This window comes from Capra hircus, chromosome 13 (assembly GCF_001704415.2).
Source record: "Capra hircus breed San Clemente chromosome 13, ASM170441v1, whole genome shotgun sequence".
In the NCBI taxonomy this organism is placed as follows: Eukaryota; Metazoa; Chordata; class Mammalia; order Artiodactyla; family Bovidae; genus Capra; species Capra hircus.
The window spans coordinates 51,726,847-51,848,562 of NC_030820.1; the positions used below are offsets into that span (position 1 = coordinate 51,726,847).

Consider the following 121,716-nt stretch of genomic DNA (forward strand, 5'->3'; position numbering starts at 1 on the left):
TTGGTCCAGATGCCATTTTTCAGTCAGGAGATACTTTCACCAGAGTATTGTCACCTAGGAACAGTAGATGCAACACCTCTATCAAATTTGTAGGGTACAGAGCCAGAAAATAAACGGGTCACGGAAGCAAAGGGATTTTGATAACCTTTCCCCACACAGGTGCGCATGGGCATTGCTGGAGTTGTGAGGGACAAAGACACAGAGCTTGGGATTGCTGATGCTGTCATTTCTGTAGATGGGATTAACCATGACGTAACAACAGGTGGGTGTGTGGGGGAGGGGATTGGGGCAGTGCGGGAGGCCTTAACCAGGTCAGAAGCTTCAGGCCACTGGACGCTGATCTTGCCCTTCACTTCTCTCAGCATGGGGCGGGGATTATTGGCGCCTGCTGACCCCAGGGGACTACATGGTGACTGCCAGCGCAGAGGGCTACCACACAGTGACACGGAGCTGCCGGGTCACCTTTGAAGAGGGCCCTGTGCCCTGCAATTTCCGCCTCACCAAGACTCCCAAACAGAGACTTCGAGAGCTGCTGGCAGCTGGGGCCAAGGTGCCCCCGGACCTTCGGAGGCGGCTGGAACGGCTGAGGGGACAGAAGAATTAACACCTTCAGCTGAAGAGCCCCAGAGGCTTGGGCAGGCTGGACCTGTCCAGAACTGGAGGAGGGGTCACTGGGTGGGGAGGGCAGGACAGGGAGTAGGGGAAAGGTCCTTGGGCTCATTAAAGCTATTTGGCGCCTCAGCCAGTCTTCCTGTGGTCTCTATGTCCCAGATCCTCTTCCCTGATCTCATTCTGCAAACACTTGGCTACTCTCAGTTAACTTCTGGAAAAATAGTACGGAAAGAGGATCCCACCTGGGTTCTTCCCGAACCAGGGCTTGGCAGAGCAACTCATTTCATCAACCCATCAGCTTCTGCGGCAGGTGACACTTGGTGCTATGGAACACTCTGTAAGCACCTCCTCAGTGCCAACCATGCAAGGAGTCAAGGGTAAACACTGCCTCTCAACCTCCCTGGGCTCCCAGTCGAGAGAGGGGACAGGGGTGCCAGGTGGAGGCTGGCTGCTGTGGGAGCGGAGACAGGGGAGTTGCGCACATGGGAGTGGATACAGCACTGAGGGTCAGTCAAGATGCAGTAGAGGTGCCAGTTCTCAAAGTGTAGATGGAGGTGGTGTGCGGGCCGGACAGGGAGAGCTCCAGGGAGAAAAGCAAAGAGGGAGGTGGTGTGCAGACCGGACAGGGAGAGCTCCAGGCAAAAAAGCAAAGAGGGAGGTGGTGTGTGGCCCGCACAGGGAGAGCTCCAGGGAGAAAAGCAAAGAGCATAGCCGAGAGCATTCGGGTTTGCTTCACCAGCCCTCCTGGAGAATGCTGGTAAATGATGGGATACGATTTGTTTCTTTCAGACAAGGAGAAGTTGTACATCAGTCAGTATCTTGCCAGAAAAACAACCAACTGCAGGTAGTTCAGTTCAGTCGCTCAGTCGTGTCCAACTCTGTGACCTCATGGACTGTAGCACGTCAGACTTAACCTGCCCATCACCAACTCCCGGATCTTGTTCCAAGTCATGTCCCTTCAAGGTTTTTCAAGAAGGGAATTTAATGCTGGACCTTGGATATAAAGATGTTGAAAGAGCTGGGTGACAGAAAGGAAAAAGGGAGTTTTACTTAGAAATCAGGAAGCTGATAACATCCTTGGTCTGGTTTTATAAGCCTGTGTTTGGTGCTGGACCCACCACCACCTGTGGCCGCCAATAGCCAGCTGTGATCACCTGTGGTTGCCTGTTGTGGCTGGAGACAGAAAGATTTCCTCCTTCATTCTGCTTTCTATCTCCAACATATGAAGTCCACTGTGCAGTCCAATCTAGCCGTAACCTAGTTTGCAAAGGAGCCCACAAAATGTAGTTTCCAGGCTTCTAAGCCCCCTGCAATTCAAAGGAGAGCTTGCAAGGGCAGGAATGGGGGGAAATACTACCAAGCAAAATATGGCACAAAGACATCCATTTACCCGGTTATGTAGGCTTTCCCTAGTGCTAGGCTGTTGTATTGTCCTTGTCTCTGTCCCTCTCTCATTTTCAATCTCAGATCACCATGAGGGATTTACTGCCACACCTCCCATCTCCCTGCTCCTTTTCTCCCCACCTCTAATGCTTCTTGTGCAGCAAAATGTTTTTAAAAAATTAGTTTTATAAGTTTAATATATATAATGAAATGTACACATAAGTGGACAGCTTACTGGCACAGTGAATGACTCAACCATATATTACAACAGACACTTCAGGTGTAAAGATAGATGCACTTTGAAAGTAAAAGGATAAAAAAAGATCAATCATGCAAATATTAATCAAAGGAAAGCAGGAGTGGCTATCTTAATAGCAGACAAAGTTAGAGACAAAGCAGACAAAGGAACTTTGCCCTGCAAGTTTCTTTCAGAGCAAAGAAAGTTAACAGAAACAGAAAGGGATATTATATAATCATATAACTGAACACACCCAGGCTGAACGTTTCCAGTGAATCTTTTCCCTTCTCTCCTGGGTACCCTAGAAACAGCTAGTTCAGCATAACTGAAATGGCATGTGAACTCAATCTCTGGATTTCCCCCACTTCTAGCAAGATATTTCCCTGACCAGAAAACTCCTTCTGTTACGTAGTGATCAAGGGATTCTAAGGTACCGTGTACTTTCTTCATATATATGCCAAGTGGCAGGAGAACAGGGCCCTTCTCCTGCTCTTTTAACAGCAAGATCAGCCCTTCCTGGCCTAGCAAGCCACCTTTTGTATAATGGAACTTTGAGGCACTGTATGCATGATCTTAGCTCTTTTCTGAGAAGTTCCCTCCAGTCCTAACCCTAAACCTTGTTTGTGTCTGTACCATTTGTCTTTGCATTACACTTGACGTACATGACAATATGGAGATGCATTATCTAGTAAGACTGAAGGCATTCCTGGGTATACATTATATACTATAGGGAAATCCTTGCACATGTACAAAAAGATACATATATGCTTATAGCAGCTTTATTTGTAACAGACTCAAATTGGAATCAACCCCAAAATCCATCAAGAGTAGATGGAGGAATAAAATATGATACGTTTATGCAATGGAAATGTATACAGGAAGGAAAACAAACAACCACTATATGTATCATGAATGACTCTCATGAAAATAATTTTGAGTGTAACACACTCAAACAAGCAACACACAAAAGGAAAATAAAACTATATTGTTTATGGTGGCATGTAATAATAAAAGCAGAGATACAATTATGATAAAAGTTAGGATAGTGATTGATTCTGGAAGGATCAGTGAAGCAACAATCAAAGAGGAGAATATGGAGGGAGGGGGATTCTGAAGTGCTAGTAACACTCTTTTTCATTATCTGGTGAGAATATTTTGGTGTTCAGTTAAAAATATATGCTAAACTTTGTGTGAACATTTTATGTACTTAAAAAGTATCCATTTTCATTTATTAAAATTTTGCATATAATAAAATCCACTTTTTGGAGGTATACTTTAATGAGTCAAGTATGAAGAGTCTTGTAACCACCAGCATGTGAAATAAAGTGAAAGTTGCTTAGTCATGTCTGACTTTTTGCGACCCCATAGACTGTTACCTGCGAGGCTCCTTCCGCGGATTTCTTTAGGCAAGAATACCACAGTGGGTAGCCATTTCCTTCTCCAGGGGATCTTCCCAAACCAGGGAATGAACCCGGATCTTCAGCACTGCAGGCAGATTCTTTACCATTTGAGCCACCAGAGAGGCCCCAACCACCAATGTTCAGTTCAGTTCAGTCGCTCAGTCCGACTCTTTGCGACCCCATGAATTGCAGTACGCCAGGCCTCCCTGTCCATCACCATCTCCCGGAGTTCACTCAGACTCATGTCCATCGAGTCCGTGATGCCATCCAGCCATCTCATCCTCTGTTATCCCCTTCTCCTTCTGCCCCCAATCCTTCCCAGTATCAGAGTTTTTTCCAATGAGTCAACTCTTCACATGAAGTGGCCAAAGTACTGGAGTTTCAGCTTTAGCATCATTCCCTCCAAAGAAATCCCAGGGCTCATCTCCTTCAGAATGGACTGGTTGGATCTCCTTGCAGTCCAAGGGACTCTCAAGAGTCTTCTCCAATACCACAGTTCAAAAGCATCAATTCTTTGGTGCTCAGCCTTCTTCACAGTCCAACTCTCACATCCATACATGACCACTGGAAAAACCATAGCCTTGACTAGACGGACCTCAGTTGGCAAAGTAATGTCTCTGCTTTTCAATATGCTATCTAGGTTGGTCATAAATTTTCTTCCAAGGAGTAAGCGTCTTTTAATTTCATGGCTGCAGTCACCATCTGCAGTGATTTTGGAGCCCCCCAAAATAAAGTCTGACACTGTTTCCACTGTTTCCCCATCTATTTCCCATGAAGTGATGGGACCAGATGCCATGATCTTCGTTTTCTGAATGTTGAGCTTTAAGCCAACTTTTTCACTCTCCTCTTTCACTTTCATCAAGACACAGACAAAAAGAACTCCTGGGAATTCCCTGCCAGTTCCCTGGTTAAGACACTGTGCTTCCACTTCAGAGGGTGCAGGCTTGCTCCCTAGTCCAAAAACTAATGGAGAAGGAAATGGTAACCCACTCTAGTATTCTTGACTGGAAAACTCCACAAACAGAGGAGCCTGGCAGGCTATACAGTCCATGGGGTTGCAAAGAGTTGGACACGACTTAGCGACTGAGCACGCACCGGAAATAAGATGCTGCGAGGCGCCATCAAAAAATAAAAGAAAAAAAATTAAATTAAGCCTGTACTTCATACAAAAACAAATACAAAAAGTAAAGCTGTAAAAATTACCAGAGGAAAATTCAGAATATTAAAAAAAAAAGAATTTCCTCATGCTGCCCCTTGTATTCAGACTCTTGTCTCATCCCAACTCTAGGCAACCACTAGATCATATTTCTGTTCTTACATTTTTGTTTTAGCTCAGTGAACTCTCAGGATAAACCATCCAGATTTATGGATGTACATCTACATCCAGATCTACATCTGGACACATCAAACCATCAAAAACCAAGGACAAAGAGAATTTTTTCATTTGCTTAGTTTCTTTTTTGCGTATAATTTTATTTACTTTATTTTTGGCTATCATGGGTCTTCACTGGTGCATGTTCTTTTTCTAGTTTCAGGGAGTGAGAGGTACTCTCTAGTTGTGGTGGGCAGCCTCCTAATTGCGGTGGCTTTGGCAGGGGGGCGGGGAGGGGGCTCCAATAGTTTCCATGCTCGGGCTCTAGAGCTTAGGCTCAATGTAACCATTACGGTGCATGGGCTTAGTTACTCAGCTGTATGTGGAATCTTTCTGGGATCAAACCCGTGTCTCCTGCATTTGCAGGTGGATTCTTTACCACTGAGCCACCAGGGAAGCCTAAAGAGAGAATCTTGAAAGCAGCAGGAGAAAAGCGGCTCATCATGTATCAGTTCAGTTCAGTTCAGTCGCTCAGTCGCGTCCGACTCTTTGCGACCCCATGAATTGCAGTACGCCAGGCCTCCCCGTCCATCACCATCTCCCGGAGTTCACTCAGACTCACGTCCATCGAGTCCGTGATGCCATCCAGCCATCTCATCCTCTGTCATTCCCTTCTCCTCCTGCCCCCAATCCCTTCCAGCATCAGAGTTTTTTCCAATGAGTCAACTCTTCATATGACGTGGCCAAAGTACTGGAGTTTCAGCTTTAGCATCATTCCTTCCAAAGAAATCCCAGGGCTGATCTCCTTCAGAATGGACTGGTTGGATCTCCTTGCAGTCCAAGGGACTCTCAAGAGTCTTCTCCAACGCCACAGTTCCAAAGCATCAATTCTTTGGTGCTCAGCCTTCTTCACAGTCCAACTCTCACATCCATACATGACCACTGGAAAAACCATAGCCTTGATTAGACGGACCTTAGTCAGCAAAGTGATGTCTCTGCTTTTGAATATACTATCTAGGTTGGTCATAACTTTTCTTCCAAGGAGTAAGCGTGTTTTAATTTCATGACTGCATCACCATCTGCAGTGATTTTGGAGCCCCAAAAAAGTCTGACACTGTTTCCACTGTTTCCCCATCTATTTCCCATGAAGTGATGGGACCGGATGCCATGATCTTCGTTTTCTGAATGTTGAACTTTAAGCCAACTTTTTCACTCTCCTCTTTCACTTTCATCAAGAGGCTTTTTAGCTCCTCTTCACTTTCTGCCATAAGGGTGGTGTCATCTGCATATCTGAGGTTATTGATATTTCTCCCGGCAATCTCGATTCCAGCTTGTGTTTCTTCCAGTCCAGCGTTTCTCATGATGTACTCTGCATATAAGTTAAATAAGCAGGGTGACAATATACAGCCTCGACGTACTCCTTTTCCTATTTGGAACCAGTCTATAAGAGACCAAAAAAAAAAGTTCTTTTGTCCATTTAAAAATCTAGGTGATTTATTTTCTTATTTTTGAGTTTTGAGAGTTGGATATAAACCCTTTATCTGATAAATGACTTGCAAATTTTATCTTCAGTCTCTTGCTTTATCTTTTAATTCTCTTGCTAGTATTCTTGGCAGAGAAGTTTTACATTTTGATAAAATTTAGTTTATCAGTTTTTTCTTTTGTAGATGATTCATTTTGTGTCCTATATGAGAATTCTTTGACCAATCAAAAATCATGAAGATTTTCCCCTATATTTTCTTCTAAGAGTTGTACAGTTTTGTATATTACATTTAGGTTTATGATCCTTTTGAGTTAATTTATATATATATGAGATATAAATCAAGGGTTTTTTACTTTTTTGTGTATGGAAGTCCAGTTTTTTTACAGCACCTTTTGGTGAAAAGACTGTTCTTTCTCCCTTGAAATGCCTTTATACCTTTATTAAAAATCTGTTGATCATATTTGTGGGGGTCTATTTCTAGAATTTTTAGTCTTTTGCAATGGTATGTATCCTTTCACCAATATCACACTGTCTTGACTATTGTAGCTTTATGATACATTTTATAATTGGGTAGTTTGCACATGCAAAAAATGAAGTTGGATCCTTATCTTATACTATATACACAAATTACCTAAAAATTAATTTAAAAAAAATCTCAGACTTCCCTGGCGATCCACTGGTTAGGAATCCACCTGCCAATGCAGTGGACATGGGTTTGGTCCCTGGTCTGGGAGGATCCGACACGCCTTGGGACAACTAGGCCTGTGCTCCACAACTGCTGACTAGCCTGTGCTCTGCAAGAAAAGAAGCCTCCACAGTGAGAAGCTTGTGCACCTCAACAAAGAGTAGCCCCTGCTCACTGAAACTAGAGAAAGCCTGTACTCAGCAACAAAGACCCAATGCAGCCAATAAAGAAATAATAAATATTATTTTAAAAAGGATAAAAAACCTAAACTTAACAGCTAAAAGTATAAAACCAGAAGAAAACAGGGAAATCTTCATGACATTGGGTTTGTCAGTGATTTATCGGATATGATAAGGAGAGCACAGACAACAAGATAAAAATAGATAAATTAGATTTTGTCTTTTAAAACTTGTTTTAAGAACACTGTGTAAAGAACACTGCAAAAGACTGAAAAGATAACACAAAGAATGGGAGAAAATACTTACAGAAACTTAAATATACAGAATGCATAAAGAACCCCTACAACTCAACAACAAAACTAATTCAAAAATGGGCAAAGGACTTGAACGGTGGTGGTGATGGTTTAGTCACTAAGTCATGTCCGACTCTTGTGATCCCATGGACTGTAGCCTGCCAGGCTCCTCTATTCATGGGATTCTCCAGGCAAGAATACTGTAGTGGGCTGCCATTTCCTTCTCCAAGGACTTGAATACATATCTTCAAAGAAGATACACAAATGGCCAACAAGTACATGAAAAGATGCTCAACATCATTAGTCATCAGGGAAATGCAAATCAAAACCACAATAAGATAGCCCTTCACACCCATTAGGACGGCTATTATCATCAGTAAAGTAGAAAATAAGTTTTGGCAATGATGTGGAGAAACTGGAACCCTTGTATATTGTTAGTGGGAATGTAAAATGTTACAGCTGTTGTGGAAATGAGTTTAGTGGTTCTTCTAAAAGTTAAACATAGAACTGCCAAATGACTTAGTAATTCCAGTTTTAGGTATATATCCAAAAAAATTTTAAAGCAGGAACTCAAACAAATATGTGTACACGAATGTTCATAGCAGCGTTATTCACAATAGCCAAAAAGGCAAACACAATCTGTGTTCATCAAAAAATGAATGAATAAGCAAAATATAGTATATATACACAATAGATATTACTCAGCTATAATTACTCAGGTTGAAATTCTGATATGTGTCAATAAAGACAAAACTCGTTAACAAAAAGCATGTTAAGTGAAACATGCCAGGCACAAAAGGACAAATATTATATGTTTCTATACAATTCTTATAGAAGTTACCAGAACAGGTAAATTTATAGAGACAGAAAGTAGAATAGAGGTTACCTCATTAACAACCTGATAAGAAAAAAAGGAAGACAAAACTTTCCTGCTGTTTCAGTTGCTAAGACTCCAAGGTCCCAATGCAGGGGCTCTGGGTTCCATCCCTGGTCAGGGAACTAGATCCCACATGCTGCAGCTGAGAGTTCAAATGCTGCAGCTAAATCGATCCTGAGTGCTGCTACTAAGACCGGGCACCGCGATTAAGTAAAAATAAATATTGAAAAAATGAAAAGTAAAACAATTACCCTTAATTAAAAATAAATAATTTTTAGAAATGGGCAGAAGAACTGAATAAACATTTTTCCAAAGAAGAAATGAAGATGGCCAACTCACATATGAAAAAATGCTCACCCTTGCTAAGCATCAGAGAAATACAAATCAAAACCACAATGAGATATCACCTCACATTTGCCAGAATGGCTGTCATCAAGAAGAACACACGCACACACACACACAAAACACAAATAACAAATGTTGGTGAGGAATGGAGCAAAGTGAAGCATCCCACTGTTGGTGGGAATGTAAACTGGTGCAGCCACTGTGGGAAATGTTATGGAGGTTTCTCAAAAAACTGAAACTAGAACTACTATATGACCCAGCATTTCCACTCCTGGGTATATATCCAAAAAAACCAAAAATTATCTTCTCTTTTTTATTTTTTTATTGAAAGATAATTGCTTTACAGAATTTTGTTGTTTTCTGTCAAACCTCAACATGAACCAGCCATAGGTAAAGATACTTGCACCAAAGCATTCATAGCAGCATTATTTACGACTGGCAAAACATGAAACCAAATTGTGTCTGTCAACAGATGAATGGATAAAGAAGATGTGATATGTATACATATAATAGAATACTACTCAGCCATAAAAAAGAACAAAATTTTGCCATTTGCAGAAACACAGTTGGTCTTGGAGGGCTTTATGCGAAATGAAACAGGTCAGAGAAAAATAAATACTATGTGGTATCACTTACATGTAGAATCTAAAAAAAATATAATGAACTAGTGAATATGACATAAAAAAGCAGGCTCAGAGATACAGAGAGCAAACTGGCTACCATTGGGAGGGGGAGGGGCATTATAGGTGTGAGGAAGTGAAAGGTACAAACTGTTGGGTGTGAAATATTCTCAAGGATGTATTGTACAATGTGTGGGAATTGGTCAATATTTTGTATATCTGTAAATGGAATACCTTTAAAAAGTGTATAAAAATTAGTAAAAATTTTAAAGAAAAAAAGAATAGAGATTACCAAGGATTGGGGGTAAGGGGAATGGGGACCTATAACTTAATGCATACATGTTTCTGTTTGGGATGATGAAAAAGTTCTGGAAATATTGAGTTGGTCAAAAATTTCCTTCAGTTTTAAAGTAAAAATGAAAGGCACATTTTTCCTTTTCACCAAGAACTTTATTGAACAACATATTACTGTGTTGTTCCACTACCTTCTGCCATTTTCCAAGCAACTTCATAATTTCATCTTCCCCAAAATTTTATCTTTTTGAGCAAAGAACTATCCCAGGTGCCTTTTACAGTCTTTCAGGGAATCGAAATTTTTTTCCACTAAGAGAATTTTATAAAGACTGAAATAAATGGAAATCCAAAGGTGCAATGTCTGGTGAATACAGGGGATGAATCAGACCTTCCTAGGCAAGCTGTAACAGTTTTTCCCCGGTAATCAAAGAAACATTCGGTCTTGCATTACTTGGATGGAAGATTATGCATTTTTTGTTGACTAATTCCAGAGGCTTTTCATCAAGTGCTGCTTTCAGTTGGTCTGATTGGGAGCAGTTGGAATTTATTGTTTGGTTTTCTGGAAGGGGCTCATAATAGAGGATGACTTTCCAATCCCACCATAAACACAACATCACCTTCTTTGGATGAAGACCAGTCTTAGGTCTTCTGTTGGTGGTGGTTCATTTCATTTGCTTCACAATCTCTTCCATTCCACATTATTGCACAATATCCGCTTTTCATCACCTGTCACTATTTGTTTGAAAAATGGAACATTTTCATTACATTTAAGTAGTGAATCAGAGATGGAAATAAGGTCAAGAAGGTTTTTTTCACTTAACTTATGTGGAACCCAAACATCAAAGTGATTAACATAACAAAGCTGGTGCAAATGATTTTCAGTGCTTGATTTGCATATTTTGAGTGTGCCAGCTATCTCCCATGTGGTATAACATTGATTGTTCTCAGTTACTGCTTCAATTTGATCCTTATCAACTTCAACAGGTCTACCCTATCATCGAGCAACGTCCAGCGACAAATCTCCAGCATGAAACTTTGCAACAACTTAAAAAATAATTTTACCTGCTTCTCTATTTATTTTTGGCTGTGCTGGGTCTTCCTTGTTGTGCGAGCTTTTGTCTAGTTGCGGCTACTGGGGGCTACTCTCTAGTTGTGGTGTGGTAGTGTCTCTTATTGTGAAGCATGAGCTCTAGGGTATGTGGGCTTCAGTAGTTACAACTCCTAGAGCACAGGTTCAATAGTTGTAGGGCACGGGCTGAGCTGCTCGGCGGCATATGGGATCCTCCTGGATCAGGGATCAAACCTGCATCTCCTATATTATTAGGCAGATTCTTTACTACTGAGCCACCAGGGAAGCCCTGCAAACCACTTTCAAACACTTTTGATCTATCATAGCACCTTCTCCATACACGGCACAATTTTTGTTTTGCATTTCAGATGCCTTTTTAGATGGCATCTGAGCACTACTAGAGTCATCTTACAGGGAAAAAGAAAAGAATGAATCTTTTGGATAACCCAATAGGTAAATATTTCTAGCATTACACCACTGTGAATGTACCTGATGCCACCAACTGTGCATTTAAAAATGATTACAGTGATATTCAGTTCAGTCACTCAGTCATGTCCGACTCTTTGTGACCCCATGGATGGCAGCACGCCAGCCTTCCCTGTCCATTACCAACTCCTGGAGCTTACTCAAACTTATGTCCGTCAAGTCAGTGATGCCATCCAACCATCTTATCCTCGGTTGTCCCCTTCTCCCGCCTTTAATGTTTCCCAGCATCAAGGACTTTTCCAATGAGTCAGTTCTTTGCATCAGGTGGCCAAAGTATTGGAGTTTCAGCTTCAGCATCAGTTCCTCCAATCAATATTCACGACTGATTTCCTTTAGGATGGACTGGTTGGATCTCCTTGCAGTCCAAGGGACTCTCAGGAGTCTTCTCTAACACCACAGTTCAAAAGCATCAATTCTTCGGCGGTCAACTTTATAGTCCAAATCTCACATCCGTACATGACTACTGGAAAAACATAGCCTTGACTAGACAGACCTTTGTTGGCAAAGTAATGCCTCTGCTTTTTAATATGCTGTCTAGGCTGGTCATAGCTTTTCTTCCAAGGAGTAAGCATCTTTTAATTACATGGCTGCAGTCACCATCTGCAGTGATTTTGGAGCCCCCAAACATAAAGTCTGACACTGATTCCACTGTTTCCCCATTTATTTGCCATGAAGTGATGGGAGTGGATGCCATGATCTTAGTTTTTTAAATGTTGAGTTTTAAGCCAGCTTTTTAACTCTCCTCTTTCGCTTTCATTAAGAGGTTCTTAAATTCTTTGCTTTCTGCCATAACAGTGGTGTCATCTGCATATCTGAGGTTATTGTTATTTCTCCTGGCAATCTTGATTTCAGTTTGTGCTTCATCCATCCCAGCATTTCTCATGATGTAGTCTGCATATAAGTTAAATAAGCAGGATGACAATATACAGCCTTGACGTACTCCTTTTGCTATTTGGAACCAGTCTATTGTTCCATGTCCAGTTCTAACTGTTGCTTCCTGACCTGCATATAGGTTTCTCAAGAGGCAGGTCAGGTGGTCTGGGATTCCCGTCTCTTTCGGAATTTTCCACAGTTTATTGTGATCCACACAGTCAAAGGCTTTGGCATAGTCAATAAAGCAGAAATAGATGTTTTTCTGGAACTCTGTTGCTTTTTCCATGATCCAGCGGATGTTGGCAATTTGATCTCTGGTTCTTCTGCCTTTTCTAAATCCAGTTTGAACACCTGAAAGTTCACGGTTCACGAGAACTTGCTGAAGCCTGGCTTGGAGAATTTTGAGCATTGCTTTACTAGCGTGTGAGATGAGTGCAATTGTGTGGTAGTCTGAGCATTCTTTGGCATTGCCTTTCTTTGAGATTGGAATGAAAACTGACCTTTTCCAGTCCTGTGGCCACTGCTGAGTTTTCCAAATTTGCCAGCATATTGAGTGCAGCACTTTAACAGCATCTGTAACAGTACATTTAAAAATGGTTACAGTGCTAAATATTACCACAAATAAAAAACTAAATTTAAAAAACTCTACAGAAATTGGTTAATGTGAATCCTATATCTTTGTTTTTCTTTTTCAAAGTTGTTTTGGCTATTCTAGTTTCATTACCTTTCAGTGTACTGTCAGCTCCATATTGGCACTTGCGGAGGGCATTTGCTGTCTCCCTCTGTGGGGACTGAATCCTGTGCTGCTGCAGCTGTTGATCTTCAGCACACCCTGAAGGGAGTTCAGGGTGGAGGACACTTTGTGCCCCAGGAGAACTGGTGGGACAGGTCTTTAGATAGGTATTTTCAGGAACTGGTTCATGATCCCAAGCCTTACATCTCCTCATATCTCATAAAGCACCAAATCCCTTCATCCCTTTATGATGACATCAGTCCCTTCATCCCTTCATGATGACATCAGTCCCTCCATCCCTTCATGATGACATCAGTCCCTTGTGACTAGCAGAAAACCTTTGGTAAAATAAGTGCTTGATTATATTGAACTCCCTCTTCCATTGACTTTTCCCCATGACCTCTTTGGAATTTCTCAGAGCTATCAGAGGTGCTATCTCCCAGGCTGCAGTCCTCATTTTGATACAAATAAAACTTAACTTGAAGCTCTCACATTGTGCATCTTCTTTTAGTCGACAGTTATGGTGACTAATGAAGTGACTCAGAGTAGACTTTTCTCATTTGCTTGGGCTCGATGAGGAACCAGAACTTTGATATCAGCAGTGTCCCTTTGCACTTATCCACCTCCTCAGGAAGTCCAGGTGAATTTAGTTATGTCTCTCCTGGTTCTCAGATCTCCCATATTGGTTGATGATTCTGAATTTTATTTGATGGTGGAGCAGGTTATTTGCCCCCTTCCAGGTGGAAGACACCAGGGGGCAGGCTCAGGTGAAATATACCAGGGCATAGCTGTTAGGCAGGGTGGTCGGCTCAATGAGGTGCATAACAGTGCCGGGGACCTGAGTCATGTTTCCTGTTTTCTTGAAGAACATTCCTTAACCAAATAAGGAAAAATTTCTATATGCCATAGCATAAGGAAGGCGTTGCATGAGCTCATTCTGCCTGTCCAATCAGGTATCGCCAAGTACCCTGTAACTAAGACAAAGAGCTGACTGTATATAAACCGCCATACTGCTTTGTTCGGGGCTCTCGTCTGATTCCGCTGCGTCGGATGAGGCTTGAGCCCTAGCGTGCTAGAAATAAAAAAATTCCCTTCTTGCCTTTGCATTACCACGGTGGACTTGTTCGCTCTCTCGGTCGGTTTGGAGATATGGGCTCGGTGCATAACAATACCCACTCATGGTATAGACACTGAGTGGGGCTTAATTGAAAGATATTGAGGAATACCTTCCTAGTTGAAAGATACTGTTGGGGGGCTGGTTGGAAAGATACCAGGGAATACTCACCCAGTGGAAAGGTAGTGGGGAGGGGAATCAGTTGAAAAAGACCAAGGTTGCTCATTTGTAGGAGTTCGAGTAGTCTTTGCTGAGTAGTTAGGTAAGAGGCTGATCTGATGCTTTTCCTCAGTTCAGGTGCCTTAATAAAATTTGTCAGGATAAAAGTTAAGAGTGAATTTCATCCATGACTAATTCAGCTTGAAATGGGAAATAGAGCTTCTCAAACACAGAAACAGGGGGTATCAGAAAGCAGCCCTAACACTCCAGTCAGGGTTATGCACGTACAAAACTTATACTTGCAGGTACCTTCTTAATTGGGGAAATTACTCTAAAGGAGATCTCAACCTAAAATGTCCAAATTGAGGTTCTTTTGATATTCCAAAATTGATGTTTTTGCACATATACTTAGAAAAAGCTGGCTGTAAAAGCAGACAGACTGAATGGAATGCTTAGTTTGGTATCTAAAAAGTTCTAAAAGAGGAAACGATAGAGTAACTTCTTTCCAAGAAACCAGTAAGAAATTGCCTGAAGCTATATCAGACCTAAAAAAGGCCACTAGCATTGACTCTGCCAGGTCCAGTGGGACTGGGAAGTCACCTTTGGGGTATTTATGCCATTTGACTTTTGACTTCTGGGCATCTCTTTGCTACCCTCTTCGGGAATTTTTTTGCCATTTGGCTTTTGCCATTTGTTTTACTTGGAGTGTGATTTCTGGCTGGTTAGGTTCTGGTTTGGTTTGGTTACTTTTGGTTTGAGCATGCAGATTGATCTGAGTGTGCAGATATCTGGTACAAACTGCTCAAGCTAAAATGTGAAGTGCTTCCTCTAAGGTTCCACACCCAATCTGGGAACATTTTGGGAAAAACTTTATATGACTGGTCAACCTATAGTTGTGATCCACTGACAAAGAAAAGTGGCTTCAAAATATCATATCTTTGTTGCCACAAGATGGGAAAATGGACCCACCTCTCAGGAGGAACAGTCCATGCTGGGGACCAGTCTGCCCTTGTTATCAGGGACAATTTGAGCAAATATTGTTTAAATTTTGGCTATGATACCATGACCACAGGGGAAAAAACACAGTATGGCCATGATATTAAGACTCTGGAGAAAATTAGCTAAAATGAAATATTTTTGAAATTACAAAACTGATTCTTCTTGCATGTATAATTAGAGAAAACTAGTTTGTTAAACAAAAATATGCCTAGGAGAAAGTTTGAAGTTAACTGTTATCATATCCTTGGAAAACACAGTCCTTTTTTGCCTGAGACTTCAGCCTTGGGCAAATTAGTAGAACTTCAAGTCGAGTTTTAAAAAAGGTAAAGAAACATTTTAAATCTCAAGAGGTAAACTATGAGATCTCTGTCTGGTTTATGTATGTCTTAGTGCGTCTTTGTCTTTGGATGATATTGCTGAGGTTAATTTGTAAATGAGCTGTAATTTAATTGGCCTAAAGAAAAGTAAGCACTTACAAAGCAAACAGTTCTAAATACAGGAGAAACTAAGCTAAATGAATTTCAGGTTCACGTGAATTGGGAAATATTCAGTATCAAATTAATACTTGGTTTTAATGTTTGTTTGTTGATTTATGTGTCGGTATGGTCAAATAAGACTATTCTATCTGTTACAAACATGTCAACAAGAAAAGTAACTCAATGTGGAAAACTTTAAGAAAACTAAAATACATGTTTTCAGTAAAAGAAAGTGTGAGGAATAAACAAATAGTGAAAAGAGTTATGCATGATCAGGATTTCCTGAGACTGGACTGAGTTTAGTTGGGTAAACAAATCTTGTTGGGAATAAGCTAAGACTTGGATTTGCCTTTTTCTTTCTGCTCAGAGAAGAGTTTTCTGAATGCCATTTTTGATAATAGATTATATGAATCTCTTTGCTTTTAAGTGATTTGAGATCTCTGATTAATTTGATTAAGAAATTAGTATTGTCTCATAATGACTGATCTTATTTAACCAAGTGTTTTAAAACTTTTTGACAAGCTTCCCAAATATCAAATTTTAATTAAAGTTCTTCTGATTTCTAGCTAATTTTGGGATGCTTCAGAGGGCCCCTGAAACATCCCAAAGAGAGATTAATTAAGTTCATTTGGTATGTTAAATTGCGTGGGAAGTATTGTCAAATGAGTAATAAATCTCCTCAGGCTATATAGTATGTGTATGTGCGCTAAGATGTTTCAATCGTGTCCAACTCTTTGCAACCTTATGGACTGTAGCCCACCAGGCTCTTCTGCCCATGGGATTCTCCAGGCAAGAATACTAGAGTGAGTTGCCATTTCCTTCTCCAGGGGATCTTTCTGACACAGGGATCGAACCTGCGTCTCTTACATCTCCTGCATTGAAAGGCAGGTTCTTTACCACTAGTGCCACTGGGAAGACCTAGATAGTATGGTAAATGTTACTAATATAGATATCTTAGAAATTATATGGAGTGCCTAAAATTCTGATATGTCCTGGTAAAATACTATCAGTCATAATTCTAGTTACTATCTTCAAATGTTGTCACAGTAGTACCTAAGTTTCAGATTTTCAGCATGCCTTAAGTCTTTTGTCATTATAGACAGTTATGGTTTTATTATGATGCTTTTGTAAACATGCTTCCTCTTTAGATTTATAGAAAGGGCTTTTGGATAAATATAAGTTTCTGATTTTTAAACCATAATGCTGAGCTGGGTAAAAAATTAAAGAATTCTAATGGGAAATCTGATGGTTTCAAAAGATGAACAAAAGGGCTGAATGAACTGGTGAATATGCTTATAAATTTTATGGTTTCTATCTGAAAAACTACTGGTTTGAATCTGTGTTTTCCAGGTATAAGGAAAACCTTTCCCTCAAACTAATTATGACTTCCAGTAATTTGGTAAAATTATATACTTTTGTCAGCAAAATCGAAACATTTACCTTTTCTATCTGATACCTCCAGATATTGGAAACTATTAGGTTCCAGTAGCTTTATCAGATAAGTTAGGAAGGCTATCTCACTAACAGGTACAGAAATTTCAAGGAATTTTGGAGACCTTGAGAAGGGAGGAATTTACCTCCATCTCTTTTTTCCAAGAGAACGCACTGGTCATAGCAAATACCCTCCTCCAACAACACAAGAGAAGACTCTACACATGGACATCATCAGATGGTCAACACTGAAATCAGATTGATTATATTCTTTGCTGCCAAAGATGGAGAAGTTCTATACAGTCAGCAAAAACAAGACCAGGAGCTGACTGTGGCTCAGATCATGAACTCCTTATTGCCAAATTCAGACTGAAATTGAAGAAAGTGGGGAAAACCACTAGACCATTCAGGTATGACCTAAATCAAATCCCTTATGATTATACAGTGGAAGTGAGAAATAGATTTAAGGGACTAGATCTGATTGATAGAGTGCCTGATGAACTATGGATGGAGGTTTGTGACGTTATACAGGAGACAGGGATCAAGACCATCCCCATGGAAAAGAAATGCAAAAAAGCAAAATGGCTGTCTGGGGAGGCCTTACAAATAGCTGTGAAAAGAAGAGAAGTGAAAAGCAAAGGAGGAAAGGAAAGATATAAGCATCTGAATGCAGAGTTCCAAAGAATATCAAGAAGAGATAAGAAAGCCTTCCTCAGCGATCAATGCAAAGAAATAGAGGAAAACAACAGAATGGGAAAGACTAGAGATCTCTTCAAAAAAATTAGAGTTATCAAGGGAACATTTCATGCAAAGATGGGCTTGATAAAGGACAGAAATGGTATGGACCTAACAGAAGCAGAAGATATTAAGAAGAGGTGGCAAGAATACACAGAAGAACTCTACAAAAAAGATCTTCACGACCAAGATAATCATGATGGTGTGATCACTCATCTAGAGCCAGACATCCTGGAATGTGAAGTCAAGTGGGCCTTAGAAAGCATCACTATGAGCCAAGCTAGTGGAGGTGATGGAATTCCAGTTGAGCTATTTCAAATCCTGAAAGATGATGCAGTGAAAGTGCTGCACTCAATATGCTGGCAAATTTGGAAAATTCAGCAGTGGCCACAGGACTAGAAAAAGTCAGTTTTCATTCCAGTCTCAAAGAATGCTCAAACTACTGCACAATTGCACTCATCTCACATGCTAGTAAAGTAATGCTCAAAATTCTCCAAGCCAGGCTTCAGCAAGTTCTCGTGAACCGTGAACTTCCAGATGTTCAAGCTGGTTTTAGAAAAGGCAGAGGAACTAGAGATCAAATTGCCAACATCCTCTGGATCATTGAAAAATCAAGAGAGTTCCAGAAAAACATCTATTTCTGCTTTATTGACTGTGCCAAAGCCTTTGACTGTGTGGATCACAATAAACTGTGGAAAATTCTGAAAGAGATGGGAATACCAGACCACCTGACCTGCCTCTTGAGAAACCTATATGCAGGTCAGGAAGCAACAGTTAGAACTGGACATGGAACAACAGACTGTTTCCAAATAGCAAAAGGAGTACGTCAAGGCTGTATATTGTCATCCTGCTTATTTAACTTGTATGCAGAATACATTATGAGAAACGCTGGGCTGGAAGAAGCACAAGCTGAAATCAAGATTGCCAGGAGAAACATCAATAACCTCAGATATGCAGATGACACCACCCTTATGGCAGAAAGTGAAGAGGAACTAAAAAGCCTCTTGATGAAAGTGAAAGAGGAGAGTGAAAAAGTTGGCTTAAAGCTCAACATTCAGAAAACGAAGATCATGGCATCTGGTCCCATCACTTCATGGGAAATAGATGGGGAAACAGTGGAATCAGTGTCAGACTTTATTTTTGGGGGCTCAAAAATCACTGAAGATGGTGATGCAGCCATGAAATTAAAAGACACTTACTCCTTGGAAGAAAAGTTATGACCAACCTAGATAGCATATTCAAAAGCAGAGACATTACTTTGCCGACTAAGGTCCATCTAGTCAAGGCTATGGTTTTCCCTGTGGTCATGTATGGATGTAAGAGTTGGACTGTGAAGAAAGCTGAGCGCTGAATTTCAGTTCAGTTCAGTCGCTCAGTCATGTCCGACTCTTTGCGACCCCAAGAATCGCAGCACGCCAGGCCTCCCTGTTCATCACCAACTTCCGGAGTTCACTCAGACTCACGTCCATGGAGTCAGTGATGCCATCCAGCCATCTCATCCTCTGTCATCCCCTTCTCCTCCTGCCCCCAATCCCTCCCAGCATCAGAGTTTTTTCCAATGAGTCAACTCTTCACATGACGTGGCCAAAGTACTGGAGTTTCAGCTTTAGCATCATTCTTTCCAAAGAAATCCCATGGCTGATCTCCTTCAGAATGGACTGGTTGGATCTCCTTGCAGTCCAAGGGACTCTCAAGAGTCTTCTCCAGCACCACAGTTCCAAAGCATCAATTCTTTGGTGCTCAGCCTTCTTCACAGTCCAACTCTCACATCCATACATGACCACAGGAAAAACCGTAGCCTTGACTAGACGGACCTTAGGCGGCAAAGTAACGTCCTTGCTTTTGAATATGCTATCTAGGTTGGTCATAACTTTTCTTCCAAAGAGTAAGCGTCTTTTAATTTCATGGCTGCAGTCACCATCTGCAGTGATTTTGGAGCCCAAAAAAATAACGTCTGACACTGTTTCCCCATCTATTTCCCATGAAGTGATGGGACTGGATGCCATGATCTTCGTTTTCTGAATGTTGAGCTTTAAGCCAACTTTTTCACTCTCCTCTTTCACTTTCATCAAGAGGCTTTTTAGCTCCTCCTCACTTTCTGCCATAAGGGTGGTGTCATCTGCATATCTGAGGTTATTGATATTTCTCCCGGCAATCTCGATTCCAGCTTGTGTTTCTTCCAGTCCAGCATTTCTCATGATGTACTCTGATTATATAACAATAATGTATGAGGACATGTTTCTCCTTCTTAAGAACCTTCTGACTAATCATGTTATCTTAAAATGTATGTTTTGGGGTGGGTCTGGTAAGACCTTTTTATTGTTAGTAACCAATTGAAAAAGTATATAAGGCCTTGATAAGACTAGCAGGTGGAGCACTCTCTGTCCCCATCTGATGTCTATGTCAGAAGATTTCCCAATCCCTTTTTTACTGTAATAAAATTTTTGCCACAAGAAGCTCTGAGAGCCTGAAGCCTCATCTCTGGTCCCAAAGCTAAATTCTCTTCTTCGGCGATCACAAATCCAACATCATTCGCCATAAACTATCACTTTGAGATGACTTTCCTAGCCCCTCGAGGTTTTTTTTATTTTAAGTTCAGTCTGAGACTCTTCATAAAAGCTTTAGCAAAGCAAAAAGAAAAGTCTATGACCAATTATGGTTACATAAATCATCAAGTTTATTGAAATCAGACTTATTTTGCAAATAAAGTAGTCTTAATTTGGCTATGTTTGGTAAAAATGAGGGTAATTTTAGGGAGAAAAAAAGTTTCAATTAATGTTAAATCTCAGTTTGTTAATGGAGGTCTGTATCTACTGAGAATCATTTCCTGGGTAGTTCTTTGCTGTTATGGTATATTAATGTAAAATTTAATGAATTATTAAGGACATTCTAAGTTTGTTACTGAAGCTTATCTCAGGAAGCTATCTTTGGATGAAGATCAGATGCCTCACGACCTGCAACCAAGACTGGAAAAAGATAATTTAAGGGATTTTCTCCAACCTGGAATGGAAGGACTTTTTATCAGGTACTCTTAAATAGCTCATGCACAGTGAAACTGAAGGGAAATTGACTCTTGGATTCATATTTCCCACTTAAAAAGGGCCCCTGCACCAGACTGAACTGTAGAGAGGACTGCTGATCTCAAACTCACTTTGAAATGGTGATTGAATAGAGGAGGAACTACATGCACACCAGGATGAGAAGAGGAAGTAGCCAACTTGCCCAAGATGCTGGACCTGATTTGTATGATCATTTATAATGTTTTCTTGACTTCTTAGACCTTTGCATATAAATCAAATGCTTTCTAACACGGATTCAGTTCTATGCTAGTTTAAAAACTCAACCCAGTTGTTGGGTTTGTGGCCAATTACCGATATCTAATATTTCTAAATTACCTTGGTGGATTTCTCTACTCTAAAGCTCTGATTGGAGAGTCCCTAGGAAATTTATTTTAGAAGAGAGTTCAGTCCTTTTCTGTTTACTCATGATATTACTAGATGGGATTCTCTTACCCGGCCAGTTAATAATACCTGCTCTGACTTTGGCCATAAATTCAAATTTTCTTTTAGGGTCATTTAAATCAGTCAATCTTACAGGAAATCAGTCCTGAAAAGTAAATCAGTCCTGAATATTCACTGGAAGGACTGATGCTGAAGCTGAAGCTCCAATATTTTGGCCATCTGATGTGAAGAACTGACTCATTGGAAAAGACGCTGATGCTGGGAAAGACTGAAGGCAGGAGGAAAAGGGGATGAGAGGGATGAGATGGATGGATGGCATCACTGACTCAATGGACATGAATCTGAGCAAGCTCTGGGAGTTGGTTATGGACAGGGAAGACTAATGTGCTGCAGTCCATGGGATTGCAAAGAGTCAGACATGATTAACTAAACTGAACCAAAACTCAATCAGAATGATGAGTTAGGTCTCAATCAAAAACTGTAACCTCTCATCTACTTAAAAAAAAAAAGCCTCCCAAAATTATGGGATAGACCTATATGGTTAACACCAGGCTGGGGTCATTTAAGTTTTAAGCACCTCCCCCCTTTATTTTGGGAACAATGAAATTATACTAAGGATAACCAGCCTAGTAACATGAGGGAACTAAGCTAGGTACCTTATGGACAGTGTCAATATATAATTTTCCTAAAAATAATACATAATACAGATTGATACAGAATAGACTAAGATGACCTAAGAACATACTGGGCTACACCTAATGGAAGTTCTTGGCTTAATTCTCACTTACGACTTTAATAATACTGCTAGCTATGTTATTCATACTTTGCCTGTTTTATAAGATTATTGTTTTCTGCATTAACAGGTATGTAACTGAGGCTTCAAGGAAAATAATAATGACTAAGCAACTTGCAGCAGTTGATGAAATACATAGTTCTCCATATGACCAATGACTATAATAGTGTAACTCTAGATATGAGAAGATGCAACAAGGGGCAACATTTTCCTGGACCATAACTAGAAAACAGGTGTCCAGAGATTTTTGACTAGTAAGATCTAGACCAGTAATAGCACATTGAATGGCCTATGAGCAAAATCTTTTCCAGAACTACACATGAGCCTTCCTAGCAACATGGGACAAAATGGTCATGAAATGTCTCCCAAAGTGTGGTCAAATTTATTACCAGGAGGAGACCCTGCCAACTACAAATTGGTGCTTGCTGAGGGCATTTGGTGGAGAAGGCAATGGCAACCCACTCCAGTACTCTCACCATGGATGGAGGAGCCTGGTATCTGCTGCAGTCCATGCGGTCCCGAAGAGTCAGACAGGACTGAACAACTTCACTTTCACTTTCATGCACTGGAGAAGGAAATGGCAACTCACTCCAGTGTTCTCACCTGGAGAATCCCAGGGATAGGGGAGCCCGGTGGGCTGCCGTCTATGGGGTTGCACAGAGACGGACATGACTGAAGTGACTTTGCAGCAGCCACAGCAGAGGGCATTTGCTGTCTGCCTCTGCGGGGACTGTGTAAGAAACGCTGCGGGAAGAAGGAACCACCCCTATGGACGGTTGTTCAGGGCCTTTTATTGGGCGGTCGCTCTCAGGCAGAACTCCCGGGGGTAGGTAAGCAAGGGAGCGAGGGGGGGTCTTCGAAGCAAAGGGAGTCAGCGGGGTAAACGGAGTCCGCGGGGGTTGGGGGGGGGAAAAGGAGTCTGCGGACTCTGCCAGGGTGGGGAAGGGTTTTATAGTCCGGGCCCGGGCTCCCATATAAGGAAGAAAACGCGGGCTCAGCAGTGATTGGTGGCCAAGGGCTCCGTGTCAACTCCTGATTGGACGGCGAGGGCTTCGTGTTGGCTCCTGATTGGTCGGCTTGGTTGCCGGGCCGTCTCCAGGGCTTGTCTGCAGCGCCCTCTGCTGGGACATGTCCCGACATACCTGACCTTGCCCTGACCTTACATCCTGACCTCGCCCTGACCTTACAGACTGAATCCTGTGCTGCTGGAGCTATTGATCTTCAACACACCCTGAAGGGAGTTCAGGGTGGAGGACACTTTGTGCTCCAGGAAAACTTGTGGAACAGGTCTTTAGATAGATATTTTCAGGAACTGATTTCATGATCCCAATCCTTGCATTTCCTCATATCTCGAAAAGCACTAAATCCCTTCATGATGACATCAGCTCCTTGTGACTAGCAGAAAATCTTTTGTAAAATAAACAGTTGATAGCACTGAAATCCTTCTTCACCAAAATCATGTATGTTGACTGTCCCCTCAATCTCCTCAGAGCAGTCTCTCAGAGCTATCTGAGGTACTGTCTCCCTAGCAGTACATCGTGCATCTTTTTTAGTTGACAATACACTTTTCAAATAATTTAGTCAATTAATTTATTTTTGGCTCTGCTGTGTCTTCATTGCTGCGTGGGCTTTCCTCTAGTTGCAGTGTGTGGGTTTCTCACAGCAATGGTTTCTCTTGCTGCAGAGCATGGGCTTCAGTAGTTGCTTCGTATGGGCTCAGTAGCTGTGGTTCCCAGGTTCTGGAGCACAGGCTCAATAGTAGTGGCGCGTGGGCTCTGTTGCTCCATGGCAAGTGGGATCTTCCTGTCTCCTGCATTGGCAGGTGGATTCTTTACTGTTGAGCCACCAGAGAATTCCTTCTATATACGTTTTAGATTTAGCTTGTCCATACATACAAAGAGTTCTGCTGGAAATTTGGTTTGCGCTGTGCTGTGCTTAGGTGCTGTGCTTAGGTTCAACTCTTTGTGACTCCGTGGACTGTAGCCTGCCAGGCTCCTCTGTCCATGGGGATTCTCCAGGCAAGAATACTGGAGTGGGTTACCATGCCCTCTTCCAGGGGATTTTCCCGACCCAGGGATAGAACCCAGGTCTCCTTATTGCAGGCAGATTCTTTACCGTCTGAGCAAGGGAAGCTTTACTGTTTCAGGCAGGGAAGCCTAGAAATTTGGTGCGAATTACATTAAATTTATTGGCCAATCTGGGGGAGACTATATATCTTAAATATATTATGTCTCCCAATCTATAAACATGGTATGCTCTTCCTTTTATTAATTCTTCTTTGATTCCTCTCATTAGCATTTTGTAGTTTCTAGCATTTAGATTCTGTATGTTTTGTTAGATTAATATCAAATCATTTCATTCTTTGGAGCTATTGTAAATGGTACTGTATGAACTCAAATCTGTTTCCCTCAAATTCATATGTTGAAGTCCTCTCCCACACACGTCTCAGATTGTTACTGTATTTGAAGATAAAGACTTTCAAAAGGTACTTAAGGTTAAATGAGGTCAGATGGGTGGGCCCTAATTCAATATGACTCACGTCCTTATAAAAAGAGGGAGCCATACTCGGGATGTGTATGCCCAGAGAAAAGGCCATGTGAGGATACAGTGAAAAGACGTCCACCAATAAAACAGGGAGAGATGGGACAGGAGAAAGCAAACTTCAGACACCTTGATCCTGAACTTCACATCCAGAACTGTGAGAAAATAAGTTTTTGTTCTTTTACTTACCCATCTGTGGCAGCTCTAGCAAACTAATACAGTTACTATTCTCAAAAATGTCACGTTCCAGTTCTTCATTGCTAGTATACTGAAGTATGATTGAATACTGTATATTAATCTCAAATCTGTGACCTTGCTAAACTTGTTTATTAGATCTAGGAGTTAAAAAAGAGAGAGATTGCGTCGAATTTTCTGCATAGATGGTTATATCATCTGTTAATAGGGATAATTTTATTTATTCCTTTACAATATTAAGCATTTTCTTTCTTTTTAAGTTTCTTTTTCTTGCTTTACTGTACTTGTTAGAACTTCCAGTACTAAGTAAAAGGGGTTGAAAATGCCTCAAGTTTGGTGAAAAACAAAAGCCTGTGGATCAAAGAAGCACAAGACTGGTAAGAGTGTATTTCTTTGCCCTGTTCCTGATTTTAGGAGAGAAACACTCTGTTTGATATTAGCTGTTAGGTTTTTATAGATGCCCTTTATCACATTGAGACGGTTCCATTCTAATCCTAGTTTGCTGAGAATTTTCATCAAGAATAAATGCTGCATGCATGTGTTAGCTGCTCCGTTGTGTCTGACTCTGCAACCCCATGGGCTGTAGCCCATGGGGCTCCTCTGCCTGTGGGATTCTCCAGTGAAGAATACTGGTGTGGGTTGCTATTCCCTTCTCCAGGGGATCTTCCTAACCCAGGGATTAAACCTGGGTCTCCTGCATTGCAAGCAGATTCTTTACTGTCTGAGCCACCAGGGAATGAATGTTAGATTTTGTCAAATGTTTATTTATTTTTTTTCTGCATCTACTGAGATGATCATTTCTTTTTTAAATTTGTTAATACAGCAAATTCAATATTAGAATTCCATTTCAGTTTGAAAAGAGGATCAGAAACAGTTCTAGTTCACACAGAATGGTCAAAAATACTTAAAGTTTTGCACTTGGGGTTATGTTAACTTTCCTGGTCTTTATCATAACGTAGTCTGAAGACAATTGGACCATCTGCACATCATGCAGTATGCTACCATGGTCCTTTACATTGCTGACATCATACTGGTTGGGCAAGATGGACATGATATGGTTAGCACACTAGAGGCCTTGGTAAGACACATGCATTCCAGACGGTGGGAAATAAACCCTATGAAGATTCAGGAAACTGCCGCTTCAGTAAGGCTCTATGGGATCCATTACGCAGGGGCATGCCATGGTCTCTCTTCCAAGGTAAAAGACTGATTACTGCATCTTGCATCCTCCACCACAAAGAAGGAAGCACAGTGACTGGTGACCTTTTTGAGTTCTGGAGACAAGACATTCATTTAGGAATACTGCTCCAGCCCAGGTATCAGGTAACACAAAAGGCTCCCAGCTACGGGAGGCATCAGGTGCTTCTGTATGTTTGTCTTAATTATCATTGTTAAGAAATATATAATATAGTACATTCTTTTACTTGACAAAGGGACGTCTTTTTCTAATTTGAATAAAGACATGATATGTACTAGAATGTGGTTGAGATGAAACCTGTTCGATATACATGGAGAGAAAGACAAAAGTGGTTCCAGCCTGTGAGAGAAAAGATACAGGCCAGGGACTTCCCTGATGGTTCAGTGGTTAAGAATCCACCTTTCAGTGCAGGGAACTCAGGTTTGACCCCTGGTTGGGGAACTAAGGTCCCGTATGCCGTAGTAAAGTAGTAGTAAAGTCGCTCAGTCGTGTCCGACTCTTTGCGACTCCATGGACTGTAGCCTACCAGGCTCCTCTGTCCATGTGATTTTCCAGGCAAGAGCACTGGAGTGGGTGGCCATTTCCTTCTCTAGGGAATCTTCCCGACCCAGGGATCGAACCCAGGTCTCCAGCATTGCAGACAGACACTTTACCGTCTGAACCACCAAGGAAGCCCCCATATGCCGTGGGGCAACAAATAAGCCTGAGGGCCGCAACGGAGACCCAGTGCAGCCAAAAAAGAAAAGACCCAAGCTAAATGTCCCCAAGTCGGGTAAACCTTGGAAAGTGCAGAAGAAGTGAAAGTCAAAGGCTTGAAATTTAATGTCAAGGTATCACTTACCAAACTGCGTGTTGGAGGAATTGCAGGAACAATGCAGTAATCCAACTCCTCAAGCTTCTTGGCACTCTGAAGTTACAGATGGTCTTTTAATTACAGCTTTATAAGAAACACAGATATATGGAATTCGCTTAGTAATTCAACCAAGACATGTCTTTTCCAACAGTGTCTTCCTCGGAGGTTGGGAAGACCTGAGTGAGAAGTGAACATTTTTCAATTACTTCTTCAAGTACTCTTTCAGTTTTACCCTTTTTCTCCTTTCCTTCTAGGGCTCTGATGACACTAATGTTAGCTCTTTTGTTACAGCCCCACAGGTTTTTATTTATTTTTTCAGTCTGTTTCCATTTTGTTCAAATTTGGTCATTTCTATTATTTTGTATTCTATCTATTGATTATTTCCTTCATATCCTCAATTCTGTTGTTGAGCCCATCCACTGAGGTTTTTATGTCATTTATTGTATTTTTTGGTTAGAATATTCCCACTTGGTTCTTTTCTTTACAGGTTTAATTCTTCATTGATATTTTCTATTTGTTTGCTGAGGCTATCTTTTATTTGTTTTAAACATATTTGTAATCTTTTGTTGAAGCCTTCTTATCACGACTTCTTCATCTTTGTCAGATAGTTCTAACATCTCTGTCATTTTGATATTGCATCTAGGGATAGTTGTTTTCTTCCTGCATTTTACAAACTGCCTGGTTCTTGGGATGAGGAGTGTTTTTCAACTGAAATGTGGACAGGTTTACACTAGATTGTGAGACTCTAGAACTTATTTAAATTTTATATTTTAACTGGCTTTTTCTGACACCAGTTTGCCAGGTGGAGGTAGAAAGTCTAAGTTTCTCACTGACCTCTGCTAACACCCAGGGGTGGTGCTCCTTTTCACTGATGGGCAGAGGTGGGGAGCCTCCCTCCAACTGGGATCTCCACTGATACCACAGGTTGGGGGTAGCCTTGCTGCCTCTGGTCCATGGTCGAAGTCCTGACTCCTATTAGGTTTCCTGCAGCATCATCCCAGCAGGGAGAATGAGAAGCCCCATTTGTACTGCTGAGTGGGATAGAAAGGCAGGCTTTCCACATGGTTTCAGCTGATGTGGTGAAATACATGAGTAGGGGCCCAGGGGAGGCCTCATCGCTAGCAGGTCAAGAAGAAAGTCTTGGCTCTCTACTTGGTTTTCTCCTGCATCACAACGGCGGGGTACTGGGGCACCTCCTTGCAGCCCGGGCACAGGTGGAAGTTTAGGCTCCTCACTGGGCCTTTGCTGCTGGGAGTGCAAGTGGGGCCACAGATTCTTCTGGGGAATTTGGCTAGGATATAAACTTCTTTTGTCTGACAGTTTCTATCTTACCAGCTTGCTCCTGTCTTGGTCTGTTGACTAGAGAGGAAGCAGGTTTTTGTTGGGCCCTTTTGCTGTTCTTCACACCCATTGGCATTTTCTGAGTCGTCAGCTTCTTCACTTCTAAATCTGGGTATATAGGGCAAAAAGAAAAGCCACAGAACTCACTGATGTGTCTTTCTGCAGATATTGAGGTCCTCAGATAATCTGCCTCCCTTTTTCTACCTTTCGCAGTCCTGCATTTGTTTAAATTATACTCAGCAGAAGGAACAGGGAAAATGCTTCTACTCCATCTTCTCACAAGTGGTAGACTCTGTGGCTCTTTCTGTTTATTTCACTTGTTTATCTGGTTTTGTGTGTGTGCATAAAGGGCTTTCCACACATCTCTCATTTCCCCTGACGCTTGCTCCTGTCAACTTTGCTGGTGAGTGTCCCCTTCTCGGGTTTGCGCTGTGGGAGCCCACTGCTGTGTTTCCTCTGGACACCGCACTGCCTCCTTGGACTTGCCTCCTTCTCCCTTTTCTCATTTCCGTGATCTTCCCCCTAGTCAGTCAGTAATGTCCACATGGCCGAGAGCAGTGTGAAACAGAGCAGGCTCAGTAGTCTTTGTTTTGTTTTAGGAATTGGCTCTCGAGTGTGAAATGGAAAGGCTTCAGGGAAACAGGAGTTGATGCCAAGTTGACACCTTGGAAAGAGACTCAGGACAGCAAGACTGCCACGCCCCTTCCCAGGGAACCAGCTGAGGGTCCCCTAACTTAGGAGGTAGAAGAGAAGGGAATGAGGCCTGACTTGGGAGAGGGAGAGGGACAAGCATAGGAGGGTGGGTCAGCTTATGGAGACATCTGTGGCAAAGAATGGTGAGCCCGGGTCAGCAGAGCCAGTGTAGACCCCACCCATCACCATTGGAGTGAGTGACCACAACTGAGTCAGCTTCTGCTAGCTACGTGCCCCTGTGGTACAGAGCTGTGCAGAGCCTCATCTGATCTTCCTGGGTGGATCCCTGCCCTTTGTTGATGGGTCAAGACACTTCTTAGAAGCCCTGCCTTAAACAGAAGGGGAGTCCTTGCCACCCAAGTAGCTGTGGTGCCATAAAGAGGACTAAAGGCCTTGTTCTTGGAGGCTCTAGGTAAATGGGTAGAGGGGAGGCCCTCAGTGTCCCACTGGATCCTCCTTACCTGCCAGTGTACCCATCCCCCACCTGTGGGAGTGTTGGCCACTACCCTTCCCTCAGGTATGGCTTCTGGCCCAGTGGGAGCTTCTGGACCCAGAGGTTCCAGGCTCTACCCCTCCTGGCAACCTGGGCCAATGACCAGCCGGCCCAGGGATACTACAGCCATCTCCTTGCCGACTGTCATGCGGCATCGTGTTAGGTCCCGCTGACCCCACATTCTCACTGAGCTCTTTCCCTCACCCTGCTCTGCCTCCCTCAGCCCCTTTCTTCCAGAGAGCACATCCATATGCATTCCAACCCCCATTTCAGGTTCTGCTTCCAGGGAATCCACCTAAGGGGATGGGCTTATGGCAATGTCGCCTTTCCTCCTGGGTTGGGTTAAGGGAAGAGGAGGCCTTGCTGCTGCTCTTTCTCCTGCTCTGGCAGCCCCACTGCACAGGTCTACACACAGGCACATGTGCCTCCTTGCAGCCCTCCTCCTCCACCTTCTGCAACTAAGCTGCTCCCTTGCAGAAATGGGCTTGGAGGAGTTCTGTCAACCTAGAGGCTTGATTATGAGTTTTTGGTTTTCAGGTGAGACTGAGAGTTTTTGGTTTTCAGGGATGGCCCCACGTCACTCAAAAAGGGGCACAGTGCGACCTGGTCGCCTCTCGTTACCTGCTCCCGGCCCGGCCTGCCCCGCCCCTGGGGATCCGCTAGGGCCCCATGCTGCAGAACCACGCGAGCATCACTGCCAGGCGTGCCAGGCTGGGGCCTGCGAGCAGCCACTCAGCCACATTCCACGCGGCAGGCAGTTTGTCTTGGCGAGGTGGCCCTCCGGGCCTGGCTCCAAGAAGGGCTTGGGGAGCAGCCCAGACAAACTCGCTTTCACCGCAGAAGCCAAAGCTGGCTGGGCTTGAGTCAGTGCCAGTCCCAGTGGCCAGACCCTCCTCCACCTACCTGAAGGTGGACTCAGGCCCTGGGTGAGGGGGGATACGTGGAGGGGGGCCAGGCTCCCAGCTGGGTGGAACCCCAAAAGAGGCTGCAGGGGCAGGGAGCCAGGCCAGAGGGCTTTCCTGCCCAGCCCTCCACCCCAAGGCAGGCCTCCCGGAACTGGACTCATCGGACAGCTGCGCATTATAGTATGGCCTTTGGCCATGGTGCCAGGTGGACAGACTCTTACACCCTGGCCACGGGGAGGCACCCACACCTCCTCTGGGAGCCCTGGCAGCTCACCCCAAGGGGCCCGTGGCACAGCCAAGGGTCCTCAGGGCAGCGTTCATTCCCAGGCTGGCAGGGAATGAGGAAGGGAAGGCTTTGGAGAACCAAGATGCCAGGATGCTGGGCTCCAAGGAACAACAGATCTCTGCTTGACAGTGTTTTCCTTCCCCTTTTTTAAACACTTGGCTCTTTCTCTCTCAAGGAATAATATTGCCACAAGGAATGTGCATAAATATCTTGTTTGTCTTGAAAGTCCTGTTTCTGTTACTGCCCTGCTGGGAAGTCTATTCCATATCTCTAAAGTCACCCTGTCTCTTCTGCTCCGTCTCCAGTGGGGGCTGTGTATGTACTCAGAACACCCCCTTTCCCTTGCCAGTCCCTTCAGCTCTAATCCCAGCAGCTGCCCCTCCTCACTCCTCATCTCCTCAGGACTGAGGCAAGGTGGGGGCAGGGGTGGGCTTGGACACCTTCTCCTTTGAGAAGTGACTAGAAGCAGGGGCACCTGGACAGAGGGTCCATGAGTGTCTTTCTGAAACTCCAAAAGAAGGGACCCAGAGCTAAGGGTTCAGCTGAGGGGAGACAGGTTTGCATCGAGGTAGAATGACTTAGTGAGCATTTGATTTGTAATGGTTCGACATTAGACATTTAATGAATGTAATTCAGCACAACAAAATAATGGAGAAATTTATATGATTCTCTTTATATGCACGTAAGCATTCCATAAAATTAGGCATCCATTCATAATTAAACTTTTTTTTTTTAGAAAATTAGGAATAGAAGGATGCCTATAAAACCAAACATGACATTTAATGTTAAAAGTTTGCCATTCATGACGAGGAATGAAATGAAACTGCCCACTAACACTACTTCTATTTAACTTTGTATTGAAGGCACCAATGGTGTATTTAAGAAAGAAAAGGAAAGAAAAGGAAAGAAAAGAAATAAGGATTGGAAATGAAGAAAACACTGATGATAACACAGATGACAATATCAACTTAAGAAAATCCAAGATAATCTGTGGAAGTATTACGAAATGTGAGTTAAACTTGACCCCTTGCTCACACCATATATAAAAATTAAAGTATCTTCTTGATTTGGGGATAGGTGAAGGTTTCTTAAAAAGGATACAAGAAACACTAACCATAAAGAAAAGATTGATAATTTAGACTACATTCAACTAAGAAATTCCAGTTATCAAAAAATCCCTTAGTGACAGTGAGCCGGAAAGTGTGGAAGAAGTGACAGGAGGACCTGAGTCCATCAGAGAGGTCAGTGCTCACATCAATCAGGACTCTCACTTTGGGGGTCTTCTTATGAACACCAGACTTCAAAGTAGCTGGCTTCAAGCTGGCTCATTCCCTTCTGTCACCCAAAGTGTGTTGTTACTGCTTGCTGGAATGGCAGCAGAGGAAGGAAGCTCGTGGGTGTATGTGCAAAGCTGTGGACAAGGAGGGGAAGTTGGTCAGACCAGGAGTAGGAGCAAGGAGCCTCTGAGAATCACTGAAGAGCCTGGCTCTTCTAGAACCAGGGGACAAAGACACTGTGTGATCTGTGAACTTCTTTCTATCTGGAGAAGTAATCTTAGGGAAGAGACAAGAGATTTGGGGGTCCATTTGAAACACCTCAACCATGTATAATGCTTGTCTCATTCTAAGTCGACCATATGGTGGGGGAAATAGACCTTAGAGGTTACTCTGGCAAACAACTAACAACTTATATTCAAGGGCATGAGGTTTTACTGTTTTAGCTTTCACATTTATGTCCACAGTTCATCTTAATTGATTTTTGTGAATGCTGTGTAATAGAGGTCAGGTTCCATCTTTTCATATCAATATTTGATTGACGCAAAGTCATTTATTGAAAAGACCAGCCTTTCTGCATTGCACGTCAGTTTCCATTTTTCTGGGAGATTTTTCTCTTTTTGGTTGGACCATGTCGCTTGTGAGATGTTAGATCCCCGACCAGGAATTGAACTCAGACCACAGCAGTGAAAGCTCTGAGTTCTAACCACTTGACTGCCAAAGAGTTCCCTGGGACATTTTTCTTTTTGGAAGAAACTAAGGGTGCCTCCAATATGGGCAGGGATGGGAAGAGGAGGATGTTTAGCAAAACAGTCAGCATCAGGGCTGATCAAAGGTGCGGTCAGACTTCCTTGGAGTTAGTGAGGCCTGTTCACAGCGGGTCCTGTCTGAGCCGAGTACAGCCCCAGAGGCTGCTGGAGGATGCAGAACACAGCAGCATGGTTCTGCTGGGAAACAAATGGGAAGGACACAGAGGATTTCCTGGGAGATGCTCTTTCTCTAAAGGTCAAGTGACCAACAATGTGACCCCCATCTTATTCCCACCCCATTAGCCCTGTGGGAAAAAAAAGCCTGGTGGTGGGCTGATGCTGTGAAGGATCCCTTTGTCATCTGTCATCTTGGTACCTCCACCGGAAACAGTCTGAGCAGAGTTTGTGTCATCTGGTCTCAGGACAGGGATGACCTGCAGATGATGAAAAATTCATAAACTGACTTCAACCAGGAAAAACCAGCTTCCTCTTCCACTGCTGGACTGCCTGGGGCCACCTCCGGTACGCACAGTCATTCCCTATCCAGAGCCCCTCATCTTTGCCTCTTCAGTGTGCACCTGTCTGACTTCGTCTGCCAGCACTGCATCCCTTTGCCTGAGATATTTCTCTAGTTTCTGGGGCCTGTTGTCACCCTAGAAGTTCCAGGAAGGTGGTGCTCTCCTCTCACCGCCCCTAGAAGCTTCTGACAACTGACTGATGCTTGCTCCTTGACCTTCAGGTGGGAAATCTGAGGCATGTGTTTTACATGGTTTCCCAGAGTTTTCTGGTGGGACTAAGCCTCAGATAACTCACAAAAGTGACTTGCTTACACACATACAGTATTGGGCTTCCTTACCTCCCCTGCCTCCCTTCCTCTGTCTCTCACTACTGCTCCCTGAGATTATGCCCCAAATAAACCCTCCAAGACCAAATCTTTGTCTCACACTCTGCTCCTGGGGGAATCCAGGTGAAGACAACCCCCATTCCAGGTGCATGATGCCACCCTAACCAATATGAATATAGGCACAGGGTTAGAACTTTCACCATTGGCCTGTTGTGTCCAGCACTTCCAGGGGTCAATCCCCATGACCCAGTCTTATCTTGTCTACAAAGCCTCAGGACTGTTGCTAGAATTAGGACCTTGTTATATGCTAGCATTTGTTGGGCAGTGGGGTCTCCATAGAGATTTATGGAAGATCAAGACCAGGCCTCTGTCACTAGTTTAACATCACCCTGATTCAGGATGGCTGGACAAACTTTATTTTCTTGGGCTCCAAAATCATGGTGTGTGGTGGCTGCATCCATGAATTTAAAAGACACCTGCTCCTTGGAAGAAAAGCTATGACAAATCTAGACAGCTTTTTAAAAAGCAGAGACATCACTTTGTCAACAATGGTCCTTATAGTCAAAGCTATAGTTTTCCCAGGAGCCATGTACAGATGTGTGAGTTCGACTATCAAGAAGGCTGAGCACTGAAAAATTGATGCTTTTGAACTGTGGTGTTGGAGAAGACTCTTGAGAGTCCCTTGGACTGCAAGGAGATCAAACCAGTCCATCCTCAAGGAAATCAGTCCTGAATATTCATTGGAAGGACTGGTGCTGACGCTGAAACTCCAATACTTTGGCCACCTGATTCGAAGAACTGACTCATTGGAAAAGACCCTGATGCTGGGAAAGATCGAAGGCAGGAGGAGAAGGGGAAGACAGAGGATGAGATCATCACTGTCTTGATGAACTTCAGTTTGAGCAAACTCTGGGAGATAGTAAAGGACAGGGAAGCCTCGCATGCTGCAGTCCAAGAGATTATAGAGTTGGACACATCTGAGCAACTGAACAACAGGATGGCTGGAGTGATGGAAAATAGAGTACCTTTCAACTAGAGAACGCTGGAAGTCCACAGACATGTTCTGACTGTGAGAACCAGAAAAAAAAAAAGCCTTTGTTGCTTTGCTGGAAGTGCTGCAGACCCAGATGCAGGCCCAGACTTGCTTGCAGGCTTGTCTCGTTCTGATCCACGACTCCTGGTCCAGATTCACTCACTCACTAATTATCAGTTACAAAAAGGCTTGGTGTGAATATTTGCCAGATATGGTTAACAGTTGTCATCTCAAGTGACATCCCTGACTAGAGACTGTGTTAAAAAGGATTTTGTGACCCTGGTGGTTCTGTGGAATAGTAGAATTGTTGGTTATACATGTCCATGTCCCCTCACTGTTTCAGAATTTGTTTACAACATCCTACAACAAAGCCTGCTGGTGGCTTTTTCCCTGCAGGAAGGACAGGCAGGCCAGAAGTGTCAGAGAGTTAATCTCCTGGGAACAGCCTCTAGGTAGTGACAGATGAGGGCTGGAGGATCAATATCCCAGATCCTCTTGCCCTTTGGGTGAGAAAACTCAGATGTGCTCTACACTGTCTTCCAGAGTTCTGCAGCAGGGAACCTGTCCCAGGTTCTGCATCTAGGGGTACCAAAACCAAGATATATGAGAAAGAAAATTGTGTCAGTCAGCTAGGCTGCCTGGATAAAATACCATAGACTAGGTAGCTTAGACAAAGAAATTTATTTTCTCATGGATCTGGAAGTTAGAAGTCCCAGACCAAGGTGCAGGCTGATTCGATTCCTGGGGAGGACTCCCCCTGACTTGTGGGTGGCTGCCTCCTCGCTGTGTCGTCACGCAATGCAGAGAGCTCTGGGCTCTCTTCCTCTTCACACACGGTCACCAGTTTCATCAGATTGGGATCCCACTCTTATGACCTCATGTAACCTTCATCACCTGCTTAAAGGTCCTATCTCCAAATACAGCCACAAAGGCGGAGGGGTTTGGGCTCCATGTATGAATTTTGAGAGGACATAATTCAGTCTAGAGAAAGCATCGTAAGTGATTGGCTCTGCCTGCTATAATGAGGGAGTGGGAAGTGTCTTTACCGATTGACTGGCTGCACTGAGCAGTTTGTGGGATCTCAGTTTCCTGAAACTGGACCCCCAGCAGTGAAGTGCAGGGTCCTAACCACTTGACCCCCAAGGAATTCCCAGGTGTGAGCAGCACAGACTCAAACTGTGGCTTGGGTATAGTTGTGCGATCCATGAGGACAAATACCACATCTTATTTACACCAGCCACAGCACCTGACCCATTCCAGGAACCAGAGCTACCACTACTCAGTAATAACCTGTATCTCGTAAGATCAGCAGGTAGCAGGTAGTCAGCTTGGGAAGGCCCTGGACTGTAGAAACTGCTCAAAGCCTGCATGGAACAGGGTGTGGCTGCCAGGCTTTGGGGCTCTGCAACACAGGCTGAAGGTAGGAACTGAGGGGAGGCGAGGCAAGCACTAAGAAGGAAGGATGACCCAAGGCTACCCCGTCATGGGCCCAGGGGAGATGAATCCCAGGGATTGCAGGAACACAAGAGGAGAAAGTGGAGGCCTCTGAAGGACAGGGCCAGCCCATCTGCCTTGGCAAGTGTATTAGTCCAGAGGCCTGCAGGGTGCAGCCTTAGGGGAAAGATAGGGTTTCCACAGGCCAGAGTCAAGGAGTGCCGGCAGGAGAGAGAAGGAAGCCTGAAGCCTGGAGCTGGACCCTGGGCTCTCTGGACATTGCCTCAAAAAAGTGGCTCCCATTGTCACAGAGGCAGACCTTTGGGGTCCAGGGGACACTGGTAGGGGAGCGACTCATCCTGAGTTGGGTGAATGAGCCTGGGAATCCTGCCTTTCTAACCACCTCTCTTCCCAAACTCTAGGACAGGAGAGCTGGCAAATGCCTAGAGCTGGGGAGAAGCAAAGAGGTTAGGGGTGTTAGGCAGCCTTAGAAGCAAAGTTTCCCCACCCAGAGGCCTCCAATCAGGAAGAATTTCACTTCTGAGCCTCTGTACATTGGGGTAGTATTTAGTTGGCTCTGTTCTGGTTCCCAGCAATGTCCTTCTGACAAGACCCTCTCCAACCCGCTTTGGTCCCGGTCAGACAGCTGGGGGACTGATTCCTCAGTGCTCAGAATGTGTTCCCAGTCAGTGCTGTCAGGGCTGAGCCCATGTACTGGGTCTTCAGGCCTGCTGGCTTCCCACCCCTCCAGGGCCCCCCTACACAGTACCCGAGAACATATCTTGGGCAGGGAATACTTGTCAGTTGAACTCCAATGCTATCGAAAAAGCCCAAGGTGTAAGAAGGCTGCTCAGGGGCATTTTAGAGCTGTAGAGAGAAGCAGACCCATGCCAAGGAAGCAGACAGAGAGGCCAGGTGGCTAGCTGCATTTGTGTTTATTGTTTTTTTCCAACCTCAGCAGAACATGAGGCCAGGGGCAGCTGGACCCATGATTCTATGGGGCCAGGTAGAGTCATCTGTGTGGAGGGCCAGAGTCCATGAGACATTCACTGAGGGCAAGATCAACCAATCCAAGGGTCCTGGCGCCTCCTCTTCTGTGTCCTTCATGCCCAAAGCCCCCTCTGAGATTCATGATGTGGCAAGAATGAGTGAGCAGGACCCAAGGAGTGGGGCAGCCATGGGATCAAGTAGCTGTCAGAAGCTCCATGGGAGCCTAGGCAGGCTGCTGGGCACCACCCCTTGCCCCAGAGAGAACTGGGATGCTGGGATGGTTGAGATGGTCAGACACAAACAGGACCTTCCCAGGCCACCTCTCCCTGAGCTCTTTCCCACAGTCCCCATCCCTGCTCGTATCACCAGATGTCCTTGGTCTGTACAAGGTCCATCTCTTTCAGAGGAACTGACCCAGCAAGTAAGGTCAGGCATCCCAGCACCTCCCTAGGATGCTCTCCGAACAAGAGCATCAGCACAGTGCTGGGGCTTCCAACAAGCCCCAAGAAAAGGGAGGTGAGAGAAGCCTGTAGGACTGAAGTGCTCTTGAGCACAGGGAGGAAGGGCTCTCCCCATTCAGGGTTGTGGGTTGAGGTCTGCCTGCAGCCCTGGCCCTGCATCTGTCTGTGCTATCATCCACAGCATGGGTGTGAATCCTGGAGGGACCACTAGTCCAAGCTTAGTGGGGGCAACACCTGTAGACCTGGTGGGGAAGGAAAAGATGAAGATCCTGGAGGAAGGCTGGCCACAGGCAACGGAAGCCACTTCTCTCTTCTTGTTTAGCCTGGGCCACTGGGTTTTGTGGTCCTGACAACTGTCTAGATGGGCCCTGGAGAGGGAGACCTGGACCTCAACTCCCCATCCCTGCTAAAGGCTTTTGGAGAGAGCCCATCCAAGGGTGGGGGTGGGGGTGGGGAAGGCAAGACCCAGCCAAAGACCTACCGTAATTAGGAGTACGCCAGGCCTTGAAGTCCCCGAGCTGGAGAGTGAAACTTGTCAGAATCTTCAAAAGGCTGGTCTACAGTAACCAAGGAGGGGAACCATAAGCCATGTGTAGCCTGCACCCTTCTCAATTGGAAGCAGCAGGCACTTTTTCAGGGCAGAGCTATCAAGAGCCTTGAAGGTAGTCAGCCGCCCCCACTCTTAGCCTGGGCCCAGCACTGCAGATAGTTAGGTGAGGTGTGTCCCTCAGACCTCTTAGGAGGTGCAGCCTCAAGCTCTTGCTCCCCTAGTTTCGTCAGTCAAGAGAGATGACTCTAGGGGTCGTCTTCCCTCTTCTTCGCAGCATTTCTCCTTCTGAGGGCCTCTCTCAAGGTGAGGAAGTGGACAGCCATGTATCAGGATGGGAAAGGACAGAGGGCAGCCTCCAGAAGTACTGATACTTAATGCAGTGATGGCAGCAAGTCTTCCTCCCACATCCCATGAAATTCACCCCTTCCATCACTCTTGCCTCTGCCTAAACCCCTCACTATGGTCTGCTGCAAAAGAAACGGGTGGTCCTCTGTCCTTCCTATTCCCTGCATTTTAAGCTTCAAACACACTTAAGAAAAATTATCCAAAAATTGGAAACAAGGACAAATATGACCGTGTTCTACCTCAAATCATCCTAGAGCGTCATCTAACAAGCCCACCCCACGAGTCCTCTTATTCAAGGGGATGCAACTCTTTTTGACTTGCTATATACATTACTGGTTAGAGCCCAGGCTTTGTTAAGTTGGATGTTGACTTGGAAGAGATTGATAAATGGTACATAAATTATTTCACTAATGGACTGTGGGAGGGTGACCTGGTCTCAATTCCCTATCTGTAAAATGGGGAAGGCAAAGCTGGGCTAAAGGTTACCTAAGGTCAGCCTCCCTCCATTCACTGAGTGACCGGGTCTCTCATGATGGTGCATGCTACCCTCCGGTGGACGCAGGGAGGTGCAGGTCAAAGGCATGCAGCCCACGCTGCGGTTCCTCCAGCTGTGTGTTGGGTCTTTACTCTGGGCTCAACTGGATGGGGGTGAGGCCCTGGAGTGGTTTCCAAACCTTTTCCGACTAGTATCTGAGTCTTTTTGATGGTCCAGAGTGAGACCATCCCAAGCTATGAGGCCCAGGGAAGAGGGTCCAGATAGGCCTCCTTGGACCCCTGCAGAGCTTCCTTCTCTGCACCCCTCAGGGAGAACTGGGCAACTGGCTTCAAGCTCTTGTGAGATACGGATGGAGTGGGCCCCGCAAGCCCAGCTGCTCCACCAGGTAGGTCCCAGCAAGGCAGCTCAGAGCACTCACCTGGAAGCCCCTCTCCGTGGGTTCTGGGGCAGGCCTGGGGTGGGGAGCTGGGCGGGCGCAGCACGGGGGCAAAAGCGCTCCTCTGTTTGACAGCGGAGATCATGTGGACAGGCGAGAAGGAGAAGACGCTGGTGGTAGGGGCAGCCGCCGGGAGGGACATGGAGGAGGCAGAGGCCAGCGGGGGGCTAGAGGGCATGACTCCGGGGCGGGGCGGGGAGGGGCAGGCGCAGCAGGGAAGGCAGTGGGAGACACAACAGGGAGACAGCACCAGAGTGAGCAGCCTGGTTGCTGTCCTGGCACGAGCAGTATGCCCTGTGCGGGCTGCTGAACTGGGTGCCAGGCTCAGCCCTCAGTGGGAGGCTGTGAAGGTTTTGGGGGGACCAGTACAGTGTAGAGTCTGGAGGCAGCCTGAGAGCCTCTAGGATTATGGGCTAGCACTTGCTGTTTGGGGCAGCGGGAATCTAGAGACCCTTTCTCTTAGGGTTGGAGATGATAAGACCAGAAGAGGTTAAAAAAGAAAGAAAGAGAGCAAGCAAAACCAGAACATCCAATGAAACCAAATACAGAGAGGTGTCCATAAAGATAGGAATGAAGATGAGATGGAACAAGTTAGGATTCCTGCTGAAAATCACCGGGATTCTGAGAAACTCAGAAATAGTGATGGGCCCTGGGGCATCAAGGTTAGAGTCAAAGGTCAGGGGCAGGTGGTCAGGGTGAAGTTTGGGGGGTTCACATAGGTTCCTGTTATAAGGCCTCTCTGTCCAGGATCACAGCTCACACAAGAGCCCTAACTCCCCCTGACAAATATGTGCCCCTTACAAATTGCACTCCCTTTGACTTTGTTCTCTTCCAGCTTAATGCCAGTCCTCATCATCTTCAGCCCTGGTCCTAGAGGCTTCCTCTATCTCCTTCTTCCAGCTCCTCAATTTTAAGGAAATGTACAAAAATCCACATTCTCAGATCGTCCTGTTCTTTAACCCCCTGACCTCCACAGCTGTGGCTTGTTCTCCTGAGAATAACCAGGGAGCCTCCCACACACAGCCTCTGTCTGCCCCTCCTTCTTCTGCCCCACTTCCTCTCTTGAGGCTCCTGCCCAGGTCATTTCTGGATCCCTCTTTCTACATCCTCATCTGAACCCAATTCCCTGCCTCTCTTTTCCAAACACCAATAGGACTGTGATTTGAGTGTTGTTCAAGAAGCAGCCAGTGGGGTGAGGTTGGGAGTTTCCTGAAAGAAAACAGTAGCCTGAGAAAACTGCTTTTGGCATTTAGAAAACACTCTCATCCCCATCCCCCACCCCCCACTTCAGAACAGGGATGCCTTCAACAGCTGTCCCTGTTCCAAATGTGCTCAGCCCCATAGATCATCTCCTTTAAGACAATGCTGACTGCTAGCTAATGAGGCCCATGGAACTCCATGGAGGGCTTGAGATGAATGGCAGAAATGCACTGTATCTTTCAAGGCCCGGAGCTCACAGCTGCATTTTGCAGCTTGGGTAGTACTGGGAGTTGTGGGTCAGTCCAGAGCTGCTGGGGGCTGAAGCAGAAGGCAGAGAAGAGGTCTAAGCAGACAGCCTCTGGCAGGGACCGTTCCGGATGTTATTACAGGCACGCCCTGGCAAACTCACTGAGAATGACACCCACTGGAGTGCCACCACAAAGCATGCCCAAGGGGAGTGGATGGGGACTGGACAGGACACTACTAGATGGGACTGGAGTGGGGCTGTGATGCTGGAGTAGGGCATAAGCAGCTAGGGAATTCTTGATCTCTTGGCTGAATGGGAAGACTCCAGGCAATTGGCTTTCGCCCCCTGGGGCACTTTGTTCCTCCACTGCTGACTGATTGTACTGTGTGTGTGATGGATAAGGGGGGCTGGTGTTTCAAATTCCACCAGCTTTGATCCGGGGGGAACCCTGAGACAGGTGGTAAGAGTACTGTGCAGAACTGAAGCAAAGTGGGAGCACTGTAGCCTAGCTAGAGCAAAGAGGAGACAGGAGTCTTGGTGGGGACACCATGCATAGGGGGCTTCTGGTCCCAGACACTGAGCCGAGGCCAAAGGAAGAGCCCCAGAATCCAACTCACAGCCAAAAAGGAGGTAGGCCATGGCAAGGAAGTCTAGGCAGGTGCCAGATATGTTGGTCTTCAGCAATAGCAAACAAAAGACAGGGGATAGGCTAAGGAAAGGCAGGAAAAGCCACGCAGCCAGCTCCTTCTTGGCCGGCTTTCCCATTCCTCTGGCACAGCAGTGTCTCCCAGGAATCAAGGTGCATGCTCTCTTACAATTGCTGGGCAAGCTCCTTGAAGGTGAGCAAGGGTGGAGCTATCCCCCAAGCCAGGTGCTTTACAGAGTAAGTGCTTCATACATGTCTGCTGAATAGCTAAGCTATAGGAACCTGTAGACAGGCTCTTTTGGAACTTAGTGTTGGAAGGAGGGAGTTGAGGGCCACGCATGGTAAAAGCATAAATGCCCTCTGCTCATCTACTCAGCTCTGAGCTGCACACCTTAAGAAACCATACAGAAGATGGTTAGTGCCCACAGCTAGTGCTGGAATGCAAAGTCATGCACTCTTTCTGAATTGTGTCCAAGCCCTTTATGTACACTTGAACATTCAGGTCTGAGAACAACCTTAAGCAACAGATGATACTGATCCTGTTTTACAGAGAAAACTGAAGTAACTTGCTGAATGTCAGCTCATTTCAACAAATGCTGGATCCAGGTGTCTGACTACACAGAATTCTCTTGCTCTGCACAATTAGATTGTGGGAGCTACCTCTTCCCTCCTCAAGCCCCCGCGTCTCCTGGGGGCCGTGGGGCCAGGTGGACACCTACTTTTCTTGCGCCCTGAGTTTCCTCAGGCTTCCGGCAGGGGGCACCAGCCCTCCTTCTGAAGCCCTGGCATACAAAGGGAAGGCCGGAGGGCCACTAGATTTAAGGAGGATACCCTCGTGTTAAAGCTCATTTCAGCAGGAGGAAAAAGCTAGAAGCGATGTGCACAACTGCGGCCAGCAAAGAGATAAAGGTGCGAGAAGTGCCCTGGCCCCAGGGTGGCGGGGTGGGTCTCCAAAGGCAGAGAGAGGTCGCATACAGGAGGGCAAGGCCAGGGTCGACGCTCACCGGACAGTGCCGGGAGTTCCTCCCAATCCCATAGGCTAGGAGGGGGCCGAGCTGAGCCCCATTCTGCTCCCCGAGGCCTAGTCCGTCCCCCCCGCCCCCCGGGCAGGGGACACTCACTGGCGAAGGGTGAGGTGGCCGTGGAGCCATTGAGGAAGCTGGGGGACCCGGGCACACCGAGGCCGGTCACGCCCGGGGCCCCGTAGCCGCCGAGGCCAGCTCCGAGGCTGCCGCCGTAGCCGCTCTGCTGTGAGCCGGGGCTGGGCGCGAACCCGCGCGGGGACGCGCTGCCACAGCTGCGCGCATACCCTGCGGGAGAGCCGCCGTCAGTGGCGCGCGCCCGCAGGGAAGGGGCCTCCGGGCGGCGGCGGACGCACCTGGCTCCGGCCCCGGCGTGGCGTCTCCGACGGCGATGGCCAGCGGGCTGCTGAAGGCGTTGATGCCCACGACGGCAGGGTGCGGGTGGCTGGGCGCCAGGGGTCCGAGCGGCGCCGGCGGGCGGGGGGCGCTGTACAGAGCCTCAGCCACGTCCGCCGCGCGCTTCAGGAGGAGCTCCTGCGAAGACAAGAGCGGGCACGGCCGGGGCAGCAGCGGGCGCCGGGAGGCGGGCAGCACCGGGCCCGGCGCGGGGAGGCGGGCGGAGGCGCCATACCTGGTTGCCGCTGGGCACTCCGTACAGGGCCTCTGCCAAGTCGGCCGCCCGCTTCAGCAACACTTCCTGGGGGCAGGGGAGGAGACGGCGGACGGAGGGGCGGCCCCGGGCGGGGGTGGCGGGGGTGCAGGGGGCCCGGAGCTACCTCTTCCCTCCCTATCCCCCCTCCGGCCACCGGCCACCGGCCTCCCTGCCTCGCCCTTTTGAGTACCTTGGGCAGCCTCTCGGGGTCTCCGGGGTGTCTGGGAATAACTTTCTGCAGCCTCTGGAATCCGTAGTCAATGGTGGGCTCATTCAGGGCTGGGGAAAGGGGCGGTGTTTGCAGGACGCCCCTCCCCGCATAGCGCCTACCAGCCAGCGGTCCCCGAGCCTGGATGCAGACCCCCTCCTCCGAGCCCAGCCCAGGCCTCTGGGAGAACTCCAGGCACGTGGGTCAGCAAGGTTCGGGAAATTTCCTCAGTTCCTTTCGTGCTCATTGATTTCAACAAATGTTTAGCCAGGCCCTGTGCCAGCTGCTTGGCATTAACACACATGCACTATAGGATCCCATTTGTGATTTGAAAAAAAGACAACTGTATAAAATAAAACTTCAGTACTCCTAGGGACAAGACTGGAGTTTTGTCTGCAGCTTTTCTTTGAGCTTATAAGGAGTAAACTATTTACCATAAAAAGAGAAAAAACGCGCAACAATCTCCATTTATCACAGCTCTGGTGGACTCTTAGTGGCGCCTGACTGTTAGGGGTACGCCTGTGCCCCAGGAATGGACTGGCCCACACCCAGGGCTCTGGGGTGGATGCTGCAGCCTCCTGACCAGGCTTCCAAAACCTCTTCCCTTCCCCTCCCCCCTCCTCTAGTCTGGCGGAGACCTATCTCACCAGCCTTAAAGCCCTACCTACCTTCTCCACTTCAAACTCTACATTTAGTGAATTTCCTTTTTTGATGTTGTTTAGTTGCTTAAGTTGTGTCGGACTCTTTTGCGAGCCCATGGGCTGTAGCCCACCAGGCTTCTCTGTCGGTCGGATTTCCCAGGCAAGAATACTGGAGTGGGTTGCCATTTCCTTCTCCAGGGGATCTTCCCAAGCCAGGGATAGAACCCATATCTCCTGTATTGGCAGATAGATTCTTTACTGCTGAGCCAGCAGGGAAGCCCATTTTAAGGCACCACTTCAAGGGTCTGCGTACTTGCCATTCCTTCTCCTGGGACACCTTTTCCTCCTCACCTCTACCTCCTTATTGACCCCTCTGGTTCCAGCTTAGCAGTGTAGCCCGCACTCCCACCTGGAGGTTTTCTTGGACCATCTACCAGCTCTTCCACTGTGTAACTCTACCAGTCCATGTGGTGTTCCCTGCTTGTCCCCTCTCACTTTTATATTGGAGCTCCCAGCAAGCAGTAAGTAGGGTGCCTTTTGAAGGGCTCAGTGAATATATCTTGGGTGGGGTGGGGGAATGGGGAGAAGTGCTGGAAGGTGGCAGTGGAGAGCATACTGGCCAGGGGTCAAATAGAGCCAGGACGGGGGATGAAGCCAGATCTTCAGGAGTGGCCTACACGCCTGTCTTCTGTTAACTTTTTGCCCTGGCTTCGTGCAAGGTATGTGTGTGTGTTTGTGTGCATGCAGAATGAAGCCTGGGGTGGCTTGGGGGAACCAGGAGAACCAGGAAGATCTGGGAAGCAGCAAGTTATCTGGGGGCATCTTTTTTTTTAACTTTTTATTTTGCATTGCAGTATAGAAGGGGACGACAGAGGATGAGATGGTTGGATGGCATCACTGACTCAATGGACGTGGGTTTGGGTGGACTCCAGGAGTTGGTGATGGACAGGGAGGCCTGGCATGCAGTTCATGGGGTTGCAAAGAGTCGGACACGACTGAGCGACTGAACTGAACTGAATAGCCAATTAACAATGTTGTGGTAGTTTCAGGTGGATGGCAAAGGGACTCAGCCATACATTTACATGTATCCATTCTCCCTATTGGGGGGCATCTTTGAAATAAATCTCCCCGTGGAGATGTTCTAGACACTGGGGAGTGCAGAAGGTGAAGCGGGTGCGGGGAGTTGCTCTGGTGGAGGCCAGGGAGGGAAACAGAAGTGAGGGAAAGAAGGTCCAGAGAGGAGGTGTCCTGGGGTGTGGGGTGAGCACCAGCAGGGGCTTAGGGGGTCTGGCCGCCTGGCCACACCACAGCGATTTGCCGACTCCCATACCAGGGCTAGTGTGTGTGATGCGGGGCTCCTTCCTGCAACCCTGGGTCTCCCCTCACCCACCTGACTCCTTACCTGTGTAGACAAAGCGTCCCGGGGCTCCCTTGCAAAATTGCTTGGATTTGTAGGACAGGGTCACCTCCACCACCCCAGGGATGTGCCGTGGGGGCGTCTGTACCCGTATGGCGTGGGGCGTGATGAGCTGCGAGAGGAGAAGGGAGGCCTGCGGGTTCTGACCCGGTGAGGGCAGGGTCCAGCCCCAGGCTGGGAGGGAGACTGGCGGGAGTGGCCCACCTCACTCCACACGAGCACGTTCCCAAACACGACCTGTAACCCGTCGAAGAAGTTGTCGCCGATGACAATGACGGTGGCGCCTCCTGTGGTCCAGCCCTCCCCGGGACTGATGGCCTTGATGCAGGGGGTGGCAGCTGGGAGGCAGGAGAGGAGCCAGGTCAGGGGCCCACGCCAAGGTGGGGACTGGGGCTAGCTGGGCCCGGGGCAGTAGGGTGTGGACTGGGGGCTCCTGACCTTCGGAGGGGTCCAGGCGGCGTGCCCTGCGGCCATGCTTGGAGTTGTTGTGCACAAACATGTTGTCTGACACAGCCAGCACATGTCCATCCACGCTCACTGTTGTGGACACCACCACCTGTGGGGAGAGCCAAGGCCAGCCTGGCTGGGGCTCCCAGTAAGGGACTGCTGGGGGGGCACTGGCAACTTGAGGCTGGTGGCTGGATACTGTAAGTGTAGTTCAGAGTCACTGGCATGAGGAAGAGCTTCAGCCCCGCTGGGGCTGAGCTGGTGGAAGGGGGACCAACTGGATCAGGTGACCCTCTCAGATACACAGTCTCTGGCTGCCCAGGGGAACGGACCCCCAGGAGCTAGAAAAATCGAAAGCCTTGAAAAAAAACCCTCTGACTCCTTGGGCAGAGTGGCTGCTATTTCTCCACTCACATGCACCACAGGCTGTATCCTTGGGGCGCCAAGTCAGGAATGGGTCTTAGGCAAGTGCAAGTGAGCGTTTTGATGGGGGAGGGGGGCATCAGCTTGAGAACCCGTCAGCAGAAGCCCCTACCCTTGGGAGGAAATTGGGGCTACCTCCTTCTCCCCTCTACCCTTCACTGGGAGGGGTGTGCAGGTTGGGGATGTGCTAAGGGCAGCTGCTCTCTGCTTCACGCTATGCAAATTAGCTGGGTCGTTAATCATGTAAAAATGTCACAATTAGCATCTCCTTAAGTGGGACTCTAATGAAGCCTCCCTTGGCAGCCAGAGTAAGTGGAGACAGAGCTGCCCCACCCCCAGCAGGCACCAGGCTCCAAAACATGGGTCTGAGCAGAGATCAGCCCCTGGGGCCTTAGGATGGCAGGGTCACATCATGCCCGCCACCCCCCCCCCCCAGCAGGAAAGGGTAGCAGACCCTCAGACCCACCTGGAAACGGCGCATGTCTCGGGGATTCCCCGCATTCTTTAGGCAATTCTGGTTGCATTTGAGGAAGAACTTGAGGAAGAACCTGAAACAGTGTGGTGGGTGGGCTCAAGGGGCTGAGGGTTCTAGAAACAGATGGAGATCCAGCTGCTTTCTGCCACGCCGCCTCCCAGCAGGGCAACTTCCCCTCTGCCTGCTCACACAAGGCACACACCCCACATTCCCATCCTAAGCTCCATATGCACAGGGTACATGTCACACATCCAGGAGACCTGTCCCAACAACAACTTCACTGTCCAGAAAATCTCCCACCTCCACAGTCTATAGATTACATAGTGCTTAACTGTCTCACAAAGTATATACTCATCATATCTATACACAGTAATTCATCCTAGAGAACACATCTATTATATATATACTATATATACCTAGTACTCATGAATTATTATATACTCCATATGTAACAGGTACTCCCACTTACTAAAAACTTATCCCATACCATGTATATTTATCATAGTATATGCTCATCACTGGAGAAGGAAATGGCAACCCACTCCAGTATTCTTGCCTGGAGAATTCTGTGGACAGAGGAGCCTGTTGGGCTACAGTCCATGGGGTCACAAGGGGCGGGACATGACTGAATGACTGAGCACAGCACATGCTCATCACATACACAGTGCATTCGTATCACATAGTGTATCCTTCCCCCAGAGTGCACCTATCAGTCTGGAGATGTTTACTCATCATGAACAGTAAATATACTATATCTACACTGTATATCGGAGAAGGAAATGGTACCCCACTCCATTATCCTTGTCTGGAGAATCCCACTTGTGGGCTACAGTCCATATGGTCGCAAAGAGTCAGACATGACTGAAGTGACTTAGCATGCACGCACACTCTATATGCCTTATATACTACTACGCACAAGATACAGCCGTCACACATAAAGTAGACCTATCGCACTTCACAGAAGCATATGTAATATGTACTCTCCATCAGCCTGGACCCATGATGCACATGTGGTATGCTGATCACGTACAGTCTATATCATCACGCACAGTGTATGTCCATCCTACACTGTATATGCACTGAAAGAATATGAGTGCATACATGAGTACACCATTTTTATGTTGTATGTGATTTCCCAGAATAGTCACTGCAGACATTGTACTGTCATCACATGTAGCAGACTCCCCCTTCCTTCTTCACCAGCACATCCCCCCAACAAATTCCCCTCACACACAGACCCTCTGTCCCACTACATCCCCAGCAAACAGATCTCCCTCACACACATTCTATATCCTTTATGTGTATGCTTAGTCCCTCAGTCATGTCTGACTCTTTGCAACCCCATGGATAGCCTCCCAGGCTCCTCTGTCCATGGGGATTCTCCAGGCAAGAATACTGGAGTGGGTTGCCATGCCCTTCTCCAGGGTATCTTCCTCACTGAGGGATCAAACCCAGGTCTCCTGCATTGCAGGCTGATTCTTTACCATTTTAGCCACCAGGGAAGCCCTATATTCCTTATACACATAGCAAACACTACACAGAGCATATAGTCATCATATACACGTGGTGTACCTGTCAGACACACTGTACACCACAGTGGATACCTTCTTTTGCACATACAGTAATTAGAAAAAAGCACAGTATATGCAGTGATGTGACTGACTGTTTTTTTAGATAAACACATGAGAACTTGATCCTTCTTTTAGGCATTTGATGGGGATGGTGAGACCTTCTCTTCCCCTGCCCACTCTCCATGAGGTAACCATGGATAATACTCTGGTTTTGTACTGTTAGTAAACTCAGGATACTATCAGTCATCTGCCTTCACCCCTGCAGGACTCTGAACATCCAGGAAGTTGCTCTTTACAAACTGTAGTATTCTGGGCTACAGTCTGTGGGGGTCCCAGTACAAAGCATAGCCTCCTGGGCTGCTCTATGAGCTGAGCTACTCCAGTCAGCTGCTTCAGTTGATCAGCCCCCTGGTTTTGAACTCCAGATGTGTACATCCATTTAGCTCATCAGAGCTGCTTCCAAACTCTATGAGCATGAAATCAGATTTGTAGCAGGCTGTAAAAGCCTAGTCCCCAAAGCGGAAGTCCCCAAGTCCTGGGAGGTGTGGGCACTACCCCTGGACAGAGGTGTCCCCAGGGGAACTTCCACCCCTCAGTGGAAGGTGGCAGCAGTTGCTTTCCCGGAGATGTGTCTCCCCTCCCACCTCTGACCCCTTAGCCCCTGTCATGTTCCCCCTCACAATGGGTCCCCTCCTGGGAACCCCTTTTAGTTCTCGTTCCATAGAGACATTCCACCAGCACACATTTTCACCCCTAGTGGACACCACCCAAGGAATACTTTCATGTAGTGTAGACCTTCTGTACACCCCTGCAGAGCATTCTGAGGTGCAGTCGCCTCCTGTGACCCTGAACAGTGCATACCCCACAGGATACCCTGTAGCACAGACAGCTTATATGGCCCCCAAATTGTAGTCTCTACAGTGTAGATACCCTATATGCCATAGTAATAACTCCCTAGACCCCTGTGAGGGCCCTGTGGTGTATAGCCCTATACCCACAGTGCTGCTGCTGCTAAGTCGCTTCAGTCATGTCCAACTCTGTGCAACCCCATAGATGGCAGCCCACCAGGCTCCACCGTCCCTGGGATTCTCCAGGCAAGAACACTGGAGTGGGTTGCCATTTCCTTCTCCAGTGCATGAAAGTGAAAAGTCAAAATGAAGTCGCTCAGTCATGTTCGACTCTTAGCGACCCCATGGACTGCAGCTTACCCGGCTTCTCCATCCATGGGATTTTCCAGGCAAGAGTACTGAAGTGGGGTGCCATTGCCTTCTCTGACAGTAGTTACCTCATATATGTCCCACAGAGTGTAGACACCCTAGTCACACGTGGTGCAGACCATTTCATTTAAACTCCATATCCATGTGCTTAGGCCTTTACACAGAGCTAGAAGGAGGAGGACAAGACACTGGATAGGACTCAGTCTCTGTCCTAAAGTGGATTAATGCTAGCCCTTGGACATCACTGAAGACTCAACAAGCATGGGACACACTTCCTTTACATCCACACACGTGCCCTGGACACCCCACCCCACTCCCAAACCTGTAGAACTCTGGGATGCAGCTGGAGATGAAGACTTCCCAGGTACTGCCTCACTGTGTGGCCTGAGGTAAATCTTTTCACATTTCTCGGATCCTTCCTCATCCATGAACCAGGAGAGAAGCAACTGATGCTTGCTGAGGTCCCTTCTGATCCCGCCTTCATTTCAGCCTCCCAAAGCCTCAGGCTGCTGCTACCTGCAGGATCCTGGCTCCCCCTGGGAGGCTCCCTCATCAACCTCTCCCATAACCCTTGTCTGGCAGGTCTCTCACCATCTCCCTTGACTGTACAGGTTGCATCTGTCCTTTGGATCCACGCCAATTCCCAGTCTCTGTCTGGCCAACCTCTTCTGGCCCTTTTAGGCTACAGAGACCACCCCTCCCTGAGAACCCCAAGACTCTGCTGGTACCTCCATCTTTGCAGGCCTTTCCTGGGACATCTCAGTTTCTGAACCCCTGGTTGGCATCTTCTGTAGGGTAGTACTGAATAAAAAGCAACCACACAAGGCCTGGGCTCTCTGTTGAGGGTACTGAAGCCAGTCCCCCTTTTCTTTCTCCCTGAACCTCTAGCTCAGAGCTCCACACAGTCGATGCCATCAGTGGTGGAGAGGCAGAAGTCTCACCCACCGCCATCTGGTAGTTGCTGAGGCAGTGTCCAGACAGCACCCATCCAGTCAGAGGCCAGGCTGATGCTAACACTTCAGATAGCCTGTGGCTCCACCACCACGGATATTAAGCAAAATCATCTATGACTTGGAAATAAGGCAAAAAGATGACAGTGAGTTCTTTCCAAGTCATCCTTGGAACAGTGGTTTTCAGAGTGTGGTGCCCAGACCAGCAGCACCAGCATCAGCCGGAACATGCTAGAAATGCAGAATCTCAGGTTCCACCCGAGACCCACTGAATCAGACACTCTTGAGGTGGGACTTAGCCATCTGTGTTTTCATAAATCCTCAGGTAATTTTGATGCACCCTAGGGTTTAAGAATGACTGCTTTAGAGCTGCACTATCCAATATGGCCACCACCAGCCCTCAGTGGCACTGAGCACTTGAGATACGGTTAGTCTGAATTGCGGTGTGCTCTAAGCATAAAATACACGCTGGATTTCAAACATTCAGAAAAAAAGGAATTTAACAATATCGCATTAGTAATGTTTTGGTATTGATTACATGTTGAAATAATATTTTGGATATCTTGAGTTAAATAAAATATATGATCAAATTGATTTTACCAGTTTTTGTTTTTTAAAATGTGGCTACTAAAAAATTTAAAAATGACAAATGTATAATGGCTTATATCATATTTATATTACACAGTGTTTTTCCAGACTATTATGTTAACAAAGCCACCTAAGAATTAGCTGATTCTCTAGGGGAATAGAAAACTTTGACTCATATTTGCTATTAATTGGGGCCAGACTCTGTTAATTTAGGTGCTAATTTGCAGAAAACTGATGAGGTACAAATCATTTTTGTTGGGAGAAATAAATAACTTCTGCTTGGTAGAGAAATGAGCCCTAAAGATTACAATTTTATTGTTCTATGGACATTAACTAGTTTTTGGTCTAACTTGGCAATCTTATTCAAGTATTTTTCACATGATCTGTTTTTTCTCCCTCCCTCTCTCCTCAACTCTTTCCTCAGTCGTCTATATCAGTCCTCTTAGCCTTTGAACCAGCCTTGTCATCCTGCTGGTTCTTCCATCAATAAGTTACAGAAAACTTCAACGCATCCTGAGTAATAATTTATGTGAGAATCATATTTCTAACATATTGAATATTATGCTTTAACAAGGGTGACTAGCACCCAAAGGGTTCTGTCCTCCAAGGTTAGTCTCAGAAATTCTGTAGCACAGGGCTTGGAGTCGGGGGGACTGTTCTAGTCTAGAGAGCCAGAAGTAGTGCCCAGATGTGTCTCCATCCTCTCAACAGTACCTGGCTACCTTCAGCCTTGGAAAGGTGTCTCTGGGCCCTTCTTTCCCCACCCCGGGACAGTGACGCACCATCCACGTCCCCAGAGGCTGGAAGGCTAGGGTGGGGGAATTAACATGAGGACAGTGCAGGAAACCTCTCCAAAGGCTGGCACCACATGTGACACTTCGTTCCACTCTGAGGAGAGGAGTAGAACCCAGAGCAGTCTGAGAAGGATGAGAATGAGAATGGCATCGGCAACAGGAAGGAGGAGCAGCAGGTCCTTCAGCTATGTCTGTACAGAGGTCAGATGTGGAGGCTGGGAACTGGGGAGGGCCAGGTAACCTGGCGGGAAGGGGAGCTGTAGGAGACACCCTATGGGGACCTAAGGCAGGAAGGCACGTGCCCTTCGTTGAAGGCCTGTGAGATCCTGCTAGTCACCAGGGAAGCATCCCCCATGCCCCTAGCCTGGATGAGTCCTGGTGCTGGTGTTTCTGAGCATCTCCCCTCCCCCACCCCATGGAGCTGGAAGAGAGCTGGAGGAGGCTCCCCTTCTCTGGCTGGGATGGGCCACAAGCTTGGGAAAGCAAGATGAGGCCAAACCCACAGAGCTGGCTGACTTGTGGGTGAGCATTTTAGGATGCTGCCTGGGTTGGGGCAAGGATCTGTGCCTCATAGAAAAGTCGAGTACTAGAAGCTGCCATTAGAATTACTAGAAGAAACCACCATAAATACAAACATCAGTTACAAATATAATGCAAAACTATGCAAAAAAAATTTAAACAGTGATCCAAGTCTTATTAACTGAGCACTTAACAAGCGGCTAGAATTCTGCTGAACCTACAACTTGCATGATCTTATTTAATCCTCTCATAATCTTGCTGTAGGTCTGCAACCATCCTCACTCTATGGATGAGAAAACCAAAGATCAGCAAGGATAAACGACAAAGTCACAGTAGATGCCAAAGTCAGGATACAAACTTGGGACTTTGATGAACCACTGATACTGACAGGAAAAGTGAAAGTAAAAGTCGCTCAGTCCTGTCTGACTCTTTGCGACCACAAACTATACAGTCCATGGAATTCTCCAGGCCAGAATACTGGAGTGGGTAGCCTGTCCCTTCTCCAGGGGATCTTGCCAACCCAGGGATCGAACCCAGGTCTGCTGCGTTGCACGTGGATTCTTTACCAGCTGAGCTATGACTAGAGTCATGGAAAAGTACTTTTAATTGGGGTTCTCTCAATCCAGGCCTGCCCTAGCCACAAGGCTGCCACTGCGGGACAATGCGGCAAACCTTTCTTCAAAAGCAGTCCTGAGAGGCAAGCTGTGCAGGGACCAGGTGAGCCATTTCATGGGGATTTCCTCAAGGTGACAGATTCATCTGGGGTGCAAAGGAGAGACCAAGATTCCCTTGCTCCTAGTGTGGGGCCTTTGGCTATGGTGACAGCTGCTCTCAGTCTGAGAAGATTTTCAGGATTAAAGATCAGGACTTTAAGATGAGCATAGAGTTGCTCATTGTTGAAGTTCAGTAAAGGACAGATGTGGTTCATTATTTTACTCTGCCTATATGTTCAACATTCTTTATAATAAAAAGCTTAATAAATGACCAGATGAGTTGTGAACAGTGGTCATCCAACTAACAAAGCATTTAAAAGGGGGAAGTTCTGCATCATGACTCTGATGCCTATGATTTAAGTGAAAGGTAAGAGTAGTAGTTCACCCGCACACCTACCTTGCCACATCCTGAACTCAGTCTAGGCTTCCTAATCATCTCTATAAATGCTTTTTATTTCTCTCTGTAAACACAACTCAAGATGAAATTAAAATGAACCTTCCTTGTCAATGGAATATTCCATACCAAAGAAGCAAATGCTGAATTGAATGTGACTCAAGTGCAAACATCTGACTTCTACATAACTTCTCAAGTGTGACACCACTGCATAAGGAAAGCTCCCCTCACACAATGCTTTCCTCAAAAGACACTCAATACATATGGGAAATGTGGAGGTGACTGATGTGAGTCCTCTGGCTTCTCAAGGGGTGGAGAGCACAGTGGGATGGAACTGCTCTTTGGAAGGCTGTGTCCAGGTATCAGGTGGGCTGGTGCCTGCCTGGATTCCCCCACTCACAGCTCCTGAGAGTGTTATTAAAAGGCTCACAGCCAGGGAATTCCCTGGGGGTGCAGTGGTTAGGACTCAGTGCTTTCACTGAGGGAGCCTGGGTTCAGTCTCTAGCTGGGGAACTAAGATTCTGCAAGCTGTGTGATATGGCCAAATGAATAAATTAAAAATAAATAACTAAACAAATGGCTTACAGCTTCCCCCACTACTGGATTATCCTCAGCCAGAAGCACATGCTCCTCACCAGCAGGCCGTGGCCAAAGAAGGACCGACATCGCAAGGAGCCAACTCTTAGTATGTTCATATTCAGAATTCCCCAAAGGGGATTTCCCTGGTGGTCCAGTGGCTAAGACTGTGCTTCCAATGCAGGGAGCCTGGGTTTGATCTCTGGTCAGGAAACTAGATCCCACAAGCTGCAACTAAGAAGTTTGCATATTGCAACTAAAGATTGAAGATCCCGTGTGCTGGAACCAAGACCTGGCACAACCACATAAATAAATACTAAAAAAAGAGAGAGAGCTCCCCAAAGGATCAGGCTGCTGCTAGACTCCAGCTGAGACTATCTCCTGGCTAAGCTGCCTCTCATGTCCGGTCCTGCTTCCCTCACTCATTTCACTCCAGAGCTCTCCTGCAATAAATCACTTTCCCAAGAAACTCTATCTCCAGCTCTGCTTCTAGGAATCTCACCCTAAAGAAATCAAGGCAGAGAGCTTTCACCAGCTTTTCACTCCCTACACCCTGGTGAGATAAATACTTAGAGCTGAGATTATGTTCACACTTCCAAAAAGAAAGCTGTCAGGAACTGAAAGAGATGGGCTGAGCCCAGGGGCACTTGCAGCTACAGGACTGTCAGGAGCAAGGAAACAGAAATCTGATCATAAATCCTATCTGATAGAACTTCTCCAAAAATGATATCCAGTAGCCACCTGTGGCTTTCTTTTCCATTTTAGTTTTAAAAGTTTATTAGTTTTTATTGGAGTATAGTCGCTTTACACTGTTGTGTTAGCTTCTGTTGTACAGCACAGTGAATCAGTGGTAAATACACATATATCTCCTCTTTTTCAGATTACCTTCCCATTTAGGGCACCACAGAGCATTCGGTAGAGTTCCCTGTGCACATGTGGCTTTTGAGCATTTAAAATGATGCTAGTGTAACTGAGAAACTAAAATTTCAAAAAAATTTCTTCTGCTATGCTGCAGAGCTTGTGGTATCTTATTCCTCTGACCAGGGATCAAACCTGGGCCCTTGGCAGTGGAAGCATGGAGTCCTAACCACTAGACCACCAGGAAATTCAATAAAATCGAATCTGGCCTAAGGGGTGAAAATTAATGGAGGACCCTTCCCCCCAGTTCTCCACCCCAAGTTGCACTTGGAAACAAATATCTAATGTGATTCTGCCCTTTGCTCTCAACCTGCTTTCTCTCCCAAAACCTTCCTACTTGTTTTGAACATGTGCTTCAACCCATGTATCTTTTGCAACACTTCCTCTTTCTAGGTCTATGCTGTCTGATACGGTGGCTATGAGCCACCTGTGACTAAGTTTAAAGTAATTAAAATGAAGTAAAATATCCTGGCTTAGCAGGGGGTGCCTTACTTGGAAGAGTTATTTTGCTTCCAGGGAGAGTCAGGCACCAAAGGGCCTAGGCCAGAGAAAGGATGGTGAATGAGGAGGTTGGCGTGACAATCTAAGCCCAAGTGCGGGTGGCCACAGTGGCGGTGGCCCATGCTACTTCCCGGTCTTGGCCTGGGGCAGCAGCCAAGGCTGAGTGTCCCCAGGGCCATAGCCACCTGCCAGGCCTGGACCTTGCCTCTCCACCATGATCCCCACTTGGGGCAGAGGTGGCTGCAGTGCAGATGGGCTGGGGGACTATAAATAGCTGGGGCGCATACATTAGCATGCCAATTCACCCGCACCCCATCCTCTATGCTAATGGCCCACCATGCGCCTGAACACCTTCTGTTCCCTTGCATGCATTTGCATACACAATTAGCATAATCTTGTATAATTAATGAACAGCGTCAATTTTAGCTCCTAAGTAATTTGATTAACATGTTGATAGGGCACTTACTAGGCTCTCCAAACCTCAGGGCTGGGCATGGGGCCTGAGGAGAGGGGGAGAGGAGGTAGAGAGACTGCTAAGGGGCCCCCAGCTGCCCATGAAGAGTGGTGGTAACTCCATTTTCCCTTCATGGGGCCTGAGGGGAGAGGAGGAGGGATGAAGGGGCTGCTAAGGGGAGGCCTCTGGGCACCCCATGTGGAGAGTCTGGGACAAACTGGAGCGGTGGGTCACCTGAGCATGAAGCCCGTTTGTTTTTGTGTGGACACAGACATACACACAGTCCCCTGCCTGTCTCCCCAGCCTGGGGAATCTTCTGTGAACATGGAATATTGGATTGCAGGGGAAGAACAGAACAGGAGGAGCGACTGAGAAAAAGTAGGAGGGCTGGGGGAGGGGGAGGGATGGGCAGATGGAAGCTACAGAGGATAGTGTGCTTATGAGTGATTTAGGGATGCAAAGAGGAAGGTGGGGGTCCCAAGACTAAAGGGAAGAAGTTGTGTGTCCCTCTGGCCTTGGGTGGGTGAGTCAGGCTCCAAAGCCAGAGACTCTGCACTTCCTATCTGTGAATCATGTGAGGAAGAGGAGGGAGGTTGGCATGGCTTGGCAGCTTCCACAATGTGCCAAGCAAAACAGGGCAGAGAGAACAGACAGAAGGTTGAATGTTGCCCCCATCCTATTAGAGCAGGACCCATTAGCAGCTCAGACCTCCCAGGGCACCTGGCAGAGGCTCACATTCTTCTCTTGCTCAGCTGTGTGGCCAGAGTCAGGAAGCACTTCTTTGACTCTGAATGGACTTCCCTGCTACTGTCTAGGCTCAGTTTACTTACCCTCAAAGAGGATCAGCTGGGGTGAGACTGGGATCGGGGTGGTAAATAATATTGTGGCAGGTTCTGTGCTGGTATCTCATAAATACATCTTACCTAACTTTACAACATCCTTACCGACTGAGGTCAGCTTCATTTGACAATGAGGAAACTGAAGCTGAGGGAAGTGAGGCCTTGCTCCGAGTCATATGATGAGACAGTCCAGGTTGGCATGAGTCCCCCAACATTGACTAGCCCTTTATGGAGAGAATTTATCATTGAAGTTGTAGACAATTCACTCACTAGCCCCCTGCCACTCCACCTATTACACTCCCCAGGCCTCCTCCTGCCTGTACTGTCTCTCTCCTTCAATATCCTTTAAAGGCATTAACCACAGCTCTACTCATGCCTCAGCATGGGAGCCAGACTGACCCCGAGTTTGGCTTCAGTTGCCTAGATGTCTTCCCATAAGTCCTTGCTCTGGATTAAGGGTAGCTTGGGGACCCTTGTCCCTGTGATTAGCATCTGGTCCACATGACTCCCAGGGCACATGGGGGAATTTCTTATTAAACCTTTTTGTGATTCTTCTTCCCTCAAATGCACCCAGCTCTGAAAAGAGTGAGGAAGGAAGTGAAGGTCATTTTGCAAGCAAGAGGGAAAACCTTTGTCCCACTTTAGCACTGACCCAGCAGGGAGGTTATAGGAATTCTATTTCCTCAAGGGGAACTACCAGAATGGGTCCTAGACAAAGAGCTGTGTTTGCAACATTGGTGTGGGAGTAAAGACATCTTACTAGAAATCATGGAAGGAGACAGATGCTACTGTGAGCTTATTTTGTGGCTACAGAGAAAAACAGTGAATGTTGCATTGACCATTGGGTTAGGAGGAGGAGCTGATTCTTTCACAGCCCCCACAACCCCTTCTCATCAAATTGTATTTGTCAGGTTGTGCCTGATCTAGGGAGAAGGCAATGGCAATCCACTCCAGTACTCTTGCCTGGAAAATCCCATGAACAGAGGAGCCAGGTAGGCTGCAGTCCATGGGGTCACTAGGAGTTGGACACGACTGAGCGACTTCACTTTCACTTTTCACTTTCATGCATTGGAGAAGGAAATGGCAACCCACTCCAGTGTTCTTGCCTGGAGAATCTCAGGGACGGGGGAGCCTGGTGGGCTGCCGTCTCTGGGGTCGCACAGAGTCGGACACGACTGAAGTAACTTAGCAGCAGCAGCAGCAGCAGCAGCAGCAGCAGCAGCAGCAGCAGCAGCCTGATCTAGGCATTGGGGTCTAAGTTTGTCCACAATGAGGTGGACTAGAGCTTGCCTCTACCAGGTGGCTCAGACACGATTTGTTTCAACAGTGTCACTGTACAACATCTCCTGTTCACCAGACACAATTACATAGCAGAGAGTATCCACAGCCCACAATGCCTTTCCACCCACAGGAGCCAGAGGAAGAGAGCTGTGGGCCTCTCATGGGAGAGAATCTTCCCCATTCACTCCTATACCATAGTCATCCTGGTCATTTAGGTAATTATTTAGTTTTAATAGCTGTGGCATCCAATTAGATAGCCATATGTGGTTATTTAAGTTTGAATTAATTAAAATTAAGTAAAATTTAAAATTCAGTTCCTCAGCCACAGTAGACAAAATGCCCAGTAAGTAGATGTGGCTAGTGAGTACCATATTGGTCAGTGCAGAACATTTCCATCATTGAAGGAAATTCTTTTGCAGAGTGTGTCTTAAAGCCTTATATTGTTCTCTAGTTCCTCTTATCATTATGTAAAGGCTCCTGTAATTACATTTTGTGTCCTCAACAGCTCTGTATGCTTTCAGAAGGCAGGAATCATTGTTTGAACCTCTCCATCTTTTCTCAAGCCTCTATCGTAGTGCCTACCCCACAGCAGGTGCTCACGGATTCATAATTACTATGACAGGATGAATGCTGTATCAAGTCCCCAAATAGAACTCTGAGAATTGAAGAGCAAGGATCTTTGAAAATCTGTTCCTCCATAAAACAACAGGAACACAGGCAAAACCTGTCAAAATCAACTTTTTCAGAATTCTGAAAATTAACAAAAGGTTTACAACAGTCCAAGGAGTATTTATTTAAGAAAAATGACTGAATCTTAGTAAGAACAAAGAACTTTGCAGTTGTTGTTGTTTTTGGCCATGCTGCACAGCTTGTGGGATCTTAGTTCCCTGACCAGGGATTGAACCAAGGCCCTCAGCAGTGAAAGCACAGAGTACTAAACACTGGACTGCCAGGAAATTCCCTGCAGTGTTTTAATTTGCCCTATTCCCAGATCTGCAGTAGTCTTGCAACCATAGTAGTTGTAAAAACTAGCAGCCTAGTAGCTACTAAAAGGGACAGACTGGGTTTGGAACTTCTCAACAAGTTGTGTTTTCATACAACTGTCACTATTTGACATGTCTGGCAGTTCCCTGACAGCCCTATTTTCAGGACTTGTTATCTGGCCTGACTTACAACTTGCTTAGTGGGAAAAACCCTATCCTTAGGATATTTGTTGAAAACAACCAGTAGCAACTGTTTAACATTGCTGTTGCTTGAGACAATGATAGTGGTTGAGGCAAGACAATGAGTCTGGCCAAAAAGCCTTAGAGGAAAAAGTGGGAATGAGATGTTTACAGGGGCCTCTGAAAAGTTCTTATATATTCCTCAATATCTAAATGGCCATGTGTATGTGCAGGGAAGAGCACATGCCCAGGAAAGATCTCCAGAGGCCTGAGTCTCTCCTCTTTGGCTGACCGTGAAACCCTGCACAAGCAGAAAGTAAAGGTTAAAGCAAAGCTGAAAATTGCTGGAGCATTGAATGTAACTATGTGTGCCCCAATACACACATAGAACATTTTGGCAAGAGCTGAAGACTTATTGGTTCAAGGATTTAAGGAAATGCCTGTCCAATCATGAACTGACCACTAATCTAACTGAATAGAAACTTTAGTGGTCACACATGACAGAAAATATAGACTCTCTATAATTAATCCAGAAAAGTCACTAAACAAACAAACAGCAACAAACACTGGGAAGGGGAATATGATATCCAGAGTTACCACACTATTATTATTAAAATATCAAGTTCTCAGCAAATAATCAAGAAACATGCAGAGTGACAGGAAAGTATGGTCCATATGTGAGATATAAAGTAGTCAATAGGAACTATCCATGAGGAAGTCCATATGTTAGATTTACTGGACAAAGATCTTATATCAGCTATTATAAAATATGTTTAAAGAACCAAAGGAAATCATGTCTAAAGAACTGAAGAAAAGAATGAGAATAATATCTCACCAAATACGGAACATCAATAAAAGATACAAATTATTATAAAAACCAAATTTAAAAGAAAATTAACATTCTTTACTCTAAAATAAAAATTTCCTAAAAGAACTCAACAGCAGGAGAAAATGAGTTGACAAGAGAAAAACATCAGTAAACTTAAGATAAGTCAATTGAAATTATCTAGTTCTGGAACAGAAAGGAGAAAGAATGAAGACTGAACAGAGTCCATGATATTGTGAGATACTTCCCAACAGAAGAGAAGAAAAGGGGGCAAAAAGATTGAAGAAATAATATCCATAAACTTCCTAAGTTTGATGAAAAAACTTATCTGATATATAAGAAGCTTAAAGAACTCTTAGCCATATGAACTCAAAAAAATTCACATGTAGATACATCATAGTCAAACTACTGAAAGAAAAAGACAAAGAAGGAATCTGGTAAGCAATAAGGAAGAGAAGCAACTGATCATGTAAAAGGGATCCAGAATAAGATTAACAACTGACTCATTAGCAGAAACCAGGGAGATCAGAAGACAGTGCGATGAGGTAGTTAAATTGCTGAAAGAAAATGATGTCAACCAAAAATTCTATATCTAGCAAGACTATCCTTTAAACATGAAGGATAAATTAAGCAAATTTACATGAATAATATAGGTGAATTAAGACATTTCTAGTGACTTCTCTGGTGGTCCAGTGATTAAGAATCCAGCTTGTAAAGCAGGGGAACATGGGTTTGATGCCTGTAGGGGAACTAAGATCCCACATGCTGTGAGGCAATTAAACCCATGCACCTCAACTAGAAAGTCCACGTGCCACAAACTGCAGAGTCCATGCACTTTGGAGCCCATGGCTACAACTACTGAGCCTGTGTACCACAACTAGACAGAAGCCCATTTGCTGCAACAAAGATCACTTATGCCGCAACTAAAACCTGATTCTGCCAAGAAGTAAACAAAAAAAAATTTTTTTTTAAGGAATTTCTAGATAAAGACTAAAAAAATTTATCACCAATAGATCTTCCCTATAAGAAATACTAATGGGTGTCCTTTAGTGTGAAATGAAGGATACAAGACAGTCATATAAACCTATACAGGTAAATATAAAAGACATTATAAAGGTATTTTGTTTGTAAATATCTTATTTTTCTACCTAATTTAAAATACAATTGTACATGTGTGAGGGTAGGAGATATATTAAACACTGTACTTTTTGCTCACATTTTCTATAAATCTGAAATACTCTAAAAATAAAATCTATTAAAGAAAACATCAGAAAGCAGTATTATAAAACTGTGTTGAAGGGTTTATAATGTGTAAAGATATAATTGATAAAGATGTGATAAAGAAGAAGAAGGGGAATGGAGCTATATTGGAGCTATATATGGAATCCATTATATATTGTTTTATATACTTGCATACTTTGAAATTAATCATCTAATATAGATAATCTTAAATTAAGATACCACATGTAATTCCCAGGGCAATCACTAAGGAAAAAAGTATTAAGGGAGGAAGGGAGAAACTAAATATATGACAGAGAGAAAACAGCAAAATGGCAGACATAATCCTACTTTATCAGTAATTACCTTAAATATAAATGGATTAAACCCTCCAATTAAAAGGCAGAAATTGGAAAAATGGATTAAAAAAAATCCTCCATATGCTGTCTATGTGAGACATAGTTTAGATCCAAAGATAGAGAAATAAGTTGATGATAAAAGGGCTGGAAAAGATATATTAAGAAAACTCTAACCAAAAATTGCTGGAGCAGCTTTACTAATAACACACAGAATAGACTTTAGCACAAAATTGTTACATAAGAAAAGAAAAGAATGACACTTTATAATTATAAATGTGTCAATCTAATCTATTAGAAAGAAATAACAATTATAAATATGCACACCTGAGAGTAGAGCTCCAAAATACATGAAGCAAAAAATGACAGAACTGATGGAAAAAATAGATAATTCAACAGCAATAGTTGCAGATTTCAATGCCCCACTTTCAATAATGGATAGAGTGACTAGATAGAAGATCAAGAAGGATCTTCATCTGTCATAAAGATTTCCTTTATTATGATCAATCACAAAGATTTCATTTCCACCTAGATTGATCTGAATTAAACATGATCTCCATAAAAATGTTACACAATCAAGACTGGAAAGACAATCTTCAAAATGAGAGATAACATTTGCAAATCATATGTCTGACAAGGGATTAATATTCAGAATATATAAAGAATTCCTACAACTCAACAACAACAACAGAACAAATAACTCAATTAAAAATGGGCAAAGGACTCCAATAGGCATTTCTCCAAAGATGATGTATAAATGGCCAACAAGCATCTAAAAGGATGCTCAGTGTCACCTATCCCTAGAGAAATACAAATCAAAGCCATAATGATACATCATCTCACACCCATTAGGGTGGCTACCATAAAATTTTTTTAAAATACAGAAAATAACAAGTGTTGGTAAGGATGTAAGAAATTAGAACCCTGTGCCCTGATGGTGGGATTATAAAATGATGCAACTGCCATGGAAAACTGTATAGTGTTCCTCAAAGAATTTAAAAAACAATCATATGACTCAGCAATCTCATTTCTGGGTATATATATCCAAAAAAACTGAAAGCAGGGTCTCAAAGAGGTATTTTCATATTCATATTCATAGGATTATTCATAGTAGCCAAGAGATAAAAGCACCTGAATGTCTATCGATAGATAAATGTGGTATATACATAAAATGGAATATTATTCAGCTTTAATAGGGAAGGAAATACATGTAATGTGAGCATCCTGTTACTTGCTACCACATGAATGAAACTTAAGGACGTTATGCTAGTTACAAAAAGACTAACACTGCATGATTCCACTTATATGTGGTATCTAAAGTAGCCAAATTCATAGAAACAGAAAGTAGAATGGTGGCTATGAGGACTAGAGAAGGGAAAAATGGGGAGATGTTTAATGGGTATAGAGTGCTTTGTTTTGCAAGAAGAAAACTTCTGGAGATCTGTTGCATGACAATATGAATATACTTAACACTACTGAATTGTACATTCAAAAATAGAAAAGATGGCAAATTTTATATTGTGTGTTATTTTACCATAATTTAAAAAATGACATCAGGAAATCATTTTTTGGTAACCTAGACAATCTAACTGTAAAGTTAATATGAAAAATATGATGAAGAATAGTTGGGAAAACATTAGAATAATGAGGATGCAGTACTAGATCTACCAGTTACTAAAACATGTTATAAATCTTTGAAAAGTAAAACATCATCATGTTTCCACATAACTAAATAGATAGTAGATATAATAAAATAGGATGAAAAGTTCAGAAATACATGCAATTACATTTAGACTATAGCATGGGTGATATTTATGGTCTACCCATGGGGGAAAATGGATTATTCAATAATCGCTATTGGGACAACTAGCAGCTATCAGAATAAAGTATGGATGGACCCATATTTCCTACCTGATACCAGGATAAATTCCAAATGTATGATTTCCTCTTCCCGCATTATGGCAGACTACATGTCTTGAAGTGCCTTCCCATTACAACTATTAATAGATCCTGTGCTTTTATCTAAAAGGTAAGAAAAATCTCCAAGGATATTAAAAATAAAAAAACAAGTGAGTTGAAATCTGAGTGGAAACCGTGAACTGTCAGGTAACACAAACATTAGGGCTGTGTGTGTTGTGTGTGCTTAGTCACTTAGTTGTGTCCAACTCTTTGCAACCCTTTAGACTACACAGCCTGCTGGGTTCCTCTGTCCATGGGATTTTTCAGGCAAGAATACTGGAGTGGGTTGCCATCTCCTCCTCCAGGGGCTCTTCCTGACCCAAGGATCGAACCTGTGTCTCCTTTGTCTCCTGCACTGCAGGTGGATTCTTCACCTGCTGAGCCGTGGTGGCAAATGCCAATATAAACACTGGAATGGAGAATAGAGACAACTCAGAAGAAGGACCTGGATCCTCTGAGGAACTTAAGAAGGTCCCAGGTTGATAGCACCCCCTGTTCCTGTTAGAATCAAATGCAAATCCTTCCAGAAGAAAGCATACCCTGTTTTGGACCCAATTTGGTTAAACAAAATATGAGCTGAAATTATCACTGCCATAGCAATAATGACAGAAACACCAAACCAAGAAACAAGCTTCATGAAAGGTACCAGAAGTAATGAGAAATAGATTTAGAACCCTAAGGACTTCAGTGTTGGAACTGCCAAAAACAGAATGTAAGATAAGCACAAAAACTTTAAAGGGATATAAAATTAATTTTAAAAATGAGTAAGTAATAAGAGACTACCCAAGTAGTCTGAAAAAGAACTAAGTAGAACTTTTATAACTGAAAAATAAAATCAACAAAATTATAAGCTTACTATAACTAAAATTACAATATTGGGTGAATTAAACAATAGTTTGCCGCCGCTGCTGCTAAGTTGCTTCAGTTGTGTCCGACTCTGTGAGACCCCAGAGATGGTGGCTCACCAGGCTCCCCGGTCCCTGGGATTCTCCAGGCAAGAACACTGGAGTGGGTTGCCATTTCCTTCTCCAATGCATGAAAGTGAAAAGTGAAAGTGAAGTCGCTCAGTTGTGTCCGACTCCTAGCTACCCCATGGACTGCAGCCTACCAGGCTCCTCCGTCTATGGGATTTTCCAGGCAAGAGTACTGGATTGGGGTGCCATTGCCTTCTCTGAAACAATAGTTTAGATATAGCCAAAAAGAGAACCAGTGAGTTGGAAGATGAATAAAAATAGTTACCTAGAATATAATACAAGGTATTATATCAATTGAAAAGACTAAATTGAGAGTCTCATTTAGAGTGCCAGAGAAGAAAAGAGAGAAAATGAATGAGATGTAACATTAGACAAAAGCTAAGAAATTTTCAGAAGTGATGAAAGATATAAATCCATAGATGTAAGTAATTAATCAAATTCAAAGCAGGATTAAGAAAAATCAACAACTACACATATCAGAGTGATACTGAAGAACTCCAAAGATAGACATTCTTATATACAGCCAGAGAGGAGAGGGAATTTACCTATAAAATATGACAACTGTGCTTTTCTTTTTTTAAATTAATTTTTGTATTGGAGTATAGTTGTTTTATAATGTTGCGTTAGTTTGTGCTGTACTTTTCAACAGCAACAATGGAAATATTTTTAAAATGCTAAGTTAAAAAAAATAACTAAATTAATAGAATTAAATTCCCAGGAAAACTATTTTTAGAGAAGGACAGTGATATAAAGATATTAAGAGCAAAGCATAACTGAACATGCTCTTTACCACCATAGACCTTCACTAAAGTACAAATTTCTAAAAGATATACTTCAGAAAGAGAGAAAATGACCACAGAGGAAGTTGTGAGAGGCAAGAAGGAAAAGAGCAAAAAAATTTGGTAAGTCTAAAGACAAATTATTCATATATAAGAAAAAGAATAATAACAATGGTAGAATTTAAAAAGAGCTCATAGAATGAGTTTGGAAGTTTACCTTCCTCTGCAATTTTCTGGAAGAGTTTGAGTAGGATAGGTGTTAGCTCTTCTCAAAATTTTTGGTTGAATTCAGCTGTGAAGCCGTCTGGACCTGGGCTTTTGTTTGCTGGAAGATTTCTGATTACAGTTTCAATTTCCGTGCTTGTGATGGGTCTGTTAAGATTTTCTATTTCTTCCTGGTTTAGTTTTGGAATATTGTACTTTTCTAAGAATTTGTCCATTTCTTCCACGTTGTCCATTTTATTGGCATATAATTGCTGATAGTAGTCTCTTATGATCCTTTGTATTTCTGTGTTGTCTGTTGTGATCTCTCCATTTTCATTTCTAATTTTATTGATTTGATTTTTCTCTCTTTGCTTCTTGATGAGTCTGGCTAATGGTTTGTCAATTTTATTTATCCTTTCAAAGAACCAGCTTTTGGCTTTGTTGATTTTTGCTATGGTCTCTTTTGTTTCTTTTGCATTTATTTCTGCCCTAATTTTTAAGATTTCTTTCCTTCTACTAACTCTGGGGTTCTCCAATTCTTCCTTTTCTAGTTGCTTTAGGTGTAGAGTTAGGTTATTTATTTGACTTTTTTCTTGTTTCTTGAGGTATGCCTGTAGTGCTATGAACTTTCCTCTTAGCACTGCTTTTATAGTGTCCCACAGGTTTTGGGTTGTTGTGTTTTCATTTTCATTAGTTTCTATGCATATTTTATTTCTTTTTTGATTTCTTCTGTAATTTGTTGGTTATTCAGAAGTGTGTTGTTCAACCTCCATATGTTGGAATTTTTAATAGTCTTTCTTCTGTAATTGAGATCTAATCTTAATGCATTATGGTCAGAAAAGATGGTTGGAATGATTTCGATTTTTTTAAATTTATCAAGGTTAGATTTATGGCCCAGGATATGATCTATCCTGGAGAAGTTTCCATGAGCACTTGAGAAAAAGGTGAAAAGAAAACTACAGGCCAATATCACTGATGAACATAGATGCAAAAATCCTCAATAAAATTCTAGCAATCAGAATCCAACAACACATTAAAAAGATCATACATCATGACCAAGTGGGCTTTATCCCAGGGATGCAAGGATTCTTCAATATCCGCAAATCAATCAATGTAATTCACCACATTAACAAATTGAAAAATAAAAGCCATATGATTATCTCAATAGATGCAGAGAAGGCCTTTGACAAAATTCAACATCCATTTATGATAAAAACTCTCCAGAAAGCAGGAATAGAAGGAACATACCTCAACATAATAAAAGCTATATATGAACAAACCCACAGCAAACATTATCCTCAATGGTGAAAAATTGAAAGCATTTCCCCTAAAGTCAGGAACAAGACAAGGGTGCCCACTTTCACCGCTACTATTCAACATAGTTCTGGAAGTTTTAGCCACAGCAATCAGAGCAGAAAAAGAAATAAAAGGAATCCAAATTGGAAAAGAAGAAGTCAAACTCTCACTGTTTGCAGATGACATGATCCTCTACATAGAAAACCCTAAGACTCCACCAGAAAACTACTAGAGCTAATCAATGAATATAGTAAAGTTGCAGGATATAAAATCAACACTCAGAAATCCCTTGCATTCCTATACACTAATAATGAGAAAGTAGAAAAAGAAATTAAGGAAACAATTCCATTCACCATAGCAATGAAAAGAATAAAATACTTAGGAATGTATCTACCTAAAGAAACTAAAGACCTATATATAGAAAACTATAAAACACTGATGAAAGAAATCAAAGATGACACTAATAGATGGAGAAATAGACCATGTTCATGGATTGGAAGAATCAATATAGTGAAAATGAGTATACTACCCAAAGCAATTTACAAATTCAATGCAATCCCTATCAAGCTACCAGCGATATTTTTCACAGAACTAGAACAAATTATTTCAAGATTTGTATGGAAATACAAAAAACCTCGAATAGCCAAAGCAATCTTGAGAAAGAAGAATGGAACTGGAGGAATCAACTTGCCTGACTTCAGGCTCTACTACAAAGCCACAGTCATCAAGACAGTATGGTACTGGCACAAAGACAGACATATAGATCAATGGAACAAAATAGAAAGCCCAGAGATAAATCCACACACATATGGACACCTTATCTTTGACAAAGGAGGCAAGAATATACAATGGAGTAAAGACAATCTCTTTAACAAGTGGTGCTGGGAAAACTGGTCAACCACTTGTAAAAGAATGAAACTAGATCACTTTCTAACACCGCACACAAAAATAAACTCAAAATGGATTAAAGATCTAAATGTAAGACCAGAAACTATAAAACTCCTAGAGAAGAACATAGGCAAAACACTCTCCGACATAAATCACAGCAGGATCCTCTATGATCCACCTCCCAGAATTCTGGAAATAAAAGCAAAAATAAACAAATGGGATCTAATTAAAATTAAAAGCTTCTGCACAACAAAGGAAACTATAAGCAAGGTGAAAGACAGCCTTCTGAATGGGAGAAAATAATAGCAAATGAAACAAGTGACAAACAACTAATCTCAAAAATATATAAGCAATTTATGCAACTCAATTCCAGAAAAATAAATGACCCAATCAAAAAATGGGCCAAAGAACTAAATAGACATTTCTCCAAAGAAGACATACGGATGGCTAACAAACACATGAAAAGATGCTCAACATCACTCATTATTAGAGAAATGCAAATCAAAACCACAATGAGGTACCACTTCACACCAGTCAGAATGGCTGCGATCCAAAAATCTGCAAGCAATAAATGCTGGAGAGGGTGTGGAGAAAAGGGAACCCTCCTACACTGTTGGTGGGAATGCAAACTAGTACAACCACTATGGAAAACAGTGTGGAGATTCCTTAAAAAATTGCAAATAGAACTGCCATATGACCCAGCAATCCCACTGCTGGGCATACACACCAAGGAAACCAGAATTGAAAGAGACACATGTACCCCAATGTTCATCGCAGCACTGTTTATAATAGCCAGGACATGGAAACAATCTAGATGTCCATCAGCAGATGAATGGATACGAAAGCTGTGGTACATAAACACAATGGAGTATTACTCAGCCGTTAAAAAGAATACATTTGAATCAGTTCTGATGAGATGGATGAAACTGGAGCCGATTATACAGAGTGAAGTAAGCCAGAAAGAAAAACACCAATACAGTATACTAACACATATATATGGAATTTAGAAACATGGCAATGATGACCCTGTATGCAAGACAGCAAAAAAGACACAGATGTGTATAGCGGACTTTTGGACTCAGAGGGAGAGGGAGAGGGTGGGATGATTTGGGAGAATGACATTCTAACATGTATACTATCATGTAAGAATCGAATCACCGGTCTATGTCTGATGCAGGATACAGCATGCTTGGGGCTGGTGCACGGGGATGACCCGGAGGGATGTTGTGGGGAGGGAGGTGGGAGGGGGGTTCATGTTTGGGATCGCATGTACACCCGTGGTGGATTCATGTCAGTGTATGGCAAAACCAATACAGTATTATAAAGTAAAACAAAGTAAAAATAAAAATAAATAAATAAATAAATAATAAAAATAAATAAAAAGAGCTAAAAATCTCTGCTACATGGCTTATAAATCCCTTGGAGTTCAAGGAGATCAAACCACTAAATCCTAAAGGACATCAACCCTGCATATTCATTAGAAGGACTGATGCTGAAACTGAAGCTCCCATACTTTGGCCACCTGATGCGAATCGCTGACTCACTGGAAAAGGTCTTGATACTGGGAAAGACTGAAGGCAAAAGGAGAACGGGGCAGCAGAGGATAAGATGGTTAGGTAACATCACCAACTCAATGGACAAGAATCTGAGCAAACTCTGGGAGATAGTGTAAGACAGTGGAGCCTGGCAAGCTGCAGTCCATGGGGTCGAAAAGAGTTGGCTACGACTTAGCAACTGAACGAAAACAAGATCAGTGGTGTGCTGGTAATTTAACAACCACTTCTAGAGGGGAAAACCCCTTATTTATGTTTGTTGATTTCCATGGTTTTATATATATATGTTTCCCCCATGGCTGATTTCAAGCTACCAATGTGATGCTACTAAAGCTACCAATGTGATGCTACTAAATAAGGTGTTAAGAAGAGATGCTAACAATTTGCTCCTGTGGACCAGTATGAGCCAGCTCCAGCATACCACTGTCAAAGATCCTAATATTAGTCAGGAAAGGAATTACAACTTTGTTAAGAGTATTTAGTAAATTTTAAGGGTAATAAATAAAAGCATAGAAATGAAGTAAATAAACTTCTAAACCAGTAAATGGAAAAACTGAATAAGAAATATATTCACTACATCAAACAAAATATTCATTTTTTTTAATAGCAAGAAAGGAAAACAAAGAAACAAAAAAGTGGAACAAATATCAAGTGCAAAGCAAGAGGGTAGAAAAGAGCAGAAGTAAATCAATAATTTCAATAAGCACATAGATACACTTAGTTAAATAGACTAGATTAAAAAAATAAGCCCATCAATATATCATTAAAAGAGAAATACCTGAAACATAGGGACATATAATGGTTGGGGAAAAAAAGGATAGAAAAGGGTATATGAAACAAATATAACCAAAAGTTGAGAGATCCTTTAAATAATATCATATAGGGAATTCTTTGGCAGTCTAGTGGTTAGGACTCACTGTCTTCACTGCTGGGGGGCCCAGGTTCAACCCCGGGTTAGGGAACAAAGGTCCCATAAGCCATGAACTGTGGCCACAAACATATAAATAGCATCAGATAAAACAGACTTTAAACAAAACTATTGTTAGGAATGAAGGATCAATGCTGATAAAAGGTTCAATTCAGAAGGAAGCTGTAAGATTTTAAAACTTGTTCACACTTAATAAAATAGTCAATATATATACATATACATGTATATATTACTAATTATATATTAATCTTCCACATGAACTTTTAGCTTATCTTTGTAGGATAAAATTAATGAAACTCACAATGATAAGCTGAAAGTTCATGTAGAAGATCATAATCTCATCTCTCTATTTTTAATAGGTCAAGCAGACCTATTTAATAAATAAAGACAGACCTGAACATCACAATTAACAACCTTGAAAAAACAGGCATATATAAAATGGTAGACCCAGTTAGACACACCATGAGGTTTGAAATAGTAACAAAAATAACTAGGAAAATATCAAACGTTTGGAAATCAAGAAACACATTTCTACTTTTGCTTCTTTTTAAGATCGAGTCACAGAGACACCACATTTATTACCAACAAAACAACAGACAAAATACACAAAGCACCATTTTTAGAGACATCAGACAATAAAGAACAATGACTCCTGAAAGGTGGGAAATAAGCAAGGTGAACCTGACAAATTCCTAGCATACTGCGCTGAGAGTTTCCAGGCTTCAGCACTGAGATGGGACACCGAGGCAGAGCACAGCAAACTCCTAGAGTTGAGGAGATAGAATGAAGTATCCAGGGGAACCAAGGGAGCTAGACTCCACAGGATGGAGTCTCACAAGAGAGAGACGTGCAGAGAAGGAGAAACTAGAAACTTGTAGAGGGTCCCCTTGGGCATGTGAGGAAACTAACCAATGCCAAAGGAATAAAGGGAACAGCCCTGGTGTTCACATAGTGATGAGAACAGTCCCTATTTCTAACAACTAGAGTGAAAAAATTCACAATTCATGGGACGTTGGATAGTGTTCTCAGGAAGGTATTACTTTAGTAGAGGGGAAAATTAGTCCCAGATTGAGTACTGCTGTGGACCCATCCAATAAATCATTAAAACAAGACTCAGAAAGATCAAACTGTTTCCAAGTAACTTAACTGCATCCGAGAATAAAGAAGGTTTATAGGAATACAAAATTATCCTCCACCGACAAGGAAAAATTCACAGTGTCTGGCATCCAATCACAGGTTATGAGCCAAGTCTAGATGCAAAAACAATACAGCTCAGAACAAGAAGAATAATCAATCAACTGATACCGACATAGAATAGACACAGATTTTAGAATTAACAGGGAAAGACATTAGAAGAGGCATTTTAATTGTATTTGGGATGTTGAAAAATTTAAGCAGAGATATGGAAGATGTAAAAAGATATAGATCAAACTTGTAGAGATGAAAATTAAAATATTTGAGATAAAAAAATATTGGAAGCAATAAACCATAGATGAAACAGTACAGAAGAACATTATAGATTAGTGGGCTTCAAGGCACAGCAGTAAAAAATATGGAAAACAAGAAAAACATCCCCCCAAGTGAAAGAATTATTGGTGAGCTACAGGACAACCCAAGAAATTTAACACTTGGATACCTGGAGTCCCCAAAGGAGGAGGGGCAAAAAAGATTTGAAGAAACAATAGTTAAAAAAACTTTCCAAATGTAGTGAAACTGTAAACTCCTAGATCCAAAAAGATTAATGAACTCCAAGTACAAGAAACATGAAGAAAACTATACCACAGCACATCACTGTCAAATTGCTAAAAATGAATAATACAGAAAAATTTTTAAGGCAGTCAAAGATAAAAGAAATGTTATGTACACAGTAATAAAGATAATGATGGTATCATATTTCTTATTGGGAATGCAAGAGAAAAGACAGGGAAGCAACATTTAAAAAATAATAATAATTACTACTGCTAATCTATAATTCTATACCCAGTGAAAATATCTTTAAAAAAATACATGAAATATTAAAGGATGCCATTCAGGCATAATAAAAATAATGCCACATGGAAACCTCAAATCTATGGAAAAGAATGGAGTGCACTGGAAATAGTTACTACATGGCTGAACGTATGTGTGTGTGTGTGTGTGTGTGTGTGTGAAGTCACTTCAGTCATGTCTAACTCTTTGCAGTTCTATGGACTGTAGCCTGCCAGGCTCCTCTGTTCATGGGATTTTCTAGGCAAGAGTACTGGAGTGGGTTGCTATGCCCTCCTCCAGGGGATCTTCCCAACCCAGGGATTGAATCCAAGTCTCTTATGTCTCCTGCACTGGCAGGTGGGTTCTTTACCACTAGTGCTGCTTTGGAAGCCCTGGATAAATGTATATTTTCCATATAATTCAAATCTCTTTAAAACTAATGGACTTTGAAACTAGTATCAATGTACTTTGACTAGTATGAATGTACTGTGGGTTATAGAACATATATAAAAATAAAATTCAAGACAATAGTATGAAGTGGTATAATTGAAGACAGAGGACAGTAAGTTAAAGACATGTCCTAAATTAATATTAAAATAACAATTTTGCTAATAAACCAACAAAGGAGACAATGTTGAATAATTTAAAAAACCTGAATAATCTAAAAGAGTGGAAAAAAGGGAAAAGAACAAAAAAGAGACAGAACACATAGAAAGAAAATATCAAGGTGATAAGACTCAAACCTAATCATATCAATAATCACACTAAATGTAAATGATCTAAATGTACCAATTAAAAGGCAAGGATTATCAGATTAGACAAAAAGCAGAACTATATGGTGCTATATGTTCTTGCCTGGAGAATCCCAGGGACGGTGGAGCCCGATGGGCTGCCATCTATGGGGTTGCACAGAGTCGGACATGACTGAAGCGACTTAGTAGTAGTAGTAGTATGGTGCTATAAGAGGTGTATGTTAAAAATAAAGAAACAAATAGATTAAAAGGATGGAAAAGATTTATCATGCTAATAGTAGTCAAAAGAAAACTTGAATGATGATATTACTATCAAAGTAGATTTTATGGATTCATAATATAAGGGTCAATTAAACAAAAGGGCATAAACAATCCTATACATCTATGTACTTAATAACAGTTTTCAAATTATATGAAGCAAGACTGATAGAACCTCAAGGAAAAACAGACAAATCCAGAATATCAGTTGGTCATTCCAGTACCCTTTTCTCAATAACAGGAAAAAAAAGGCAGAAAACCAGTCAGGATATAGACTGAAACAACACATCAACTAACTTAACCTGTTTGATAGTTATAGGTCACTCTATCTAAAACAATAAAATACACATTCTTCCCAAGTACACACAAAACAGTTACCAAAGTAGGCTACATTCTGGGCCATAAAATTAGTTTCAAAAGATTCAAAGGATTAAAATTATACAAAGTGTATATTCTCTGACAATTGAATTAAATTAGAAACCAGTAATGGAATTATCCTAAGAGAATCCCCAAACTTTTTGAAACTAAATAATACATGGGTTAAAAAAATTCAAAAGAGAAATTAGAAACTATTTTTAATTAAATGGAAATGAAAGCATAATTTGTGGCATGATACTAAAGCAGTACTTAGGGAGAAATGTGTAGCACTAAAAGTTTATTTTAGACAGAAAACAAGTATGTTTTAGACAGAAAAGTTACTCAAATAAATGACCTCAGCTTCCACTCCAGGAAACCAGAAAAAGGAGAGGAAATTAACCCCCAAATAAGCAGAACTAATAAATATCTAAATAGGAAATAGATAAACAATGTAGAAAATCAATGAAACCAAAAGGGTTCTTTCAGAAGGTCAGTAAAATGGATAAACCTGTAGCCTGACTAGGAAAAAAGAGAGAAGACATAATTTGCCAGTATCAGACATGGGAATGGTGACATCACTGCAGATTCTAAAGATATGGGATAGGGAATACTACAAATAATTTTACGTCAACAAATTCAACAACTTTAAAAAATGGACAAATTCCTTGAAAGATACAAATTACTAAAGTACATTCTAGAAAAAATAGATAGCCTATTCTGTTAGAGACATTAAAATTATAGTCAAAATACTTGCCACAAAGCAAAGTCCAGGCTCAGATGACTTCACTGGTGACTTCTACCAAACACTTAAGGAAGAAATAATACCAATTGTATACAAATGCTTCCAAAAAATTGAAGAGTCAGAAATACCTCCCAACTAAATCTATAGGCCAGTATATCAGCATAAAAAGTGAAAGTGTTAGTCACTCAGTCACGTCCGATTCTTTGTAACTCCATAGACTATAGCCTGCAGGGCTCCTCTGTCCATGGAATTCTCCAGGAAAGAATATTGGAGTGCGTAGCCATTTTCTTCTCCAGGGATGTTCCCAACCCAAGGATTGAACCCAAGTCTCTCACATTGAGGGCAGATTCTTCACCATCTGAGCCACCAGAGAAGCCCCATATATCAGCATACCTGTCTGGTTTTGATATATCAGTATATCTGATATCTGATATATCAAAACCAGACAAAAAGTTATAAGAAAATTAGAAAATTGCCAGTGGCTTTTTTCATAGGACTAGAGCAAAAAATCTCAAAATTTGTATGGAGATACAAAAGATCCTGAATTCCCAAAGCAATTTTGAGAAAGAAAAACAGACTTGGAGGAATTAGGCTCCCTGACTTCAGGTTAATAAAAAGTTACAGTCATCAAATCAGTATGGTACTGGGACAAAAATAGAACAATAGATCAATGAAACAGGATAGAAAACCCAAAAATAAACCCATACACCTATGGTCAATTAATCTATGATGAAGAAGGCAAGACTACACAATGTTGGAGACAGTCCCTTCAACAAATGATGCTGGGAAAATTGGGCAGCTATATGCTAAAAAATGAAATTAGATCATTCTTTAACTCCATACACAAAAATAAGCTCAAAATGGATTAAAGACCTAAATGCGAGACTGGATACTATAAAACTCCTAGAGGAAAACGAAGGCAGAACAGTCTCTGACATAAATTGCTGCGATATGTTTTTCAAACTGTCTCCCAGCATAATGAAAATAAGAACAAAAATAAGCAAATGGGACCTACTTAAACTCAAAAGCTTTTGCACAGAAAAGGAAACAATAAACAAAATGAAAAGACAACCCACAATTTGGGAAAAAATATTTGTAAATGATGTGACAGATAAGGGATTAGTCTCTAAAATTTAAAAATAGCTCAAGATGCTTAACAAGATCAAAACAAACAACCCACTCAGAAAATGGGCTGCTGCTGATGCTGCTAAGTTGCTTCAGTCGTGTCCGACTCTGTGCGACCCCATAGATGGCAGCCCACCAGGCTCCCCTGTCCCTGGGATTCTCCAGGCAAGAACACTGGAGTGGGTTGCCATTTCCTTCTCCAATGCATGAAAGTGAAAAGTGAAAGTGAAGTCGTTCAGTTGTGTCCACTCTTAGCGACCCCATGGACTGTAGCCCACCAGGCTCCTCCATCCATGGGATTTTCCAGGCAAGAGTACTGGAGTGGAGTGCCATTGCCTTCTCTGCAAAAAATAGGCAGAAGACATAAATATACATTTCTCCAAAGAAGACATACAGATGGTCAAAAGGCACATGAAAAGATGTTTCCTATCACTAATTATTAGGAAAATGCAAGTCAAAACTATTGATACAATGAGATGTCACCTCATACTAGCCAGAATGGTTATCGTCAAAAAGCCACAAACATAAATTCTGGGGAGGGTGTGGAGGGAAGGGAGCCTCCTATACTGTTGGTGGGAATGTAAATTGGTACAGCCACTATGGAGAACAGTATGGGAGTTCATTAAAAAACTAAAAATAGAGCTACCACATGACCCTGCAATCCCACTCCTGGGTATATATCCAGAGAAAAACAAGATACATATAGGATACATGCACCCCAGTGTTCACTGAAGCCCTGTTTACAAGAGCCAAGACATGGATGCAGCCTGAATGTGTATAGACAGAGGAATGGATAAAGAAGATGTGGTATGTATATACAACGGAATATTACTCGGATATTAAAAAGAAAAGAAATAATGCCATTTGCAGCAACATTGACAGTGTCATATGAGTGAAGTATGACAGAGAAGGAGAAATATCATATGCTATCATTTATATGTGGACTCTAAAAAGAAGTATTACAATTGAGTCTATTTACAGAACAGATGCAGATTCACAGACTTAAAGAACAAACTTGTGGTTGCTGGGAGGAGCGGGGCAAGGATCAGGGGAAGGGATACTTAGGGAGTTTGGGATGGACATGTGCATACTGGTATATTCAAAACGGATAACCAAAAAGGAACTACTGTATAGCACATGGAACAATGTTACGTGGCAGCCTGGATGGGAGGGGAGTTTGGGGAAGGATGGATGCTTGTATATGAATGGCTGAGTCCCTTTGCTATTCACCTGAAACTATCACAACATTGTTTGCTAATTGGCTATACCCCAATATAAAATTTTAAAAGTTTTTAAAGAGAGAAAAAAAAAAAGAAAATCAGAGACAACTATTCATCATGAACATGCGAAGACTCTAAAGAAAATTTTATTAAATCAAATCCAGCAATATATTAAGAAGATAATACACCATGACTAAGTGAGGCTCATCTTGTAAATGCAGGGTCGGTTTAACATCAGAAAAAAAAACTGATGTAATTCATCATATTAAATTAAAAAAACAAACAAGATCATCTTAATAGATGTGGAGAGAGCCCCTGACAAAAGTCTAATATTGATTTCTGATTAAAAAAACAAACCTCTCAATAATGAAAGATAGTAGAGAACTTCTTCAATCTGACAAAGGCATCTACGAAAATCCTACAGCTATACACACACACATACAGACAAAACATACTTAAGGGCGAAAGACAGTACTTTTCACCTAAGATCAGGAGCAAGATAAATATCCATCTTTTCCACGGCTACTATCAACACTCTACTGGAAGTTCTAAGCAGTACAATCAGGCAAGAAAGATAAATAAAAGACATCCAGATTGGAAATAAATAAATAAAAGTGTCTTTATTTGCAGATGACATGTTGTCTATAAAGATAATCTGTTGGATTCTTTAAAAAGCTACTAGAGCTAATAAGCGAGTTTAGTTAGGCTGCAGACTACAGAATCAGTTACATAAAAATTCATATTTATGTGTACCATAAATAAACCATTGGAAATTGAAATGTAAAACATTTACAATAGCATCAAAATAAACAAATAATAAGGGATAAATCTGAACAAGCAATGTGAAAGATCTGTACTCTAAAGATTATAAAACATTGATGAGAGAGATTGAGGAAAATGTTCATGGGTTGGAAGACTCAATATTGTTAAGACGCCATTTTCTCCAAATTGGTTTTTTAGATTCAAAGTAGTACCAATCAATAGCTCAATGGGATTTTTTTGTAGAAATTAACAAGTTGATGCCCAAATTCATACGGAAATGCAAAGGAAAAAGTTGCAATGAAGAAACAAAGTTGGAGGACTTATATTACCTTATTTCAAGATTATTATAAAGTAACAGTAATCAAAACAGTATAGTATTAGCATAAAAGCTAGAGTAAGGAATCGATGGAACAGAATAGAGTCCAGAAATAACCCCACATATAAATAAACAATTGATTTTTTTTTACAAAGTTTAAAAGAAATAGTACTGGAACAAGTGAATATATATATATAGAGAGAGTAAAACAACAAAATGTCTTGATTCTATACCTCTCATATCTACAAAAATTAACTCAAAGTGGATCCTACACCTAAACAAAAAACCCAAAGCTACAAAACTTATAGAAGAAGAGGGAACTTTTCTGTGACCTAGCTGAAGATTTTTAGCTATGACAACAAAAACATAATACACAGAGGAAAAAATGTATAAATTGGACCTTATCAAAATTAAAAACTTGTGTTCTTCAAAAGCACTATTAAGAGGGCTTCCCTGGTGGCTCACCGGTAAAGAATCCATCTGCCAGTGCAGGAGACATGGGTTCAACCCCTGATCCAGGAAGATCCCACGTGCCATGGAGCAGCTAAGCTAGTGCGCCACAACTACTGAGCCTGTGCTCCAGAGCCCCAGAACTTCAACTACTGAGTCCACATGCCATAGCTACTGAAGACCGCACCCCCTGGAGCCCGTGCTCTGCAGCAAGAGAGGCCCCTGCAATGAGAAGCCTGCACACCCCCACTAGAGAGGAACCCCTGCTTGCTGCAACTAGAGAAAAACCTGGGCAGTAACAAAGGCCCAGCACAGCCCAAAATTAATTCATTAATTAATTTAAAAAGAATCTGATGAGAATGAAAAGGCTAGTTATGGATGGGGAAATTTTTTAAAATTAACTTATCTTGGGCTGCACTGAGTTTTCATTGCTGCATATGGGCTTTCTCTGGTTGTGGCCAGCAGGGCCTACTCTCTAGATGCAGTATGTGGGCTTCTTACTGAGGGGGGCTTCTTGTTGCAGATGCACTGGCTTCATTAGTTGCGGCACACAGGCTCAGTAGCTGTGGTGCATGGGCTGAGATGCCCTGCAGCATGTGGAATCGTCCCAGACCAAGGATCAAACTCATGTTCCCTGCATGGGCAGGAGGATTCTTAACCACTGGACCACTGGGGAAGTCTGGGAAGAATTTTTTTGTAAAATATTTACCTAATTTTTCCCACAGTATATAAAGAACTCCCACTCAGTAATTAAAAAATAACCCAAATACTTGACCAAAAAAAAAAATATGAATGGCAAATAAGCACATGGAAAGATGTTCAACATCGTCAGTCATTAGGGATATGCAAATTAAAACCATAATGAGATATGACTATACATCTATTAGAATGGGTAACATTAAAAAGAGAGATCATTCCTGTGCTGATGAGAATGTAGAGGAATTAAACTCTCATACACTGCTGCTGGGAAACATAAAGTGGTACCACTGCTTTGGAAAACATAGTTAGGCAACTACTTATGATGAATGATCAGTATCTAGGATCTATAGGATCTATAAAGAACTGTTAAAATCAATCAATTCCTGGTGATTTCAGTGTCAAGGTAAATACATAACTCTTCCAATACATTCTTCTCTCTATTCCTTTTGTATCTCTCCTCCACTGGCCTTGCCTCTACACTCCCCTGGCCACACATTACCAATAAACACACTTTCCAAATAATCCTACCTACAGGCAACCCATTCCTTAACCACCGGCTCTACCCCCTTCTAGTACCTTAACTCCAATAATTCTTTGGTACCATCCTCCACTCATCATCCTTTCTATTCACTCTCCCATACTCCTCTCCTTTGTGAGCTTAAATTCCTTGTTCTATTTTTGTAAATACCCTTTGCTTACACTTTTTACTCTCTTGCCCTCTTCTTTCATTGTATTCACCTAGCAAACTTCTAACTCTGGCTATATGCAACCACTCACCTGTTCTGCACATGCACTCCTGTGGCTCAGCAGAGCTGGGGAAAATTGCTCACTTAATTTATGACCACAGGACTTCCCTAGTGGTGCAGTGGATAGGAATCCAGCTGCCAGTGCAGGGGACACGGGTTCAATCCCTGGTCTGGGGCGATTCCACATACAAGGGAGCAACTAAACCTGGGCGCCACAACTACTGAGCCTGTGTGCCACAACTGCTGAAGCCCGCATGCTCTAGAGCCAGCAAGTCACAGCTACTGAGCCTGCACGCAGCAACTACCAAAGCCCGTGTTCTATAAGAGAAGCCACTGCAACGAGAAGCCTGTGCACGAGAGAGTAGACCCTGCTCTCCACAACTAGAGAAAGCCTGCATGCAGCAACAAAGACCCAGTGCAACCAAAAATAAATATAAATGAACAAATTAAAAAATTCCTGACCATAGGGAATTCCCTGGTGATCCAGTGGTTAGGACTCAGTGTGCTGGCTAGGGAACTAAGATCCCACAAGCTGTGTGGTGAGGCCCAAAGTGAATAAATTTTTTAAGTAAATAAATAAGTAAATTTATGAACATATCTCAGGTGGGCCCTTAGTGCCACTTGGCAATCACAGAATATTTCCATAGTCCCCTCACTCTCCTGGACAACTATTTCATGCCCTAGTGTCTCCCTCTCCATCCTCACCTCAACTGTTGACCTTGTTTCCTATTTCACTGAGAAAACAAAGCAATCAGAAAAGGATGTCCACAAGCTCCTATGTGGGATATACCCATTTATCCACTTCCATGCCCAGATTCTCTGTTTTCCCTGCTGTGCTCCCAGGTAAAAACAGTTCTCCACCTATGCAGGAGACACCGTGCCTTTTGCTGTCTAGAGGACATTGCTTCAGCGATTCTCCCTTCTAACTCTTGCATCATAATTTTCCATTTCCTACTGGATTTTTGTCAGTAGCATCTGAACAAGCTGTATTTTTTCTTAACCTTACACTGTGCTCCTGCCGCCACCCTATTTCTTTGATCCCTTTAGGGTGAAAGCCCAGAGCTCCTCTGGTCACTGTCCCTAGTGTCGCCTCTCATTCCCTCTTAGACATACTCCTATCAGAATTCTGCCCCTTTTGCCACCGAAATAGCTCCTGTTGAGGTCACCAATGTCCCCCACATTGCTAAATCTAATGGTTAATTCTTATTCTTTTTATCATCTCCATGAGCAGCATTTGATGCAGTTGACTACAGCCTTCTTTGGGTAAAATTTTTCTAGCTGGGCTTCTGGGACTCTACTCCCCTGATTTTCCTCCCACTTTACTGCAGCTGCTTCTCAGGCTCCTTCGCTGGTTCTTTATCTCGACTATAGCAACAGGCATTCTCAAAATAGCTGTATGAATATCAATTGGTATAATTGCTACTGAGGACAAATTGGCAATAACTATCAAAAGTACAAATGTACATCTCCTTTGACCCAGAAATTCTGCTTTTAGTAATATCCTTCATATAAATGTGCACATGTGCTAAGTGACACATGGACAAAGTAATTCACAACATATTTTATCCCCGAAGAAGAATGAAAACAGCCAAAACATCCAGCAATAGACACTAAAGAAATTACAGTCCATCCATACAATGGAATATTTTGCAGTAGCAAAAAAAGAATGAGGAGACTGTTTGTGTATGCATTTTCTTGCACAGGCTAGCTCATGAAGGATACTCATGAAACTGGGGACAACGCTTGCTTATTTGGAGGGCAATGGATGAGTCAGAGGCAGAGGTGGAAGACCTTGCTGTCAACCCTTTTAAACTTGAATTTTTAGTACACTGTGAATGCTTTCTCCATTAAAAGGAGAACAAGGCAGGGTTTAGTTCCAATATGGAATGAGTTCTAGGATATTAATATATTGTTACAAATAAAAAAGGTAAGTATTAAATACAAAAGATTGTGTACAATATGCTATACGTAGGGGTAGGGCAGATTTACTTTTCATTATTTACTCTTTTGTTTTATCTTTTGAATTTTGTACCATATATATATATTTCCTATTCAGAAAGAAAAAATGCATTTTCACATGCATCACCTCTACAATCCTATGACTGAAACTCACCAAGTATTTTCCCTATTTTTCTAACAAAGGAAATGAAGAGAAGTTAGAGGCACGAGGACCAGAGCCCACTTTCCCTGCCACTCCCTGTTAGCTCCTCCAGCTGTGGCATCCCTACCACCTCCCACCCCTGTCTTCTCTGGCTTCTTCCCTCAGAAAGCACAACCCCTAAGTCCAGCCTCAGAAAGTCTGCCACCAGGAGCTTCACTCAGGGGACTGTTTCTCTTGCTCAGAGCCACCAAAGGGTGCTGGGAGCCACTGTGCTCTGGGGCTGATCCCAACCTGCCCTGACCTTACAAGCTGCCAGGCCCTCCTCCCCTGGCCTGTACCTGTCAATGATGACGGGGTCTGAGGGCGTCTCATTCCGGTTGCCACAGCTCTTCCGGTCACAGCATCGGCTGAAGGAAAGGTAAGGAGGGAGGGAAGGAGGAAAGAAGGAGAGGGAGATTACAGTGTGGGGTGCGTTTGTGTGTACGCGCGTGTGTGTGTGTGGCTCTAGGGTGAGGATGCTGATGTCCTATCTCTGAGTGTGGAATTCCTGGCCCAGAAGGGCTCATTCCCAGAACCCAGCCCTGGGGATAAGGTTGGCCAGGAAACCGTTGTCCCAAAGGCGTGCTGCTCCTGGAAGATCCAGGAAAGGGTAGAATGCTGACCATCTACTCTCTCTGTACCCTTTTTATACATATAGAAAAGAGCTCCAATTGTAAGCATGTATCACATGAATTTTCACAAAGTGAGCTCACCCATGTAACCAGACCAAAAAATACCATGTGACCAGCATCCCAGAAGCCCCATCCTGGTCACTGCCCTTCCCAAGGGTAGCCACTGTTTCAACCAGAGTTTTGAACTCTAGTTTCTTTTCCATGTGTGAGGAGTTGCCTAGGATGACCTTGTCTCACTGACACCTCCTGGGGAGCCCTTGCCTAGAAATGCCAAGCTCTGGGGTAATGGGGAAGGGGAACCAAGAGCTGTGCTCCACCTTCCCCATCCTGCCTGACCAGGGGTTTCCCTGAAGGTCACACAAGAGGCAGAAAAGTTTCCTCCTTCAGCTCTGGAGCTAATCCAGGAGGCCCAGGCCCTGCCCCCACCTCCCAGCGAGCCCTCTCCAGAGCTTTATTAGTTAAGCTTCCCAGTAGCAGCAGGAGGCCTTTCTTGCACAAACAGTCGGAGAAGCCACATAAACAGGCCAGGCTAATGGGGCCTTAAGGACCCTCTCCTCAGCCAGCACTGTGCCCAGGGACCTCACTCTTCCTTCATCACCTCCCCCTACCAGGCTTCCCTGGGGCTCAGTGGGGAGGGGGTTGGGCCAGCGCCCCAGCCCTTCTCACCTGCACATGATCTCATGGGTGAGCAGCACACGGCACATTTCGGGGTTCTTGTCCTGCCCTTCGTAGATGATGGCCTGGGGAAGAAGTGCACGAGCTTGGGGGGAAGGAGGCTCCACTCGAGGCCAGGTGAGGGGCAGGTGGGCCCTCCTCCCAGAGAAGAGTATGCCCTCCAACTCTCTCTGGGGGCCCAGGAGTGCAAAGCAGGAGCTGGGAACCTAGCTTCCCAAACTGGGACCACCATCAGAATGGGCAAGAATGGGGTGAGGTCTACAGATTCTGTCCACAGGCAGCACTTTCTGGAGCCAATTCTGCCCTGGGGCAGGGATGTCCACTGATCACCCTGACCAAGACCAGGCATATACTCCAGACTCCACGGTTCTCACAGGCATCGTCCCCCTAGGCTCTCCCGCCAGCTCCTCAGCTGCGCTCCCCATCCCTGTCATCTCCGCAGGCCAGGTCAGCAGCTTCCTCTGGGACCGTTGGATCAGCCCCCAACCCCTCAACCAGTCTCCAGCCTTTCTTTGGCCTTGAAGCAAGGAGTAAGCTTCCCAAATGCACATTTGGCTTCCAACTTAAAACGTCTGGGCCTACCAGCCATCCCTCATTTGTGGGTCTCTCTCTCCGTGGACAGTCTCCAACCTCTTCCACGCTTGTTGGCCATACAATCCCACTTTGCCACTTCCCAGTCTGCCTCCCAGACCATAGTGACCACAGGCATCCTAGAAACGCACCACTTCTTCCTCTACCCTGGGATTGGGTGGAGGCTGCTGGAAGCCTGCCTGTGTGGGAAAGCCCAAGCCTCCACCTCCAGTTCAGGCCACTGATTTTCACATCTGAGACTCAGCCCTGTTCCTTACCAGCACACAGAGTTCTGAAAAGCCTAAGGCTGCAGAGTCCATGAGGGCTGACTCAGATTTCAGTTGCCCAGCGCTCCTCTGGCTTGCCCCAAGCCTCCTCCTTTCCTCTTTTCAAATCAGCAAGGTGCTGAGGGCCAGTGTTGGAAGCTCTGGGGCCCCACCCAGTGCTGGACCAAGGCACCCATCCCTGTGTTAGCTGCTAAGGGCTTTCTCTTGAGAACTGCTCTCAGCAGATAGGAGCTGCTTCCCCTGAAAATGTCTGGAAGGTTACACACTTCCCTTGGGAGTGGTCCCCAGCCAGTAACTGACCAATACAGGGGACAGAATCTTGGCCTCCTTGCCTCAAGGGGCAACAACTTGGTGCCATTCCTCCTCTAGCCTGAGGATCAGGCTGAAGCTAGACTCCAGCTGACATCACATTCTTGCTGAGCATCCCCTGCTCTGTCTTGCTTCTCCCTGGTCCCCTCCTGAGATCTTCTCTCCTCTTCCTCAATAAACACACCTGAATCTCCATCTGGGCTGAATTTCTAGATAACAGGACCCAAGAGCAAAGTCTTTGTGAAAATGTCTTTTTCTTGTCTAGAGGACAAAAGCCACACATCCTCCTCCTGTGGACTGTGGGGAGTTAGATTGGTGAGGAAGTGCACGGGGGATGTGGAAGCAGGGACAAGGATGCTTGTTCCGATCTCAGGGGAGATGGTGGCTGGCTCACCTGCTTGGACATGGAGTCAATGAGACGCACGTAGAGATCCTGTTCTGTCCGAAGACCTGCGGGTGGGAAGGCGGAGAGGTTTGTTATTTAGGGAGCTCCTGTGGCTTCTGATGACTAAACATGCTCCACACCCTTCCCAGCTGGAGCCAGGCCCCCTCCACCCTGACAGAGGGGCACTATGTGTCACATGGTGCTGTGATACCCCATGGGTGGTGGGCTTTACTCACCGTTGTTATATACCAGCCGGAGGCGGTAATGGATTCCGTTGTTTGTCTTTTCAGCCCCAGGCTCCTGCAGGGACAAGATAGGGAGGATGCTCAGTGCTTCCAGGGATCCTCCAGTCACTCCCCTCCCCCTCCACTCCCGACCCAACCTTCCTCCCTCTCCTCTCCCATCCGTTCACCACCCGCTTCTCCACTCCTCCACAGCCTATCCGTCATCTGTTCCAGTGGGAAGGGGTTCCCTGAAAACCCCCCACCCGCACCTCCCCACCCTCTTCCTTCCCAGGGAGCCCACAAGCCTCTCACTCGGTCCTTCTCCACAAAGTCGATGAAGGCTGTGCGCTCCACCTCCACCGGCTGCCCCTGCCGGTCATACATGGCCAGCACGAAGTGGAAGAAGTTGGATTTCCTGAGGTTGGAAGGGGGCTGCTTCTCAAAGTGCGCTCGTGCCAGGCCCACACCACTGTGGGGAGGAAAGCTGCTGGAAACCACCGGAAGTGAGTGCCCTTCGGAAAGACACCTATCACCTCTGACCAGGACTCGGCTCCGACAGTCAAGAGTTAACTGGACGGGCCCATGCCACCCTTGCCAGGGCCATCTCAGTTTCAGACAGAGGCCTCCCACTATTGAGATCACCGAACCTGCTCCCGCAGGGATAAGTGGCACATTGGGGGGTATCCCTGGCAGACTCCTTCCTAGACTTTTCTCTGGGCCCTACATTTTGGAAGCTGGTCCCTAAAACCAAATGAACACATGTTACTGACCTGAGGCTCCTGTGACTGCCCTTCAGGGCCTCAAGGGGCAGCTGGGTGGTTTGGGAATGAATATCTCACTGTACCCCAGTTCACAGCTGTGTGCATGAGCCTATGGCATTGCCTGGGAGATGATGAAGCCCGTCAGATATTCAGAGGCACTGAACTGGCTCAGGGCACTAGACTGCCCAGCCTGGACTCTGGGCTACGGCTGAAGGTGGAAGAGTCCTCCTTAGGTGTAGGGGGACCTGCCTCCACACTTTAAGAAGGATACCACTGGCTCCCTTGGGCAGAAGCATCTTGTGGTCTGGTCTTGCTTTCTCCTGGCTCATCAGAAACCAGCCCCGAAACAAAGCCATGGTTAGACACAAGTAGGAGAACCAAGGCCCTATTTACCAAATATTTCCTGAGCCCCAGTGATGTATTAAGCTCTGGCCACATGGCACCATGTGGGGCCAGACTGAAACACCTGGAAGGCGAGAGAAGACAGATACAGAGAGCTTACTTAACAGGAGACAGAGTGGTGAGTACCCCCTAAGAGATGTTCCTACATAAAAAACAATAAAAGTAAAGAAAGAAAAATTGAATCCTGTGTGAGATGAAGGGAAGACTTCACAGAGACGGTTGCTTTCCCTCTGGTCTTTGAGGAATGAATAGGAGCTCGACCAAGGCAGGAGGCAAAACGGCAGAACTAATAGCATAAGAAATGGCTGTAGGTGTGAGTGCCACTGGACCACAGGTTTCAAAGTGGGAAGCGAGGAGAGAAAAGGTTTGTATTAGAAGTGCCGGACTATGTAGGCACACAAAAACCAGGCCATGGAGTTTAGACTTTCTTCTCTGGGTCAAGGTCTTCCAAAATGTTTTCTTTAGCTCTCTCAAGGCTCCAGATCTTTGTTCTACAAAGGAGTGCTATAGCCACAACTGCTGGGAGATGCAGCTTCATGCAATACTCGTGAGTGTGTGTGTCGGGGTGGGGGCGTCCTTGGGGCACCCTCCAGGAAGGGACTCTCTTTGACTTGCTCAGGCCAGTGCTCCCCATGTGTGGCAACCAGCCTCCAGGGTGGTTCCCATGACCCCTGCCTCCTGGAGCTCAGGTCCTTGCACAGTCCCTCCTTCACACTGTCAGGATTGGTCTCTATGGCCTATAGAATCTGGCACAAGTGATAGCGGATGATTTCCAAGGTTAGGTCATACAAAATACATGGCTCCTACCCTAAACAATCAGTGACTTAGGCAAAGCTGGCTGTTGTGTTGTGAGGATACTCAAGCAGTCCTGTGGAAGGTCCACATGGAGAAGAACCGAACCCTCCTGCCAACAGCCGGCACTAACTGATCAGCTGGGTGAGATCCACCAGCCCTAGGCAAGCCTTCAGATGACTGAAGCCTCATAAGAAACCCTGAGACAGAACTACCCAGCTACACTGCTCCCTGGTTTCTCACTTTAAGAAATTGTGTGAGATAATGAATGTTGTTTTACGTCACTGAGTTTGGGAATAATTTTTTTTTTTTAACGTGGCAATAGATTACCCACATACCATGCTTACTTGACTACGGAGCATTTTGGTGGAGGCATGTGGTTTGGGAAACATGACTAAAGGCCTCCAAGAGGTTCTGAAATCAGGCAGGGCTTAGAAGATGATGCAGGGAGGGAGTGCCCAGGGTGTTGAAAGTGAGAGGCCACTGCAGGGATGCAGAGGTGAGGATGGTGGAACTGCTTTGACAGCCATTTAGACCAGAGTCCATCCTGGACATGCCACTGTGATGACCTCTGCCATACTCAACGATGCTTAATATTTTTCTTCATATAATTGTAAATCAACTTATTATTACTTGGCTTCATGCAAAGCTATAATATCTGAAATGTCATGGGCTTGAGAAGCTTGTTGTATTTTTACTTATATAGATTACAGTAAATACATAACCAATAGAACGAAAATTGTTCCTCCTCCTGAAAGCCTGCTTGGGAGCCCCAGTGGTCCAGACTTTCCCATGTTTGGGAAACATGACTAAAGGCCACCAGGAGGCTCTGAAGTCAGGCAGGGCTTAGAAGATGCCAAGGCAGGGAAGGCCCAGTGTACTGAAGTGAGAGGCTGATCAAGATGAGGAAGTGGCCACCAATACCTTCTCTTTCCCACCAAAAGTTATTTTTACATGTTCCTTCCTCCAGGATCATTCTCCTCCCTCCTTCAGCGTCCCTCCCTTCTCCTCTGCCTCAGGCTTACTGTCCTTTCACTGTCCTTTCAGGCCTTGACTATCCTGCTTTCCACTTGCCAGGAGGCAGAGAAGCCCGAAGAACTTCGATCGCAGCAGGTCCCTGATTACTGTTAATGAATATACTAAAGGTGGAAGTAACCCTGACTCCTTCCTCTGCCCCCTCTCCCACCCAGGACCAGCTTCAAGAGAGGTTCCAGGACCACCTAGGGGGACATAAGGCCAGAAGGGGGTGGACTGTGAAGCCACCCCAGATCACTCTACCCTTTATTCCATCATCTGGCCCAGAAAAGGTGCTGGAAGGCTCTCAGACAGTAGGGAGAGTGGGTAGAGAAAGAAAGAGGCCTTACAAGAGCAGGGATGGAGGCTGAGCAAGAACACAATCCCATGTCTACACAACATACCCTTATCTACACAGCTACTCCTGCACTTCCCAGGCCAAGAGTCAATCATTGATGCTGAGCCTACTCTCCCATCCATCCCTCTTGGCAAATACCAGTCAGTCCTGGGTCCTGGCTGCCTGCTGGCTCCTGCCAGGCTCCTAAGGACCAGAGCTGGGAAGTCTGCCCTAAGCCCCAAGCCAAGCTTCCTTCACAGGGCCTGCCCTCTCAGCAGAAGGGGATTCCCAGGGAGAGAGGTTGCGGGGGACACTTCCCAAGAGGGAAGGTAGCAGGTACCCCTGCCTGGGGTCTGTGAACCAGTATCCATCAAGGGGCTGTACCGACCCACCCCACTGTGGGATCAGGCTCAATTCCACTTCCCTTGAGGTAGCCCAGCATCACCCTCCATGCTCCACCTCAATTAGTGGAGGCACTAAGGCACACACATCCAGGTAAAGCAATGGGACAAGGTGGATAGCTTACAGTTCTGGGACAGGGATCACTATCAAGAATGACAGCAGAAAAATATGAGTAACAGACTGACCCAGCAGACCAAGAGAGGACGGCAGAACGGGCAAGATGCCTGCTTGCACGCCCAGGACTGCTCCCGGTCTGCAACTGTCTCCAGTTTACTCTGTTCATACCCCTGCAGGACAAGTGAGAAGACCAAGGTGAAATAGAAAGGGCTTTGGTTTAAAGAAATCCTTGTGGGACTTTCCCGGTGTTCCAGTGGTAAAGCATCTGCCTGTCAATGCAGGGAACATGGGTTCAACCCTTGGTCCAGGAAGACCCCACATGCCACGGAGCGACTCAGCCTGTGCGTCACCACTACTGAGCCCACGTGCTGCAACTATGGCAGTCCGCACACTCTAGAGTCTGTGCTCCGCAACAAGAGAAGCCATCACATTGAGAAGCCTGAGCACTGCAACTAGAGAGGAGTCCCTGCTTGTCGCAAATAGAGAAAGCCCATGAGCAGCAACAAAGATATAGAGCAGGCAAAAAAAAAAAAACAAAACAAATAAATAAAATCTTTTTAAAAAAGGAAGGAAGCCCATGTGTCATGCCTTAAAAAACAAACAAACAGAAATATCCTCACATTTCCTATGAACACAGAAAATGACATGAGGACTAGCACAGCGGCTAAGTGCAGGATGCAGGTCAGTCTGGACTGTGCCTTCCTTCTCCTGGCTCCCCCAGGCAGCTGCACTGCCTCCCTGCCCATGCAGCAGATGACCAATCAGCATCCTTGAGCAGAGCTGCAAGCCCCAAAGGAAGACAGAGGGAGGGGGAGACTGTTGTTCTCCCCTTGGGAGGAGCTGATGCTTTTGTAACGAGGAAACAAACCAAGATTAAAGAACGGAAAGAAAGAAATATGCTCAAATAACTCAGATGATAGACCCAGGCCATGGAGAGGCCTGAGAGGCCTGCTGGGGCACCCTGGCAGCACACGTGTGCTCCTACACTGGCTTAGAGGCAGGGATGTGAATGAAGGCCAAGGTCTCTGATTCTGAGGTCTCCAAAGTGGGACTGCCCAAGGCCCTCACTGGAGTGTGGGGAGAAACTGCAAGGGTGTCTATTGATAGGAATCCGTTCTCTAGAAGAAAGAAGTGAGGCAGGAGAGCCTGGGAGGTCTGGAGAGGCAAGTGTTTTATTTGGGCTTCCCTAGTGGCTCAGATGGTAAAGCGTCTGTCTACAATGCGGGAGACCCGGGTTCAATCCCTGGGTTGGGAAGATCCCCTGGAGAAGGAAATGGCAGCCCACTCCAGTATTCTTGCCTGGAAAATCCCATGGACCACAGAGCCTGGTAGGTTACCGTCCATGGGGTTGCAAAGAGTTGGACACGACTGAGCAACTTCACTTTCACTTTCCAGAAGCAGAACCTGAGACAAGGACTCCAATGCAAATACTTTTTGCAGAAACCCTGGTGGGGGTGGGGAGTGAGCAGAGGAAAGGCAGTCCTATTGGGTGCATCACCTGGGAGGTACCACTGTGGGCAGCTGCAGCTCAGCCCCCAGGGAGTCCTGGAAATAAGCCTAGAACTTGTGCTTCAGCTATCCCGTCAGAGGGCTGGGCATGGAAGTTGAGGTCTTTATCCACCAATGCCATCAGCCACCGGCTGGGGTGTCATTTCTCAGTGGGATTGGCCTGGTGTGCAGGTGGGCAGAGCAGACTCTGGTGGTCTAAGAAAGTCTTAGGAGGCAAATGCTGGCGGAGGAAGCAGACCCTTTCCTAAGGGTCCTCAGGGGACATGGGTGGGGTAGCAACTCCCAGCCACCCAGGGGCCTGCGGTGTGACGGAAGCCAGCAGAGCTCCACCTGAGTGCAGTCTGGCAGATGCCTCACCTGGTCTGCGTGCTGCTGGAGCCTATAATTCAGAAACATCTCATTCACTTAGCATGATTAGTGTACAAAGCATGCTATATGTGCGCCTTTTCTGGATAAATGCGGCTGAGTGATGAAAACAGCCACATGAACCACTTTTGTAGGATTCCAAAATGATTTACACATCTCCTTACTTTCTTAAGGGCTTCCCTTGTGGCTCAGCTGGTAAAGAAGCCGCCTGCAGTGCAGGAGACCTGGGTTCAATCCCTGGGTTGGAAAGATACCCTGGAGAAGGGAAAGGCTACCCACTCCTATATTCTGGCCTAGAGAATTCCATGGACTGTATAGTCCATGGGGTCACAAAGAGTTGAACACGACCGAGTGACTTTCACTTGCTTTCTTAAAAAGATTGTTTTCAACCAAATGTTCAAAACAGTTTCCTATCAACCCTGGAATGTGCTGAGGTGGTGAGTTCTTTGCTCCTGTACTAAAGAGCTGGGATATGGGAGGAGAAAGGGCTCATTTTCATATATCCACCAGGGCCAACTCATCCCCTTCCTATCTTCTGTTCTGAAATAGCCCCCAAATTAAAGGAGACTGTGACAGAAAAGTTCGGGTAACAGAGCTATTTTTTGGCTGGAGGGCATCCAAGCGTGGGCGTGTGTGGGCTTCCTTAGTACTTCCTTGGGAATCCAGGTTAAAGGTGACACCAAGAGCAACCTGATCTTTCCAGCCTGAGTCACTCAGGTAACCCGTGTTTCGGAGTACAGGGGGATGCAAACCTGGGGGCTGCAGAGTCGTCTGGCTGCTATTGCTTGGGGTCCCTCGAGATGCTCCTTTTCGAGGAGGAACAGGATGCCCCAGGGCCCTTCTCATACCAGCTGGACCTTGCCAAAGCTGTCTAGGACAGATGCTACTTCCTTCACAGTCAGTCTCTGCTCTCAACTCAGAAGGCAGTTCACATGCCTTTACAGCCTTGATTACATGCTAATTATTCAGTTCAGTTGCTCAGTCATGTCCAACTCTTTGTGACCCCATGAACTGCAACAAGCCAGGCCTCCCTGTCCATCACTAACTCCTGGAACTTGCTCAAACTCATGTCCATTGAGTCAGTGATGCCATCCAACCATTTCATCCTCTGTCATCTCCTCCTGCCCTCAATCTTTCCCAGCACCAGGGTCTTTTCCAATGAGTCAGTTCTTCACATCAGGTGGCCAAATTATTGTAGTTTCAGCTTCAGCACCAGTCCTTCCAATGAATATTCAGGGTTGATTTTGTTTAGGATTGACTGTTTTGATCTCCTTGCAGTCCAAGGGACTCTCAAGAGTCTTCTCCAACACCACAGTTCAAAAGCATCAGTTCTTCCACACTCAGCCTTCTTTGTAGTCCAACTCTCACATCTGTACATGACTATTGGAAAAACCATAGTTTTGACTAGATGGACCTTTGTTGGCAAAGTAATGTCTGCTTTTTAATATGCTGTCTAGGTTGGTCATAGCTTTTCTTCCAAGGACCAAGGGTCTCTTAATTTCACAGTTGCAATAACCATCTGCAGTGATTCTGGAGCCCAAGAAAATAAAGTCTGTCACTGTTTCCATTGTTTCGCCATCTATTTACCATTAAGTGATGGGACCAGATGCCATGATCTTTGGTTTTTGAATGTTGAGTTTTAAGCCAGCTTTTTATTAGCAGGAGCATTTTAAAACAAACATCCCAAATCCCACAGACAGTGGCTGAGAATGAAGCTTTGGCCCTCCCCGAGAGGCACCCTCAGGCCTTCCGTCTCCCCACCTACCCATCCTCTACCAAATCCTAACTCTTGGCTGCCTTGGCAGCCCAAAGTTCTGAGCAGTGCCTTGGCTTGGGCCTGACCCATCTTGGAATCTGGGATGCTGGGTGATGGAGAGAAGTCCTGAGGTCCTTAGCAGGGAGGGGAGGCTCCTTTTTAATCCCCCTCCACCCAAGAGGTGGAAGGAGTAAAACTGTATATCTTCTGCATCTCATCCTTTGTCTCAGCTTCCCTAAGGTCTCTGCTATATCCAGCTCTTCTTTCCCCCATCTTAGCATGATTACGTAAGTCTCCCTTTCCTCTCCTCTGCAGCTTCTCTTCCTCCAAGCATTCCACAGGCCCCAGCTCTCCCTGCAGGCATCCCTTGGGTCCCTGGGACTGCTGATAATCATCAGGCTGGGCCTGGCATTTCTGGTCTCAGCCAAGATCTATTGGCCTAGCCCTGCCCAGAGCCTAGGACATTACAGGCAGGAGGAGGACCTGGTGCCTAGAGGCAGCTGCCCAGGACCTGTGTCTAGAAGGGCCAAGTGGAGATGCTCTGGGACTGCTTCATATCCCCTACTCCCACTATTTCAGAGGGCTCTGCTTACCTGCCCCAGGAAATTCTCTCAGCCCCAAGGCCCCTGGATTGGGGTAGGAGGGTTGGGAACAAAACTCACTAGCTAGCTCTCCCATGCTTCCTCTTGCTCTTGCTTCTACCTAAAGACAGTCCACCCTGCTTCTCTCTGCCCACCCCCTCGCCACCCACCCACAGGCCTGCCTGCCAGGTCCCAGGCTGAGGAATGGCTATTAATTATTAAAGCAAACAAAAGCATTTCCTAGCAGGGAGGCTAGCCTGCAGCTACTTACAGGAAAGGCAGCCCCAGCTGGCTTCCCTTTCAGGGCGCTGCTAGTGTTCAGGGACCAGCTCACGGGGGAGGGCTAGCCTTGGTCCTCCAGGAGTCTACCCAGGCTGGGAGTCACATCAGGAGAGAACTGAATTGCTTCTGTGCTGAGCACCCCAGCAAGAGCTTGTGGGTCTGCAGAGGAGTCCAGAGAAGGTGGGCTAGGGCTGGGGTATGAGTCTCTGAGATAAAGTACTGTTGGACCAGGGGAGGGAGGGTCATGGCATTGGCCAGGGATTCTTGGACAGAGTTCCCCACTGGGAAGACCCTGCCAGCCCAAGGCTCCAGCCTTCCCTATCACCTCCAGGGTACCTCTCTTTCACCCAGAACTTTCCTTCCTGTTGGCAGATCTTCCCTCACTGATCTTAGCAGGCTCTGGGCCTTCTCCTCCTTCTGAAAAACTTTGATGCTGCAAAGCTGGGCAGCAGTAGCTGTTCCAGTGCCTGGTTCCTGCGATCAGGTGGACCACCAATGTGAACAGGGGAGTCTAACCAAAACAGACTTGGTAACCTTGTAACACACACTCCTGCTTCCTTCAGCAGATACTCATTACCCCCCTAACTGCTCGATCCTGGTGTCCAGGACCACCATCCAGGCCCTAAAGGAAGGTGTAGGCTGGCTGGGCAAGGACGTCCAGGACAGCAGGGCACAGCTGACTCTGGCCTGTGACAAGCATCCTTAGACAGTACTTAGAACTACTCCCCTTGGCTGAGTGAGAAGGCACACCGAGAAAAGGTGCTAGGGGGAGGGTCCCAGAGGTTGTAAAATTTTATCCAGTGTGTGAATCGGTCCTGGGAGCAAAGGAACTGTTTCAGGAGACATTGTTGAATGCTGAGTGTCACACAGAGGCTGAGAGGAAGCTTGGGATCAGACTGTGATGTGCCCTGAATGCTGAATGTCTGGGAGGCATTGGGGAGGCGGGGGGCGGTCACTGAAGTTTTTAACTGGGGAGGGACACGATCAGAGAAAAGTTCTTTGGAAATTTTCTTTGGCCCCCTTTGTGGCAGATGCTTTGGGGGCGTGGTGAGAGGCTGGGGCCGTGGACTAGCAGGCTGAAGTGTTACACTGGGGTAGGTTAACTTCAAGCCAGGGAGGAAAGTCTTGGAGGGCATGTCTTTGTGTTGAGTATGGGTCATGGTTAAGAGCTGGCCATGGGCACTGCGATTAGGAATAGGATATGGAGGGACCATCCAGAAGCCCTGACAAACAGGCAGCTGTGGAGTGAAGGCATAGAACGCATCAAAGACAGCTGTCAGACCTCAGGCAGCCTTGCAGGGAATGATCCAGGGCAAGTTCTTCTGAGACAGAGGGAACGGAGCCTGTGGAGGTGGAAGAGGGTCAGGGCAGGGAAAGGAATTCCTGTCATTGTGGTTTTAGGATGAAAAGACACGAACAGAGGACTGATGAAGGATCAAGAGCCAACTGGTGAGATGATGGCACCTCAGGAAGAGTAAGAAAGGAGTATCCCCCTCACCTGCTCCCCTTGGTGCCCAGAGGCAACCAAAGGTGTGGGGACTCCCAATCTGTGTTCTGAGACAAAGAGGTCTCTGGACTTAGAGATAAGCAGTCAGGACTGAAGAAATGCCTCTCTTCCAACTGGGGATGGGAAGGTGGGCATTCTTAGTCCTGGGGATGTGGCCCTGAGGACTCAGACTGGACACATTCCCCTTACTCAAGACCTCTTCCCTATGTGCACATAACACTGCTAATGCTCCATCTTGTGGGAGGAGTCTCATCTCCACACTTCCTGAACCTGCACAGGATACAAGGGCTTCCTCCTCATTAAACCTGCTGGCAGGATCAGAGGGGAAGGTCAGAGACAAATAGGAACCATAAACCCTGAGGCCCTAATGGAACCCTCCATCCACTCCTACAAGGAGCTCTCACCACACAGCCAGTGATGGAGAAAAAGACAAAGAAACTGACCACCTCAAATTAAACGAGCGCTTTCCTCATAGCTCAGTTGGTAAAGAATCTGCCTGCAATGCAGATGAGACCTGGGTTCAATTCCTGGGTCAGGAAGATTCCCTGGAGAAGGAAACGGCAACCCACTCCAGTATTCTTGCCAGGAGAATCCCATGGACAGAAGAGCCTGGCAGGCTAACAGTCCATGGGGTCACAAGAGTTGGACATGACTTAGTGACTAAACCACCACAAGTTAAATGAAAAACCAGGACCAACAGAAAAACAAGCAGGATACAGAACTGTGTGTATAACACAAGAAAAAAAGATGTCAATGGGAAGGAAATACATTACAATATTGACAGGTTGTTGTATTAGAGAGGTGAGGTTTTTGTTCTCTATTTTCTTTTTTTTCCTTGGAATATAGTTATATCATGAGCGAAAGTATGGAAATTGATTCAAAGACAAGATCTTTGAATCCTGAAGAGGTGAGCTTGGGAGAGAAGCCCCAGTGCTCCCTCTGGACAGTCATGAACGGACAGGAGTGCAGGAACACCATTCAGTTTGAACATGAAACAAAGTGTGTGTCTGTTAAGAGGTTAGGTTGGGGTTGGTGGTGAGGTGGTATCCCCTGAACAGGACTGGGGATGTGAATGTGTGGCTGGCGTTCAGATCTGGTCTGCCCTGAAACCTCCCAGCAGCATCCTTTCCAGCGGCTGGACAAGCAGTTGCTCAGACCTCTGGAAAGTTCAGCTCCCATGTGCCGCAGGTGTCTGCAGAGGCACCACTTCCTTAGTCCCAGCCACTGAGATCTTCAAGTAGGATGTCCAACGTCCCCTCCCCTTGTTCACAACTGGGGATACAAAAGCCCAGAGCCCAGGTGTTTTGTGAGGGGGCAGGTCCATAAACCTTTATACTTCCTTTCTAAATCCAGGAGTCCATCCCCCACCCAGGCTCCTGCGCAGACTCCTGCGGAGGAGTCAGAGGAGATGGGCGTGGGCGCTGGGTTCCTAGGGACCCCTTGCCTTGGGCCGGACCCACCAGAAAAACAGCTGGCGAACCTGCCCCATCCTCAGTCCCGATCATTCCTTCAAGCCGATTGCCCACCTCATCTCTTCCCCACTCTTCAGCCTGCAGCCGCTTCGCCGGCTCCCACACACCCCCATCCTCCAACTCTGAGGGATTAGAGAAAGCAGTAAGGTGGCTGGGTTTTGTGCCTTTCTTGGCAGAGATCCGTGGAACTGGACAAGGAGGGGCACTTAAGCTGCCTGAGAAGGAAGGGCCAGCAATTCCTTGACGACTAGTGGCTGGGGGACTGCGGGGAGCCCGGAGAATTCCTCCTCTTGAGCCACGGACCGCTGGGCACGCGAGCGATAGTCAGAAATCAGAGTCGGGACATCCAGGAGTGGAGGCAGAAGCCCCGCCCCGGCTGCCCCCTCCCCCCATCCTCTGGAAGAAGCACAGGCGCTCGGGGCAGGGTGGGCGCCAGAGCTTGCTGGGACAGTGCAGAGTTAGGGCTCCGTCCAACCCCTCGCCCCAGCAGTTAGCTGAGCGAAGGCGGCACGGAGCCGTCCAACCGGAGCGCGCCAAGTCGCGTCCGAACGCTTACCTCTGCGCCGCGGTGCTGGCGTCCAGGATGCCCGCGCCCTGCATCCAGGAGCGCACCGAGCCCAGGCCCGCGGGCAGCAGCGGCTCCTCCTTCAGGTTTAGCCCGCCGCGGGCCAGAGCGTCCTGAGCAGGGAACATAAGGGCGCGCAGAGTCAGTGGGCGCCCTCACCGCCGGGGATCCGATCCCGCCGAGGCTGCCGGGCGTCCTAGCTCCGCGCGCCTAACGGCACCCGGCGACTGCAGGAGCGCAAGCAGCGCCCGTCCCGGCCACTCAGTGCGCGCCAGCCTCCTGGGCGCTCCCTCGGAGAAAGCGGGTCCGCGAGCGCTGTCCCCTCCCCTCCCCGGGCGCGGGGCGGGGAGATGGAGGGATTTCCCCGCGGCCTGAGCGCCAGCGGGCGGACTGCGCGCGGGGCGGGGAGGGCGGGGAGCGGAGCCGGCAGCCGGTCCGCGCAGAAGCGCGCTCTGGCGGCTGCCCAGGGCCGCGGTCGTCGGAGGGGGTGGGGGGCCCGAGGCCCCGGGAACTGCCTCAGGCGAGGCGGGGGCGCGGGGCTGCCCGCCCTTTCCCCTTGCCGCCCCCACCCCCCGCTCGCCCGCCCGCCCGCCCGCGGCGCCGGCGCGGGACGCTGATTACCATCCGGGAGGAGGATGCTGCGGACGCGGAGCTCGGCGGCGGCGGCGGCGGCGGCGGCAGGAACAGCAGCAGCCGCGCGTCCCGGGGAAAGGCAGGGGCAGCGCTGGGCCAGCAGACACCGCCGGCGCCCCGCGTGCCCCGGCGCCCCGGCCCTGCCGCAGCCCCGGGCGGCAGCACCTGGAGCAGCAGCAGTAGCAGCCCCGCCGACTCCCCCCGGGGCCCGGTTCCCGCGCTGCCCCGCCGCGGCCGCCGCCGCCCGCCGCTCCCCGGGGCCTGGCCGCGGGCCCGGGCCATCCCGCCGCCGCCGCCGCCGCCGCCGCCGCTCCCTGGGGAGCGGGAGCCGAAGGGAGGGAGCGCGGGCGGGAGGAGGGATGGCGGGAGCAGGCGGGCCCAGGGGACTGGGGGCCGGGGGAGGCGGGGGCGGGGCGGCGCGGCCGGCCGAGGGGCGGCCAGGGACGTGACATCATCGGGGGAGGAGCGGCCGGGCCCGGGCCGCCGCGGCGGGGCGGACCCTGGCGAGTCGGTCGCCGGCACTAGGGTCTGCGGCCTGCCCGAGGCCGCGGGAAGGGACTGGAGGGACCAGCGTGGACCCGGGAGGCCCACGCAAGGAGCGCACGGGCCTGCGCGGCGGGGGAGCCCGGCCGAAGCCGGAGGACGAGCGGCCCCGCGCTCAGAATCCGCCGCCGCCTCTATGTCGCCGCTGGACTAAGCCCCGGCTTGGTCTCCGCTATCTTCGTCTCCCAAGTCCCCGCCGCACTCTCGGCGCTGATGCCCAGTTCTCGCACTTGCCGCTCAGTTCGACGCCTTCCAGCTTTTACTCTTGTTCTTTGCTCTCCCGGGCCGTCCTTCCCGCCTTTCCCCTGACCTCGGTTTCACCTCAGTCTGGGTCTCAAACCTCTCTCCCTTAGGCTGGGCCCCGGACGAGCAGAACGCAGTCGCTGCACCCACCCCACTTAGTTCAGTCCGTGACTTGCCTAAAACTAAAGAGTTCTTGTTTCCAACCTCTGCCTTTCAAACACCCCTTAGGTTTTGATGAGAGTTGGATACTGAGTTAGGATTCACTTCCTCTTGCTCTCCAAGAGCCAGAGAATTTTCCCTCTTAGATTTTCATACCTCTTAGTTCCCAGCCCAGAAATCAACTCACCCTTGATCCCAGAGCTGAGCCATTTCTACCCTTCTCCCCACATTTTGGCCTGGTGTTTCCTGGCCAAGCTTTGAACAAGCTCAGAAAGAGTCCAGCAGCTGCTTCATTCACACACCCCTGGAATATCTATTTTCTGCCCCAGCTGACTCCCATCCTTTTTTGGGGTGCTTCCAAATGTGCAGTTAGTGGTCCACCCCATAAGGATCCAAATGAGGTCCAGAGCCACTGCTGAGCTTCCTACCACTCCAGAGGCACACCCCGCCCCCTGCACCTCCTATCCTGACCTCTGTCCTCTACCATCTCTTTCTCTCTATGCTCCCTCACCTGCCCGGCTGTCACTCCCACTCAGACTTCTCAAGGCCTCAGTTTTTACCCCAGGTGAGATTATCAAAGGTAGTCTTCCCTGAAGATGACTTCTAATGCCAGTCTTTTTCTCCATCTCCTTTTCTGACTCTAAATCCTTGCTCCTCCCAATGTGGTCCTTCAACCAGCAGCTTCAGCATTAGTGAGAGCTTGTAGAAATGCAGAATCCTTGCCCAGACCTGCTAAATCAGAGCCTACTTTTTACCATGATCCCAGGTGACTGGCATGCATATTACACTTGAGAAGCAGTGCTCTAGAGAAACCCCCAAGGCTGTTCCATACTTGCTCCAACCCTCTCTCCAACCTTCAAACCTGCCTCTGGCTCTAAATTTCCAGCAGACAGCCTACCTGTTATTTACTGGAGAGATTACAGGGAATCTTGGCAGAATCCTGCTGTCTTTCTCAGCTGTCCATAGTTTTTCCTCCTTTCTCAGTCTTTTCACCCATCCTCTTTCCCCCACTGTGTCCCAGAGAAGCATGTGGGCTTAGGGACCTCTTTGCTCAGTCCCTTCTTCTGCACCTCCTGATGTTGTTCCATCTGATCTGATTGTTGATCCTCCTTCTTTCTTCTGCTCAGACCTCCTCATTCTTAAAAGAACCCTCCTTTTGTCCCCGCCTCCTCCTCCTCCAACTTGTGCCCCTCCTGTTTCTAAGAAAGTCCACAGGCACACTCCACCAAGGCTGCCTTGTCAGCACCCAGCAAGCCACTCTTGAAACCCTCATGGTCTGGCTCCCTTCCAGCTCTGCTGCTGTTTGTTCCTGTCTCTGCCTCAGGCCCTCTGACCCCCATGCAGCCCTGGGCTCTGCGCCTGCCTTGTTCACACACCTGAGAAGGCCATCCTGATGACCAAAGCATACCATCTCTCCTCTTATCCCTGGGTGTGCCCCAGCCTGCTGTGTGCTGCTCCCTTCTTCCTTTCCTCGTTCAGAGAACTCAGGCTTTTCCATAGTCTCAGAGGCCATCTTTGAGGAAACGATGTCCTAGTGTGGGCCTCCATCTGCTTCTGTTGGCCCTGAACACCCACTGGTGAGGACAGAGCTGGCCTTGACCCATGGGGAGGAGGGGCGCTCCTGCTTCCAGGGAGCGACCCTCTCCCAAGTAGATCTGCCCTTGAGCTGGAGTTGGGACTGCTTCATCTCCACGTGCCCAGGCCACACTCACGGCCATTCCCCACAAACCAGCCCTTCATCTGCGGCCCTACGTGATGAGGGTACCAATTGGACCCAGCAAGTAGAAAGCCACTGGGCAAATTTTGGGTCAGTTTTTAGAGTCAGAATTAGGTATTTCTGCTTTAGATCCAGCAAGTCTGTTTCTTGGAACTCTTTATTTTTATTTTGTATTATTTATCTTAGTTCCTTTGACAGAATTCTCTCAAACTGTTGTAGCTTCATGAGAAAGGGCTTTGGGGGCCTGTTGTAGCTGTGTTCACAGAGCTGGAGGGGTGGTGGTGATGGAAGATGCTGGTCCAAGGCTGCCAGAGAATCTTCCCTTTCAGATTTCATTCTTCTTAGTTCCCGGCCCAGAAATCATCCTGCCCTTGACCTGATGGCTGAGACATTTATGCCCATTTCCCCACCTTCTGGCCTGGTGTGTCCCGGCTAGGCATTGAACAAGCCCAAATTGATACAGAATGTCTTTCTGGCCCAGGCAGAGGCTCACCATAGACCACCAGCCCAGAGCCTCTGACCTCATCCTTCTCCATCATGGACATTTGTGCTCATCCCACAGCGAGGGCTCTTGTCATGTGCCTGGTGCTAGATAATAAGCAAAGCCTAAAACACAGGCCATGTCCTTATGGGTACCACAGTGTGGCGGTGGGAGATGTGTAAATCCTCATTGTCACTCCAGAGTGACCTGGGCTGCTGGAAAAGATGCAGGTGCAAGTACTCAGATCAGCACAGAAGGGCCTGAGCCTGAGAGGGGAGAAGCAGTCTTGGGCAGAGGATCAGCATCTGTAAAGATGCAGAGATGAATGAGTGGGTTTGTAGCACTTGCTTCAAAGTAGAAGCTTTTAGTACCTGGAGCATCATGCTTGTGCTTAGGGTTCCATGCTGAGGAGCTTGGGCTCTTTCCTGTAGGCCTGGGCCTTAAAACAATATTTTAAAAATCGGCAGAACCCCCTCCTTTCTCTAAAAGTTAGAGTGCAACACCATAGAAAACAAATCCAAAGTGGTGTATTAGGCGGAAGTGCACTTTCACTTTTCACTCTCATGCATTGGAGAAGAAAATGGCAACCCACTCTAGTGTTTTTGCCTGGAGAATCCCAGGGACGGAAGAGCCTGGTAGGGTGCCATCTCTGGGGTCGCACAGAGTCGGACACGACTGAAGCGACTTAGCAGCCGCAGCAGCAGCCCTTGATCAGACTGTGTTGGGCCATAGCGCCCCCTGGAGGCTCCAGAGTGTTAGCTCAGCACTTGGATCCACTTCATATCAACTTCCCTTGCCTGATGGGAATTAAAATACAGGAAGAATTTAAAAACTAAAGCATGCACTAGATAGGACTGTTCACATAGTTCTAGAAAGAAACAAAAATGGCTAGGGCCATCACAAAAGGCTTCCTGGGGGGCATGCCCCAGCTCTCAGCCTTCCTCTCTGTTGTCTCCTGAGGTCTCTTCAACTGCTCTAGGGAGACCTGCACTACAGGTGTTATTTGACCTCAGGATGATTCATCATCCTATTGCCCACACCGAGGCTGAGTTATTCAGTCTTATATGATACAAGTACTGGTGGGTACTTTGTCAGGAGTGTTGTACTCCCACCTTCATTCAGTCTCTGTGCTGGAGCAAAGGCTGTGTGTCGCCTCAATATTCCAAGTTGTCCACATCCTTTCCAAACACAAACCATCTCGAAGACAACCAATCTCAATTGCAGTCCCCACTGAGGAAGAGGATTGGAACCATTCTCTTGTGGAGCAAGATCTCCACAGGGCTGACCCTTTGTTCACCCTCCATCTTTCAGAGAAGTTTCAGGAACTGCAGGTGTCTAACCTAAAGCTGTAATATCACCAGCAGCATCCCTGAAGGGCTGCCCCTTAGCTACCCACAAGCAGTGGTGGAAATTTTGAAATGATAGTGTATGTGTATATATATATATTGCCCTCCTCCCACCCCCCCCCCCCCCGCAATTGTATAAGCTTCAGTCAGCAGGGAAGAAGGCTACTAAATCTTCCCTTAGGATCTGGAGTTGTGTAGGAACAGGAACAGTTAGGTACTCACATACTCAGTCCCATAATACTCTGTTTCTCTTTGGCCCTGATTCATCTTGACCACTTCTTCACCCCCAAAACATCTGCCACACTCTTCAAACCCTTCTTTCTAATTAGCCAATTTCCTCATATTCTCAACATTTCTTTAAATGGTTTCTCTCATCTCTAGCCTTACCTGAAACCTGGTGTCACCTGTTGTAGACTGTATGTTTATGTCCTTTGGAAATTCATATGTTGGAGCCCTAGCTTCCAATGTGACTATATTTGGAGACAGGCCCTGTGAGGAGAGGATAAAGGTCAAATTATGGTCAAAGGTCAAAGGATGGTCCTGACTTGATAGGACTGTGCCATTATAAGAATAGGAAGAAATAACAGAGTTTTCTGCCTCATGTGAGGATACAGCAAGGAAGCAGTCATTTGCAAGCCAGGAAGAGAGTCCTCATGCTATCAGATCGAACTCGGATTTGCTTTCCTGGTGTGAAGCAAAGCAAATCTACTGACATTCGAGTGTGGTTAATGAAAGTACAGCCTTTATTGGCAGGGCACCAAGTAAGGAAAATGGGTAGCTAATGCTCAAAAGACCCAAACTCCTTGACGTTTTTTAGGGAAGAGCTTTTAAAGGCAACATTGGGATGAGGGTTGCAAGCTGCATGATGTGCTCATGGAAATTCTTCTGATTGGTTAGTGGTGAGGTAGCAGGGTGTTTCAAGAATCTTTGTCATGTATCTCCTGATTCTAACGAGTCTGAGGTCTTTATGCTTGTGGTCTGCGATTTCTATGGAGGGGGTTGTAAAACAACTTGAGTAAAACAACTCAAGAATATGTGTCAGATTGTTATCTTTACCCCTTGAGGAGGAACTAGGGGTCCTGTGACTGTTTCATGGCTGAACTATTGCTTAAGTTATTATTACTTTTCTTGTTTGACTGATTTTCCTTTAATCTCTGCATTCCCTCGCTTCTCTGACTAGTAACTACTTGAGTCTGCTCCTTGGAATTCAGGGAAGGTCTAGGTGACTAAAACCCTCTTCTTCTTCTGTTTTTTTTTTTTTTTTTTTTTTTTTTTTTTTAACAAACAGAAACAGGGGAACACAGAGCAATCTGCCACTGGGGAGGCTTTATAGGCTTCTGCTCAGTTTCACTCACCAGAAACTGAATTGACTAGTGCCTTGATCCTGAACTTCATAGCCTCCAGCACTGTAAGAAATAAATCTTTTTGGTTAAGCCACCAAGTCTTTGGTATTTCTTATGGCAGCCTGAGCAGACTAAAGCAATACCCTAAGACACCCTTTCTTCTAATGGCCCTTTCTAGCAGTTACTGTTTATTCTTTCAGCTCACTACATGTAACTACTTGAAATTTGATTTTGCCCCACTTTCAAGCTAATTGATTTACCTGTTACTGTTTCATGAATGCTGGTAGAAGACACGAGATTCCTGGATCAGAGACAAAGAACAGCAAAGTACTCAAAGCACAGCAAGTAGCAAAAGCGTCGTTTTCATCAGTTCCTCTTGCTCCCACTCCCAAGTCCCATGGGAACAATGTGAAGGAGCCCTGTGGATGCCCTGCATACAGTGGGTTTGTTTTGCATTTGAGGAACAGGAGAATGGGGAACCCACTTCTTTTATAGAAGACAATAAGCAAGCTCTTTGCCCTGGAGAGAGATATTACTTTATTCCTCAAGACTGCTGTCTGCACACACACCCTGAGAAATAGTGCAGGCAGAGTGCTCAAGACCTTATATTCTTTGCATGCCCCGTAAAAACGTGCAGTGATGCACAGGGTCTATGGCATCTAAACTCTCTCAACAATTGACCTACACATTATTGGCTGAACTTGACTATTTATGCGAATATACCACTCCATTCACCACTCTCATTAATCTGATCAAATAGAGACTGAGACCAAATCTTCTCAATCTGTCTCAATCAGAATTTAATTAAGGCTACTATCAATAGACCTGGAGAAGGAAATGGTTACCCACTTCAGTAATCTTGCCTGGAGGATCCTGTGGACAGAGGAACTTGGCAGGCTACAATCCATAGGGTCACAAAGAGTCAGACACGAGGGAAGCGACTTAGCATGCATGCACGCACTATCAATAGAAACTCAAGGGACTTCCCTGGAGGTCCAGTGGTTAGGAGTCCTCCTGCCAGTGCAGGGGGGCATGAGTTTGATCCCTGGTCTGGGAAGATCCCACATGCCTTGGAGCGACTCAGCCCATGTGCCTAACAATTACTGAGCCCACACACCTAGAGCCTGTGCTCTGAGAAGAGAAACCATCACAATGAGAAGTCCAAGTACCGCAATGAAGAGCGGCCCCCATTTGCTGCAACTAGAGAAAGCCTCAACATGGCAACAAAGACTGAGCATGTAGCAGTAAGGTGTGTGGACCAAAAGGAGATGAAGGAAGTAGTCAGAAGTGTTTTGAGTTTATTTATTTTTAATTTATTTATTTTTACTGAAGGATAATTGATTTACAGAATTTTGTTGTATTCTGTCAAACCTCAACATGAATCAGCCATAGGTACACATATATCCCTTCCCTTTTGAAACTCCCTCCCATTTCCCTCCCCACCCCACCCCTCTAGGTTGATACAGAGCCCCTGGTTGAGTTTCCTGAGCCATACAGCAAATTCCCGTTGGCTATCTATTTTATATATGGTAAGGTAAGTTTCCATGTTACTCTTTCCATACTTCTCACCCTCTCCTCCCCTCTCCCCATGTCCGTAAGTCTATTCTCTATATCTGTTTCTCCATTGTTGCCCTGTAAATAAATTCAATACCATTTTTCTAGATTCCGTATGTGTGCATTAGAATATGATATTTATCTTTCTCTTTATGACTTACTTCACTCTGTATAATAGGTTCTAGATTCATCCACCTCATTAGAACTGACTCAAATGTGTTCCTTTTCATGGCTGAATAGTATTCTGTTGTGTATATGTACCACAACTTCCTTATCCATTCATCTATCAATGGACATCTAGGTTGCTTCCATGTTCTAGCTATTGTAAATAGTGCTGCAATGAACATTGGGATACATGTGTCTTTTTCAATTTTGGTTTCCTCACGGTATATGCCTAGGAGTGGGTTTGCTGGGTCATATGGTAGTTTTATTCCTGTTTCTTTAAGGAATCTCCATACCGTCTTCCATAGTGTTTGTATCAATTTACATTCCCACCAACAGTGCAAGAGCATTCCATTTTCTCCACACCCTCTCCTGCATTTATTGTTTGTAGACTTTTTGATGAGGGCCATTCTGACCAGTATGAGGTGATATCTCATTGTAGTTTTGATTTGCATTTCTTTAATAATGAGTGATGCTGAGCATCTTTTTGTGTGTTTGTTAGCCATCTGTATGTCTTTTGTAGAGAAATGTCTGTTTAGGTCTTTTCCCCACTTTTTGATTAGTTTATTTGTTTTTCTGGTATGAGCTGCTTGTATATTTTGGAAATTAATCCTTTGTCAGTTGTTTCATTTGCTATTATTTTCTCCCATTCTGAGGGTAGTCTTTTCACCTTGCTTATAGTTTCCTTTGCTGTGCAAAAGCTTTTAAGTTTAATCAGGTCCCACTTGTTTACTTTTGTCTTTATTTCCATTACTCTAGGAGGCGGGTCATAGAAGATCTTGCTTTAATTTATGTCATTGAATGTTCTGCCTATTTTCCTCTGAGAGTTTTATAGTTTCTGGTATTACATTTAGGTCTTTAATCCATTTTGAGTTTATCTTTGTGTATGGTGTTAGGAAGTGTTCTAATTTCATTCTTTTACATGCAGTTGTCCAGTTTTCCCAGCACCATTTATTGAAGAGGCTGTCTTTGGCCCATTGTATATTCTTGCCTCCTTTGTCGAAAATAAGGTACCCATAGGTGCATGGGTTTATTTCTGGGCTTTCTGTCTTGTTCCATTGGTCTATATTTCTGTTTTTTTGTGCCAGTACCATACTGTCTTGATGACTGTAGCTTTGTAGTATAATCTGAAGCCAGAAAGGTTGATTCCTGCAGCTCTATTCTTCTTTCTCAAGACTGCTTTGGCTGTTTGGGGTATTTTGTGTTTTCATATGAATTGTGAAATTTTTGTTCTAGTTCTGTGAAAAATGCCATTGGTGATTTGATAGGGATCACATTGAATCTGTAGCTTGCATTTGGTAGTATAGTCATTTTTACAATATTGATTCTTCCTACCCAGGAACATGGACTATCTCTCCATCTATTTATGTCATCGTTGATTTCTCTCATTGGTGTCTTATAATTTTCTGTGTACAGTTCTTTTGTCTCCTTAGGTAAGTTTATTCCTAGATATTTAATTCTTTGTTGCAATGATGAATGGGATTGATTCCTTAATTTCTCTTTCTCATTTTTCATTGTTAGTATATAGAAATGCAGGTGATTTCTGTGTATTGATTTTGTATCCTACAACTTTGCTAAATTCACTGATTAGCTCTAGTAATTTTCTGATACTATCTTTAGGGTTTTCTATGTACAGTATCATGTCATCTGCAAACAGAGAGAGCTTTACTTCTTCTTTTCCAATCTGGATTCCTTTTATTTCTTTTTCTTCTCTGATTGCTGTAGCTAGGACTTCCAGAACTATGTTGAATAACAGTGGCAAAAGTGGACACCCTTGTCTTGTTCCTGATCTTAAGGGAAATGCTTCCAGTTTTTCACCATTGAGAATAATGTTTGCTGTAGGCTTATCATATATGGCCTTTACTATGTTGAGGTAGGCTCCTTCTATGCCCATTTTTTAAATAGTTTTAATCATAAATGGGTGCTGAATTTTGTCAAATGCTTTTTCTGCATCTGCTGAGATTATCATATGGTTTTTATCTTTCAATTTGTTAATATAGTATATCACATTGATTGATTTGTATATATTGAATAATCCTTGCATCCCTGGAATAAACCCAGCTTGATCATGGTGTATGAGCTTTTTGATGTGTTGCTGAATTCTGTTTGCTGAAATTTTGTTGAGGATTTTTGCTTCTATGTTCATCAGTGATATTGGCCTGTAGTTTTCTGTTTTTGTGTTATGTTTGTCTGGTTTTGGTATCAGGGTGATGGTGGCCTTGTAGAATGAGTTTGGAAGTGTTCCTTTCTCCACAATTTTTTGAAAGAGTTTTAGAAGGATAGGCATTAGCTCTTCTCTAAATGTTTGATAGAATTCTCCTGTGAAGCCATCTGGTCCTGGGCTTTTGTTTTTTGAGAGATTTTTGATCACAGCTTCAATTTCAGTGCTTGTAATTGGGTTGTTCATAATTTCTGTTTCTTCCTGGTTCAGTCTTGGAAGATTGAACTTTTCTAAGAATCTGTCCATTTCTTTCAGGTTATCTATTTTACTGCCATATAGTTGTTCATAATAGTCTCTTACAATCCTTTGTATTTCTGCACTGTCTGTTGTAACCTCTCCATTTTCACTTCTAATTTTGTCGATTTGATTCTTCTCTCTTTCTTCCTTCATGAGTCTGGCTAAAGGTTTGTCAATTTTGTTTATCTTCTCAAAGAACCAGCTTTTAGTTTGATTAATCTTTACTATTGTTTCTTTCATTTCTTTTTCATTTATTTCTTCTCAAATCTTTATGATTTCTTTCCTTCTACTAATTTTGGGGGGGTTTTTGTTCTTCTTTTTCCAGTTGTTTTAGGTATAAAATTAGGTGTCTATTCAATGTTTTTCTTGTTTCTTGAGGTAGGATTGCTATAAACATCCCTCTTAGAACTGTTTTTGCTACATTGCATAGGTTTTGATTAAGTATATTTTTGAGGAGGCCATTCCAGTGCTCAGTAATACAGGACACTGGCAGATCGTAGTGAGTATGGCATAGCCATTGGATACCTTGACTATTGGCTCATTGTTGGGTGGCTTTTGCAACAAAGTGTGCATTGTTGCTAGGCAGTAGATGACCTGAAAGTCAAAAACAATATGGCTTAGTTACAAGGGCTACAGTGGTGAGGCCATAGTCTCCTGATCAAACTAGAACAGCAATACTGCAACTTGAAAATGTGCCCCAGTGTAGTGAGGCACCAGCGACAGTCCATGGAGAAGGCGATGGCACCCCAGTCCAGTACTCTTGCCTGGAAAATCCCATGGATGGAGGAGCCTGGTAGGCTGCAGTCCATGGGGTCGCTAAGAGTCAGACACAACTGAGCGACTTCACTTTCACTTTTCACTTTCATGCATTGGAGAAGGAAATGGCAACCCACTCCAGTGTTCTTGCCTGGAGAATCCCAGGGACAGGGGAGCCTGGAGGGCTGCCATCTATGGGGTCGCACAGAGTTGGACATGACTGAAGTGACTTAGCAGCAGCAGTGACAGTCCAGAGGAGGGGTCAAAGGTCTGGAATAGTCAATCATTCAGGAATAGGGGGGAACAATGCCCTGTGCAGTGTAGCCTCTTTACTATAAGACAAACAGCTTAACTTTTGGGAGGTGTCACAAGTCTGAAGTGGTGCTTTCTGAATCAGAAACATAGAGTTCTTTACTGTGTGCCCCATTCATGCTCGTGGATGTGTTGCCACGTCTGGTGCAATGATGGATCCAGGCAGTCATGGTGGTCATATGGGTAGTACAGGCTGGATCAGCAGCACGATTTAAGTTGATCTTATTAAAGAAGGGCCCTTAACCATGGGCATCTCCATGAGAGGCCCAGATTATCTGGTTGGCAGCTGAATTTGTTGCCAGTTTGTAGTTCCAAAGAAGAATGTCTTCAGCTTGCCAGTTTTGCAGACAAGACAGTTAGGCCATTGGCAACTACAAAAGACAGTAAAAATGTATTAAGTTTCAACAGGAGAGGTATGGCCAGAACTATGAGCACTGCCTTGAGTGATGCCCATTGAACAGAATAACTATGCCTGGTTTTGATTCTGCATAGCTGGAGCTGAGGTTGAACATGGACATCGCTGGTGTCAGCTGAACCACCAATGAACCAAGCAGGCACTTAGCAGATCCTCTGTGAATTGAGGGCCCCATTGAGCTAGCACTTATGCTTCAGGTGATGAAGTGAGGAATAAAGTTTTCCCCAAAGGGATTACTGCCACCCTTTCATGTAAAACCCAGATAATGTTAGATCAGGTATGCTCCTAAATACAGCAAATCTCCTACATACAAATGAGTTCCATTCTGATAGCACATTCACAAGTCCAATTTGTTTGTAAATCCAACAACATTAGCCTTGGTAACCAACTAACACAATGCACTATATAATACCATACTGTATTACTGTAATGTAATACCATTACTGTACCACATGTAAGAGGTTTATAATACTTTTCACACAAATAATACATAAAAGAACAAACACAGAAAATAAAGAAAATATTTTGAATCATAGTACAGTACCTTGAAAGGTACAAAGTGTTAGTCACTCAGTCATGTCTGACTCTTTGTGACACCATGGACTGTAGCCCACCAGGTTCCTATATCCATGGAATTCTCCAGGCAAGAATACTGGAGTGGGTTGCCAGGATATCTTCCCAATCCAGGGATTGAACCTGAGTCTCCCTCATTGCAGGCAGAATCTTGACCGACTGAGCCACCAGGGAAAATCTTGAAAGGTACAGTAGTAGAGTATAACAGATGGCACACAGTGGCTGGCATTGAGTGAACAGGCAAGAAGACTTACTGACTGGAGGAGGGAGAGAAGGTGGGAGGTGGTGGAGCTGAAGAGGGGAAGATGCAATACCACTCACACCTGATATTGACAGCACAGGTTTGGGCTCTTTGCTGGATTCACTTCAATCTGCTGCTGCTGCTGTTAAGTCGCTTCAGTCGTGTCCGACTCTGTGCGACCCCATAGACGGCAGCCCCCCAGGCTCTCCCGTCCCTGGGATTCTCCAGGCAAGAACACTGGAGTGGGTTGCCATTTCCTTCTCCAATGCATGAAAGTGAAAATGAAAGTGAAGTCGCTCAGTCATGTCTGACTCTTAGCGACCCCATGGACTGCACCCTACCAGGCTCCTCCATCCATGGGAGTTTTCAGGCAAGAGTACTGGAGTGGGGTGCCATTGCCTTCTCCCAGTTCAATCTACCCTCTTGAAAAAATGATCCAGGGATATCTGGGTAGTAGCTCTTTTGTTTCTCTTCATAGATGACTCTTTAACACTGGATAGCATTCTGAATGGCTGCTGCAACCTTCATGTACCATTCTGCATTTGGGTCCCATGCCTCAAAAACTAACAGTGTCTCTTCAAATAAAGAAAATCCCCTTGCCATTTCCTGTATCATGCATCTCTTTGGATCTTCAGTTACTTCTTCTTCCTCTCCTCTCTCTTCATTCTTTCTTTAGGCCTTCGATTCCATCAGGTCTTCATTAGCAAGCTCCTCAGGTTGCACACAAGGAATGGAATGAAGTCATCTCCTCTTGAAGACCTAGCTCCAGCTTTTCTTGCTGAAGGTCACTAAGTTGCTGAAGACCTCTTTGGACTCCTCATCCACCTTCTCAAATCCACAAAAATTGTGAACAAACTTTGCGCAAAGGTTCTTCCAAACCCCAGTCATGGTGATGGTTGTAACCTCATGCTAAGCAAAGCCAATTTTGTTTATGGCCTTGTAGATGCTATAGTTCTTCCAAAATTGTCACAAAGTTGTTCCTCATTCATCACTCACCCTTACTGCTTGATGAAAAATGTGACATAAATTATATTTCTTGGACATCCCTTTGACAGTCCCATCTCATTCACATTAAAAGCTGGGCGGGTAAACACATACCTTCATCAGTAATTTCTCAAAGTGTTTCAGGAAATTCCTAGGCAGTTACCATATCTGCACTTGCTCCCTTGTTACTTACTTATGGTTGGCTCTAGCCTTCAACTGGTGAGAACAGTCATGGCTGGCAGGAAAAGATGCGCCCTCTGATTCTTCACCATGGTTCTCCAGATCTTCATAAAAGCTTTTAGCTTTCTCTTGAATCAGCATTAAGCTGAGCAGGACTCGACACAGAGGCATCCTTATCCTGCATCCACACACGGAGAAGTTTCTCCATTTCCTTCATCACTTTCACACTTCTTCGATACTATTGTTGATAGCACTAGCACAGCAAACTTCACATGTTCCATGATCTTGTCCCTGTTCTTTAGGATTGTGCCAATGGTTGAATGATTCATGTTATAAGAATTAGCAATGTCTACCATCTTTTCGCCTTGCTCCATTCTCAATTATTTTCACTTTTGTTTCCATTGTTATTGCTTGACCCTTCTTAGCAGCACCAGCTACATCACTGCTGATTTTCCACTTGCTTTTGGACATCCTGGCCTTGAAATACAGATATTGCACTCCTGTCCTGTACACTCTGTACTGTGCAGTAAAATACACAAAGGCACAGCCACTCAGAGAGGATGCCTGCACGTGGCAGTGTACACCAGACACCTGATTGTACATGGAGTGCATATTTGCATGTTTGAAAGATCGCAACATGAAGGTTTGTATGTAGGGGACCTACTGTATAGCATTTCCATTTGACTAGCAAGGCCTTTGACTAAAAACAAACTGTGGAAAATTCTTCCAAAGAGGGGAATACCAGACCACCTTACCTGCCTCCTGAGAAATCTGTATGCAGGTCAAGAAGCAACAGTTAGAACCAGACAGGAAACAATGGATTGGTCCCAAATTGGAAAAGGGGTACGTCAAGGCTGTATATTGTCACCCTGATTATTTAACTTAAATGCAGAATACATCATGTGAAATGCCAGGCAGGTTGAAGCAGGAATCAAGATTGCTAGGAGAAATATCAATAACCTCAGATACACAGATGATACTGCCCTTATGGAAGAAAGTGAAGAGGAGCTAAACAGCCTCTTGATGAAAGTGAAAGAGGAGAGTGAAAAAGTTGGCTTAAAACTCAATGTTCAAAAACTAAGACCATGGCATCCGGTTCCATCACTTCATGGCAAATAGATGGGGAAACAATGGAAACAGTGATAGACTATTTTCTTGGGTTCCAAAATCACTGCAGATGGTGACTACAACCATGAAATTAAAAGACACTTGCTCCTTGGAAGAAAAGCTATGACCAACCTAGACAGCATATTAAAAAGCAGAGACATTGCTTTGCCAACAAAGGTCCATCTAGTTAAAGCTATGGTCTTTCCAGTAGTCAAGTATGGATGTGAGAGTTGGACTATAAAGAAAGCTGAGCGCCGAAGAATTGATGCTTTTGAACTGTGGTGTTGGAGGACTCTTGAGAGACCCTTGGATTGCAAGGAGATCCAACTAGTCAATACTAAAGGAAATGCAACTTCAATACTTTGGCTACCTGATGTGAAGAACAGACTCATTGGAAAAGACCCTGATGCTGGGAAAGATTGAGGGCAGGAGGGGAGAAGGGGACGACAGAGGATGAGAAGTTGGGTGGCATTGCCGACTCAGTGGACATGAGTTTGAGCAAGCTCTGGGAGTTGGTGATGGATAGGGAGGCCTGGTGTGCTGCAGTCCATGGGGTCACCAAGAGTCAGACATGACTGAGTAGCTGAACTGTCTGGGCAAGGCCTTTTTTGTCCTTCCTTGGATAGCCATCCAGTCCACATCTGTGTGTGTATGTGTGTTAGTCACTCAGTTGTGTCCAACTCTTTGTGACCCCATAGACTGCAGCTTGCCAGGCTCCTCTGTCCATGGAATTCTCCAGGCAAGAATACTGGAGTGGGTTGCCATTTCCTTTTCCACGGGTTCTTCTCAACCCAGGGATTAAACCAGTATCTTTCATATTGCAGGCAGATTCTTTACCATCTGAGCCACCAGGGAAGGCCAGATCCAAGTTTACCCATCCTTAGCCAACAAATTTGGAAAACTCAGCAGTGGCCACAGGACTGGAAAAGGTCAGTTTTCATTCCAATCCCAAAGAAAGGCAATGCCAAAGAATGCTCAAACTACCACACAATTGCACTCATCTCACATGCTAGTAAAGTGATACTCAAAATTCTCCAAGCCAGGCTTCAGCAATATGTGAACTGTGAACTTCCAGATGTTCAAGCTGGTTTTAGAAAAGGCAGAGGAACCAGAGATCAAATTGCCAACATCCGCTGGATCATCAAAAGAGCAAGAGAGTTCCAGAAAAACATCTATTTCTGCTTTATTGACTATGCCAAAGCCTTTGACTGTGTGGATCACAATACACTGTGGAAAATTCTGAAAGAGATGGGAATCTCAGACCACTTGACCTGCCTCTTGAGAAACCTATATGCAGGTCAGGAAGCAACAGTTAGAACTGGACATGGAACAACAGACTGGCTCCAAACAGGAAAAGGAGTACGTCAAGGCTGTATATTGTCACCCTGCTTATTTAACTTCTATGCAGAGTACATCATGAGAAATGCTGGGCTGAAAGAAGCACAAACTGGAATCAAGATTGCCGGGAGAAATATCAGTAACCTTAGATATGCAGATGACACCACCCTTATGGCAGAAAGTGAAGAGGAACTAAAAAGCCTCTTGATGAAAGTGAAAGAGGAGAGTGAAAAAGTTGGCTTAAAGCTCAACATTCAGAAAACGAAAATCATGGCATCTGGTCCCATCACTTCATGGGAAATAGATGGGGAAACAGTGGAAACAGTGTCAGACTTTATTTTTGGGGGGTCCAAAATCACTGCAAATGGTGATTGCAGCCATGAAATTAATAGACGATTACTCCTTGGAAGGAAAGTTATGACCAACCTAGATAGCATATTAAAAAGCAGAGACATTACTTTATCAACAAAAGTCTGTCTAGTCAAGGCTATGGTTTTTCCAGTAGTCAGGTATGGATGTGAGAGTTGGACTGTGAAGAAAGCTGAATGCTGAAGAATTGATGCTTTTGAACTATGGTGTTGGAGAAGACTCTTGAGAGTCCCTTGGACTGAAGGGAGGTCCAACCAGTCCATCCTAAAGATCAGTCCTGTGTTCATTGGAAGGACTGATGCTGAAGCTGAAACTCCAATACTTTGGCCACTTCATGCGAAGAGTTGACTCATTAGAAAGGACCCTGATGCTGGGAGGGATTGGGGTCAGGAGAAGGTGACGACAGAGGATGAGATGGCTGGATGGCATCACTGACTCAATGGACATGGGTTTGGGTAGACTCTAGGAGTTGGTGATGGACAGGGAGGCCTGGCGTGCTGCGATTCATGGGGTCGAAAAGAGTCAGACACGACTGAGCGACTGAACTGAACTGAGTCACATAGACCTCTATGGATCAGTTGGGCCTCCCTGGTGGCTCATATGGTAAAGAGTCTGCCTACAAAGTGGGAGACCTGGGTTCCACCCCTGGGAGGGGAAGATCCCCTGGAGGAGGGCACAGCAACTCACTGCAGTATTTTTGCCTGGAGAATCCCCATGGACAGAGGTGCCTGGCGGGCTATAGTCCATTGGGTTGCAAAGAGTTGGACACAACTGAGCATGGGTCAGGAAGTAAGAAATTAGTAGGTTCCAAAAAGAGAGACTTCTCTGGCAGTCAAGTGGTTATGATTCCGCTGTCTCATTGCAGGGGACACAGATTCATTCGATTCCTGGTTGAGGAACTGTGCCATGCATAAAAAAAAAAAAAAGGCCAAAAGGGAGGTACCGACTATGTCCGAAAGGTGATGCTGTTGTGCAGGAAACTGGTCTCTGAGTAATCTCAGTCATCGAATCAACTTTGTCCCATTTCCCTTTCTCTTCCTGGAATCTTATGGGGTTTCTTCTGGGTTGTCTAGAGGTTTCAGAAATCAATTCTGTACACATAGCAGTCCCTGAATGAGTGAATCCCCTCTGACATTTATGGGCATTCACAGTACAAACCTTTACAAACTTCAGTACTAATTACACTTCCAGCAGTGGCAGCCCCAACAACAGTACATTGAGTTGACCTCAAAAGATCCACCTGTGGGGCTTCCCAGGTGGCGATAGTGGTAAAGAATCCTCCTGCCAATGCAGGAGACTTAAGAGATGCAGGTTGGATCCCTGGGTTGGGAAGATCCCCTGGAGGAGGGCCTGGCAACTCACTCCAGTATTCTTGCCTGGATAATCCCATGGATGGAGGATCTCGGCAGGCTACAGTCCATAGGGTCGTAAAGAGTCAGACATGACTGAAGTGACTTAGCACAGCACGCATGACCCATTTGTAGGGTCAATTTAATTTCCTGTCCCCACTTCAAACTTCACTCATAGCCCATCAGCTGAAATTGGGTGATTTTTTTTTCTTGTACCTTCATTGAGATATATTAATAATTGATGTTTGGTGCTGTAAAAGTTTAAGGTGTAAAGCATACACCTGTGAAATGATTATCACAATAAGATTATCACATCATCTCATAGAGATGCAAAATTAAAGAAGTAGAAAATTTTTTCCTTGTGGTGAGAATTCTTAGAATTTATTCTCTTTCATATATAACATATTATAGTGTTAATTATATTTAATGTGTATACATCCTGAGTAGTTGTTTACCTTACTGCTGGGAGTTTGTACCTTTTGATCACTGTCATGCAATTTGCCTTCTATCCACCCCCTCATGACCACAAATTTGATCTTTCTATGAATTTGTTTGTTTTTTGAAGTATAATTGACCTATAACACTATGTTAGTTCCTGTTATACAACAAAGTGACGTGATATTTTTAAATTAAAAATGACCACAAATCAAAGTCTAGTTACAGTATGTCACCTTGTAAGGATATCACAGAGGTTTTCTTTTTGGAATTTTTGCAAGTTTTCATTTGTTCTGGCAATGAATGTAACATGGCATAAGGACTTAGGCCCTCAAGCTAGGCAAGACATTATGGCCGTTGGAAGAAGCACCATGGCAGCTGGCAGGAGGGGTAACATGGACTCTTGTTGGGAAAGGACTGAGCTACACAGATGAACCAAGGGAAGGTTTTAGGTGTCAGGGCCCAAGCGAAAAGGAGGATGAGGATGGACTGCCCTAGTCTTAACCTAGCGCTTTAAAAAGAAAAAAATATCCTTCCCTTCAGTCACTAGGGAGCTGTCCGAAGGGAGGGAGGCTTCCCTGGTGGCTCCGGTGATAAAGAGTCTGCCTGCAGTGTGGGAGACCCAGGTTCGATCCTTGGGTTGGGAAGATCCCCTGGAGAAGGAAATGGGAACCCACTCCAGTATTCTTGCCTGGAAAATCCCATGGATGGAGGAACCTGGCAGGTCACGGTCCATAGGGTGGCAAAGAATTGGACACGACTGAGCGACTTCACTTTCCTTTCCTTTCTGAGGGGAGGACATCTTATTACTTGCCCCTCCATGGACCTATAGAATCTGAGAGCAGGGGAGAAGAATGGAATGAGGCTGATAGGATAGCCAGAGTGGGAAGAAGTCACACAGTTCCCTGGATGGATGAGTCAAAACTTGGGCTTGGACTTCAGTTCCCCTTGGCCAGAACAGCATCTTTTCCTTCTGAAGAGGTCAGGTCACTTGAGCTCGCAGGACCGGGAATATCAGCTCTTTGGCCCCTTTGGTCCCTGGTTGTTGGGATTCCCTTGTGTCTCAAAAGCCTTGGAGCAATAAAGTTGCTCTCCAGGAATTTCTTTCCTAGTCAGCAAGCAGTCGGCTTTCCTGGCAGAAATGTCCTTTCTGCCCAATCTGCCCCCCAGGAGGGTGGGAATGTGGCCAACCCTCCGGAAGGGTCCCAGAAGCTCACATGGCCCCAGATGGAGAATGTGTACCTTCTTCATAGGCTTAGCACTCTCAGTCGTCCACCTCCAGTTCTTCCTGGTTTGGTACCAAGCCAAAGATTCCACTGTGACCCGGAGACTAGCGTCCTTCAAAACTGGTTTTGGGGGTGACAGGATGAAGAAACTTAGGCAAAGCCTCTGAGGCATGTCGCTTGATCTGCTTAAAGGAAGAATTGTTCATGAGGGAGCTGGCACTTGGTCTTATATCTGGGTTGCACAGAGTGCACTGCTCCACAAAGTGGAGGAAATGGGGTGAGAAGTTGTGGTGATAAGGGTGGGATGGCGAGTCGCCATCGGAGGTCCCGGGAGTGCTGGTGGCCAGGTTGTCGCTCAGGCCATAATTGGCTGCTGAGTATGAGATGCTCATGGTCAGCTCCTCAGGGAGGTTAGTACTGTTGTCCAGCAGGCAGGGCACTGTGCTGTTCAGCTTCTCCAGCAGCATCTAGGTGGCGGGCATATCTTTAAAGGGGACGTGGCCATCAGCCACTTCACAGGCCGTGATTCTCACACTGCAATGTCAAACTTGGCATCATAAACCTGAAGATTCTGCCAGAGCACTTATGAGCTGAGCCAAGGCAGAACCTTGATTGAGTACTTGAGAAAGTACTGTGCTGCTACTGCCAGCGACAGATCGTGCTGAGTTGCTGTGTAAGATCAGAATGTAATCGGCCGGTTTTGACTCTCCTGTGCACATATCCCATGTGGTGGGTGTAGTGGACCCTGAGCGCCCCCTGCAGACTGTAAGCAATTTCCAGTTCATTCATGCCGTCCATGAAGTGTGTATAGATGAGGTCCTTTGCAGAGCCATATGCAGGGAATGGTGCGACAAGCCACAGCTCATTATCTGCAATAAAAGCGGCTTGATATGGCAGGGTATTGGCATGGCTGAAAAACTTAGAGACATGGAGCTCCTGCTGCAAGAATGTCACCATCTCACTGGAACGAGCTTCTAGATTAATCCTTTGTACAGTCACATACTCTCCCATTGGTTTGTACTTTGTTAGATTCACTGTTATCAGGTCCTCAAATCCTTTACCTGTAATAACGAGAAGTTCATAACACCCTCCCTCCAGCAGAAAGTTACTCATGATCTCCTGTTTAGAGAAGGATGTTATCGACTCTGAACTCGCCATATTGGTCTGCAAATGGTTCCAAATCTCTTATGCCCTCAACAATGAACTTTTCAGAAAACTAGCGCCTAATTCTATTTACTTATAAGAAAAGACCTAACATGTAGACCTACTTTAATTTCAAAAATTTAAACCCAGTCTCAGCTCTGCCTCCTTGGTTTAAGGTTGCACTTCTGCCAGGCCTATTTCTGGGAGGCCAGAGTTACTGATTATATCTTCCATACTGTACATTTCATACCCCTGACTCATTTATTTTGCAGCTGGAAATTTGTACCTCTTAATCTCCCTCACTTATTTCTTTTCTGCCTCCTCTTCTCTCCCCTCTGGCAACCACCTGTTTGTTCTGTGTATCTGTAACTCTGTTTCTGTTTTGTTATGTTTGTTCATTTATTTTGCTTTTTAGATTCCATATTTAAGGGAATTCATAGCGTATTTGTCTTTCTCTGTCTGACATTTCACTTCAGCATAATACCCTCTATGTTGCTGCAAACTGCAAGATTTCATTCTTTTTTATGGCTGAATAATATTCCATTTCTTACATACACCACATCTTATTTATCCATTCATCTATTAGTGGAATCTTAGATTGCTTCCATATCTTGGCTATTGTAAATAATGCTATAATGTACATAAGGGGACATATGTCTTTTTGAACTAGTGTTTTTGTTCCTTTCAGATAAATATTCAGGATGGAATCACTAGTTTATATGGTTTTTGTTGCTCAGTCATTCAGTCACTCAGTCATGTCTGATTCTTTGTGATCCCATGGACTGCAGCATGCCAGGCTTCCCTATCCTTCACCATCTCCCAGAGTTTGCTCAAACTCATGTTCATTGAGTCAGTGATGCCATCCAACCATCTCATCCTCTGCTGTCCCCTTCTCCTCCTACCTTCAATCTTTCCCAACATCAGGGTCTTTTCTAATGAGTTGGCTCTTTGCATCAGGTGGCCAAAGTATTGGAGCTTCAGCTTTAGCATCAATCTTTTTGATGAGTATTCAGGGTTGATTAACTTTAGGATTTTGATCTCCCGGTAGTCCAAGGGAATCTCAAGAGTCTTCCCCAATATCACAGTTCAAAAGTATCAGTTCCTCAGTGCTCAGCCTTCTATATGGCCCAACTCTCACACAGTTTATATGGTAGTTCTATTTTTAATTATTTTAAGGATTCTCCATACTGTTTCCATAGTGGTTACACCAATTTATATTCCCAACAATAGTGTACAAGGGTTCCTTTTTCTCCACAACCTTGCCAACAAAGTTATTTGTTGTCTTTTCTATACTGGCCATTCCGATGGGTATTAGGTGATATCTCATTGTGGTTTTGAATTGCATTTCCCTGATGATCAAGTGATGTTGAGCAAATATTCTCTCCTATCCAGTAGGTGACCTTTTTGTTTTGCTGACATTTTCCTTCTCTGTGCAAAAGTTTCTTAGTTTGATGTAGTCCTAAATGTTTGTTTTTGCTTTTGTTTCCCTCACATGAGGAAAAATATCCCCCCAAATATTAGTATGGCCTATGTCAAACTGTGTACTGCCTATATTTCCTTCTAGAAGTTTTATGGTTTCAGGTCTTATATTTAAGTCTTTAATCCATTTTGAATTTATCTTTGTGCATGGGGTGAGAGAGTAATCCTGTCTGACTCTCTTGCAAGTAGCTGTCCATTTCTCTCATACCATTTATTGAAGAGCCTTCCTCCATTGTATATTCTTCTCTCTTTTGTGGTAGATTAACTGCCCGTATAAGTGTGGGTTCATTTCTGGGCTCTCTACTCGGTTGCATTGATCAGAATGTCTGTTTTTGTGCTGGTATCAAACTATTTTGATGACACTAGCTTTTCTTTCTCAAGATTTTGGCTATCTGGGCTCTTTTGTGTTTCCATGCAGACTTTAGAATTATTTTTTCTAATTCTGTGAAAAATGTCATTGGTATTGTGTCAGGTATTGCACTGCATCTGTAGACTGTGTTGGGTAGTATGGCCATTTTAACAATATTAATTCTTCCTACATAAACATGGTATATTTTTCCATCCGTTTGTCTTGTCTTCAATTTCTTTCATCAGTGATTTACAGTTTTCTGAGAACAAGTCTTTTACCTCCTTAGTTAGATATATGCCTAGGTATTTTATTATTTTCGATGCAATTGTAAATAAGCTTATTTATTTCATTTCTCTCTTTCTGAGTGTTCATTGTTAGGGTATAGAAATGCAATAAGGACTTCCTTGGTGGTTCAGTGGCTAAGAATCTGCCTGCCAATGAGGGGTTTGGTTCCTTGTCTGAGAAGATCCCACATGCCTAGGAGCAACTAAGCCTGTGCGCCACAACTCCTGAGCGTACACACTAGAGCCTGTGCTCCCCAACAAGAGAAGCCACCACAATCCACAATGAGAAGCTTGAACACTACAACTAGAGAGTAGCCCCCACTTACCACAACTAGAGAAACCTGTGCACAGCAACAGCCAAAAATAAAAAGAATAAAACAAATTAATTTCAAAAAATTTTAAAAAGAAATGCAACAGATATTTTCACCTTATGGGAAAACAGACTAAGGAATTTTGTATGTATGGGCCAGGAGCTATCACAACAGCTTTAGGAGATCATGGTATTCCTGAAGGTAGAGCAGGGAGTGCTGGGTGGTAGGGGATGGCAGCTCATGGCAGGAGGCTGGGCAGCTGGAAGACTTTCATTTTCTCTTGCCTCTGACTTCAGGGTTGGCGTGCCACTGCCTCCTTCCTCGTGAATCTCCAGCGTCAGTCCAGAGAGAACCCAAGCCCAGGACCATTTTGCCCCCACTTCACATTGCATCCCTTGGTGACTCAACCACCTCTGCCTGCATTCATCCACAGGACAGGGTAAGATGGTGACACGGACATTGAGTCCTACAGAGCTGTAAGCAGCTGAGGTCCTCAGTTCCATGAAGTTCTCAGAACACTTCACTTTTTCATCAAAGCAGCGGAGTGTGGTGTGTGGGTGGGAGTGAGGGAAGGGGAACACAGCATCAAAGGGCAGATCTATGCCAGAAACAAAGATTTTTGTTCACTTTGGATTTGAGTGCCATCTGTGGGGCTCAATCAGATAAACTTGTCATGTTTTTTTGGCTCATTTAAAGCTCTATTCCATTTATTTCAGATACTGGGACCCTTTGATTCAGCAGCCTCATCCACATTGACCTTTGCGTGAGGCTGTGCAGCTTTCTGCCCCATTGTCATAATATCCCTCCTCCTCCTGCATGGGGTTAGAGTGAGCAGGAACCAAAGCACCATTCAGGTGGCTTTTTGCAATCCTGCCTCTCACTTCTTAGCCTCATTAACAGGTAGGACAATGTGAGACCCTCACCCTAGCCACCCTCATCTTGCTCACCATTTGAGTGAACGGATTCACTAACATGTGCCAGCGAGTCCTGGCATATACCCTGATATGGTCCACAGTGTCCTCGTCCTTCCTTTTCCATAAGCCATAACCGTGTCAGCACCCTATCCTCATTGCCAAAACTGTCAGGGCCTGGCATTTGAATTTACCCTGCCGATAAGTCAATAATTAGCCTCTTACTGTTTCATAGATGCTGGCCAAGATAAGATTCTAAGGACAGAGACAAAGGACTCTATTACTCACAGCAAGCAGCACAGGCATAAGGTTTACATTGGCTCCCTTGCCCCCAAGTCCCACAGGGGCAACATGAAGGGCCCGAGTAGATGCTGTGCATACAATGGGTTTATGTTGCATCTGAGGAACACCGAACTTGGAGAACCCACTTGCTTTATAGCAGGAAATAAGTAAGACTGCTTTTTGTCCTAGAGGGAGGTGTAGGTTCATCCCTCATTGCAAACACAAGCCTGAGAAATGGCAAAGAGCCATTAGGACCCTGCATCCTTGGCATACCCAGGAAGACACACACACAGGGACACCCAGGGCTCATAGCCAGTTGCTTCTCCTAGTAGTTCCTACTCTGTGTCTGCTTCCAGGCAATGCTTGTCTCTTTGAAAATCCCTGATTCTCAGTCCTAACACCAAGATTGGATTGTGGCAGCAGAAACAAATAAAAGAGAAACCCAAGCTCTTTTAAGATCACAGATGCAAAGGACTTACATAGATCTTAACAGATCAAATAGAGCAGTATACTTAAAGAATACTATATTATAACCAAGTTTTTCTAACA

At 45.1% G+C, this 121,716-nt stretch overlaps 2 protein-coding genes and 1 pseudogene across 7 annotated transcripts in view; 1 reads left to right on the forward strand and 2 right to left on the reverse strand.

The window, feature by feature from the left end:
- The window catches only part of CPXM1 (carboxypeptidase X, M14 family member 1), a 6,559-nt gene extending 5,816 nt beyond the window's left edge, over window positions 1–743 (forward strand). Inside the window, exons 13-14 of the mRNA XM_018057435.1 lie at window positions 160–262; window positions 363–743. Coding sequence (XP_017912924.1) covers window positions 160–262; window positions 363–604 — 345 coding nt within the window. The 3' untranslated portion in view covers window positions 605–743. The remainder of the gene's footprint in view (window positions 1–159; window positions 263–362) is intronic.
- On the reverse strand, window positions 31,320–97,349 carry EBF4 (early B-cell factor 4). Of its 6 annotated transcripts, XM_018057439.1 has the most exons (18): window positions 97,106–97,349; window positions 96,476–96,597; window positions 84,934–85,090; window positions 84,634–84,697; window positions 84,407–84,462; window positions 82,838–82,911; window positions 81,839–81,907; window positions 46,537–46,618; window positions 45,639–45,756; window positions 45,405–45,538; window positions 45,186–45,312; window positions 43,125–43,213; window positions 42,914–42,979; window positions 42,639–42,816; window positions 42,382–42,570; window positions 39,150–39,347; window positions 37,822–37,897; window positions 36,805–37,582 (listed from the first exon to the last, which is right to left on the reverse strand). In XM_018057439.1, the coding sequence occupies exons 1-17, from the start codon at window positions 97,106–97,108 to the stop codon at window positions 37,827–37,829; spliced, it is 1,797 nt and encodes a 598-aa protein (XP_017912928.1). In that variant the 5' UTR covers window positions 97,109–97,349; the 3' UTR covers window positions 36,805–37,582; window positions 37,822–37,826. The 6 variants fall into 6 exon arrangements, 5 of the variants coding, with proteins under 5 accessions (XP_017912927.1, XP_017912928.1, XP_017912926.1 ...); XM_018057438.1 differs by lacking the exons at window positions 36,805–37,582; window positions 97,106–97,349 and adding an exon at window positions 31,320–33,012 and having other exon boundaries at window positions 96,476–96,793; XR_001919024.1 differs by lacking the exon at window positions 97,106–97,349 and having other exon boundaries at window positions 39,150–39,231; window positions 96,476–96,793.
- Window positions 116,447–117,630, reverse strand: LOC102186881 (annotated as a pseudogene).

Bases quoted from the DNA above. Each gene is read 5' to 3' on its own strand.
- EBF4 (XM_018057438.1), bottom strand. From the start codon at position 96,612: ATGTTCCCTGCTCAGGACGCTCTGGCCCGCGGCGGGCTAAACCTGAAG. The intron at 45,757-46,536 runs GTGGGTCTGAGG...CTCTCCCCACAG, and splicing joins GAGACATGCGCCGTTTCCAG to GTGGTGGTGTCCACAACAGT. The intron at 43,214-45,185 runs GTAAGGAGTCAG...CCCTTTCCCCAG, and splicing joins GGGACGCTTTGTCTACACAG to CCCTGAATGAGCCCACCATT.